Raw genomic sequence first — 101,929 nt, 5'->3', positions numbered from 1 at the left:
GAGGTCGAGAGTTGGATGCTCAACTGACTGAGTCACCCAGGTGCCCCTAGAGATTTTCAGTCATAGGCTTTGTGACAGCATTTCAGGAAGAGAAGGATTCACACGTGTTGCAGTCTAGCAGAAGAGAGAGTAGTATATGTACCCATGTGTTGTCATATAGCATGATTCTCCAGTGGATGGATGCCTGGGATGGATCATTAAGGTGAAAAGAATTTACATTTATACTATAACCTTTTAACAAGCATGGAAAGGGAGAAGTCTGAGAACTGCTCTTTGACAATTTCTGTCTGGAAAGCATTGTTCAATCACACTCTCCTGGATATATTCCAGCTTACTTGCTCGAGTTTAAGGTGAATATTGGCTTCACTCCTGCAGCACTTTGTTTGGTGCTGGCCCCAGAGAGCGAACATTCTCTTTCTTCCCCTGGCAGCTGATTCTTTGGTGCCAGTTTCCATGTTTCTCTTTTTCTACATAGGCCTTGTACAGCAGAAAGGTTTTTACATTGCATCCACGTTCTGGGGATAAGCTGCCAACTGGTAATGGTGATGCTGGCAGAGTCAAGAATTGGGCCACATTTCCCAGAATGGACTGTGCCTCAGTAATCTATTTCTTTGCTAGATGTTGAACCGGGGGTAAACTAAGATGATATTTCAGAAAAGAGTTGCTGCCTTCTCTAGAAACAAGGAAGACTTAACTCTTTTGAAGATCATTTGGGTTTGATTTAAATACCAAGAGTAAGAATTGACGCTTTCTTTGATGGTTTCACTCAAATTGTATTAAGAGGAAAAGAAAATAAATCCTCTGAAGAAAACATCACAAAGAGAAATAATTGTAATGGTGGAAATAGAGGTACAGAGCTATGCAAAGAAAGCAGGAAGTAAAGTATCTCTCTAGTCCTTGGTATCTGTAGTCACCTGTCCTGGCTTCCAGATGTCAGGAGAGGCCAAACCCTCTGGTAGGCTCACTAGAAACTTCTGGCTCTTAAGTTTGACACATTGATTTTATTCAGTAAGCCCCAAGATTTTCAGATGATAGTTCACTAAAAACAATGAGGAATTTCTATCCCTTGGTTTGTTTAGGAGTCTTTAAGATTCAGAGCTCAGAAAGAAAGTCCTCAGATCTAAGCCAACAGCAGTTCAAAAATGCTATTTATTTGTGTCTGTAAGTTTGTACATAGTAACAACCTCATATTGTTGCAGAATTTTTTTTCCATGAGTTTTGAGTTGTTTTTTTTGAAAGAAATGCTTCAGTTGTCATTTTGTCACTGCATTTCAGATAGCTCATGGCCCTTTTATTGTGGCCATTTTAGCACATCATAATAACCCACAAAGTGGGGGGTTGAGGTTTGGATTTTTTTTCTTTGTTACTAGTTCTTTTATTTGTCCTTGTGACTGTAGTGATGACTTCATAGATGCAGAAAGAGTGAATGGATGAGTGAATAATTGGTTTAATGCATAGTTATTTCACTTCTTGAGTGCTCTTTTTGGCAAGATAATTGTAAATGTATATATTTTAATTGCACTGGTACATTGAACATGTCAGTGTCTATACCACTGGACCAACAGAGCTTTTTCTGGCTGTTGGGTGCCTGATAATAATGTCTTGATTTTCCTTTGGGACTCAACAGTATAGGTTTTTCTCCCAGCAGTAGGGGGAGTACAGATGATCGATCATTGATGTCATTGCAATTGTTATTTTTTAAAATAAATTTGTAAAAATACTAAAAAGTGATTTGAATTTTCACATTCCTTGGGGTCTAGGTTGTGTTTATAATGTTGAAATTGTGATCTTTGTAGACATGGGAGCTCTGTAGACAGTGTCAAACTTGTAGTGTCCAGGCCTCTTAGTTGTATGTCTCCCCTTACTCTCCTTTTCTTCCCTTTTTGCCTTCCATCCTGCTGAGGAGGTAATCTCTGCCACCTGTGCAGATTGTATATTTCGTCTTACTACTGGAAGTGTTAACCAAAATTTGATGAAGTATTCCACAAGCAAAATAAGCCTTTTAGTTATTGATGTGGAGAACAAAGGTATAAGAAATACAGGAAAAAAAATTAAATTTCCTTACAACTTAACAGCCCACTGACCAGTACTTGAGACAGGCAGAGTGGCCTTCCTCTAGGAACTCAACTGCCTAGATGTTAATACTTTGCTGTGGCAAAAGGCAACCTGTTTGACATTAGCCCGACCTCCAGGATCCTGTAAGTTTCCTTTAACATATTAAATTCATTTGGAAGCTTCCTTTATCTCTACTACCCAAGATATATGTTGGCAATCATCCTCCAAGCATATGGCCCCACTGATACACATCTAAAGGGTTTCATGACTAAGATTTTAGTAGAGGGTAATAAATGGCCCCTTGGAAACCTTGTTTCCAAATAAATTCCTTAGAGACTTACACAATCCCTAACCACCTCCCAACTTGAAAGGATACAATGAGCCACTGCTCACAACCCAGTGCAGCTCTTTCTGCCCAAGGTCCTGTCCCTGTGCTTTAATAAAACCACCTGCTTTGCACGGAAGATGCCTCAAGAATTCTTTCTTGGCTGTTCTGCTCCCAAACCCCAACATTTTCACATCAGTTATCACTGAAACAGCATTGACTGGGTATTGTAGAACTAAAGATAGTGAAGCTGTAATTTTAAGATTTTGTTTATTTCTGCAAAAAAACAAAACACGATGCTTTCCTGATTGTTAAAAATCCACAACACACTCCTACTATTAATAATGTGAATTCTCCAAAAATCTGAGCCAACTGACAGGCAACCTCAGGCATTTACCACACAGGGAACCAGGAGCTGGAGCTAGAGCAAAGCAACGTCAGGAGCACACTCAGGAGACACCCTATAGACCTGTCCTGGCAGGTAAGAGAAACAGAAGAAATTCTCTAATTAAGGCACTGACCATTAAATAGCGTTAGCCTAAGGTTGATAAAAAACCATACTGAGGTTGCTTTAGTCAGATGCTAATGGAACATTGCCCTTAGAAATTCAGAGGTGAGCCAGCATTCCACTCTGGTGATAGAGGACCCCTCTATTGACACTATCTGAAATAATCTGTCTTATTGAAGAAACATTTTCACGGATAAAGATTTTTAAGCGTCATCTTGACTCTTGAACATGCTTGCCCTCCCCAGACCTGCTGCCTCTCACCTCCCAGAGGCCAGAGCAAGGGCGCAGGGGGCGGGAGGCAGGTGGCCCGCGGCCACCCTGGATTGGCACCTCCCCGAGGAGGCCCACACTGATTGGTTGGTGGGAGGGGCCCGCCAAGGCTGTCGTTGCGGATTGGCTGCCACCCGGAGGACCCTCGTTTCCGGTAGCTTGGCTGGCAACCCCGCCGCCGCCATGGCGATCGGCGAGCGGTTGGCGGCGCCACTTCTGTGGCCCGTAGAGGCCCGGTTGGCGGCGCTGCTTCCCGACCTGCTGGTGTTCAGGAAGCCCCGGCGATCGGAACCCGAGCTCGCCACGGCGCAGGGCGTCCTCCTTGGCGTCCACGTGACGGGTGAGCCGAGGCGCGTCGCTCTCCCGCCCTGCCCGAGGGGCGGCCGTTGGGCCTGGCTCCGAGAGGCGGCGGCGGTTACAGGCCTGGCCCCCGGGCAAGCAAAGGCGCGGCTTAACTGCTCGCCGCCGCCGCCTCGGGAAACCTGGTTCAGAGCTGGAGGACTCCTTCCGGAATGGTCTGGCGTAGCCCTAGAGTTCACTTCAGAAATGAAAGGAGACTCAGAAACGGAAAAGGACTTTTGCGGGACCACTCAGCAGGCTTTGAACCCAAGTTTTCTCCCAATACGCATACCGCTTCAGCCCGTTTTTTTCGCTCAATTAATTCCTTCTTTGGGTCCCTAAGTGTGTGCCCGCCACTGCGCTAGGAATTAGAGATCCAGCAGCTACTTTGAGAGTCGCTTACTTAACAAATATTTGTGGAGTTTGTGTCATGGATCTGAAGATGAGTGTCTGAAGGTGCCTGACCTCGAGGAGCTCACCATCTGAGTTCTCCATAAAGCTTTAATCCATCCCCCTCGTCATTGGTGTCTCTGTCCCTCACATGGGGCGAAATCCCATTTCTCCCTTGGCCAGGGAGCTTAAGAGGGTATGGCAGAAACGGGTTAGCTGGCTAGAGAGGAAAGAGGGTGCTTGTGGGTGAATCTTCATCTGCAGCTCCTGGAAATGAAGGGGGTGTGGCTCTCTGGGTTCCCAGGGGCGGCAGGCAGCCAGCCTGGCCCCGAGTAGGCTTGTTAAAGGATAATGAAATTACTCATCTGGAGGAGATCTGCTTCTTTACACTGGCTTGATGCGTGCAGGGAATAGAGCCTAAAAGTTCAGGATTTGCAGCTAACGTAATTTTTGTTTTGTCGGCTAGGGTTTACAGCATTAATGGATAGGTTCAGCCTGACCTGCAAGTCGGAACATGACATGGACAAACTGGCCCACATCTTCAGTTATTACATCAGTGACATCGTGGAGCGTGAGTGACTATTGTAGGGAAGCCAGGAGGTGTGGTGCTGGGCTCCTGAGGGTTTGTAACAGAAGGGGGCCTGGGCTACTTGAAAAGATACCAAAGGGTTATTCCTTTAGTGTTACTCATCTTTTATTTCTTCTTTCTTGCTACTAACAGGCTAGATTTTTGCCTGTATCTGCCATTCTACTTAGTCTCACATTCTGTTGACTCAATGTTCAGAAAGGGGGGGGGAACAAATTAATTTTAATTTTTACTTTGCATGTTTATATTTTATTTCAAAATAAACTATTCCTCAGTTTGCCTCTTCTAACAATAATGTAATGTGCCACATGTGTTTATATCCAATATAATTTACAAAACACCTTCCCATTCTATTATTGCATTTTGATCCTGTGAGATAGGAATGAGTGTTTTCTTCATTTTCTGCCATATATTAAGCTTGTGGAAATTTGCCTAATCTGGGGAAGAAAAAAAAATCAGCTCCTTACATGTGCAGTAAACATTTTGAGTACATATTCTTTTTTTTTTTAAGATTTTATTTATTCATTTGAGAGAGAGAGAGAGAGAGAGAGAGAGAGAGAGAGAGAGGACAAGGAGGGGGAGGGGCGGGCGGCGGCAGAGGGAGAAACCGACTTCTGGCTGAACAGGGAGCCTGACGCGGGACTCGATTCCCGGACCCTGGAATCATGACCTGAGCTGAAGGCAGATACTTAACCAACTGAGCCACCCGGGCGCCCTTAAGTGCATATTCTGCGATATACACTGTAAAAGGTCAGGGTGTGCAAAAACCTACTTTTGAGGAGCTTTCTGTCTAGTTAGACCTACCCAACAAATTAATCTGGTCCTGAAACTTTTAGTAGTTATATAACATTCCCTTCTTTTATTGACAGTGTCCATATAGTCATGTCCATAATTCTGAGATTCATCAGAATTTTTACTTTGTGGAATCTCCTTTAGGAACTTGTTTATTTGATTCACTCCTTACCCCTGAGGAACAGTTGTAAAAGGTCTTTAGATTTTTCTCATCAAGTTTAGATGAAAGGGAGAGAGAGAAATTACGTATGTATTATAACACCAGGAACTGCTGGGTACTAGAAATACAGGGGAAAATAATACCTGCCCTCTTGAAGTTTCCATGTTAGTGGGAGAGACAATAAGTAAACAAGATCATTATACATTATACATTTTACAAAGGAAATAGGGTGTGATGGTAAAGAATTGTAGAGTGGGAGATTTTTTTCAGGTAGGGTGATCATAGGAGGCTCCTCAAGTGTTTAAGCTGAGACATAAAGGATGAGAGAAACACCTTGTGAAGAGTGAGGAGTAAAGTGTTTTCAGGCAGAAGAGTGAGGAGTACAGTGTTTCAGGCAGAAGAATGCCAAGTGCAAAGCTTCTAAGATGAGAGGAAGCTTGACATGTTCTGGGAACTAAGAAGACCAGTGTGGCTAACACATAGCTAGCAGGGAGAAGAGTGGCTTGAGGTGAGATTGGAGATCATTGAACTCTGTAGGCCATAAGGAGTTTGGATTATGTATTTTTGTATAAAGGGAAACTGTTAAAAGGTTCTGGCAAGGGGGTGATGTGGTCCGATTTACATTTTTGAAAGCTCATTTTAACCGCCTTATGGCAATTGGATTATAGGGAGCTGATGGAGGGCAGGTGGTAAGAATAGAAGCTAGAAGAGGCAGTTGTAGCAGCTGTGGAGAGATGAGGCTGATTTGGTCTAGAGTAGTGGTTCTCAACCTTGGCAGTACATTAAATAACCACTTGGGGAGCTTTTAAAGATTTTATTTATTTATTTGAGAGAGAGAGAATGAGAGAGAGCACATGAGAGGGGGGAGGGTCAGAGGGAGAAGCAGACTCCCTGCCAAGCAGGGAGCCTGATGCAGGACTCAATCCAGGGACTCCAGGATCATGACCTGAGCCGAAGGCAGTTGCTTAACCAACTGAGCCACCCAGGCGCCCTCGGGGAGCTTTTAAAAATCCTGGTGTCTAGGCTTTACCTCAGACCAATTAAATCAGAATACCTTGGGGTAAGCCCAGAAATAAAGATTTTTTAAAGTTTCACAGGCTGTTCCAGTGTTGAAGCCAAGGTGGAAACCATTGGTCTAGAGATAAGGCAGTGGAGCCATAAGGAGATGAATTGATTTGAAATGTGTTTTGCAGGTTCAACAGACAAGATTTGCTGGTATATTGATATCAGTGGGAAGTAGTGAGAAAAGCTACTCTCAAGGATTTTTTGGCTTTCATAATTGAATTGATGGTGGTGTCACTTACCGAGATGGGAAAGACTGGGCTTTGAGAAAGAAAATCAAGGGTTCTGTTTTGAATATACTGAGTTGTCAATAAGTCATTCAAATGGAGAATGAAGTCAGTAGCAATGATTGAGCCTGGAGCTCAGAGAATAGATCTCTGTTAGAGACAAAAAGTGAGTTGATGGCATAAAGATGTTACTTAAAGTTAGGAACTGATTGAGTCCACATGAGGAGAGTGTAAATAAAGAGAGCCTAAGACTGAGGCTTGAGGGAGGGACTCCAGGACAGATTATGATTAGAGAGAAAGAACTTACAAAAGAGACTATAAAGCAGCCAGTTAGGTGGGATATTGTGGTGTTCCTGAAGCCAAAGGAGAAGTAGAGTCTCTGGGGGAGGAAGGCTGGGGCTGGCTGAGTTGAAAATGAAAAGTATAAAGTACAGTGCTGTGAGAAAATACTGAATTTAGCAAGGTGAATGCTGTTGATGATCTTGATAAATTTTAGTGAAGTGATGGAGTTGGGAGTCAGATGGGAGAAAGCGGAGAAGAGAATGGTAGAGAAAATGTTTAAGAGTGAACAGGATATGAGGAACAAATTGTATATGGCCAACTCTTGAGAATTTTTTTGATGGGGATGTAGCAGAAAAATGGAGCTAATAGCAAGGGAAGGTAGAGTGTTGTGTTTTGTTTTCATTTTTTAAGATATTAATAGAAATGATCCAGTGGAGAGGAGATAAGGGAGGGAGTGAAGTTCTTGAAAGGGTGGGAGGGGCTAGGATCCAGAGCCCAATGGGGTGACTTTGAAGAGAACAGGAGTATTTCTTTCATTTTCAAGAAGATGGATATAGATACAGACAGATTTGGGGAGAAGCTAAGGGAAAGAAAAGAGTCCCTTGGAGGGAACAAATAGACTAGAGAAGAAATGAGGAAAAACTCAGTAGGCCATTCTTCTGATCATATATAATTCTGCCATGATCTAGTATATCTGATTTTGATGCATTTTCCTCTCTCTCCTTTACTTGATTTCAGATGTGCTGTGTTTTGGAGGAGATATCCTAAATATCACAGGTATTTTTCAGTTTTTCTGAATATTTAAAGGACTGTAAGTGAGGAAGACTTCATTTAGGTGGAATTTGGCATATTTGTTTATTCAGCATTGTTTGTTATTTAATATGTCCTTGGCCCTGGGGAAACAAAGATGAAGAAGACACAGTCACTGACTCAAAGGTTCTCTCAGTCTAATAGAAAAACCTTGCCCATATTAAGTTCACAGGTGCTTTACATTTTGCTTAATTAAATGACAAAAATAAGTGCCTATAAAGCACTTATTTGCATGAGAAAACTAATGAGAAACTTAGGCCTTAAGAGCAGAAGCTATGTGTAAGATAGGAGTCAAAATCTCCAATCTGGAGAACTCTCAGGATCATTAATAGCTATATGCCACAGAGTTGGCCTCTTTTTTAAATTTAAACTTAATTAAGCCACCCTTGAAATTAGATTTGAACATGAACCTACATTTTATGAACCTCTTAGCTAGTGCCCCTCCCATTCTGTTAGTATAGTGGTAGAGGGAAGATTATCAAAAATATTCTTTTTTTTTTTTTTAAAGATTTTATTTATTTGACAGAGAGAGAGACAGCGAGAGAGGGAACACAAGCAGGGGGAGTGGGAGAGGGAGAAGCAGGCCTCCCACTAAGCAGGGAGCCTGAAGTGGGGCTCGATCCCAGGACCTGGGATCATGACCTGAACCGAAGGCAGACGCTTAATGACTGACCCACCCAGGCGCCCTATCAAAAACACTCTTAAACTAAAGGAACATTTCAGCTTCTGCCTTGTCTTGTTTTTCATGATGAGTGGTTTTGAGACTCTAAGGCAGTATTTTAACCAAGCATAATGTACAGGGCCAAGGAACCTTGCCTAACACCTTGCATGATATCTTCTGCATTATTGGGAGCTTTGCCCAGATCAGGTGAATCCAGATATTTGATCCTTGTCAGCCTGTCTTGTGTGTCTGCAGGGAATGTGCTTCTGGCACTCTGGACAGTGAAACAGAATCAACTCAGTGACATCATTACCCTGGTGGCAAAATGCAGTCTGGAGATACAGGAGAAATTTGGGATCTACCATACCAGAGAAGGCCAGGATCTGCAGCTAAAGATAGGTAGTAGCTACTAAAAGAGTGATCAATTAAAAAAAAAAAAACACTATAAAAAATTCAAAATATAAATGACAACCTGAAAAAAAAAATCTGCAACTTATATACATAAGGGGTGAATATTAGAAATAAAACACCTAGAAATCAACAAAAGACTAACATTTTAAGAGAAAGATGGGAAAGGACACGAATAAATAGTACATAGACAAAGAAATACATCTCTTTTAACATGTGAAAAGATGTTTAATTTCATAATAAGAAAAATGCCAATTGAAAGTGCATTGGGATGATTTCTCACCTATAGATACCAAAAATTCATATGCTGACCACACTGTTGATGAGGCAATGAGGAATAAACACTCTCATATACACTGCTGATGGGAGTCAACAGCAGTACAACTTCTATGAAGAATAATTTTGGTAATCTCTGTTGAGATTCCAAATGCATTTATTCTTCAATCTAGCAATCCCACTCCCAAATATTTATCCTATAGGTATACCTGACTGTGTATGAAATGTTATCGGTACAAGATTATTGATTGCAATATGGTTTGTAATAAAACGATCTATAGGAGACTGGTTAAATAAACAATATGTCTACTCAATGAGATTTTATGCAACTTTAAAAAAAGATATTCTGATATAGCAATATCTTCAAAATATAGTTGAGAAAAAGCAAGATGCAAAGCACTGTGGTATGCTACCTTTTATATAAAGACAAAAAATAAGAATTTTTCTTGTTCATATTTGTATAAAGAAACACTGGAAAGATATATAAGAAATGAATAAAAGTTACCTATTGGAGGAAAAACAGTGTTATATTAGTTTCAGGTGTACAATATAGTGATTCAACAATCTCATACATCACCCGGTGCTCACCACAAGTGCCCTCCTTAATCCCCATCACCTATTTAACCCATCCCCCCACCCCCTCCCCGCTGGTAACCATCAGTTTGTTCTCTATAGTTAAGAGTCTGTTTCTTGGTTTGCCTCATTCTTTCTTTCTTTTTTTCCCCTTTGCTCATTTGTTTCTTAAATTGCACATATGAATGAAATCATATGGTATTTGTCTTTCTCTGACTTATTTCCCTTAACATTGTATTCTTAGCTCCATCCATATTGTTGCAAATGTCAAGATTTCATTTTTTATGGCTGAATACTATTCCATTGTGACACACACACACACACACACACACACACACACACATCTTTATCTGTCTTTTCATAAGATGCTCAACATCACTCATCTTCAAGGAAATGCAAATCAAAACTACAATGAGATATCACCTCACACCTGTCAGAATGGCTAAAATCAAAAACACAAGAAAACAAGTGTTGGGGAGGATGTAGAGAAAGAGGAACCCTCTTGCACTGTTGGTGGGAATGAATGCAAACTGGTGCAGCCATTGTGGAAAACAGTGTGGAGTTTCCCCAAAAAGTTTAAAAGAGAACTACCTTACAATCCAGTAATCACCCTACTGGGTATTTACACAAAAAAATACAAAAACACTAATTCAGAGGGATCATGCACCCCTATGTTTATAGCATTATTTACAGTAGCCAAATTATGGAAGCAGCCCAAGGGGCCATCGATAAATGAATGGGTAGTATAGACTTTTTAACAATATTTGTTCCTCCAGTCCATGAGCATGGAATGCCTTTCCATTTCTTTATGTCATCTTTAATTTCTTTCATGAGTGTTTTATAGTTTTCAGAGTACAGGTCTTTCACCTCTTTCATTAAGTTTATTCCTAGGTGTCTTATTATTTTTGTACAGTTGTAAATGGGATTGTTTTCCTAATTTCTCTTTCTACTACTTCATTATTGGTGTATAGAAATACAACAGATTTCTGCACATTGATTTTGTGTCCTGCAAATTTACTGAATTCATTTATCAGTTCTTGCAGTTTTTTGGTGGAGTGTTTGGGTTTTCTACATATAGCATGTCATCTGCAAATAGAGTTTTACTTCTTCTGTTTAATTCTTCCTTACCAGTTTGGATGCCTTTTATTCCTTTTTGTTGTCTGATTGCTATGGCTCGACTCCCAGTACTACATTGAATGCAAGTGTTTAGAGTGAACATCCCTGTTTTATTCCTGACCTTAAGGAAAAACTCAGTTTTTCCCCATTAAGGATTATGTTAGCTGTGGGTTTTTTATATATGGCCTTCATTATGTTGAGGTATGTTCCCTCTAAACCTACTTTGTTGAAAGTTTTTATCATGAAGGGATATTGTACTGTCAGATGCTTTTTCTTCATCTGTTGAAATGATCATATGGTTTTTATCCTTTCTCTTATTGATGTGATGTATCATGTTGATTTGTGAATATTGGACCACGCTTGCATCTTGGGAATAAATCCCACTTGATCGTGGTGAATGATTTTTTTAATGTATTGTTGGATTCAGTTTACCAGTATTTTGTTGAGGATTTTTGCATCTGTGTTCATCAGAGATATTGGCCTGTAGTTCTCTTTTTTTGTGGTTTCTTTATCTGGTTTTGGTATCAGGGTAGTGCTGACCTCATAGAATGAATTTGGAAGTTTTTCTTCTATTTTTTGGAATAAAAATATGAGGAGAATAGGTATTAACTTCTTCTTTAAATGTTTGGTAGAATTTGCCTGTGAAGCCATCTGGTCCTGGACTTGTTTTTTGGTTGGGAGTTTTTGATTACTGATTCAATCTCCTTACTGGTAATTGGTCTATTCAAATCTTCTATTTCTTCCTGCTTCAGCTTTGGTAGGTTGTATGTTTCTAGGAATTTATCCATTTATTCTAGGCTTTCCAATTTGTTGGCATTTAGTTTTCATTATATTCTCTTATAATTGTTTTATTTCTGTGGTGTTGGTTGTTATTTCTCCTCTTTCATTTGTGATTTCATTTATTTGAGTCCTCTTTCTTTTTTTAATGAGTCTAGCTAGAGATTTATCAATTTTGTTGATCTTTTCAAAGAACCATCTCCTGGTTTCATTGATCTGTTCTACTTGCTTTTTAGTTTCTGTATCATTTATTTCTGCTCTAATCTTCATTATTTCCTTCCTTCTGCTGGTTTTGGTTTTTGTTTGTTGTTCTTTTTCTAGCTCCCTTAGGTGTAAGGTTAGGTTGTTTATTTGAGATTTTTCTTGCTTCTTGAGGTAAGTCTGTATTGCCATAAACTTCCCTCTTAGAACTGCTTTTGCTGCATCGCAAAGATTTTGGACTGTTGTGTTTTCATTTGCATTTGTTTCCGTGTACTTTTTGATTTCTTCTCTGATTTCTTGGTTGACCTATTCATTATTTAGTAGCATATTGTTTAACCTCCAAGTATTTGTGGTCTTTCCAGATTTTTCCTTGTGGTTAATTTGTAGTTACATAGTCTTGTTGTTAAAAAAGGTACATGGTATGATTTCAGTGTTCTTGAATTTGTTGAGGCCTGTTTTGTGGCCTAATATATGATCCATTATGAAGAATATTCCCTGTGCACTTGAAGAGAATGTGTATTTTGCTGTTTTAGGATGGAATGTTCTGAATATATCTGTTAAGTCCATCTAGTCCTGTGTGTCATTCAAAACCATTGTTTCCTTGTTGATTTTCTGTTTAGATGACCTGTCCGTTGATGTAAGTGGGGTGTGAAGTCCCCTACTATTGTATTATTATCAATTAGTTCCTTTCTGTTTCTTACTAATTGTTTTATGATTTGGGTGCTCCCATGCATAAATATTTAAATTGTTATATCTTGTTGGATTGACCCTTTCTTATTATATAGTATCCTTCTTTGTCTCTTGTTACAGTCTTTTTTTTAAAGTCTATTTTGTCTGATATAAATATTGCTACTCCAGCTTTCTTTTGTCATCCATTTACATGGTAAATATTTCTCCGTCCTCTCACTTTCAATCTGCAGATATCTTTGGTCTGAAATGAGTCTTTTGTAGGCAGCATATAGATTGGTCTTGTTTTTTTATCCACTCTGTTACCCTATGCCTTTTAATTGGAGCATTTATTTCATTTACATTCTAAGTAATTATTGATAGATGTGTATTTATTGTCATTTTGTTACTTGTTTTGTTGTTGTTTTTGTAGTTTTTCTCTGACCCTTTCTTGTCTTTCTCTCTTTCATGGTTTGCTGGTTTTCCTTGGTGATATACTTGGATTCCTTTCTCTTTATTCTTTGCATATCTATTAGTGGTTTTTGATTTATGGTTACCATTAGGTTTGTATATAACATCTTCTGCATATAGCAGTCTATATTAAGTTGATGGTCACTTAAGTTTGAACCCATTCTTTACTCCTTTTCCTTCCATGTTTTAGGTATATGGTGTCATATTTTCATCCTTTTTTTTTTTTTTGTGACTCCTTTGACTGATTTTTTTTACAGAAATACTTACTTTTACTGCTTTTGTGTTTCCTCCTTATCATACACTCACTTATGGTCTTTCCTTTCCACGCAAAGAGTCCACTTTAGTATTTCTTGTAAGGGTGACTTAGTTGGTCATGAACTCCTTTAGTTTTTGTTTGTCTGAGAAACTTCTTATCTCTCCTATTCTGAATGATAGCCTTGCTGGATAGGGTATTCTTGGCTGTAGATTTTTCCCTTTCAGCACTTTGAATATATTATACCATTCTCTTCTGGCTTGCAAAGTTTCTGCTGAAAACCGCTGATAATCGCCTTATGGGGTTTCTCTTATATGTAATTGTCTTTTCTCTTGCTGCTTTAAACATTTTTTTCTTGGGGGTGCCTGGGTGGCGCAGTTGGTTGGGCGTCCAACTCTTGGTTTTGGCTCAGTTCATGATCTCAGGGTCATGAGATTGAGCCCCACGTAGGGCTCTGTGCTGCATGCAGAGTCTGCTTAAGTTTCTCTCTCCCTCTGCCCCTCCCCCCCACATCTCTCTCAAATAAATAAATCTTTAAAAAATTTTTTCTTTATTACTCCTTTTTGCCATTTTGATTACTATGTGTCTTAGTGTAGACCTCCTTTGGTTAATTTTGTTGGAGGATCTCTTTGCCTGGATCTGGGTATGTGTTTCCTTCCCAGATTAGGGAAGTTTTCAGCTATTGTTTCTTCAAATAAATTTTCCTCCCTTTTCTCTCTCTCCTTCTGGAACCCCTATAATGTGAATGTTATTACACCTGAAGGCATCACTGAATTCCCTTAAGTCTACTCTCAGTGTGCATAATTCTTTCTTCTCTTATTTGTTTAGCTTGATTACTTTCCATTACTCTGTCTTCTAGTTCATTAATTTGTTCCACTCCTTCTTCCCCCTGCTGTTGATTCTATCAAGTTTATTTTTAATTTCATTTATTGTGTTTTTCATCTGGTTCTTTTTTATGTTTTCTATCTCTTTTTAAAAGTCTCACTGATGTCCTCCACTCTTTTCTTGAGTGAATATCTTTATGATCATTACTTTAAATTTGCTATCAGCCATGTTACTTATCTCCATTTTACTTAGGTCTCTTGCTGTAGTTTTGTCCTGTTTTTTTATTTGTGATATATTCTTCTGTCCCCTCATTCTGCCTAACTCTCTCTGTCTGTTCCTGTGGGTTTAGGAAAGTCAGCTACATCTCTTGCTCTTGAAAGTAGTGGGTGGGATGTGTACTTTTAACTAGTGGCACTGGTCCTCCTCCACAGGGCATGTGTAGCTGCTGCAGAGGCCGAAGGACCTGGGTACTCTGGACAGCATGCAAGGGCAGGGTGTGTAGTTTTAACAAAGTGTGTGCATCCTCCATGGGAGGTCGGGAGATACAGTGTTGGCAAGGATTGCCTGGGTCTTCTTGGGGAGGGGATCCACAGCACCAGGACTGAGGCAGTTCTGGCTGGAGGGGGCAGGGCACAGTATAAGCAAGTTAGGGAGCAAGTGCCGGTCCTGCACCCATTCCCACAGGTAGCAGCTGTATGTTTATGATGAGGGGCAGGGAAGGGAAATGGCACCTGCCAGCTCCTTTGTTCCTGGAGAAGTCCCTCAGTGAACTCTGAGATTAGTAACTGACTCTCCTTCCCATAAGCCACAGGCGCCTTTCAAACTTCGGCTTCCAAGCTGTATCTCTGCACGCTATTTTCTGTGCTGTCTCTTTAAGGGCAGGGGCTCAGCTTCCTGTCACTAGCTAAGCTCTCTCAGAGCCAAGCCCACTGCTTTTTAAAGTTCCAGGCTTTAAGTCCCACTGATAATAAGCACTCATGAAATTCAGCCCCTGTGATTTTTAAAGCCAAATGCTATAGGGATTTCTCTTCTCCTTGTAGGCTCCCCAGTGTGCTTCTTGCCCCTCTTCTTGTCCATGGCTCCCACCCTCCAGCAGTCACACCCACGGGGTTTAGATTCCCACTGAGTCCTCACCATTCCTACCCTCTTCGATGTGGCCTCTTCTCTACATTTAGGCATGGAGTTTGTTTGGCCAATCTTCGGGTCCTTTTCTGGGTTGTTTGCTCTGATCCAAGTGTTACCTAGTTGTGTCTGGGGTAAGGTCAGTTTAGGATCCTCTTACTGTACCATCTTCCCCAAAAATCAGAATCAAGAATTTTTATGTATATTCTTTATATAGTTTGATTTTTGAACTATGTTATTATATTACATAATCAAAAATGTAATACAATACAATAAAGATTTAAAAGCTGCACACAGAGGCAAAAATTGCATCAGTGACAGAGTCAGGATTAGAGGGGAAGCTCTATATACAAAGCTCCTTCACAGAAGTCCAGAAACATCAAGAGGTTTCTGAATGAAGGGCAAAAGTTGACTCTACCTATTCATTTATATTTTGAGGAGCAGCCTGAAGAATTATATTCTGAATTATATGTCATCTCTTCTGTCCTAGCATTTTTTGTTGTTTTGCTTTGTGTTTTATTGATGGATAATTCATAATTGATACTGTACATAACATATTTGTATACTTTTGAAACCATCACCACAATTAAGATAATGTACATACCCATCACTCACTAAAGTTTCCTTGTACCCTTTTATAACCCCCCTCCTACCACTCCCCTCCCTATCCTCAAGAAATCTCTGATCTCCTTTCTGTCATTAGAGATTATTTTGATATTTTTAAAGAATGTTGTAGCATGTATCAGTAGTTCACTCCTTTTTATTGCTAAGTAGTATTCTTTTATACGGATGTACCACAATTTGTTTATCCATTCACTTTTTGATGGACGGTTGGGTTGTAAATTTTTGGCTATTACAAATAAAGCTACTATGAACATCTGTGTATAAGTCTTCAAAGAGACATGTGTTTATTTCTCTTGGGTAAATACCTAGAAGTGAAAAGTCTAGATCATATGGTAGATATATGTCTAACTTTTTAAGGAATCGCTAATCTTTTTCCCAAAGTGGTTGTACCATTTTACATTCCCACCAGCAATGTGTGAGTGTTCCAATTTGTCCATGTCCTTATTAACACTTATTGTTGTCTGTTTGAAGAACTTCTTTTAACATTTCTCATAGTGTGTGTTTGCTAGATATGTGTTAGTTCAGTTCTTGTATGTCTGAAAAATTTTTATTTCACCTCTGTTTTCTGAAAGGTATTTTCACTGGGTATGGAGTTCTAGGTTGATGGGGGATTTTCTCTCTTACATTAAAGTTGTTTTTCTAAACAACAACTAACGTCACAGGACATTAGGTACAGTAGATGGATTAACAGGTGGTGAATTTACCATAATTCCCAGAACAATGAAGAAACTAGAAAAAACACACAAAGTAACAATTTTCAAGATATTGGACATCAGGTAATAAAGGACAATGATACCTGAGAGATAGGAAACAAACAAGGTGAACCCTCTGATACCCTAGCTTACCGCATGGAAGAGTTTCCAGGACTTCTAGCTTGCAGCATTTCCAACAAGAAATCTGCTTTCATCTTTATCTTTGTTTGTATATAATGTCTTCCTTCCACCACCACCCCCCCACCCCGGCTTCACTTACGGTTTTTTTCTTTATCACTGGTTTTGGGTAATCTGATTATGATGTCCCTCGATATAGTTTTCTTTCACTTTTGTGCTTGCAACTCGTTGAGATTCTGGATCTATAGGGTTTGGGGTTTTATCAAATTTAGAAAATGTTCTGCTATTATTTTTCCAAATAATTTTTTCTCTCTTCCTCCTCCTCTGTCCAATTATACACATATTAGGCTGCTTGAAATTGTCCTACAAGTCATTGATATTGTGTTCATTGTTTCTTTTTTTCTCCCTGTTTTCATTTTGGATAGTTTCTATTGCTGTGTTTTCAACTGTACAGACCTTTTCTTTTGCAGTGTCTCTACTTACTCATTTTTCTAGGTTCTTGAATATAGTTATAACTTTTAATGTTTTCTTATTTGCTAATTCTATCGTCTGTGTTATTCTGGGTTAGGCTTGATTGATTGATTTTTCTCCTCATTGGGATCATATTTTCCTTTTTCTTTGCATGCCTGGTTATTTTGGGTGGGTTCCAGACATTGTGAATTTAACCTTGTTGGATATGCTGGATTTTTTTTTATACTTCTATAAATATCCTTGAGCATACTTCTGGGATGTGGTTAGCTTGATTTTTTTTTCAGGTTTTGCTTTTAAACTTTGTTGGGTGGGACCAGAGCAGTGTTTAGTCCAGGGCTGGTTTTGCCCCATTCCTGAGGCAAATCCCTTCTGAATACTGTACCTAATGCCCTGTGACTTATTAAGTTTGACACTCTGGCTGGTGGGAACAGGAACTATTGCCAGCCCTGCGTGATACTGGGGGTTGTTCCTTCTAATCTCTTCAGGTGGCTCTTTCCCTGGTTTCAGGTGGTTTCCTCACATTGATGTACTTGTTAGTACTCAGTACTCAGCTAAAGACTTGTAGGGGACCTGGTACAAATCTCTGGAATTCTCTCTCTGTACACTTCTCTCCAGTACTCACAGTGCCCTGTGAACTCTAACCACCTTGGCCTCCTCAGATCTTAGCTCTGCTTCCTCAACTTGAGGAGTCCTCTGGGCTATACCTGGGCTTCCCCTCCCTGAGAAGTCCTGGAAACTCTTCCATGCAGTAAGCTAGGGTATCAGAGGGTTCACCTTGTTTGTTTCCTATCTCTCAGGTATCATTGTCCTTTATTACCTGATGTCCAATATCTTGAAAACTGTTACTTTGTGTGTTTTTTCTAGTTTCTTCATTGTTCTGGGAATTATGGTAAATTCACCACCTGTTAATCCATCTTGGCCAAAAGCATATATCTCTACGATTCTTTTAAAACTATTTTCCCTTTCTTTTTAGCTTAGATTGGGTAACTTAGCTAAGGGCAGGCTTAACTTGGATATAGTCCTTTTTCCTCTGGCAAGCAAACCGTTTTTTTAGCCATATTAGCAGTGAGAAATGCCTCAGGGTAAAAAAAAACAGGAGATAGAATAAAAGTGTATGGCAAAGCCCAAGTCTGGTAAAATACTGATTGGTATTTTATCTGGTAAAATCACTTAGCCTTGATTATATGTTGAGGAGGTGGTATAGTCACTGTGGCAGCAGTTTCTGAGCATAACCATTTGGTCTCTGCCATCACGACCTAGTTGTTTATTAGAAGAACAATTTAAAGAGAGGAATCTTAGAGGCCTAGGATCTCTTGCCTCTTCCTCCATACAACCCAGGCTTGTTTGAATGTGTCTGGATATGCTTAAGACAGAAGGAAATCTGAGGCAAAGTAATATTTTTGAAGGTAAGCTCACCTAATATTTTTGCAATAACAAGACTGGCTTGATGCATAGAGCAATGTGCATAGTTTTCTAATTGAGTTTGGCTATTCACCACTGGTCTCCTTTTTTCTGGATAGGTCTATCTGCAGGTCGGATTTCCCAGGTTATTGTTGGAGATGAGCAGCGACAGTACCTCTTGGTGATTGGGCGGGATGTGGATGATGTCCAGGTAGCTCAGCGTTTGGCTCAGGCAAATGAGATTGTCTTGTCCTGGAACTGCTGGAAGCTTTGTGAGCAGTACATGTTTGAAGTGGAAATCATGAGGGAGGATGAAGCTGTGAAGGTAGGAGGCTGGTCCCATCCATTGCACGTCCTGAAAAGGCCTTTCTACTACACAGGGCAGTGCTCTGGTGCTGGTCACATACGGCTTGACCAAACCAACAACGATTAGAACTCTATTTTGGAGGGAGGTGGGGGATATCCTCCCAGGAAGTTAGATGAGGCAGAAAAATAAGGCTGGAAAGATACATTGATCAACAAGGGACATGGCATCCTCAGCCCCTTTGTTAAGGGACCAACAGTAATCCAGTCGGTGGGTGGGCGCCCAATTGAGCAGTTTCCTTTCTGTAGTTAAGAGATATGCGGATCATTGACCCATTTGATTTTGATGAGCATTTTGACAAGTGCCTTGATTACCTGCCACATTACCGGACAAGTGCTGGTAAGTTACTTGGTCCTTTCTCCCCAAGCCCAAAATTTCAAAGATAAATTTTCCACATGGCTGGAGACATTTTGTTTTTTTTCCTTTTCTCAGATACTCTAAGAACTGCCCTGGAGTTGGATCCAGACTCTGCGCTTGAACAAACCCTGCGGAAGCACATAATGAAAAACCTCTTGAAGAAGGTTATTTCCTAGTTCTTGAGTCATCGTGTAGACCGTGTGTGTGTGTTTATGTTGACAGGTGTACATTTATATGTGATGACCTTTTCATATTGATCCAGTTCATCTCCTGCTCTCCATTGTAATGCTGGCAGGTTTCCCCATCTGTACCAGTTCCTGTGATGACATGTCTTAACTTCAGATTTCTCAGTTCTAGCAAGTGGAAGCCATATTTGTTTTTCAGTTTGTCCCTCAAGAAGCTAGTACATTGTAAACAGGGTAGAGAGTATATGCTTGGTAAATATGTGTTGATTGTGTATATATGAATCTATATGAATCCCTTAGTAAGTGATATAATGACTAGTAGAATGGACATATCAAATTAACTCTAAGAGAAAACATAAAAGTGTGGCAAATTTCATCAGTGAATTAGGTTTAAAGTCAAACAGTTTTAATTCCAAGTGTACTGGTTTGTACATCTTCTATACTTCTCAAACCTGAATTTTAAGTTTTTTGTCTGACATCTGTAAGTTATTTTCTCATACTCACCATGGAATATAGAATTCAAATGCTTAAACATGATACTGAGAGTTGAAGATACAGGCAAGATAACTCACTGTGTCTTTGTAGATTGATGAAGGGCAGCCTATGGAGTATATATCCGAATTCCGTACCGTGACTATGGTTTTGGTCAGCCTAGAGTTCCACAAGACAGCATGGATGTCGCATTTGTGTCATCTTATCCAGGAGGCTGCCCTGTACATCTCCACAGTCATAGAGAAAGGGGGTGGCCAGCTAAGCCGGATCTTTATGTTTGAGAAAGTAAGTACAAGGAAACTTGACCCATCAGCATTAAAGGTGAGTGAGGAATAATAGTCTTGTTCCCCACATAACACATGTGTAAGTCAAATTCCCTGCTGTTTATTTTGTGACAAGCTATAGGACATCAAAAGTTCAACTAATAATTGTTAAGGAATGGGATGTTCTAGTTAATTTAATTTTCAGGGTAACTGAAGATTATCTCCATGTCCTTTTTCATTCAATTCTTGTTGAAAAATCTTTGTCAGAGCAAAAGCATATTTTTCTGGTTCTATTAGTAAAGTGAGTGTAATCAGATAATTCTGATAATTGAGGAGCTTGAAAAAGAGCAGTATCATAATACATGACATTGTAGGTGAATAAAAATGTGAGTAGATAGACAGCTCAAGGCATATACTAGAAATGGAATTTTTGAAAAGTTCTTGACATCAGTTTTTCTTATGTTTTAAATTTCAGTTCTTTGAAGAGTTAGTTAAATCAAGATTTTATTTATTCTTCTTTTTTTTTTTAATCTCCATGTTGATGTGGCCCAGAGTGTCCATTTCATGAATCCTGTAGAATTCAACATTCCTAACAGAAAACCAGTGGGGAAAAGCTCTGGCTTCATTCAGGGGAGTTGGTCCAGTTGAGGCAAGCATATTCTTTCCCCAGGTAAACTTCTCTTTTCCTTCTTTGTCATCTGTCCCAGGGCTGCATGTTCCTCTGTGTTTTTGGCCTTCCCGGGGATAAGAAGCCAGATGAGTGTGCACATGCCCTGGAGAGCGCCTTCAGCATCTTCAGCTTCTGCTGGGAGAATCTTGCTGAGACCAAGTGAGGAGGAAGGTGGGGCAGAGAGGAGCTTCTCAGGCCCCAGGGGGCTCTTCAGGCAGGGTAGGAGGCAGTAACAAGTAGCTGGGGTTGAGAGTGTCCAGAATCTGCCTAAAGAGGAGAGAACATGCTAAGGGAAGTCAGAAAATAAGCTCTATTAAGGAATCATTAGGCACAGAATTATGTAATAGATACCCAGGGAAAATGAAGATAAGTTTCCATCTAATGGGGTGAAAGAGGGAGGCACCGAATACTCATAACAAGATTTAAGAACACCACAAAGGAACAAGCAAATGTGTAAATTAATATAATACAAATAATATGTCTGTATGTCGTGAGAATGTAGAACAAAGGCTGCCTGTCTGCAGGGAGGGGAGGTATGGGAAGAGAAGTTGTAGGGCAATTATCAAGATAGGAAGGGACCACCGCTGGAGTTCAACAATTGGGGAAAGCGAGAGAGGGCATTTTAGACAAAGGAAGCATGGTGAAACATCCGAAGATGTTTAGTCTTATTCTTGGTGTGGCAGCAGAACCAACTGTGTGGTTTAGGTCTTGGGTGTCTCTTACTCACCCTGAGCAATGGGCCCAAGTAAAAGTCCTCAATCCTGGCCTTAGAAGAAGGCAGGAGAATTTTGATGGCAAAGATACAATAGTGTTAGCATTGTTGCCACTTTTTGTGCTCTCTGTAAACAACTGAAAATGGTTTATTTGTAGATTTAACTTGAAACTAATTTATGCCTCGTTGTACCCTCTTTCTCCATCCACATATCTTATCTGTCACATGAAATTTTCACATCAAGTAAATTTTCACATCAAGTAAGTCTGATTATTCCTTGTTATGTATGAACTTGCTACCTTTGAACCTTTTCTTCACCTGGAACAGTGTATGCCCCCTTTTTAAATAATTCATATTTCTAGTGTTTTCCCATTCCTGGCCTAGGTAGGACCACACCTCCCTTCACTTGTCCCTACTGGACACACCGTCTGTGCTGTAGCCATCTTGAACTGCTTAGTTTTGCACAAACACAGCAGGCTTTTCAGAGTCTCTGCCTTTTCCCACTGAAAGGAATGCTGTTGCCCCGCTTTCACAGTACTTCAACTTACAAAGTCCAATCATACACCCTCTCCTTTCTGAGTGCTTTTTCTAACTCTCTAGTATGAGTTAGTATATTCATTCTGTTTGCTCTGTTAATTTGCTATACCGATCTCTAATATGTAGTATTTGTCTTGCTAACTTATAAATATGTCTCTTCACCTCCCTCAATTTCTACCACCTTCCTGCTGCCCGAAACTGAACTTCTCCAGAGCAAGATATTTTAAACACCTAGCCCAGTATTTGGTACTGCACATACTTCTCAGTGCTTGTTAAATGAATGAACTTATACACAAATGAATGAATGAAAAATATTACTTATTTTTAAAATGTATTCCAAAGGCTAATTCATTTCAGGAAGGCTTCCATCAACAGCCTGACCCTGTGATTATTCCTTTACTCTGACATTCTAGCATTAATTGATCCATGAACCCTGTATTGATAACTGTTGATCTACTTTTCATTTTGGGGTTTTATCTGAGGCAGCATGGTATAGTGGAAATAACACTGGGCTAGGAGTCGGGAGGCCTGGATTCTCATTCTGACTCTTCTGTTGATTTCTGCCGTGTAACTCTGGGAAAGTTAATTAGCTCCTTCAGTTGTGGGTTTTTGTTTTTTATTTTGTCAAATGGGGTTAAAATATTTGCCCTACATACCTCACATATTTGTTGTTAATTATTCCTCAAAGGATCAGATGGAGTAATCAATTTGAAAGTACTTCAAAAAACATATATAAACTATCTAACAGATATAAGGTGTTTTTATTTAGTCTTTCTGCTGATAATAGCTCCCCAACTAAAACTCCATGAGTACGGGGACTATTTTGTTCCTTTGTAACTTTATACACATCGTGTGATGTAGACAGACAGCAGTCTCTGGCCTTTTCTATTCTGAGCTCTAAAACTAGACATCTGGATCTGAGGAGTCACAGCTCTAGTGCCTGACTTGGAGGCTTCTGACTGTATTTACCCACTGTTGCTTTTCGGACCCCCAGGCTTGTTTCCATCAGTATTACCAACGGACCAGTATTCTGTGGCGTGATTGGGGCAGTAGCGAGACACGAATATACAGGTAGAAGAGGACATTGGACTATTAGCTCTGTGACTTAGGGGGTAAAAGTGGAGGAGATGGTTCAAAAATTCTCCATCCTTTTCTTTACTGTCTCTCTGACACAGTTATTGGCCCAAAGGTGAGCCTTGTGGCCAGAATGATAACTGCTTATCCAGGTTTGGTGTCCTGTGATGAGGTAACATATCTAAGATCCATGCTACCTGCTTACAACTTCAAGAAACTCCCAGAGAAGATGATGAAAAATATCTCCAACCCAGGGAAGATGTATGAATACCTTGGCCATAGGAGATGTATGTGAGTGTCATTAATAGTTTATTCCCATCTCTTTTACAGAATCAGGGTATAGGAATCATCAGTGTTTGAGTGTATGAAACTAGAAAGAAAGATGCTTCGAGTCCTGGCGTGCTGGAATAAGAGACATAAGAGGAGGGTTTAGTGTCTGAGATCTTTAGCTTTTCTGTTTAGCTCTTAGCTAGTTCCTCAGTGAACTTCTTGCTATCCAACAGGAAGAGAATGCAATAGGTCACGAATCTGGGTGTTCTTTTTTTCTTTGTGTACCTCACAATTTATTTACTTCTCTGAGCCTGGAACAATCAATATTTCTCCCCTTCCTCCTCCCAAAGATTTTTAATTTTTTACAACTCTTATATAGAACTCTGGACCTTTTCAATTATCTGAAAATACTTGCTGATGAGACAGTTTATCTTCTAGCTATTTAGAGATGTACATTCTGTCTATCCCAATCTGTTAATAGACACATTTCCCTTTGTCCTTTTTCCCAGAATGTTTGGGAGGAGACATTTGGCCAGAGAGAGAAATAAAAATCACCCTTTGTTAGGTGAGTTTTCTTTTCTACCTTAAATCATATTTTTTCCAGCTGTAGATGGTTAAATGTGATTTTTAAAAAATGCAAGACTAAGTGCTTCTAAGCATTATATTAAAAGAATAGAGAGCAACCTTCTTACTGAATTTATGTTAATTTTGAAGAGGCCTTGCCATTTCTTTTCCATGTTGAATGTTTACACTTCAGGTAGAGGCTTCTAACTTTGCCTGAGAAGTACCAACATTTAGTAAGAATCTTTGTAAGTCAGAGTTCAGCTATTGAGGTCTGCTCAGCTTGTTGTGGATCATCTCTAGAGGAAAATTCCTCATCATGAGACCATAAAGAGGGCACCAAGACTGTTACCACACACACTATATATTCCCTATCTTTATATTTATCTTCATTTATATCTATTAGTCTATTATCTTTACATAGCCCGTGACCAACTTTGAAGACTAGATTGTTATAATGTATATATATATACAGTATAACTAAAATGTTATAATGTTACAAAAAGCTAAGAAAATATAGTAGCTCCCATGTCTATGTGGTCCCTAATTATTCTTAATGTTATTATTTAGGCTCCAGAGCAAACCCCCAAGCCCAGCACACATTTCTGTATAGTCCAGAACTGATTTTATGCAAAGAGATGTGAAGCCTCATCAAAGAATGGGATTCTGCCCAGGATTCTAGGGGAAAAAACCATTCTGAGAGTTACCTTTGCAAAATAAATAGAGTGTCTACTAAAAACACAGGAGTATTAGGTGCTCCCTGTCTCTCTACAGACCGGGAGAAAGAATTAGAAGCCTTCCAAATGGCACAGCGGGAATGTTTGCACCAGAAGAAGGGACAAGCAGTTTTGTATGAAGGTGGAAAAGGCTATGGAAAAAGTCAGCTGTTGGCTGAAATAAACTTCCTAGCCCAAAAGGAAGGACACAGGTAAAGATTCCTGCTTTCTGGCTGAGTGTCTACTTCTCTGGAGGCTCCTTTCCCTTGTTGGTAAGACTCTTGTATCATTAGATTCAGCATCCTTGGGCTAGTGGAGTGAGTAACCTCTCTGTGGGTCAAGGGACTCCCAGTGACCATATTAACATTCACAGGGTGTTACCATTGAAGCTGAAGGAAGCAGATTTCAAGCAGTGCTTCTATGCCATCCAGACCCTCATGGCCATCTTCTTTGAGATTGATGCATGTCCAGCCTATTACCGGCAAGAGTGCCTACACAAACAGCTCCGTGGGATGGTGGAGGAACCTCTTCACTGCCTTTTTAATGACCTCTTCTTTGTGAAGGTAATGAAGGCCATGGCTTTCTGAATTGGATACTAATGTTATTTTTGGTGGATAGTTGGACCCAGGATTGTTTTCTAATCTAATGCCCTTAGGCCATATATGTATAGCCTAAGAACATATAGTTAGCAATGGCAGGGTTGAGATTTGAAATCCCTTTGACACCAAAACCCAGGCTTTCTCTTTGTTGAGGAAAGTAGATTCTAGGACTGACTCCAATACTTGCTAATTGAATGTCGTGGCACAAATCACTTTGCCTGAGACTACATTTTTTCACCTGTGAAATGATGATTATAGTACTTTATGTGATTAGTGCATACATTTTAAAGGAGGTGGTATATAAGAGATCATAGTGTAAATGTGAGTGTTAAATCTGTCAGGGTGATACTGACCAGTTGAGCGTCCCCAGCAATTTTATCCATGTGTTCTCAAGTCAGTTGTAATGTTTTGTTCTTTAACACTAGCCATGCCATGGAGTTTGTCACTTGAACCAGCATCTGAATCTCAAAAGCTTCCAGTGGTCTAGGGTTTACGTGGTACCCAAGAGTGAGCAGACTAAGAATTCCCTGGTCCACAATTCCATTTATTCTTCCTCCATCACTTCGCCTAGTCTACCAAGCCTGCAGGGCATTGTATATAATGGAAAATAGAGAAAAGTAAAATCTCTGCAGTCCTCGGCATAGCCGTTTTAAGACAGGCCTTGCCTGGGGCTCTGGCCCTTGCCAAAGTGCTGGAGGAATGGCCTCGCTTTGACTCTCGGGTCCATGGTAACTCACGTGCCATGGCCTAGCACAATGTTAGGAGATGCCCGTTGCAATTCTTTCTAACAAGTCTCATGCACTCATTCATTCGGGCATACTTGGAAAAACTGGGGTGCTGGAGCTGTCTAAAGTGACATTGCTAAGTCCAACCTGTCACTTTACTTCTTAGTCATGACCCTTTAAGGGTTTGCCAGAGTCTGGGTATGGAAAGGAGGTCTCTCTCTTTCTCTCTCTCTAACCTCCCGTTGACTTTCCATCTTACTCTCTGAACTCTATATTGATGTTGGATCAGCATTTGTGACCCTATGCCCCGTCCTATGGAAGAAACCCATTCTCACTCAAAATAGAATCATTGTCTGCTCCCTTTGGAGAACCTGTATATTTTTATTAGATCATCATTGTGAATGCTAATATATGAATAATTTTCCTGGTTAGTTTCCCTTGTCCTTCAAAGTTTCGCACATGGATGACCTGACCAGACAAAAGAAGGTTAAGGCATGTTTTTTTCAAGTGCTTCAGGAGGTGGGTATTTTTGCTACATACCATTAACTCTTAATATGTGGAGATGGTTTGTGCTTATTTTAATCTATCCATAGCACACCTTGACTTAGGCCTGCCTATTTGTGATATCTTCATTGTTTGTATCTATCTTTAACCTTGAATCAATCCTATTGCACAGAATACAAGAAAAGTTCTTTGCTCTTCCCTGATCCTTGGTTCTTAATTTAAAACGGTGGTTTCTAAATGCAAGCAGATAGCTGTTTTACCTCCTATTTATTACAAATACACTCAAGCCTTAACCCAGATTACAGAGTCAAAAATATCTATGAGCAGAAACTGATGTATTCATTCTGGAAAGCAATCTAGAAGTAACTAGTCAAATTTTAATAACATGCGTCTTCTTGACCTAGCAATTCCACTCTTGGATCTATGTCTCAGGGAGTCTGTTCACGGCAGCGTTTGTGGACGAGAGGGACGCAATGGCATGAACTCATGGATGAGAGCTATGCAGCATAATGCAGAAGTCTAGAAATAAGGGAATAGATGAAAACATTGCAACACAGAGTGGTCTTAAAAATAATCCTGAATAAAAAGAGAAACAAGGAGATCTATATAGTAGCATTTACATAAAAAGTTTACTTAACAAAACAATGATGCACCTTTCATAAGAACACAATACAAACAAAAGGATTACAGTAAACACCTTAGAATGGTTACTGGCTGCAGCAGGGGAGTGGGGAATGTGGCTAAAAATGAGTATATTTTTTAAAAGTTTACCTGAATAGGGCCTGGTAATTGGTAGTTTTAACAAGTACTCAGGTAATTCTGATGTGCAGCCTGGTTTGGAAGTTACTGATATAAAGTATTATGAATTCCCACACAGTTTGAAGCCTTTGCCAAAATGAAATGTTTGAAAGCTTCAAGTTTGATTTGGAGAATATTTTGATGTTCATTTAGTTTTTCAGTTAGAGTATTTTCTTGTCCAAAGAACCTCAGGACATTTCTTTAGAAATTAGATATACTGGCTATATTTTATACTTATAAAATAAAATATTACCTGGACTTAGGACACATTTTACTCAGAAAATCCCAGCCTGTGTTGACATTTTATTTAAATTGCTGTTGGGAAATTCATGGTACATTTGAAAATCAGGTTACTTCATTTCTAATCAAAGGTTGTCACTGTTTGCTGTTATTTTCAGGCAGTGAGGGAAACACCACTGATTTTCCTCATTGACGAAGCCCAATATATGGATGCAGCTTCCTGGGAATTTTTGGAAACATTACTCTCCACTGTGCCCATCATCATGGTGATGACATTGACCTCTACCTTCACCCTGTGTGGCTGTGCCCAGCACTTCCTGCAGAGCTCTCAGGCTGTCCTTGTGCCCATTTTGAAGTTGGCAACAACCTCACTGTTGCGAATGGCATGTTGGGAACTGGGGGTGGTGAGCATCCCCCAAGAGCTGCAGATGTGAGTGGCTAGGACTAGCTGAGCACTTCATTAAGGGCAGAGCCAGTGCCATAATATAAGTGAGAAGGCTCAGGTCTCACTTACCCATGTTGGGGGAGAGAATGGCTTTAGTAACCATGATGAGGCCCAAGACCAGATTCAAGGATAGACAGTCTCCTAGTAAACCAGTAAAGGGCTACCTCCCTAGGCTATCATCCAGGTTTTCACAAGACAGGACTTGGATGGCTTGCTTCTGGTGTCAGTTTATATGTGATCAGGCCACTTTCTAGGGCTCTTTGTAAGGGGACGTTTGTTCTTTTTAACAGCAATAAAAACAAAATAGTTAAAAAAGAGAAGTTACTACTAAAATAAATTTCAAACCAATCAGAATTTTTTTTTTTTTTATATTTCTGTGTTGCTGCTTACCTCTGTTAGTATATATCATCAAAAGCTGACTTTAACAAAAGAAGCAATATTCCTCAGTATGAAATATCCCTGTACTTGGCTCTCTTCAAGTGGGCATCTTAGTCTGCAATCCCCTACTTACCTCTCTACAGCTACCTTCTCCACAGGTGCTTTGGAAACCCCCTCTACTGTGAGGTCTTATGCCAGGACCTTCTCTCCAAAGATGTATTGCTCTTTCACGACCTCCAAAAGGAGGAGAAGAACAGCAAGTGGGAGACACTCTCAGGTAAGCTTAGCTTCCAGCGTTTTACCGTCATCTGGCTGCTGGGGTTCATCCTTTGATATGGCATCACCTGACCCTTATGAAGCATGTGCCCATTCCATACTAACATTATAAGCAAGAGGAAGCCTTCCTGGCCTGCCTCAGAGAACTTAATTGAGCCAGTCAATCTCTTATAGTTCCTTTTTGAGCAGCCCAGGAGGTAGGGATAGGGAAAAGAAGATTTATAAACATAAGAGTTCAATAAAGAATTGCATATTAATTACTGATGAGGATGACTTGATGATTTGGGTAGGGGGTGGGAGAAGGGAGGAGGGTGGGAGAAGAGGAAGGGGTAGAAGTTTGTGTAAATCTGGAAAGGCATGCGAGGGCTGTGATGTAATAGAAGAGAGGGCTACTGGAAAGTAAACAGGAAGAGTGTAAATGTTGGATACCATATGGTAGAGAAAATGTCGTTAGTTTCTAAGAGAAAATTAGCAGGCAGGATGGGTGGGGTAAGCCACTTTAAAACATATGCTCTGTTTATCTTCATCCTGTTAATTCCTTGACTAAATTCTTGTAATTTTGTGCCTTTAAAACTACAGTCACTGAGCATGGTGTTTTCTCAGTCATAGTCTTCTTTCCCTACAGCCAATGCGATGAAATCTACAATGTATGGTATTCTTCCTGCTGGCTCTGAAGAAGACCAGGAACTTTATATCTGCACAGTCAGGGATGATGTGAACTTGGATACTGTGCTTCTCCCACCATTATTAAAAGGCAAGTCCCTTGAAAACCTCAAGCAAACCAATTACAGATGTCATTGCACTTAGTAATTTGGTGATTGATTGAATATAGGTCTTTCATTATCACGCTAGCTCCGTTTTCTTCTAAAAAACAAACCTGCCTTCTAGAAATAAGTTCTGGCACTGCCCAAAGAGCCTTTAAGAGATTTGTAATGCTACTTGAGTAATGTTTTACTTAAGTGAGCCCCTTGTACTCTGGGTCTGACTAATGCCTAAGAAGTTTTCTAGTTATTTGATAAAAATTAGGTCCTGAGTTTCTCTTTGTGCATATTCCTATGCTAGAGGAGGCAGTAAGCAAGGGAGATAATGTGGCTGAGATTTAAGAAAATCTATGGTGCTAGTGAAGAGACAGTGTTATACACATAGCAGGAGTTGAATAAGAAGAGGGCAAAGTAAGTTTATGATGACTGATGAGATAAAGAATGGAGAAGCCATCAGAATTGAGTAGGCATAATCAGATAGGGGATGTTCTTTTTAGAAATGAAGAAGGTTTTGGTGACCATGGGGAGAACAGTTTCAGGGGTGTGGTGAAAACCTGGTTGGTGGTGGTGGTGGTTGAACAATGAATGGGGAATAAGGACAAATGAGGACTTAGAGATAAGGCTCTCTCAAGAGGTTAGGGTGAGTGGAGAAGGGGAGGACCAAAAGCAAGCCTTTTTTTTTTTTTTTAAGTTGTATTTATTTATTTGAGAGAGAGAAAGGGGGTGGGAGGGGCAGAGGGAGGGAGAGAGAGACTCTCAAGCAGATTCCCTGATGAGCAGGGAGGCTGACACAGGGCTCAATGCCACAACCTGAGAGCATGACGTGAGCTGAAATCAAGAGTCAGAAGCTCAACCGGCTGAGCCACTCTGGCGCCCGGCAAAACCTTTTTTTTTTTAAGTGAACAGATTATCAACACAATGTATTCTATGTTTGTAGAAAGCTTGTTCACTTCTCTTGTTTTGTTTTGTTTTGTTTTCCAGAAATAGCAGTAAACCAGTTGGATCAATTGAGCCTAGAGGAGCAGTTGCTGGTTAAGTGTGCTGCAGTCATTGGTCACTCCTTCCACATAGATCTCCTGCAGCACCTCCTGCCTGGCTGGAATAAAAACAAGCTACTTCAGGTGCTGAGGGCTCTTGTGGATATACATGTGCTCTGCTGGTTCAGCAAGAGTCAAGAGCTTCCTGCCGAGTCAATATTAGTGCCTTCCTCTATCAAGATTATTGAACAAACCAAAGAGCAGAAGAAGAAAAAGTCAGGTGAGGAAGAGCTGCTTCCTTGTTCTTACCTGAACAGAGAGCCTTGGGTAGGGATATTTGTGTTCAAAAAGAACATCAATATCCTTTATCATGGGCCTCAGTTCCCTAAAACTATGGCTAAGAAATGGGGGGAAGTGATTATTTTAATCACAAAGGAGCCATGATTATAGTGAACGAATAACCTGTATTTTTCAGAATTGTTTTAATTCCAAGAATTTTAGCTCCTTGTTAACCCCATGTGTTAAATATCTATATCTTGATTTTTGGTTCAGAAAATATTACCATAATCCTTTACTGGTTTCTAGATATAAATAATAAGAAAAAAAAGGATAAACTGTTCCTAATTTTAGAAATTTTCAAGGAAGATAAACACATCTGGAATTGAAACAGACATGAGCAAAGCAAGATACACATTAAATAGCTTGCAATCTCAAATTCTCCAAATAATAAAATTATGGCATAGACTACCCAAAGCACATATATTCCACAAATAATTTCCCTTTGACTTTGAAATATGTTTGGGCCTTATGTTTGAACAGAGCATTTCTTTTTTTTTTTTAATGATTTTATCATTAGAGAGAGAACACGAGCAGGGGGAGGGGCAGGCAGAGGGAGAAGCAGACTCCCTGCTGAGTAGAGAACCTGATGCCTGCCCATGTGGGGCTCCATCCCAGGACCCTGAGATCATGACCTGAGCCGAAGGCAGACGCTTAACCGACTGAGCCACCCTGGCGTCCTTGAACAGAGCATTTCTGATGATTTGATGTTTATAGTAATTTGTAGTAAAAAAGCTCAATTTAGGAGGAGCATCTAAGAAATCTACTCAGCGTGCTTCTTTACCACTGACCATTTCTTCTCTGTGGTACTTTGTACAAGATATGGTCAATGTCACTCTCAGATTGGTGTAATATACTTTATACAGAGGAATTGTAAATAAAATTTTCTTATAAACTAGCAGCATGTGATTGGGAGTTTGCTACTGACAGCATAAAAGGCCTTTAAGGGAGACTCTCACTTAAATTTCCTATATTTCAGATGCTGACTCTCCTCTCAGTCTGCAAGAGGAATTATCTCTACCTCAAACAGAGATGCTAGAATTTGGAGTGCCACTATTACGGGAAGCTGCTTGGGAGCTGTGGCCCAAGGCACAGCAGATAGCCCTGCACCTTGAATGTGCCTGCTTTCTCCAAGATTTGGCCTGCCGCTGTCAGAGCTGTCATGGGGGGGACTTTGTCCCCTTCCACCGTTTTGCCATCTGTTCTGCTAAGAGCTGCAGTGGGATCTCCCGGTTCTGTAGTTACAAAGATACTGGCTCAGTACTAACACAAGTGATCACAGACAAATTGCAGCTGCCTTCTCCCCAAGGTAAAACCCAGGAAGCAGAAAGAAGACATGTGGGCAGCACTTCTCTGTATTCATGTACTTGGAGTTCTTCATCCAAAAGGTGGAATCTGATTAAGGGAGAAAAATAGGCAGAAAGAGCCATTTATCCCTGAAGCACCAGAAATAAGAAAAATGTAATTTCAGAGCTAAAAGGAACTTTAGAAATCATGCTTGTTTTGGTTGGCAGTCTTGGGCAAGTTACCCAGCCTCAATTGAGGAAAATAACAGTACCAATTTCATAGAGTTGCTGTGAGAATTGAATGAGTTAAAATATATAATATGCTTTGAATAGTGCCAGGCACACGGTTAGTGCTCAATACATTTTAGCTACTGTTGTTATTGTTGTTATTATTATTATTATTAAACTCTGTACACATATATGGGGCCCCTGTGTGTATCAGATGCTGCAGCTAGGTATTAAGAATACAAAATGAATAAGCATGGGCCCCTGAAATTATCAGTTTTGAGGCTTGATGCAGACATGCAAATGGAGAATTCTGATATGGCATGGTAAAGGCAATGCAAAAGCATACCCAGGCATTGGGGTACCTAGAGGAGGAGCCGTTGGCTCGGCCTGAGAAGTGAGTAGGGGAACACTCTCCCTTGAAGGAGATAACGCTAAAAGTGAGAACTCAGGGATAAATAGGAGTTGGTTGCTTGAAGTTTGAGTTAGTGGATGGCTGTTCCCCAAAGCTGGTTGCCCTTCTACCACATCCTAAATGAGAGTTCACCCTCTTTGTATGAACATTTTCAGTTATTGGCGAGCCCATTTCATTGTCAACAGCTGTTAGAAAGCTTCTTTCATCAAGATGAAATCTACCTTCTTGCAACTTCACCAATTTTTCAGAGTTGTGCCTTTTTTTTTCAAGTTTTTATTTAAATTCCAGTTAGTTAACATACAGTGTAATATTAGTTTCAGGTGTACAATATGGTGATTCAGCACTTCCATACATCACCCAGTGCTCATCATAAGTGCCCTTCTTATTGTCCATCACCTATTTAACCCATCCCCCAACCCCTCTCCTCTAGTAACTATCAGTTTGTTCTCTATAGTTAAGAGTCTCGTTCTTGGTTTGCCTCTCTGTTTTTTCCCTTTGCTCATTTGTTTTGTTTCTTAAATTCCACATATGAGTGAAATCATATGGTTTGTATCTTTCTCTAACTGACTTATTTTATTTAGCATTATACTCTCTGACTCTACCTGTGTCGTGGCAGATGGCAAGATTTCATTCTTTTTTATGGCTAAGTAATATTCCATAGATAGATAGACAGACACATACATACCACATCTTCTTTATTCATCAATGGATGAACATTTGGGTTGCTTCCGTACTTTGGCTAATGCAGATAATGCTGCTATAAACATTGGGGTGCATGTATCCCTTTGAATTAGTATTTTTGTACTCTTTGGATAAATACTTAGTAGTGTGATTGCTGGATCATAGGGAAGTTCTATTTTTTACTTTCTGAGGAACCTGCATACTGTTTTCCACAGTGGCTGCACCAGTTTGCATTCCCACCAACAGAAGTTTCCCTTTTCTCTACATCCTCACCAACACCTGTTGTTTCTTATGTTGTTTATTTTAGCAATTCTGACAGGTGTGAGGTGATCTCTCATTGTAGTTTTGATTTGCATTTCCCTGATGATAAGTGAAAACAACACAAAGAAATGGAAAGACATTCCATGCTCATGGATTGGAAAACAAATATTGTTAAAATGTCTATACTACCCAAAGTAATCTACACCTTTAGTGCAATCCCTATCCAAATACCAACAGCATTTTTCACAGAGCTAGAACAAATAATCCTAAAATTTGTATTGAATGACCAAAGACCCTGAATAGCCAAAGCAACCTTGAAAAAGAAAAACAAAGCTGGAGGCATCACAATTCCGGACTTCAAGTTATATTATAAAGCTTAATGATCAAGACAGTATAGTACTGGCACAAAAATAGACACATAGATCAATGGAACAGAATAGAAAATCCAGAAATGAACCCATACTTACATGGTCAATTAATCTTGGACAAAGCAGGAAAGAATATCCATTGGGAAAAAGACTATCTCTCCAACAAACGCTATTGGGAAAACTGGACAGTAGAATGCAAAAGTATGAAACTGGACCACTTTCTTACACCATACACAAACATAAATTCAAAATGAATTAAAGATCTAAATGTGAGCCCTGAAACCATAAACATCCTAGAGGAGACACAAGCAGTGACCTTTTTGATATCAGCCATAGCAACTTCTTTCTAGATATGTCAACTGAGGCAAGGGAAAATAAACCACTGGGACTACATCAAAATAAAAAGCTTTAGCACGGCAAAGGAAACAATCAACAAAACTAAAAGGCAACCTACAGAATGGGAGAAGATATTTGCAAATGACATATCTGATAAAGGGTTAGTATCCAAAATATATAAAGAACTTACAAAACTCAGTATCCAAAAAACAAAAAATCCAATTAAAAAATGGGCACAGACATGAATAGACATTTTTCCAAAGAATACATACAGATGGCCAACAGACACATGAAAAGATGCTCAACATCACTGAACATCAGGGAAATGCAAATCAGAATTGCCCCTTCTTACATATTTGAAGACAGCTGTCAAGACCCAACCAAATCTTCTCTTTTTCTACTTTGATAGAAGTTGTTGGTGTTGGCAGAGGAGAGGGATAAGGGAGAGATGGGGAATTGGTGGTGGTAATGGACTAAAATCAAGAAGTTAATCTATTCTCTTAATGTCTGCTCTAGCTGTAACATTCTCATGACTCTGTGAAGGTAGACCAGTGACTTGGAAAAATTAGTCATTGGCTGATGAACTCTGGGCATTTGCACTTTTGTACTTTCCAAGGAGAAAGAGGAAAGTAACAGTGAATGTCCTAGTCTAGGATTGTGAAGAAATTACCCTATCATTCATAGTTAGTGTCAGCTTGAGAATACACAGCCTGATCAGTCTAGAGAGAGGCTCAAGACCTTCCCAGCACGACCAAGCCCTGAGGACACTTCCCAGATTCAGGGCCTCTGTGCGTGGCCATGCGGAACAGGTACTGCACACATCTAGAGGGCGCTAGTCACACATGCTATGATGTGATGGTGCCCCTGGAAATTGTGTGTTGCGGTAGTGCTGCCAAACTCCAGGTTCTTTAGTTACCGGAGTCTTAACTTTACCCTACCTTATTTGACACGGTTCCGCAATCAGAGAGCTGGTCCTTCTACTTAACACAAGTCCTCCCTGTAACAGTTCTTGGGGACCCCCTTTCAATCCTGCCATCCGTGCTTCTGAGCCATAATGGTAACATCTCCTCATCATTCCCAGTTTTTGCTTTTTGATCTGTGAGAAGGCAGCTGCAGAGGAAGAGTCAAATCTGAGGGATAAGGGCTGTTTAAGGCCAGCGAGGTAAAGCTGAAACCCCCTGCTGGCCACTGTGACTCTAGTGGACTGTGGCATCTGGTGCCCTCATGATTTTCCTCACTAGGTCTAGCTCTGTGGTCCACTCTCATCTGGTCAGAAATTCAATCCAGATATATTCAGGGATTTCTTCTATTAGAAGTAGCCGTCAAACCGGGTAGACATATTCTTTATTCATTTTTCTAGCAAATTGAATCGGGCTGGTTTGGGAGGTTTGAGAGGAGTTACTATTTGAATCATAAATAGTTGCCAGTAAGGAATTTGTGATCCACCATTCTATTTTGTGTGTAGGTTAATATTAAACCTAAACTTACCATTTTAACAATGGGGGAGGCAATTAGGTCATGAACTAAGCTTCGGAGAAGTAGTCAGGAATTGGAAATGTTCTCAGTTAATACAAAGATGGATAATGGAAGATGATATTTTTCTCCCTACAGATAGTTTTCAGTTCCAGACAAGACCATTCAGAAGTCAGGAGGCCTTCACAAGTGAACACTGCAGGTAAATGGAGACGCTGAGAGTGGGTGTGGGGGGCCAGGAAATGAGACACAGGTGACCACTGAACTGGGCCACTCACCTCACCTGCAGACCAGGAACTCCTCTGACCACCCAGGAGTAGTGACCTTTGTACTCAGTCCAGAGTTCAAGTTAACAGAGAATTGGAAAGGCAATTTTTGATTCTTCGAAGGGAAATTATTTCTTAGTGTTTAGGAAAAGCTTCATTTAATAACTCTCAGATGAATTGTACGCAGAGCAGATTTTTCTCTGCTATAAATTTGTCTTCCCAATTATGTTTGATCCCAGATGATATTAAAAGGAATTTACATTTCCTAATCATGTGCCTCCTGGCTTTGTAATGCCTAGCCTATCGATTTTAAATGTCCCTACCTTGAGTTTACCAGCCACTCTAGAGTTTCCTGTCCTGCTTATCCAACCTAATTTCTTATGGTTTTCAAAGAAAAATCTGTACTCTACATGAATCATCCCCACACTCACCTGTATATCCCTGCTCACACAATTCCCCCTTTTTGAAATACTAAGTGGCCTCCACATCCTTCTATTTATCAGAGTGTTTACCATTCTTCAAAGCCCTCCTCAGTTTCCATCTTTTTCAATCATTCTGTCTCAGAGAGATCTAACCTCTTTTGAACTCATGGTGTTTGTGGGGAGTGCACTGGACTAGTAGAGAAGTGAGCTCTAGTTTTAGTTCTATTCAGTAGCTGTGAGGTCATTTAGAAGTCACTTAAGCTTTCCAAGCCTCAGTTTCCTCAATGGTAGAAGGAAGGTAGTTTTTGCCTGCCTGAAAGACAGGGTTGTTGTAGGATAAGATGGTGTTGTATAAAATCACGTTCAAATGTGTTGTGACAAAGTTCAAATATGCTAATAGAGAAATGTATTATTACTTATTGCCTTGTATCATGTTCATGTTTTTATTTCACGTTGTTAGTTTACTCTTCAGGTGAAGTTGTTTCCCCATTTAGTCTATGAGGTACTTAGATTGGCTTTAGGTTTTTAAAAAATTCCTTAGGGCTTTGACAGTATAGATCAGGTCCCTGACTTTCAAAAACTTATGGAATGATGGAGGAGAAGGCTAAACAAAGAATTGATGAGTCATAAAGGAAAGCTTCCTGGAAACAGTGGCTTGGAGATCTGGGAATGCCCCGAGAAGAGTGGCTGCTTTGTGACGACTCTCCATTCATCTTCTCTCCACAAAGAACAGAGGAAGAGTTCCTGGATCAGGTGAACAAGAAGCTGGCTCAGACCAGCCCCGAGAAAGACATGTTGACCACAAAGCCCTGTCACTGTGAGGAAATCCTGCAGTTAGTGCTCTCACCCCTCACCCAGCACTGCCTGGTCATCGGAGAAACCACATGTGCATTTTATTACCTGCTGGAGGCTGCTGCAGCCTCCTTGGACCTGTCAGATAATTACATGGTGAGCAAGCTCTGCTCCCAGCCCCTGAGCTGAGCCCTTTCACTTGGGGAATTTGGTGGGGATTTCTTACTGTCAAGTCAGCTTGGGTGAAAAATGGAGCAAAGTGGAGAGAGAAAGGTGCTGGAAGGGGTTTAGGAGAAAACACGAAGTGGGAACGTGGTAGTCCAAGAGCACCAACCACTGCCAGCCCTGCCCCTGACTTGCGCGGGCCATCCAGCTCCCTGTTTCTCACTGTGAACCCATTCTGATTCCGATCCAAATCTTGACCTCATCATAACCTTCCTCCATCCTTCGTCCTCATCACACCAGTAGGGTCATCCAAATCCTAATCCTGTTTCTCCATCCCTTGTCTTGTTCGGAGGCCTTCTTTTATTTGAGGAAGGCAAGCAGTCTTCTGGGCCAGCCCTCAGCATTCTCATTTTTGAAAAAGCACAAAGTGAAGATCTGTCAGTTTGAGGAAGCCATTTTCTGCTGTCTTCGGTCAGAGGTAAAGTAAGGGCAGGGCCCTGAAGTTTGAGTTATTTCTCCTTGAGGGTTACCCTATTATTTCTTTTAAAAATCTCTTTGTTTTTTTTTTGTATGCAATTGTAAATGTGATAATGTGCGAAAAGATTTTACAAATTCAAAACATATTAATACATGATATGGAGAAAGTGAAAAGAGCTCCATGCTGCCCCCAGCATAGTTAATAATGTGCTAATTCCACCAGATATACACACATAGGCATACCATTATTATTTTCTGTTGTTTTTTAAATAGAATCATATTCTATATTCTCTTCTGTAGCTGACTTTTATTCTTAACAGTACAGACTGAACATTTTTGCATATTAGTGTACATCCAATCAGTTACAGCTGCCAAGTACTCCATTGTATGCTCATATCAAAGTTTAATCAGTCCCTTCTTCACATGCATTTAGGTTGTCTCTAATTTGAGATTTTTATAAGCGTTGCTACAGTGAATATTCTTGTAAATATCTCTTGTTTCCCTTGTAAAAATGTTTCTGTAATAGAAATTTCCAGAGGCAGAAATGCTAAGGTGGGAGATAGGAATGATTTTACATTTAATAAATGTATTGCCAAATTGTCCATCAAAATTACACATCTTCCTTGACTTATGATGGGGTTACATCTCAATAAACCCATGATAAGTTGAAAATATCATTTAGTCAAAACTAGTATACCTATCACAAGTTGAAAATGCATTTAATATACCTAACCTACCAAACATTGTAGTGTAGCCTCTTACCTTAAACATACTCAGTGAGAATACTTACATTAGCCTACAGTTGGGCAAAATTATCTAATGCAAAGCCTATTTTAGAATAAAGCGTTGAGTATCTCATGTAACTTACTGGGTACTCTACTGAAAGTGAAAAACAGAATGGTTATACGGGGACAGAATGATTGTAAGTCTATTGGTCGTTTACCCTTATGATCGCATTGCTGACAGGGAGTGCATCCACTGCTGCCACCCAGCATCAGGAGAGAGTATCATACCATACATACATTGCTACCCCCAGGAAAAGATCAAAATTCAGAGGATAGTTTCTACCGAATGCATATCACTTTCACACCATTGGGTGAAAGTCAAAACATTGTTAATTCAAACCATTGTAAGTCAGGAACCGTCTGTATATCAATTCGAATTTTTCCCAGTTCTTCACATCCTTACATCAGATGTTATCAGTCTGTTTTAAACTTGCTAATCTGTAGATGAAAGTTATATTGTGCTTTAATGTGTATTTCTTAATAAGGTACATTATTTTTGTATGTTTACCAGTCATTTATTTTTCTGTCAATTGCTTATTCATGTCCTTTGTTCAGTGGAGTACATGTAAACTAATTTCAGGACAGCTGGGGGCTGGACATAAGGGTGAAGGTGATCAAAAGGTACAGACTTCCAGTTATAAGATAAATAAGTCCTAGGGGTATAATGTACAGCATAGTGACTATAGTGAACAATGCTGTATTATGTATTTGAAAGTTGCTGAGGGAATAGATCTTAAAAGTTCTCATCAAGAAAAAAATTTATGTTGGACGCCTAAAACTAACATGTTATATGTCAGTTATATCTCAATAAAAAATCGTGTCATACATCTTAAACTTACACAATGCTTTGTGTCAAATACATCTCAATAAAGCTAGGGGGAAAAAAAAGAACATACATCTGGAAGTCTCCCCACCCCCCAACCCCATCACTCAGCTACTATGTCCCTTCCCTGACGTTATGAATCTTTATGTATTCTACCAGAGGGGTTTGGCATACAGAAATGTATATGGTCTCCCCTTTCCTTTGTTATACACAAATAGGAGCTCTCTATATTCCATTCTACATCTTGCTTTTAAAAAAAATAATATACCTCATAGGTTATTCTATATCATAACAATTTCCTCAGGGAATGAGATTTATATAACAAGTAGAAGCTCTAGGGAAAGCATGCCACAAGACACTCTATTTACAAAGGACATATTGGAGTAAATTTATTTATAAAATAACTCAGGACAGCTCAGCAACTTTTCCCAGCCTCACTACTATTAAATCAACAGAACAAATGTGTTGGGATAATTATCAATTTATACATAATGACTCCCTAAAACCATGGGGGATGTTTTGTTAGAGAGCTGAGCTTTAAAATTTAAAAATAATTAAAATAAAAACTAATTTCAATGTAAACCTTAAGATAATCTGGCTAGGAGAGTAAACCTGATGTGTATAATGCCTTTGAATGCCAAAGAGAATATTAGAGTTTTCCATAGTATTGTATTATCTGCGTTTCAATCCAGAGGTCTTTGAGTAAGTTTAAATAATTATTTCTTTCCCTTTATAAGAAGTTATTGTGCAGTCTTCCCAAGATTGTTCTTGAATCACCAGACTTTATCACTTTCTTGGAGGATTTAGTCTTAAAACATGAAGGATATGATAACCTCAGGGTTGTTCTTCAACTCCTACCCCCACATGCACAGTGGCAGCACAACCTATTTAAGGAAGACAGATAAGGGATTTGGTGACATTTCAGATCCTTTCAGTGGCATCTGAAACATCTGGGTCTCTGCTGCATGACAGTCTCATCTCAGTCCAGCAGCATCACTTTCCAAATCACAGCCTTCTTACTGACAAACGTGGGAGATGGGAAAAGAGGGTGTTTTCTCCACAATCCTATTTTCTCATTCCTTTACCTGCACATGGCCCTGCTGGTGCTTGTTAGTATGGCCAGGCCCTGCTGCAGCTCTCTCACTCTAGCGCCTCAGCAGCCCAAGTACTAGCCCCAAATGACCAGAGCCTCATCCATAGTACTCTTCCCACATTTACATTACTGTTTCTCATTTTCCCATCTCCAGGTCTGTTTCAACATGGGACAGATCACGTTGGCCAAAAAACTGGCCAGGCAAGCCCTTCGACTGCTGAAAAGGAATTTCCCTTGGACCTGGTTTGGTGTCTTTTTCCAAACATTCCTGGAAAAATATTGGCATTCCTGTTCCCTAAGCCAACCTCCAAACAACCCTAGTGAGAAGTGAGGAGCCTAGCCGAGTCATCCCGGTCCCTTTAGGGCCACAGAGAACTAAACTAGGACTGGGCCTGGAGTGTTGCCTCTATTGACCTAAGACTCCTCTTTCAAGCCTGTAGCACTTCCAGTTCTTCTACCTTACTCTCTGAGCCAATGAAATGTAGCAGAGTGAGGACTTCTTTTGTTTTTGAAGCATGGTGTTACTCTGTATTTTTCAAATAAAGATACATATTGCCCTGTCTCTTTCAAATAAAGATACACATATGTATGTGTGTATACATGTGTACACATATATACATATATGTATCAATATTATTTCTGATATACATACAAAGTATTAAATTGCTACCCAATTATTGAGCTATAATAATTTATAGGAAATATATTCAAAATAGCAATTCAAAGAATGAACCTTTTTAAAAATACTTCTTTGAAATTTTTCAATCAAGAGGGATGATTTGGGACGCCTGGCTGGCTCAGTCAGTAAGAGCACGGGACTCTTAATCTCAGGGACGTGAGTTCAAGTCCCACGCTGGGCCTATTTAAAAAAAAAAAAAAAAAAAGAGGTATGATTTAAAAAGACTTATGGGGATCCCAGGAACATGTCTGAGTTTGAAAGTCTGTAGATGGCCCTCTGATGAATAGATTTGGATTTTTGTGGTGAGGGACAGTGGGGCAGTGGTGCAGACTAAGGGCATGCTAAGCGCTCTGTGCTTCACAGCAGTAAGAAGAAGCTGGCAGTCCTGCAGCAGCGGGTCCACTGCCTCTCCCTGCTCTGGCAGCTCTATAACCTGGACACCACAGCCAGCAGCCGCAGGTTTGCCTGCCTCGCCACTCTCATGCAGAAGAATTCTGCTGAGGAGTTTGCAAATGAAGCCCAGGTAAGCAAGTCCTTCCTTTCCCTCTGGACCTCACTCGGAAACCTAAAATGCTAAGGAGAGAGATTCCTGGGTTTAGCATGACTCCACAATAACCCAGACTCTATGAGACACACTGATCATATGTTTGAGCAGCATTTCTCATATTGCAGTTTTTAGATGGGTTTTCAGGTGTGGCTGTCTGTGAGTTCCCTAAACTGAATGTCAGCTTTGGTGTGTATATTCAAAAGAACACTTGACGAGTGGAGGGAGGTGGGGAACAGGTCATAGCTTTCATCGGATTCTCAAAGGAGTCCGTGAGCTAAAAAAGGACTTGAATTGCTGACTTAGGAAAAAAGAAGGAAGGGAAATATCTTCCTAATTTTAGTGTCCATCTGTCTGTCTATCTTTTTTATCCATCTGTTCAATAAATATTTGTTGAATACCCATTATGTGCCAGGCACTGATCTTGGTTCCAGGGAAACAGACAATAGATCAGTGAAATATATGGAATGTTAGTTGATAATAAGTGCAGTGGAGAAAAATTAAGTGGAGGCAAGGGGCCATGGGGTTCTGGGAGCTGGGGGATGGGGTGCAGTTTTAAACAAGATGGCAGGGAAAGCCTCAACAAGCAGGTGACATCTGGGAAATATCTGAAGGAGGTGAGAAAGTAAGCCATATGGCTATCAGGGAGAAGAGTGGACAGGCAGAAGGCACAGTGGTGCACAAGCATGCTGTCCGTGTTTGAGGAACAGTGAGGAGGCCAGCGTGACTAGAGGGGAGGAGACAGAACCAGGAGGTGAGTCAGAGAGCCAGGAGAGGGTGGATGGCAGATGGCGTAGCCTTGTGGGCCACTCTACGGGTTTGGACTTTTACTCTACAGAAGATGAGAAGCAAGTGGTAGGTTCTGAGAAGAGGAGTGACAGAGTCTACTTATATTTTAATAGGATCATTCTGTCTGCTGTATTGAGAATCAACTGAAGGAGGCAAGAGAGGAAGCAGGGAGGCAAGTTAGGAGACTATCCCAGCAATACAGGCAAGAGATAGTTGGCTTGAATTGTTGTGGTGGCAGAGGAAGCAGGAGGAGTGGTCCTCTGTCAAGCGAAAACTGACAGGATTCACCAAATGGATCATTTCTGGGATGGGAGAGAAAAAAGAGTCAAGGATAATCCCAAGATTTGCAACCTGGACTTCTAGACGGATAGAGATGCTCTTAATTGGGATAGGGCAGTATGCACAAGAAACAGATTTGGGGGAAGACTGAAGCCAGGTTTTAGACATGTTTAATTTGAGATGCCTATTAGACATCTAGATGGAGGTGTTAGGTAGGCAGCTGAATATATGAATGTGGGGTGCATGGGAGAAGTCTGGGCTGGAAGTAGAAATACAGGGGTCATCAGTGTGTAAATGGTATCTAAAGCCATGAAACTAGATGAGCTCCACAAGGGAATGAGAAAAGGTCCAAGGACTGAGTTAACAGCTCCAATGTTAAGAGGTCAGGGTCATAAGGAGAAATCAGCAAAAGAAACTGAGCAGTTGCCAAGAGAGTATGATGTCCTCAAAACCTAGTGAAGACAGTGTCTCAAGAAGAGAGTCATCAGTGATGTCAAATGAGCACATACTTATAACAGACATCTAGGCAGCAGTTCTGAAGAGTTCTAATGAACAAGTATCAGAGGCCTTCATTAGGGAAAACATAGAAGTACAGTTTGGCCAGTGTCTTGAAGGGGAAGTCTGGGATCGGAGAACAAGAAGAAGGGCAGGTAGAGAAAATAGTTTGTTTAAAGATCAGGTGGTGGGAATGATCAAATTAGAAGTATGGGGACAACAAGGAGTGTGTTTTCGTAGCAGGAGTTGGGGAGAGTGATAGGGATACCAGCAATCCCTGGTCAGGTGGGCAACAAGGCACCATAGTGGGCTCTTATGCAGGAAAGGGACAAGATGGAAGTGTAGCGTGAATGTACAGTCAGAATATTTTGCCCCATGTTTGTTGCCCCACAGATTGTCTCTACCTATGTGGCCCTATCCCAGTTCTCCCAGAATATGGGTGACAGAGACAATTGGCTGCAGTGTGAGCAGATGGCCATTCAGAAAAGCAGCCTGTGTTGGTTCTCCAGGGAGGGATTATTGGCCACAGCGCAGCTCATGCAGGCCTTGGCCTACACCAAACTCTGCCTTGGCCATCTGGACTTCTCCATCAAGCTGGGTAATGGGGCTTGGAGCTGGTGGGCCTAGGGCTTTTAGAGAAGCCAAGTTCACCACTAGGCCTCTCACAATGCTCTTTGACCTCCTTAGGTTTTCAAGCTCATGAGATATGCAGACACCTCAAGAAACCAGCTCTGGAGAATCTGGTTCTCTCAGTTCTCTTCAGATCTGCTTTTCTGAAGAAGAAGTATTAAGATCATTTTCTGCCATTTGTATTTGTTGTCTAAGAGGGGAGGGTATGGTCTCCCAAAGAAGTTTGAAATGGAGAGGGAGATGCTATTCCATTTCTTACAGCCAAGGCTGTCTCTTCTCTAGTCATTCCAGGAAGCATTGTCTTTAAGTGTGGGCTTTGGGAGTGGAAATGCATACTCCTCCTCCTCCCCTTCTCCACTTTCTCCCCCTTCTCTTCCTTCTCCTCCTTCTGCTTCATTTCTCCGCAGGGGGTAGGTAATTGCAGTAGCTCAAGAAAGAACCTGGAAACTGGCTCAGGCATTTTCCCACTTCCCTTGCTTAGAGGCAGGTCTGATTGCAGGCACAGATACTTTCTATATAAATAGAGATAAGGCAAGAAGATCTAGGGGATGTTAGGCTACTTTGGAGATGTAAGATCCCCTCCTCTCCTCTACCATCCTCCCCATGCCCTAGCTGGTCCCAGTGGCTCTGTCTCTTGGCAGATTTGATCTATGTGTCCATGTGCTGGAGAGTCAGTGGGCGCTCATTTCCCAGGGTCATGATGTCCTTGGCCTGGCCTGCTTCTATTCTGCTTGCTTAGATCTGCTGCTTTACGGAAAAGGTAAATTTTGTGCAGGGCTCTGCTATACTCCTGAAGGGTTCAGATAGGGCCCTGTGTTTGGAACACAGGTAGTCATGAGCCTATCCCTTGGGCATGGTCCCTGATCCTAGCCCCTGATTTCTTAAAGTCTAAGAACCACATATGTGACTCAGGGTGTCTGCATTTCAGATGTTGTCTGCTCCCCTGTACCACACACCTTCTATACCAGTTCCTACACTGACAACTGATCCTAGCCTGGTTACCTTCTCTATCCACAGGATTGCTATGTCGGCCCTTTGGCGAGTGTCTGCATTTCATTCAACACTGTGAGCACAGCTGCATTCTAAACTCTCAGAGTAATGTCATGCTGGGGGTCCACTCATCTCTGGCCATGTGGTAATGTGGGGTACCAGAGTCTTATCAGTGGGAAAGGGTAGAAACTTAAGGACACCATCGGGTCATTTAAGCTACTGCCTTTTACCCCTCCAGGCAGGGCTATTCTGCATCTCTGACTTTCTAAAGACTTTTACCTCCCATCCCTCCCATCTTATTAGAAGGATTCTTTTTATCCCTGAGCAGGTTTGGGCCTATAGGTTGAAGGTTAAGTTTAAGGTTACATTTAAGTGCTGGATAACCCACGGTCTCCATTTCAGTCTCCTTCACGTGAGTTAGTAGCCTTGGCCACTGGCCAGCATCACAGTTCTGACTGTCCAGGAGGTCTTAGAGCCTTAAAGAAGTGATGGCTGTGTGAAAGAGCTGTGGTCGTGAAGCAGGGGATGGAGCTGAGATTCTTCCCTCCAGGTTTGCCCAGGACTCCCAGTGGAATCTGTTTGAGCACCACTTCTCCAAGGCTCGCCAGTTGGTGAAAAGAACCAATGCCTCACTATTTGGTTCACATGGCTTTGTCCGATTCCTGGAGTGCCATGTGCTAATGTTACAAAAAATGCCAGAGGGTGTCTTCATGCATACTCCCCCAGAAACCCGCAGCCAAACCCTCAAGGTACCCACTTCTCTCCTGTCCTTCACCTGACACCTAAGTTCTAGTTTGATCTGCAGTACTCTTCCTGCTGCCTGCATCTCTCCCTTACTCTTTTCCTTACTGCCTCTGTCTCTCTTTCCCCCTGACCAAACTTTTTTTTTTCTCCACCTAGAAAGTCTTTCCATTTACCTCATGTACCCTCCTAGGTATTCTTGCATGTAGACCAGGACTGGATTCCCTGACTTTCTTTTGCACAGCTACTACCCAATACTGTTAAAATGTTAACATTTAGCCCTTCTCAGTGGACCCACAGTTTGACACCTGTCCCTGCAGCCCTGCCTTCTGCGTCTAAGGCATTCCAGTTCCCCTGTAGCTCAAAACCAACTCTCTGGGCCGCTTTGCTATGAGTCACTCCTCCCTGCCCCCTGAGCCCTGAGCGAGAGTATGCTGAGTGGGCACTGTCGTAGACCTGGTGGAGTGGAGTATTCATCCTTGAGCTCACGGACTTCCCTCTCCTTTCAGTACTGTGAGGAGTTCTTCTCTCGATGTGTAACCTGCCCCGTCTATCACCAGTGGGTCTCTGAACTTAAAGCCTCTATAATGAGATACGGAAAGACAGAATCCATGTCCTCGACTAACATTGTCAGACCTTTTGACACCTGCTTGACCAGGATTTGGATAGAGGGAGAATTCTTGGAGGAAAACAATTCCTTTGGAAGAAATTTAGGAATACAGAGTAAGCATTCGTTCCTGGAACCCGTCTGAGTGACGTCACAAACAGGCTCGGATTCTTACAGACAGTCAGAGGCTGCTCCAAAGAAGGGAACGCATAGCTAAAAGGAGTTAGTCCTTGCTCCACAGATAATTATCATCCTCTCACTAGCACCAGACCCAGCCCAGACAGACAGGGCCCTTTTATTATTAAACAATATGACCCCGTCTCTCAGCCCTTTGTTCCAGCATCTGTGACCCGTAGGCATAGAAAGTTCCTCCTTAGTCCCAGCTTAAACAACCAGATTGTTTCTGTGGAGTAGCTAGATGGTCACTAAGGGAGAAAGAAGGCCTTAGAATCCACAATGTAATGTCTATGAAGGTAAATGACAAGAAAAAGAGGAAAGAATATAGTTCCTTGCCCCAGGGCCCACCAAATCTCCTTTTCTAGGGCCATGAGTTAGATTTATAATTGCTGAGGACATTCTTTGAGGTTTGTGATCTTCTTTATGTTCCTGCTTTCAGGATTTGACAGAGTGGCTGATGTCAAGGAGAATAAGGATGAAGAAGAAATTAAAGAATGTATATGTTAAAGAAAATCATCTGAAGGGACCATGGTTCTCTTGTATATAACACAAAGAAATGACCCAAGTTCTCCTTTCTAAGATACTGTATAGTGTACATACTTAATATACTAGCCTTTTACAGTCACCACTATCTATAGCTTTGTCAAAATAAAAGCCTATGTTTCTGAAGCATGAAACTTAGATCTTTCTTAACTCTTAACAGTCATTGGCACAACTGAGGCAGAAATTAGAACCAGCGGTAGACTGGAGGCCTGGGAGGCTTTGAAATGAACTGATTGCTTCTCATGTAAGGCAACATCCATTAGCAGATAGAAAACACAGCCCTAATACAGAGGTTGTGGCTACTTACAGAAAGCCGGCAATATGAGTACTTTGATGATCTCTTGGCACAGATCTCTTGGTAATCTCTTTGATGATCTCTTGATAATGGGCTCCTAAGAAGTCAAGGAATCTTTTGAGAGGGACACAGTGCTGTGGGAATCCATTTCTCTTTTGCACTGTATGACTTGGGGATTCCCACGTGAAGCCGAAATTGCCAAGGTGTGTATGACTCTAGCTGTCTTTTTATTCTCCCTTTCTAGAGCCGCCACCTTTGACTTTTATCTGTTTGATGGCCTTTCTTACCCAGAGCCTGATCTTCCCACTGATTTTTTACACTTTATAACTCAATCATCTAGTGTTCATAGAGTCTGTTAATTAATGTTACAAGAGCTACCATTTATTGTTCACTTACTCTGTGCCAGGCACTAAGTCCTTGAAATACATTCTTTAAATCCTTTTATCAACTCTGTGAAGCAAGTACTTTTATTATCCCCATATTACAGATGAAGAAACTGAAGCTTAGAAAGGTCTTACTCCAGGAAACACAGTCACAAAATGGTGGAGCTGGAATTCTAACTCAGATTTGATTCCAGAGTTTTGCACTAGGCTATAAAGGCTTTCATGGGACCTAGGCTATGGTAAGCTATCCTGTACCCAATCTTCAATGTACTGTTCAGATGACCGTGATCAGAACTGTAAGGATAGGGAGGTGTTTGGGAAAATGAGCCCGGTACTTGCCTTTTTAATCATGCTGTGTGGTCCGTACATTCCCTGTTCCCACTCTCCCTCCCCCTGCCCCATCCTCTTGTTACCCTCCCTCCTCTCCCTTTACTCCCACCCTACTCCCCCTTCCATTCCTCTGTCTCCTACCCCCTTCTTCCTTTGTCCTTCTCACCCACTTCCCTCCTCTCTTCCTCCTCCACGCCTCTAAATTTCTGAGATGCAATACAGACTAGTGGTAAAGAGCAAGGACTCTGGAGCCAGATGGCCTGGGGGTTCAAATTCTAACTCTGCTACTTATTAGCTGTGTTACTTTTAGCATATAATTCATCTTTATGCTTCAGTTTCCCTTTCTGTAAATGAGGATAAAAACAGAATAAAAGAACATCATTGTGCAGATAAAATAAATATAAAACACTTAGAACAGTACCTGTATTGTGTGCTTACCTAATAAGTACTCAATAAGTATTAGCTATTATTATCAATTTAATTTTTATATTTAAATATAGATTATACATTTATGTGGCACAGAATTCAGAAGGAACAAAAGTGTCTAACAGTGAAAGTCTTTCCCATTCCTGTCCTCTAGCCAACAGTTCCCCTCCACAGAGCTGATCTGTGTTACCACTTCTTTGTGTATCCTTGCAAAATCATATGTGCACATGCAAGCAATAGCATATATTTACCCTTACCATTAGCACCCTTCTTTCCCACATATGGCACTAACTAGTCATACTGTGTTGCTCCTTCCTTTTTCCTTTCTTTCTTTTTTTTTTTTCAATTTGTTTCCCTTTTGGCAATTTTTAAAATTAAGATAGAATTCAGCCTTTAAAAAGACATAAAATTCATTAGCTTTTAGTATATCACAAAGTTGTGAAACCATCCTCACTGTCTAATTCCACATTTTTATCACCCCAAAAAGGAACTCTAGGCCCATTAGCAGTCCCTACCCCGTCCCTCTTCCCCCAACCCCTAGTAACCATCTTTCTGTCTCTATGGACCTGCCTTTTCTGGACATTTCATATAAATGGAATCATAATATATGCGTTTTGTGTCTGACTTCTTCCACTTAGCATAATCTTTTCAAGGTTCATCCACATTGTAGCATTCCTTTTTATGGTTGGATAGCATTCCATTGTATGGATATACCACACTTCATTTATCCATTCACACCAGCTTATGGATACAAGGGTTGTTTCCTCTGTTTGACTATTATGAATAATACTGCTATAAACATTTGTGTGCAAGTTTTTGTATGAATATATATTTTCAATTCTCTTGAGTATATGCCTAGGAATGGAATTTAGGTTATACAGAAACTCTATGTTTAACTTTTTAAGGAACCGTCAAACTGTTTTCCGAAGTTGCTGTACCATTTTACATTCCCACCAGCAGTGTGTGAGGATTCCAGTTTTCCCCATCCTCACCTCACCAACACTTGTTATTGATTCTCTTTTTTTAAGATTATATTTATATATTTTGAGAGAGAGAGAGAGAGAGTGAGCGTAAGCAGTGGGAGGGGCAGAGGCAGGAGGAGAGAGAAAATCTCAAGCAGACTCAATACTGATCATGGAGCCCAATGCGGGGCTCGATCTCATGACCCTGAGATCATGACCTGAGCTGAAACCAGGAGAACGCTCAACCGACTGAGCCATCCAGGCGTCCCTGCTTCTTTTTTTGATATAGTCATTCTAATGGGTATGAAGTGGTATCTCATTGTGGTGTTGATTTGCATTTCCCTTATGACTAATGATGTTGAACATTTTTATGAGCTTATTGGCCACTTGTCGATCTTCTTGGAGAAATGTCTATTGGAATCTTATGCCCATTTTTTATTGGGTTACATGTCTTTTTGTTGAGTGTAAAGAGTTTTTTAAAATATATTCTCATACTAGGACCTTATCAGATTTGATTTACACATATTTTCTCTCATTCTGTGAATTGTCTTTTCACTTTCATGATGGTATCATTTTGCAGCACAAAAAGTATTATGTTTTCATGAAGTACAATTTGTCTGGTTTTTGTTTTTTGGTTGCTTGTGCTTTAAGTGTTATATCTTAGAAATTGCAACGGTTTATGCCTCTGTTTTTTTCTAAGAGTTTTACATGGTTTTAGCTCTTTTAGATCTTTGATTCATTTTGAGTTAATTTTTGCATATACTCTAAGTTTCCAGATTCATTCTTTGCATGTGGATATCCACTTGTCTCAACACTATTTGTTAAAAAGACTACTCTTTTCCCCCATTTAAATGATACTCTTGTTGATGTATGGTTTTGTTAGATGTTTGGGTCTACTTCTGAACTCTCAGTTCTGTCCCATTGTTCTCTGTGTCTGTCCTTATGCCAGTACACACCATCTTGATTGTTGTAGCTTTGTAGTAAGTTTTAAAATCAGGAATATGAGTCCTCCAATTTTTTATTCTTTTTCAAGATTGTTTTAGCTGTTTAGGGTCCTTTGCATTTCCATATGACTTTTAGGATTAGCTTGTCAATTTCTACAAAAAAGGGCAGCTATAATTTTGACAGAGATTGAGTTGAATCTGTAAGTAAATTGGGGGAGAATTGCTATCTTAACAATATTAAGTTTTCTGATCCATGAAAATGTCTTGTCTTTTCCACATATTTAGGTCTTTTTTAATTTCTTTCAATGTTTTACAGTTTTCAATGTACAGGTCTTGAACTTTTTTGTTAAGTTTGCCCCTAAATATTTTATTATTCTTGATTCTGTTGTAATGGAGTTGTTTTCCTAATTTAATTTTTGAGTTGTTCACTGCTAGTGCATAGAAATAAAAATGATTTTTGTATGTTGATTTTGTATCCTGGAACTGCTAAACTCATTTATTAGTTCTAAGTTTTTTTGTGGATTCTTTAGGATTTTGTATATACAAGATCATGTCATCTGCAAATAGAAATAGATTTGCTTCTTCCTTTCCAAGCTGGATGATCTTTATTTCTTTTTCTTGCCTAATTACACTCGTAAGAACCTATAGTACAGTATTGAATGAAAGTGGCAAGAGTGGACATCTTTGTCTTGTTCTCAATCCTAGGGACAAAGCTTTTAGTTATACATCTTTAGGTATGATGTTAGCTATGAGTTTTTTGTAGATGCCCTTTGTCAGATTGAGGAAACTCCCAGCTTTTCCTAGTTTGCTGAGCATTTGTATCATGGTAGGGTACTGAATTTTGCCAAATGCTTTTTCTGTCCTCTATTGAAAGGATCATGTGATTTTGGTCCTTTTTTCTATTAATATGGTATATCTTAGTGATTTTCATGTGTAGAACCAATCTTGCATTCCTGGGATAAATCCCACTTTGTAATGGTGTATAATCCTTTCTATTTATTGCTAGGGCCTATTCACTAGTATTTTGTTGAGGATTTTTGCATCTACATTCATAAGAGATATTGATCAGTAGTTCTCTTGTCATCTCTTTGTCTGGTTTTTACATCAAGGTAAAACTGGCCTCATAGAATGAGTTCCTTCCTCTTCTGTTTTTTGGAAGGGTCTGTGAAAGATTGGTTTTGAAACTCTTTTAATGTCTGGTAGAATTCACCAGTGAAACCATCTGGGCCTGGGCTTCTCTTTCTGGTAAGTTTTTTAAATTATTATTATTAATTAGACCTCTTTAGTTGTTATAGATCTATTGAGATTTTCTCTTTAATCTTGTGTCAGTTTCAGTAGTTTGTGTCTTTCTAGGAATTTGTCCATTTCATCTAGGTTATCTATTTTGATGATACACAATTGTCCACAATTTTCCTTATAATCCTTCTAATCTCATAAAGTCAGGAGTGCTCCCTCTACTTTCATTCCTCATTTAGTAATATGAGTCTTCTCTTTGTTTTTTTGGCTAAGAAAGTAACCTTAGCTAAGATTTGTCAATTTTCTTGATCTTTTCAAAGAACCAGCACTTGGTTTTGCTAATTTTTTTTTCACTCTTTTTCTGTTCTCTATTTCATTCATTTCTTCTCTAATCTATTATTTCCTTCCTTCTGCTTGCTTTGGGTTTAGTCTACTCTTCTGTTTCTAGTTTCTTCAGGTGGAAAGTTAGGTTGTTGATTTGAGATTTTTATTCTCTTTTAATATAAGGTGTTTACAGCTATAAATTAAATTTCCCTCTAAGCACAGGCTTTGCTGAATCCCCTAAGTTTTGCTGTGTTATGTTTTTGTTTTCATTCCTCTCAAAGTATTTATAATTTCTCTCGTGATTTCTTCTTTGACCCGTTTGTTATTTAGAAGTGTGTTGTTTAATTTCCACATATTTGTTAGTTTCCAAAATTTATTTCTGTTATTTCTAATTTAATTCCATTATAGTCAGAAAGCATACTTTGTATGATTTCAATCCTTTTAAATTTATTAAGAACTTGTTTATGGTCAGATATATAGTCTATCCTGGAGAATGTTACATGTATACTTGAGAAGAATGTGTATTGTATTTTGCTGTTGTTGGGTGGAGTGTTCTACAGATGTCTGTTCAGTCTAGTTAGTTTTTATAGTGTTGTTCATGTCTACTATTTCCTTGCTGATCTTCCACCTACCTACCTTGTTCTGCCTATTATTGAAAGTGGGATATTGAAGTCTACAGCTACTACTGTTTGTCTATTTCTCCCTTCAGTTCGGTCAGTTTTGCTTTATGTATTTTGAAATGCTGTTGTTAGGTACATGTGTATTTATAATTATTATATCTTCTTGATGGATTTACTCTTTTACCATTATAAAATGTCCTTTTGTCTTAATTAATGTAGCCACTCCACCTCTCTTTAGATAGTTTGCGTGATACATGTTTTTCCATCCTATTACTTTGAACCTACTTGTGTTTTTGAATCTCAAGTTTGTCTCTTATAGGAAACGTAGTTGGATCATGAGTTTTTTAATACATCCTGCCAATCTCTGCCTTTTAATTGGAATATTTATTTACATTCAGTGTAATTACTGATAAGATAGGATTTATGTCTGTCATCTTATTATTTGTTTTCTGTCTTATGTCTTGTTTCCCCTCTCTTTCTCCACTGTCTTTCATTATATTAAATACACAATTTATATTTAGTTTTAATTCCCTTGCCATTTCTTTTACTATGTTTTTGAGGTTTTTTTTCTTGCTGTAGGAATTACAATTAGCATTTTAATTTAAAACAATCCAGTCCACATTTATACCAATTTAATTTAAACAATGTAGGAAAACTTTGATCCTATATAGCTCCATTCCCTCCCCACTCTCTCATATTATAAATGTCATAAAAGTTACATCTTAATAAATGGTGTGCCTGTCAACACAGATATGTAAAAACTGCTTTATAAAGTTGTGTTTTAAATGAGATACAAGGGAGGGAAAGCCAATTTTCTTAAGTGAAGGCTCTTGGGGTTGATGCAAGCCATTGGTTTCCAGAGTTCTAAAAAAGTTGATTCTGGCTATTTTTGCCAGTTTTCTTGTTGCTTTTATGGAACAGGGGATTTTTTTATAGAGAAAGAGAGTGAGCAGAGGGAGGGTAGAGGCAGAGAGAGAGGGAGAAAGAGAATCTTAAGCAGGTTCCATGCTCAGTGCAGAGCCCAACACAGGGCTCAATCTCAGGACCCTGAAATCATGACCTGAGCTGAAATCAAGAATGGGATGCTTAACCAACTGAGCTACCCAGGCACCCTTGGAAGAGAGAATTTAAGGAGGGCACTTGTTATGATGAGCACCAGGTGTTATTATGTAAGTGATGAATCACTAAATTCTGCTCCTGAAACCAATATTACACTATACATTAACTAACTAGAATTTAAATAAAAATTGGGTGGGGGGGGAGAATTTTCTGAGTTCTTTAACCATTTCCTTTTAAGTCATTCTCAATGTACTTTTAATTTGCATTTCCCTTAGGTGAAGTTAAACATCTTTACTATGTTTATATTTCCTATTTTGTGAGCTATATCTATATATCCTATTAAGTATTTGTTTTCTAATTTATTTGTAGTAACCCCTACTGAGCTCTCTGCCTTTGTATGAGTTGTGCTTTTGTCATGGAGAAAAAGATATCAGTCTTTTCTTATTTTAATGTATCAGTTTAAATGTATCAGTGAATTCTTTTATGGCTTCTGAGTTTTGTATAATTTAAAGAGCATTTTCCTCTCTAAGATTATTTTAACTATTCCCCCATGGTCTTTCAAGTATTTTTTAAAAATCAAATTATCAAAACATAATTTACGTACAAGAAAGTGCACCTATCTTTTTTTTAAAGATTTTATTTATTTATTTGACAGAGAGAGAGAGACACAGTGAGAGAGGAAACACAAGCAGAGGGAGCGGGAGAGGGAGAAGCAGGCTTCCTGCCAAGCAGGGAGCCCAATGCGGGGCTCAATCCCAGGACCCTGGGATCATGACCTGAGCTGAAGGCAGACGCTTAACTGACTGAGCCACCCAGGTGCCCCGAAAGAGCACCTATTTTAATGATGGGCTTTGACAAATATATACACCCAGGTAACCACTACCACAGTCATGATAGAAAACATTTCAGTCACCCCAAAAACTTATTTCAGCCTTCTCTACATTCATTACCCCCACCCCAACCACCACCATGAGCACAAAATACTCTCATTTTTTTCATTGTCTTTATATCTGTGATTATTTTCCCCATGTCATTTCTTATTTCATTCTTCTTTTTAAGTTAATAGCTAACACTTTGTCTCCTTTATTTCATTTCATTTCAAAGAACAAGCTCTTTTATTTATGTATTAGTTATATAATTTTCCTTCTTTCAAATGAACTAGCAATTTGAGTAAGATGCTTAATTCTTGTTGTTGAGGGTGTGACTTTTCCTCTGAGAACTGCTTTAGCTGCATTCCAAAGGTTCTGATATGAAGCAATGGCCTTGTCATGTCACCTGCATTTTCTTTGCTTTGTTTTCATATGTTTCTTATGATAAAATTTAGAAGATCTGTATTTTCATCTCAGAAGTTACTGTTATAAGTGAGATTCTGGTTGGTATTCATAGACTTCTACCATGAGCAATGATGGAATTAATGTATTTCCCTTTCCTCCTTCCCTCTTCTCTACCAGCCAATTGATCTTAGTATTTTCCTTTGTGTTGTTAAATATACTTTTACTTCTGTCAGGCTATAAAAAGTTCAAACTACATTCAGACCAGAGTAACTTTTTCCCAGAGGTGTTCTTTTTAGACTTTATTCTGCCCTTCCCCCACATTCTCTCCCTACCCTCATTGCCTCTCCTCCCCAGCAGGCAAGTCACTAGTTATCTTAGCCAGGGAAAATGAGGGCTTAGTTGATTTGTGGGCAGCTGCTGCCTTCACAAGGGACAGAAGTAAATTTATATTCTGTCACAGGCTGAGACTCTATCAGGGGAGGCTCAGAACATCCTGCCAGAGTTCCCTGAAAATAGCATCACTAGGCCTACCCAGCTGGAGCCCAGGGTGCACGCCCTGCCTGTCCTTTCTCAGGTACCTAAACCAAACTCAGGGCCTCTCCAGATGGTGAAAAACACTTTATGCCTAGCTCTCCATGATTGTAAGAAGAATAGGTTCCTGAGCACCTCATCCTTTCCATCTGTCTGTCATCTCAATATGGGCAAAGAGTTTCAAATTGAACAGTTTCAGAAAAAATCCTGCCAGAGACCTTAAAGGCTCTTCCACCCACAGCCTGGACTAGCTTTCATTTACATTTGACAATGGCCACACCTTTACCATTCATTTACCTTCTTCCCATGCCATGCCTTTTCTCCACTGGGCTCTTTCCAGGCTCCAGATTTCAGGCCAAAGAGTACAGTGCTACCAGATGTCCACCCAGTTGAGAGCCAGCTCTGATAAAACATGTCTGCAGAGGTCTTTAATCTCCTGGAGCTTGAAAATCCTTGGTCCTGCCAAGGAATAGGCTTGGGATTTATTTTAGTTTCTGATCTTACTCCTATTTTTTTTTTATTTTTTATTTAAATTCAATATAGTTAACATATAGTGTATTATTAGTTTCAAGGATAGACTTTAGTGATTCATCGATTGCATATAACACCCATTGCTCATTAGTTCAAGTGCCCTCCTTAATGCCCATCATCCAGTTACCCCATCCCACCCACCTCCCCTTCAGCAATCCTCAGTTTGTTCCCTTAACATCCCTCCTATTTCTTTTCAGCTCCATCTCTCTCACCCCATCTGTCCTGAGTCTCCTTTCACTCACATTATCCCCTTCCTCCCGTCATATGTTGTCACATCAGAGGATGCCGTTTGTTTACAAGGTGCAGAGCAGAAGGCAGAAGAGATCTCTAGACTTAAGCTAATGAATCTATAATTTAGGTACCATGAGAAAGGCAGGAAATACTTTTGAAGAAGTGTTCTTAGTGCCCCTTGAATCAAACTGCATCACAGTATTCTGACCAGAGAATGAAACCATGTCCCTACAGGCAGAACAGGCAGCAGATCATGCAGCACAAGAATCTGGACCAGAATCTTCAGTTCCCAGGCCATGGGAATAGTCAAACTCAGGCCCTTTCCTTCCCCCTCAAACATCAAGGGCTCATATATTACCATTCAGAGTTTATTTAGCTCAGGAGTAAAATGGCAGAGGAACAAGCATGGGGGACTCCCAAGACACCTCAGTCACATTTAAGTCTCACTTTCCAGGTCAGAAAAGTCAAGATGTTAGATTAGAACCTAAGGTCCCTGGCTGCTCTGATATTGTAAGGGTCTAGGGCATGGGCTGGCTGGATGGATGCACAGAGTTCTGGGGATGGTCTCCGTGAGTGTACGGTATGATGGACAGCTTAGCTGGGTGGCATTTGGCCATTCGGTGGATCCTGGGCTGGCTCACAGGAGGCCCCTCCAACATTGTCCCTTCCAGGGAAGATGACTGTGGCATATGTCACAGGCTTGGAGCACATTAGGACCTTAGGAGGCAGAGGGGACGACGAGGATTGGGCTGGGGGTGGGGATTTCTCTGATGAGGGATCAAGAGGTACGCTATAGGTGGTATTGTCAAAGGAAGGTGGCGAGTCGAGCCTAGCATAGGGAATGTCCGATGGCAAATCAAGTCCCAGTCCAGAGTCACTGATATGGTGGGCCACTGAGGAGGCAGCCTGTAACAAAAGCAGATGAGAGAGGCAGAGAGAAAATGCCCCTCTGCCCCAGTTCCCTTTGGGGGGGAAGCCCAGGACCACACTGGATCTGTCTCTCAAATCCTGAGTATGTTAGTGGGCAAGAGGGCTTCCCTTTGAAGATTTTCAAGCCCTAACTTTCTCCCCAAATCGGGGAGGGTGAAATACCAAGGTGGGAAGGTGGAAGATAACTGGTGCCAAGTTTACAGCATTTAGGAAGAGGGTATGGACCCTGACTGGGTCCCAGTCTTTCTCTACCCCCTCATCCTGGGACCTCTCAGTGAGCTGGACCAGTGGAAGGTCTGGGGAGTTTGGCTGGGGGCCTGCAGAGGCCTCTTACCATGCCTGGAACACCACTGCTCTGAGGTTGGCCGCGGACACCAAGCCTGTTTCCTGGGAAGACAGAGGATGACACCACAGTCTGCTTCCCGTTCTGGCTCAGAGCCCATCCCCTCACTACCTTCAGAAGTCCCTGAAGCCTCATTCCTGGTCCAGACCCTTCATCCCACTCCTACCAGCAAAACTTACCCACTGCCTCCCCAGTTTTGCCCCACCCTGCCAGGAGCCTCCCACCCACTTACTGCCTCCAACTCCCTTCATCCTGCCTCAACACTCAGCCTGTCTACTGAATCCTTTCCTTCACCTCCTCCAGTCACCTGTCTATCCCACTGCCCACCCTGTCCGATTCCTGTCTGTCCCCAGGACAGCTCCCACTGAATCTCCTTCTTCCCATCCACCCCTCGTCTGGGAACTTCTAGGACCCAAGGGCCTTACTAAAGCCCAGACAAGCCCATCTATAGGGGACACAGACCGAGTCCGGCATTGTCTACAACACTAGCTGGTACATGACCAGCGGGGCTGTGCTGGGGTCGGCAGGTAGATGGCTACCTACCTTTCCTCTTGGCCATCACAGCAAACAGCACCACTGCCACCACCAGCAGGCTCAGCAGGAGCACAGCGCCCCAGATCAAGGGGATGCTGAAGGACATAAAGGGGTAGGTGAGCTCAGGCCTGAACCTGGCAGGAAGCTGCTCACCAGGAACCCCGGAGTGGTGTAGAAGGGTGTTGTTCTTGGTGAGCCATGGTTGCAAGAAGAGGATTTGAGGGATGGAATGAGGAGGGCATACTCAGGCAGGGCAGAAGAGAAACACATTATCAGGGTATCCTGGCTGGAGACCACCGAGATAAAGGGTCATTGCTGAACTGGGATAGACAGGCGGGTCTGCCTGACTTCCTGCCTGATCAGAAGTTCCCCAGGGGTGGAAGGAACCATAAGGTTTCCCCTTGAGTTAGCCTGGGGCTCTGAACAATCTTTCACCCCCTTTCCCACCACCACCCTTTTCCCAGCCACCGAATACAGCTCTTGTCAGTACCTCTTATCCTGGCTGGGTTCCAAAGGGCTGGCACTATCCACAGTGTCTGAGGAGGGGCTGTCAGCCAGACTCCCAGCCTTATAGGTCTCCTCCTCCTCTTTCAGGCTAGGAGCTGAGTCAGAAGGAAATATTAATGAGCACATAGCCGTCCATGGTGGGCAGGGTCACAGGCCTGTTAAGATCTGAGGGACTGGGGGGAGTGGGTCTGAGGAAGGAGAGATCCCAAGTAAGAAACACTAATGTGGGCTTGGCATATTCCTCAGGGGCCCTAATTCTGTAGATCAGGGATGGGCTCTTTCCATATTTACCCCGTTGTGACCAGGCCCACTTTCCCCGCCACCACCAGCTCCCAACCCTTGCCCCGTCTTCCTTCTTCACCTGCTCCCCCACCCTGCCCCCGAATAGGTTCTCCACTCTTGTCCTCAGTGCCAACCTTGCTCCTGGTGCTCATCGATTGGTTTCTAAAGGGGCCTCAGCACAGCCTGCTAGACCTCTCCATATACCTGCAACCATGTGACCCCCCTGCAGGCTGGTTGAGCCCATCTGAAGCTCTGCCCTCAGGATCTAAGGAATTCTAGGGTCACCCCTAATGTGAAATAATCCAAGTGATCCTTGCTGAGAGCCTTGCTCAGACCCCAAGTCTTGGTTTTGTGACAAGGCTTCTATCATCCCTACAACATGCCCAACTTCTGGCTGTGGGACTCAGGGTTGGTTTCTCTGGACCTGAGGATCTGTCTTGGGAACCTGGCCAGTCCTTCTAGACCCTCAGGATAGGGGTCTTCCTTGCTCTCAGAGGCTCATCGTTCCTACCTCCCACCTTAAGCCAAACCAGGATCTGGAGATGCTGTTTCTCCCCTCTTGCCTGCCTATATCCTGCCCTCCTGGTACCTTCTAAGCCACTCATATCCTCCCTGGAAGCCACGCTCCACCAGCTGGCCTGAGCATCCTCTACAACCATCCTCTACAACTATTGGGCCCCCAGCACCTGCCCCTCTCCCCAGTGCATCCTGTCCTACAAGCTGGAGTTACTAGACCTTAGAGTGTCAGGGAAGGAGGAAGACAGAGGCTGACATAAAATAATGATCATGGACCAGAGATGAGAGGGATTCTAATGACAACTTAGTCCACCTCGTAATTAACAAATGGGGGAAAAAACCAAGAAGAGGAAAAAGGCCTTTCTTCATTTCGTGATTTGGGGATTGGGCACAAATTACTTGAGAAAGGAAGACCTGAAAATGAAAGACTGTCATCACCCATAAAAGAAAGGTAGTAGCAGTCTCCACTTCTGCAGGCAACCTGGCCATTTTCCCTCCAGAACATTTTTTTTTTTACAACATCCAATTTTTCTGGAAAATTTCTTCTTCTACTTTAAAATTGTCTTTTAATAAATGCTTAGACATTAGAAAATTGTAGCCTGTGAGAGAAAACCACAGCCTATCAAAATAAAGTACTTTCTATACTCAAAATAGGGTTGACAATACTGATATCTATTAGTGACATTTTCTTCTTTTTTTTAAAATAGAATGAGTTGAAGTAATTCAGGCACCAAATGCACCCTGCTTGAAGGTGAGGCACATACTAGATGCTCAGTGAAGACATAAAATTAAATAAAACACGGATTCGATCATTTTAAGCTATCAAACCCATTATAACAGGAATAATAAACTGGAAGATTAAAAAAAAAAAAAAGGAATTCCAGGTTGCTATGCCCAAATTAAAACTCTGTTTAAAACGTTTCTAAGCGGAAAAAAAATAGCATCAAGTATGTTGAAAATGCTGCAGGAGGAGGCCAGGGCCATGGGTGAGGAAGGAGAATGTGCCTTCCAATGGAGAAACCTGCTGGTATGGGTGGGGGGAGGGACCCAATGTCTGGCTGTTTTATCTCAGACTGCTCACCCAGTTTGGTTTCCGGTCCCTGGGGAGCTGTCAAAAATATCTCCTCCCAATTCCTCCCCCCGCTAAGGATCCCCATCCCTCAAGGACCCAAGAGCAGCCGGTGGGGGTGGGGAGGGGCAATGGCCAGCCGAGGAGAACTCACCTGGAGGGAGCACATCCAAAGCGACTCTGTGCACCGTCTGGGGCCCCGTGGCCCCCTCCACCACGCAGCCATACTCGCCAGCATCCTCCTCCCGCAGGGTAATCATCTCCACCTGGAGCAGGCCACCCCCCAGGTCGGTGAGAAACATGCGCTCGCCCCCGGGGGCTCTGCGATCCACAGCCGAGGACACCAAGGGCTGGCACCCCTCTGGCAAGAGCCGGCACCACACCTTCCGAGCCTTGATGTCCTGGGGCCCGTAGCGGCACTGCACCAGAATGGAGCCCCCCACGGGGGCCTGCAGCACCTCCGGGAAGGTGCCCGCCGAGCCCTGGCCTAGGGAAGGAAAGGACATGGGAAGGCTGGGCAGGAGCTGCGGGAACTTTCCAGTCCACCCACTGCCACAGGGGCACAGGCACGGAGAGGTCCACCTTCTGGGCCCTACATATGTTATTGTTGCCACAATAACGCCGGTTATTCCTGGGCCTGGAGCGGAGTGTAGGGGGCCCCGAGTGCACCTCCTTCTAACCTTACCTGCCAGTCCCAGGAGCAACAGCGGTAGCAGGTTGGGGCCCATGGCAGGTCCGGGCAGATGTCAGCTCTGGGGCTTGCCTGGCCACTGACAGAGCATTCCCCAGGGAGCAGGAAACATCTGCCTCAGACAGTCACGTGGGGCTCTCGGAGGCCATGGAGAGGGAGGCAGGCACTGGGGGCCCCTCTGTGGGTGGGGATAAGGCGCCCTTCCGAAGCCTGGTTGGTTCAGTGCTTGGGAACTTGACCATGAGGGTCGGTAGGGGTGGGCGAGGCAGGGTGAGAAGGCCCAAGGACAGGCAGAACCCAGGCTCTTGGGGCCCGGTTAAGGAATGAGGTGGGAGGAGGATCCCAGTAACTGGAAAGCAATAGAGAGAGAGGGAAGAGAATCCTCAGGGTCTTCCAAAGATCAAATCGGAGGATGCAGAGGTGTGAAGGAGGAAGGTGGAGTGTTATTCTGGTTCTATAGTCTGTAATGAGCACACAGGCCTGAGCTCTCAGGAGACTGTCCGGTCCTGCTGCACGACCTCACAGCAGGAGGCCCCACTCCGAGGTGCCCTGGATGGCACCCGCCTTCATTCACTGTGCCCGGTGCTCTCGAGACTTGGCAGCGTGCACCCATGTTCTCCAGTTCTGGCAACCGCATCCATCCTTTGATAATGACGCCCCATTTCCTCTTCCCCCGTTTTCTGGAACTCCTTAACTAGTTGGATACTGAACCTCATGGATTCATCTCATTTTCCTATCTTTCCTCTCTTGTTTTCCATCTTTTTGTCCGTTTTGTTCTGATCTCGAGAAGACACCCTCATCTTTTCCTTCCATCCCTTCTATTATTGTGTTTATTTCCTTAGTATTTTCAATTTACAAGGTTTCTTATTCTCCAGACATTTCTTATAGCATATTATATTTGTTTCAAGAATATCCTAGCCTGTCTGTTGGGAGACAATTCTCCACGGATATTTTTACATTTCTGCATGGTCTGGGCACTGATCGAGCTTTGTTCTAGCGTGATTGAATAGCAAACATGCCTTGAATGCTAGAGAGAGTGTATCAGCTCCAGAGGGACTTGCTTAGACAGATCTACCCCCTCCCTCGAGAAGAGCTGTTTACCTTCCAGAGTAAAGGTGTCTCTCTCCCAAGAGAGGGAGATGGGCTGATGCTGTATATAAATTCCAAGCCTCATCTTTGGAGGTTCCTCTCCTGTGACACAAGCCCACTGCCGGCACAGAAAACATATGGCCCCCATTCACGTTGCCCTGTTGAAAACTGGGGTTTGGGGACCCTGCACCAAATGTGGGCGATAAACCTCCTGACCTGGGACAGTGGTGTTCAGAAAGACAAGGGCAGGCAAGGTGGGGATGGCTGAAAGGGGCAAGCTGCCCCTGACCTAGACATCACACCTAGAAAGGGGCTAAAGAAACCACCCTCCTTCCTTCCTCTCCCCCCCTTTCTCTCCTCCTTCCCTCTCCCTCTGCCTCTCTCCTTCCTTCAGGAGCAAGGGAGCTACCAATGGGGACTGCGAACAGGAGCCCGAGAAAGCTGGACAGTGTGTGAAGCTGGAAGTGGTGAGAGGGTGACCAGCTGTCCCGTCTGCCTGGTGCTGTGAGTTTTCCTGGGGACATGAGACTTTTGGTGCTACACTGGCGAAGTGTTGGGCAAACTGGACAGGTGGGTAAGCCTCATGGGTGACATGAAAGTGCTTATATCTGTCCTGCCAATATGCATCAGGTTTTCTTCGATTTCCTTACGAGAAAGCTATTACACTAATGGGCCGTGAAGAGGAGACCTGTCCTCAATATGTAACCAAGTGTCTAAAACAGGTACAGTCTACACCTTTGCAGGACAGAGGTGACCAGGCCTCAGGGAGGTGTCAGATTGTGGGCATTAGAGAAGAGGAAGGAAGCCAGTGTTCATCTGGGACCTGCTCTGCACCAAACATCTGGCCTGGGACTTTCACTAATGGTATTTCTTTCAACCCCACAAAACCCCAGCAAAAACAGGGTTGATTTGTTTGTTTGTTTCTTTTGTTTTTTAATAGGTGAGGTTCAGAGGGGTTAAGGAACTTGCTTCAGGTTTCTGCGTAGGAGGCAAATTTGGAGCTAAATTACCTGACCCCCTTCAGTCCCGTGTGCACCCCAGAGAGTCCAAGGCAGGGGATCCCAGTGGCGATCCAAACCCTGAGGGGACGTCAAAATGTGGCAGAGGAAGAAAGACAAAAGGCCAAGCTCTCAAGAGCAGGCAAGCAGCAGGCACTCTCCAGTGACGCACACAGGGGACCGTCCCCTGCCATCTTGTCGGCCTTGGTGCTAGCAGGTGGACAGGCTCACTCCTGGCTGCTAGACTGTACCTCAGGTCTGTGGGAAGGAGACGGGGCCCAGAACCTGATGAGGAAGCTTGACGTGCCGCTGAGTCCAAGGACCTGGGACACATAGCCTGGACCAGCATCCCGGAGCTGGGGACAGGGCCAGCGCAACAGCCTCTGTGGGGAGTGGGCAGGGCTTGGCTGGGCTGGCTCCGGGGAGTGATGTGTAGTTGTGAGGCTGGACACGAGGACTCCAAACCCCAGGAGCCCACGCCCATGGTAGGGGGCAAAGCCCTGGCCACAGGGGCTCCTGGGCTTCCACCTTGCCAAGGCCAAGGATGGGAATGACTCATTTCCTCCTCTTCCTGCAGGCCTCCCTGGGCAAATCTCCATCCCCTCCCTCTCACTCGTGGCTGCGGTGGTGTGTTGTGCTCGGGGGAGAGATGAAGTTCCTGAGCCGCCCTGGCTGTCCCTCTGCCCCAGTCCTCGGGTCCCGATATCCTCGTGGTTCACTTCCTCACCTCCTCCCAGGGCTTCTCCAGCGGTTCCTTCTGATGCCCTCTAGCATGACATCATCCTGTCCCTTCTGCACTCCCAGTCTGCCTAGTCATTTGCTCCTCAGCACTTTATCTTTTTTTTTAGATTTTATTTATTTTGTCAGAGAGAGAGAGAGAGAGCACAAGCAGGGGGAGGGGCAGGCAGAGGGAGTAGCAGGCTTCCTGCAGAGCAGGGAGCCCGATGCGGGGCTCGATCCCAGGACCCTGAGATCATGGCCTGAGCCGAAGGCAGACGCCTAACCGACTGAACCACCCAGGCTCCCCCTCAGCTCTTTATCTTTTAACACACCATCTGGCTGACTTATTTATTGTGTCTGTCTCCCTCCCCTCCCACTAGTCTGTGGCTCTGTGTGGGCAGGAATCTTGGCCCATTTTGTTCACTGTTGTGTCTTGGGCGCCTAGAATGGTATCCGGCACAGAAAATATCTGTTGAATAAATAAACGAATAAATGAGCAGGCTTGAGCTAGAGGGAAGGGCAACTTGAACACCAAGCGAAATTTGCACTTCCAGGCTCTGCTGGGGACTTGGGGTGACGTCATTCCCTTTTGAGCCTCAGTTTCCCTTCTGTGTAGTGAGAGGCTCAGAGCAGTTGTTCCCGGCTCTGGTATGCTGCACTATATAAGAAACTGTGGCTGTTTGCCTGTAGAGGAAGTAACAGGAGGAAAGCAAAGCTCTGGGGAAGGGAGTGGATGAGTCAGCTGGGAGATGGACTGGGGCAAGGGTGGGCAGCAATAATCCTAGAATAATCCTCCTGAGGGGCAGGAGGCAAGTGGAGGAGAGGGGAGCCAGACTGGGTGCTAGAGAAATCCCAGAGGAGGAGGCAGGATTCAGTAATTAGATCTAGGGAAGGGAGCGAGAAGAAGACAAAGATGGGTGGTGTGGAGCCTTTGAGAATGGCGGGATGCAGTAGCCTAAGGCCTGAGGCCCCGAGGGGTCAGAACTTTTATCTCATCCTCGGCCAAATTCATTCTCCTAGCCCTGGAGCAAGAGAGAGGCCTTCGCAAAGCCCCAAACCATCCGATTAAACATGAAGTCTTGGATTTATTTGGGAGAGTATTTAATGCCCAGTGTATAGAAGTTGACAAATGTTCTCCCCCTCCCCCCCCCCCACACACACCCTTCTGTTTCCAGGACCAGGGGAAGCAGAGAATGGGCAGGCTGGCCTTTTGCCAAAGCAGAACCAGGAGTCTTGGTGGCCGAGGGGCCAGTGTGCAGGCTGGGGTGGTTCCAGCAGGCCTCTCCTGGGCCTCGTCCCATCAGGGGTCCTCTTCTCTCATGTGTCTCTCCGCTCTGCAACCGACCGATGCTCACATGGCCCCTCTGAGCTCCACCTTGCCACCCCTGCCCCGTCCACCCCCAGCCACTGCTGTGCTCCTCATGCTCACCTGTTAGGGTCTGGAGCTGGTAACCTGGGTCGTGGCCACAGTCCAGCTCACTGGCCGGGGGTGTCCCCAGTTTCTGCCCACGCCAGGCCATAGCCCAGAGGGCACTGGCTGCTAGAAACTTGCTGAGAAAGATGCAGGCCAGGAGGAGAAGGATGGAAGTGGGTGGGAAGGGCATGTCCTCTTTGGAGAGACTCCTTGGAGACACAAGGAGGACATGAGGGAGGCCTTGGGGTGGCCCGCACACTGAAGTCTGCCCTCGGAGAAGGAACAGGGAGACACTGGGAGCTCTCAGGGGCCTAGAATAGCTCCCCACCCAGCACCATCCCTGGGATGAGGCTTTGTGGGCTTGGGGGAGCCTGTAATCAGGATCTACCTGCTGAGCACATTTAAACACTTCCCTTGCTGAGCAATTACCTGCTGTGCATGATGGTATAGTGGGGGGGGGGGTGCACATGTGTACACTGTGGTTACATTAACAATATTTCAACACCAGTATACAGGCATGAACCAATCAGAGCTGATTCTGGTCCTACCAAAGGAGCAGGTATCTGCTGGGGGTCCCAGTCTTGTACTTAAACTTGTATTGTTGTTAAACTGTGGGCTGTCAAAGGGCTGCCAGGGGAGGAAGGGGAGGCTGGGCATTCAGCAGGCTTGGAGCAGCAGTTATGTATAAAAAAAGAGAATTTCAATATTTTAACAACTGGCATGGCCATACCAACACACAGTGGTGGTTGGAGGTTGTGTTCAGACAAATCATCTCCAGGCCCTTTCATGCTTTAATTGTCTTCAAATTTGTAGTTAGTTCTAGGACCCCAGCCTCCATCCCATGCCCAGGCTCTGCACGGCGGAAGTCTGCCCAGAGACCTTAGCAGAGACCCGTCTCTATACCTGGCGATGCTGGGCTCCACATGGATGTCCTTGAAGCCTTTGGACTCTTCGGGGATCCAGAGCTCTCCAGGGTCCAAGTGATCAAGGGGGTCTGTGGAAAACAGAGCCTGTGAGCCTCTAGCCCCTCCTCCTTGAGGCAGCCGGCTGCAGTGGGGAGAACCCATCTGGGTGTGGTGAGGCCCCCTGGGCTCTGGCCCAGAGCAGATCGGGTCATTAGCCTCTCTGAGCCTCAGTCTCCTCACCTGGAAAGTGGGTCGAATAGAAACACCTCCTTTATAGTAGTGTTGCAGGATTCAGGGAGAGCATCTTGTATAGTGCTTAGCACCTCATCAGAGCTCGGTAACTCCCACCCTCCCATTACACAGGGTCTTTGGGAAGGTCAGGTGCATGAATGGATGTATTTGAAAGTTCTGCGTGAACTGTCAGGCTGTCTACACCAGCTATGGATTATTATTATTATTATTACTTTATATTATTTTCCTGCCACCCCCTTGGGAGTTGGCTGAGGCCTAGACCCTGATAGGGCTGAAAATTTGTGTCTCTTCACCCAATTCTCCCCCTTCCTACCATGTAACAGAGTGATGGACGTGGGGTTTGGGTCTAGGGCAACCCGTTTCCCCTCCGCTCCCCACCTTAGACCTTAGACAAATGGCTCATTTCCACCATAAGGGGCCATGTTGTGGGGGAGGAGGTGGGCAAGGGGGAAGTCAGAAAGGGGACTGTACCGCCAGATTTCTTCTCCTTGGGGACACACGGTGTTCTGGAGACACAGGCAGAAGGCTTCCCTGGAGGGCTTCCCTGTGCCAAGCTCAGGGGTGGGGAGGACCCCGCTGCCTGGCAAGCCTGGACTGAGGACCCCAGGTCAGCTCAGCAGCGGGAGGCTGGGGCGTGGGCTGTCACTTACCCCCAAGCACTTTTAACCCTGTCACCTCATGGGCGCCTCACAGGAGCCCTGTGGGGGCAGCAGGACAAACATCATCATCTCCATTTAAAGATGAGGACATGGAGGCCCAGAGAGGCAAGCACATCACCCGGGGTCACAAGCAGTGCCCCTTCCTCGGGCTGTTTTCTGCACCAGGTTGGCGCTTACTTTATATTGGCAGGTCCTTTGGGTAATTGGGTGAGGGAGCAAATGAACCTCTTCCTACTCCTTAAGGGCCGCTTTAGGTGTTCACATCCTAACTGGATGCCAAATGGATAAAGCTGTTTGGGGAGGCAGGACCATAGCCAGCTCATTCGGTGCCTTGTGCAAATTAGAGGCCAGGACCCTTCCTGCCAGGGATGCGGTCCTGCCCCAGGGAGCGCAGCCTGGAGAGGGGCGCCAGGGCTGGAGTGTGGCCCCCATGTGCAGTGAGCAACCCACACAGCCATCCACTGTGGCCCTGAGTGGGAGGGCAAGAGCCGCATGGTGGGTGTTCCCAGACATCGGGGACCTGGTCCCAGCCCAGGGATGGGCCAGCGGTGCAGTCCGCCACGCACTCACCAGCCAGCACCTCCACCAGGACCCTCCTGAGGGTGTCGGCCTCATCCCTGTACAGACTCTGGCACTGGTAGAGGCCAGCGTCATGGGCCTGAAGGTTCCGCAGCGTGATGGTGAGAGTGCCACCCAGGGCGTCGTCCACGATGGCTGTGCTCCCATTCCGCCTTGTTAGGAAGGACAGCATCCATGAGCGGTGGGTGCTAACGACCCGCTGGCACGGGCCCCCTTCATCCAGCTGGCGGCACCAGGCTTTGCGTCTTCCCCAGTGCTTCAAGGAGTTGTAGGGGCAGGAGACCTGCAGGGACCGGCCTGCCATGCCCTGGAACACCGTCATGTTGTGGGCTCCGGACAGCTCTGGGGAGGAGATGTTCCTTCACTCTTTGTTCATTTACCAAATGTTTCTCGAGCGCCCACTGTATGCAATGACCAAAGAGATCGAAATCTTGCCCTTAAGGAGCTCAGGTTCTTATTTAAGTTGGGAGAAGGTGCACAGCCCACCGTGACACCCAGGTCCTAGGTCTGGCTTTAACACCGTTGGACTTGCTGGGCATTTTTAAAGAAGTAACTGACCATCTCTGGGCCTATTTCCAGAGACATTGGTCTTGAAGTTCCCTCCAGTTCTATTCCACACATTTTCTCCCTATCATATGGGACCCTCTCCATCTCAAGAGAGCAGGGCCAGTGGCCCCTCAGCCTGGGCTGGATACCATCTCCCGGCCCTGGCCATTCATGCTTACTCTGCAGCTGCCCACGCCCGCACCGGCTCTGCATCTTCTCCTTCTGACCTTTGGCTCCCGGCTTCCCTATTTCTGTGGCTTTGTTCCCCTTTCAGGAGAGACTCATCTCAGAGCTATTTTGGGGGAGACATGAGGCTGCTATTTTGGGGACCTTTCTTGGGGCAGGGGAGACAGGCTTAGAGCACAGTCTATTGCCAGGGCAGAAGCTGCAGAAGAATCACCTGGAGCCCCCTGCCTCAACTTCCCCTCTCTTGGTCCTCCCTTACCCTGTCTTCAACCATATGGTGACAGAAACTTGGAAGACAAGATCAGGGAGTGGGTGGCCTGCCTTTAGGAAGCAGTGCTCCTTCCACTTGTCACCCTGTCCATCCCTCTGCTTCCAGGCAGCCCCCGGTCTTCCCCCCACTCCACTCCTAGCTAAGAAGCCTCAGGAGCAGGGCTCCGCTGGAACAGCCTCTCCTCTCACCAGGCTTGCCTATTGCTCTAGGGGAACAAGAGGCACCTTCCCCCAATAAAAGGAGGTAGTTGTGTGCAAGAGTCTGGGGTGTCAGCCCTCCAACTCAGTGACAGAAATCTTCAGCCCCCTTAACTCCCTTCCAGGGCAGAGGACAAGAGGACCTTCACATCAGCAGAAGAGGCACCCCGAAGATGCACATGCTTGGTTGTGGGTTTCTTCCCTCTTTCTTCCCTCCCACATTGCCATCCCTCTGGGCCTAGCGGTTCATAATTTTAGGGGCTCTTACCCATGCCCCCCAAAACTTCCCCCAACTGCTAGCTAGTGCCTGAGATGTCACTATCAGAATTCCTTCCTTTTCCATGTGGCCAGAATCCACCAGCCCCTTATACTTCCACCTGTATGAAAAGTCTGACAGTGGGCTCTCACACGGGGGAGGGAGGGAGAGCACATAAAGCACATAAAGCACATAAAGAATGTGGGGCGGGTGGGGAAAAGAGGGGTGCAGAACATGCTGCGGATTTTAACCGCCTTTATAGTTCAGCCCAGTGCTCCCCACCCACCTGCCCGCCATATACTCAAGGAGGGGACAGAGAGACGGCAGGGGCAGCAGAGGGACGGGGTCCTACCTGTGATGGCGAGCAGGATGAGCAGCCAGAGAGGCTCCATGCCTGCCTTCCCTGGTGGAGGGCAGACACAGGGTACCTTGTGCAAGATCTCGTCTTTCCCTTGAATTGCAGAAAAGAGAGGCTTCAGGCACGTCAAGTGCTGCCCACAGGAACTAGGCTCCTGGGGATTGAGAAATAGTCAGGACTGGGGTCTGGCTTTATGATTTAGGGAGGGGTTGTGGGGGGGGGTGGGGAGGAAGGGAGAGGAGGAGCCAGCCACTGCCTCCCAGCAGCCAGAGGCTGGGGATCCCAGACCTCTGAGAGGCCAGCCCGCCCTACTGCCCCTGCCGGCCAGAGTGACCCCGAATGGCTGGGGCTGGTCAGTGTCCAAGGCACAGTCCTCACTGCTGTGTTCAGACCCTCCTGCTGCCACTCACCCACTCACAGCACCTGCCACACTCTGGTTCCGGCCTTACAAGGGATAGGGAACTGCTGGACCCTCAACCAGCCCCTCTTAGTCCTTCCCTCCAGGCCAGCATCCCTATAGTGTGGCAGCGTCAGACTTCAAGTCCCTCCTTCCTCAATTCCTGTGTGTGCAACCACCCATCCATAACCTCTCTGTGTCTCAGTTCTTACATCTATAAAATGGGAAGAATAATAGTGTGTAGAGTTATTGGGAGGGTAACATGGACTTCCACAGGCAAAGTGCTTTAGAATAGAGCCTAACTAGTACTATTATCCTAGTTAGCAGGGGAGGGGAAGATGGGCTCTCCACGAGAGGGAGAATTTTCTCTTCCACCTGCAATCTCCTGCCCAAGTTTATCCTCCCTTGCACAGCTGGATGCCTCCTGTGTGCACATGCTCACACGGACATTATTTTGTGCACGCACACACCTATGGGACAACACAGGACGTGACCTTTGCTGGAGTTCCGGGGGGGGGGTGCTTTCCCCACAGGTGCGGGCCCTTGAAGGGTGATCCAGGCACAGGGACTTGCATGGGCAAAGGCAAAGTATGAAATGGCTCGGTGGTGAATCAGGGATGGGGTGGGGGAGGTGGGTCATTCCCAGGGGCAGAAGTCGGGTCATGCTGGGGGAAGTAACTGGAGAAGCTGAAAGAGCCCACAGGGACCCACAGATTATCAGAGTCTACTTTGGTTCCTTGCAAGAGCTCACTGATTTGTTTTTATTCACTTTACCCTTATGTACTGTGCATCTACCATATGTGCAGGGAATGTGCTTGGACATGGGAGTGAATGATAAACATAAGACAGTCCTTCACTTAGAAATCAAATGCCCAGTCTTGACCTAATGGCTCAGGAAAAGAAGGGTCTGAGGCCACCTGAAAATCACTCTATAGGTACCCTTCTATGGTCTTTTTATAAACCCAGGATTATTGGCATATCATTTACATACACAAAAATTCACCCCATTGGGTGTCTACTTCTATGAATTTTGACAAACTCATATATCTCTGTAACAACTGCCACAAGCAAAATACAGAACACTTCTATCAGCCCCCCAAAAAAGCTCCCTCATGCCCCTGTTAGCCAATCTCTTCCTCTCCAACTCAGGTCCTGGCAACCACTGATCTTCCTTCTGTTCCTACAGCTTCCTGCCCTTTCTAGAATGTCCTATTCCCGGAACCATATGGTATGTAGCCCTGAGTTTGGTTTCTTTCACTTATCAACATATATTCAGCACGCATGAAGTTACACTTCTCAGTAATTCATTTCTTGTTATTGCTGAATATATGTCATTGCATAGCTGAACCACACATACTTTATCCATTCACCAGCTGATGAACATTTGAGTGGTTTCCAGGTGGGGGCAATTATGGAAAAGGCCACCATAAACATTCATGTACGTATATTTTGTGTGATCATACGGTTCATTTCCCTTGGCTAAAATCTTAAGAGTGGTAGTGCTGGATAGCTTTTTTTTTTTTTTTTTTTTTTTTTTAAAGATTTTATTTATTTATTTGAGAGAGAGAATGAGATAGAGACAGAGAGAGCATGAGAGGGGGGAGCGTCAGAGGGAGAAGCAGACTTCCTGCTGAGCAGGGAGCCCGATGTGGGACTCAATCCCGGGACTCCAGGATCATGACCTGAGCTGAAGGCAGTCGCTTAACCAACTGAGCCACCCAGGCGCCCTGGATAGCTTGATAAAAGCTGCCACACTGTGTTGAAAAATAGCTGTATCATTTTTGCATCCTAGTCAAAACTTGATATTGGCAGGGTTTGGCAAAGCCATTCTAATAAGTTTGTGACAGTATCTCATTATTCTTTTAATTCTATTTTCATAATAACTTACCATGTTGAACATTTTTCATTGTTTACTTGCCACCTATATACCTCTTTTTGGCAAAGTATGAGTCCACATCTTTGTCTATTTTTTATCATTGATTATTATTACCATCATTATTGAGTTGTAAGAATTCTTTATATATTCTGGATACAAGTCCTTTCTCAGAGATATGATCTGAAAATGTTGTCTTCCAGTCTGTAAGTTGTTCTATCTTTCCCTTAATAGTGTTTTTTAAAGAGTAGAAGACTTTAATCCTGATGAAGTCAAATGTACTGATTTTTCATTTATGATTTGTGCTTTTTGTGTCCTAAGAGTATTTTTCCTACCTCAAAGGCACAAAGATTTTCTCCAATATTTTCTGTTAGAAGTTTTATAGAGTTAGATTCTACATTTTGGTCTACGATACATTTTCAGTTAATTTTTGCTTGTGCTGTGAGATATGATTTGTAGTTTGTTTGTTTGCCTCTGGATATCCAATTGTACCAGCATAGTTTACTGAGAAAACTATCCTTTCTGCATTGAAGTGGCCTGGTCTTTTTGTCAAAAATCGATTGACAGCTAGGTCTATTACTTGACTGTCCATTCTCTTCCATTGACCTAAATGTCTCTTTACACCAGCACCACACCACTGGACCACTCATTGTAGCTTTATAACAAGTTCTGAAATCAGACAGTGTGAGTAATCCAACTACGTTGCTCTTTTTCAAAAAGAACTGGCATTGGCTGTTCTAGTTACTTTCCCACATAAATTTCAGAATCAGCTTGTCAATTCATTACACACACACACACACACCACCACCACCACCACCACCACCACCCCAAAAAAATTGCCTGCCAGGCCTTTGATTGGGATTCCATTGAATCTATAGCTCAATTTTGAGGGAACTAGGCATCTTAGCACTACTGAGTCTTCCAATGCATGGACACAATCTTACCCTTCATTTATTTATTTATTCTATGGTTTCTCTCACCAATGTGCTTTGTGGTTTTCAGCATACAAGTCTTGCACACATTTTGTTAAATGTCTATGTAGGTATGCCTACACCTAAGTATGATTTGGGTGCTATTTTAAATGTGTCTAGCTTTCTATATCTTAGACAAAAGCAGAACTCCGAAGTCTCACGAATCTTACTTTCTGGCCCATTTATGTGCCATTCTGACCTTTTCTTCCCACTTCCTTCCTACCTGAGGAAAGGCTCTTTTTATTCCTGTAAACCTCATAGCAAAGGGCAGATATCAAGAAGTCTTTACTGATTCCTCGCAGCACATGCATATCAAATGCTCTCATCTTTCAGCTCGTGCTAATTTGTGGTTCAATTTCCTGATCCTCACATCTGAGCGCAGGAACATTTTGCAATCACCCCACTCCCACACACGGGGCTAAATCTGTGTTTAAAGATACCTGCCCCCTCAAATTTGGGCACAGAGATCTTTTTCCCTTTATCTTTACCTCTGAACCCCATCATTCACTGATGCGTGCATTCATTCAACCACCATGTCTGTGCCAGTCACTATGCTAGAGAACTCAGGTCTCTCAGAGCCTCAGTGTCCCTGGATATAATGGAGACTGTTGTTGGGGAAGTCCTAGACCAGAAGCATGGCTGGACATATGAAACATTCTTGATGTCTCTCATCAGCTGAGACTTCACAGCTGCTGGACTATCCCTTTTAAAATGCCTGGAGGTTCCCTAGTGAACTCCCTCTAGCAGCTCTTCTAATGATCACTCTCCTCAAACACACCCTCCTACTCCCCCCCCCCCCCGCCTTCCCTAGGGATAAATCAAGACTGTCATATGTGAGCATCCTCACCATCTTTCAGACCTGCCATTAGCCTCTCAGCTTTACTCAAGCCACCTGAGTGGCAGGGGAAGCACCGGGTTCCGGTTAGGACCATGGCCAGAAGCAACACTTGGGCTGGGCTAGGGGATAGGTGGGGTAGGGACAGCTGACATGGGAACGGGCCTCTGAAAGCTGGAACAACTCAAACTCTTTCAGGGAACACCATTGGCCCAAACTGGGAAAGCCCCTGCCCAGCCCTGCCTGAGAAGTGGGCTGGAGAGAGTAACTGGTGGTGTTCACCACACTCTTGGCGAGAGCCACCAACCACAAACATCAGAGCTCACAGATACCACTTGCTGATAAGCAGCCACTTTGACTTCCCTTTCCCAGTTCCCTCCTCAGTCCTGTCCTGCTTTTACTTGTTCTCACCTTCCTGGAGTCAAGTCCCAACCTCTCTCTCACTTCTGACCTCTCTCACACTTGATCTTCTTTCTCCGCCTTTCTTTGTATTTGGACCATCCATCACTCTCTGATACTTCCAGCTGAGGCCGGTCTCCCATTCTTAATGTCTGATATTTTCTTAGTTGAGGACCTCAACTGTCCAGGGTCAGTACCTCCCCTCTTCAGGGCAGGACACCTCCCAGGGACTGCGGGGTGCATGTGCATGTGCTGGGATTGTTTTAGGTCACTGGCAGGCAGCAGCTGATGGGCTGCAGGATGGCAGGCCCAAACGGAAGATCTAGACAAGAACACAGGAGCTGGGAGGCAGGGACCCAGGCACGACACCTGACACAAGTCATTACCTGAGGCAGAAGCATAGGGAACCTCTTCGGCTGCTTTCCTCTGTAGCCACAGCTCTGATTGGTGGTCCCTCCTCCACAGCTCCAGCTCTTGCTTGGCTCCAGTAACATAATTCTCTCTTCTGCTCTTTCAAGTGGGGACGTTCACAGCTCCCTGTCTTTGGATGCATCACCATCCCTTGGTGGTCCTCTCATCCTTGCCCACTCCTCTGTGGGAACCCTGTTAATATGATCAGCAATTGAACCCTTCTGTGTGTGCCCACCTGTTCCCGGAAGGGAACTTGGTCTGTAACTACCTACCGCCTACTGGGCGTTCCTTTCACTTTTATAGAGGGAATGGGAGAGCCTGGGACCCTCTTCCCAGGGGCACATTCGCTTATCCCAACTATTTTCCAAGCTCCTACCATACGCCAGGCACCGTGTAGGTGCTAGGAAGGTGCTATAAATAAAGGAAGCACCACCTTTCTTCCCAGATGTGGAAGTGATGCTGATATTGTAAATCTGTATTGGTGGGATTTTAAGCCAATATTCTGGGTTCAAGGGAGTGAAGGGAGACCCTCAAATGAGTCATCAGAGAAGGTTTGGGACATTTCTGGTCATTTCAGCCAGAAAGGCACATTTGAGCTTCTGTTCTGAGTGTGAGTTGAGAAGTCAGGATGCCCACCAGGGTGCAAATGGGGGCCCAGGCTTGGACCACAGAGATCTGCCAACTGAAGATTGGTCTTGCCATGGCCAGAAGCATATGCCCTAAAAACAAAAGAGGATTATTGGAAAATGTAGTCTAATGAAAAGAAAGAAAAGGGTCCCCCCCCCCAAAAAAAAAAGAAGAAAAAAAGAAAAGAAAGAAACAGTTCTTCCAGAGAGGGGCTGATTCCCACCCCCAACATTGAGGGGACCTCACATGGTGGCACTGTCTCCCTGTCATGCCCTGGCCTGAGCCAGGTCACAAGTCCTTCCCTCTACACCCAGAGAATGTTGGGCAATCGGGGATCAACAAGGAAATAAACCCTGAGACCAGTGTGCAGCTAGATCAGCCCTTCCTGACATTATCTTACCATGAAACCCTTTTAAAAGTACTCTAAATTTTGAGACATCCACAGGAGCTCTGGAGTTATCATTTGTGCCAGGGTTAGAGTAGAAACCAAAAACAGTCCTAAACACAAATTAGTTGCTGCAAACTTTCACAATTTTCCGAAACATTCCAAACAGAATTTTTATAATCACAATATAGAAAAATCAGATAATTTTTAAAGACCTAGTGTCAAAATTACAGCAAGATAAGACAACACTTACTAACTAGATGACATACATCAATGATGTCAACAGTTACTTGGTAAATACTTCTTATGCAGTTGAAGCATCACACTTGCAAAGCATAGGCAATGTCTCCCCAGGATCACCTGCCACACTTATGTAGGGCACAGATTCAAAGGGAGATTATTTCTATTATAATAACAATGTGTTCAGCATTTTAGAAATCTTTTTTAAAAAGTATTCAATTAACTTTTATGTGAAAAATATATAAAAATGCACTCTAAAAAGGGGTAAAAGTTGTTCACAATTCTACCACTCAAAACACACAAGCATTTATTGAGTGCTTACTATGTGCTAGGCATTGTTCTAAACACCTCTCATGTGTTTTGTCATTATGTGTGAGGTAGACAATATTATTGTTCCAAGTACCTGAGATCCAGAGAAGTTAAATAACTTGCCCGAGGCCACACAGCTAGCACAGGTGGAAGATCCTGTTTAGATCCAAGTAATGTGGCTCCAGAGCCAGGCCTCCTAATCTTACTGAATGGAATTTTCCTCCATTCCTCTAACCCATTCCCCAGAGATCATTGCTACTGATATTTTTGTGTTTGTTCATCTAGCCTTTTTGCTATGGTCACACACAGAAACACAAACATAAAGGAGCTCATGCTAGACATATCATTTTGTGGCTTGCATTTTTCATTTAATATATCTAGAACATCTTTCCATTTCAACCGATATCTACATAATATTCCTTGGTGTGAATATAGCATAAGTTCTTTAATCAGCCTTCCATTATTGGATATTAAAAGAGTTTCTACGAGTTAACTCTTGCAACTTGTGATAAGCATAACTTACTTTTCCTTACATTAAAATGTTTGGAGAAAATATATTACTAGCATGGATTATTTTCATGTGACACTTATTAATGTCTCTTAAAACACAAGTTTTGTGTAGCATTGGGAAGTGAATCTAGATACTTCACTAGCTTCAGTAAGCTTCAGCTTGCTATCCCCTTCTTCTGCCCTCCAATCATGTAGCAGAACCTGCTGTCACTCACCCTCCCACCCCACATCGCCAAACCATCCCCACAAACTCAAATATCTCAGCCTAGAAGATAAGACCTAAAATAGCAGGGACCAGAGAGATATGGAGGATCCATTCTTCTCCCCAGCTCAGGCCCAGCTTGTTGACTTTTGACTGTTTGGTTGAAGAGACATGATTCCTTCAGTGAAGACATTAATGACCACCAGTGGGTGGGCAAACTATTAAAGAATCGGGAAGAACTGGGTCGAGGAGAGATTGACTGGGGAGGAGCGGTGAGCCAGATGGTAGCTGCCAGCTATTGACAGCAAGATAAATGTGGACTCATGTGTTTCCTTGAAGGACAGAGTAAAGTTTCAGATTGTTTTGATGACTTTTTGTTGGTGTCAGCCTGGGTTTCCTTGAATGAAGCTCCTTGAAAGACAGGACCCTCACCAAGTCCGGCTTGTGTATTTGTTAGGCACATGACTGCCTCAGTAGGAAGGAAAAGGGACTTGTTTTGAGCAATCCAGTAAGGATTCCTGGGAGAAAGAAGCTCAGGCAGGAGAAGAGGCAGTAGCAGTTAGGAAAGACAAGGCAAGCCAAATTTTTGACTGTTGGGAAGCTGTGGTAGGATTTAGAGTTTACATTAAGAACTTTTATTTCACCATGGCATCTGGCTGACAAATGAGAGGAGGGAGAGATCACTGATGACTGCATAAGAGGTTTTATGGGCCAGGCCTGGAGGGGGCAAACTATAACTTCCAGAACCCAGTCACTCGGCCACCTCTACCTGCAAGAAAGGCTGGACTGTAATCATCTAGCTATGTTCTCAGGAGGAAATAATTTGGGGAACAACTACTTAACCTCTTTCAAGAGTTAAGACTTTGGGAAATTACTTAACGTGGGTGTGCCTCAATTTTCTCCATCTTTAAAATGATGGGAGAGTACTTACTTTATGGGGATGTTTGAGCCATTAATGTATGTAGAGGAATGTGACCCATAAGAAGCACTCCGTAATTGTTGGCTTACTAGCCTTAATCACTCAGGGTATCCCCAGCCCTAAGCAGTGGCTGGCAGTCAGCAGACCCCTATAAGTACTGTGTAATGACTATAACTCCAGGTGCTCTAGTCTGAGTAAATCCTTTGGGTTTGGACAGTTCATGAGGAACCTGACCCCTGGGATGGCTCATGGTGCTGTAGCCAGGAAACCTGAGTTGAGAAGACCATGGTGAAGATGGGCTCCCTCAGTGGGTATATAGACTAAAATATAGACCAAGAGGCACTGTCAGGAGCCTAGAACCATGGAGGACCGGAGGTCAAATGAGTCCATAGGTCAGTTCCAATGACTTTCTCAGAGCAAGGCCGGGTAGGGTGGGAGGTCAGGGTAGAGCAGTTGCCCAGCCTCTAACAGTCAGATCTGGGGAGCTGGAAGGGCAGGGCAGGGACCCGAGGAGCTAAGGTGATGCTCAGAGCACCCTGCTCTCCACCTCCTTCAATTCGGGGTTGTTCCTGAGTGTCCCCATGCAGCCACAGACTGGGGATAGAACCACATCCTCGGCACAGGGAGCCTGGGATGTCACAAGTGACAAACACTTACCTCGCCTTCCTCCCTGAGGAAGACCTTGTCCTCGTACCCCAGCCTGCCAGACCTCAGACCACCCACCCTTCTCCTCTCCAACCCCTCTCCCTTTCTGGCCATGAAGCAACCTGACCCTCAGGTCCCACCCTGGAGTCAATCTGATGTTTCACTGTGAATGACAAAAAACATTCACAAACAAGCTGCTTGAGCAAGAGGCGGTGAATTCCCTGTCCTCGGAGAGACTGAGGCAAACACTGCATGACTCACTGGGATTTTGCAGTTGGACTCACTGGCAATTGGATCCGATGATCTTTAAATGTTACCTTTGAGAAGTGATGAATCGGCAATTCAAGCATTCTTTCCCATGACGTGGCAGGACGCCACCCTCCACCCCCATGGCCTGGAGTTTCCACAGTTCAGAGTCACTCCTTGGGGGCACCTAAGAAAAGGGGGCTCTGTCTCCATAAGGGCCCTGTGCAAGTGTACTAGGGCAAAACAGGAGGTAGCCCTCAGCCCACTCTGCTTGAGATGCAGCTAGCTGAGTAGATGATAGTTTCCATGGAAGGCAGAGGAACCCAGATCAGTTCTGGTGGAGCTGCAGGGGCCACCATGGGGAAGGAAGCTCCCATGCCCCACCTTGACCGGCAAGGCCAAGGGTTAGGTGGGACCCCTGAGAGGCAGGCACTGCCCACGTCCTGTCAAGGTCATTTGTGAGAATCAAATCAGGAGGTCAGGAAGGAGAGGAGGAGCTAGGGTGGAGAGATAGAACTTTCTAGCCAGGCTTAGCGGCCCTGAGAGAGCAGCCCTGGCTGTCATGAGTAGTGTCACCAAAAAGGAACTTGCACCGTGTGTCAGGATTTCACAGCCCCTGGTCAAGAAGGAAGTGAGGGTCACAGAGTGGGGAGAAGATTGGGTCACTCGAAGGCACTGGGGTCCAGACCCTATCTAATTGCTCCCTGGGAAGGGGAGCAGGCAGGTGTCTAGAAACCCCTTCTATAGGCCCCAGAGCCTGCCCATCACTCAAAGCTTCTCCCTTCTGGAGTGATAAGGACTTCCCTTTCCTCCTTCCTCCTCATCTTCCTTGTAGGAAGGGATGACCTTTTGCTGCTTTGGGACCATCTTTGCCACACTGAAGTGCCCCCCATCTCTGGTAAAGCAGCCCTGTGCCTCACAGGTATTTGCTAAGTGCTCACTGCCCAATGAAGTTTGTCTTTAGCTCTTGAGCTCCCTGTCCAGGACAGTCAACTTGGAGGGCTGGGGTCTGGTTCCAGCAATGCTGGCATATTCTACAGTCAGAAGGGGGTCAGGCATGGGCTTCAGGTTGGGCTGGGTGTTGACATAGATGGTGTCCTCAGAGCCAAATTGGTTCAGGTGGGTAAGTGAGGCATAGCAGATGGCCCCAGTGTCCTCATCAGAGCCCATCTGTCGATTGGAGCCCTGGGAATCAAAGAAGACAGACGTTCATTGTACAGATCATAGCTGGGAGTGGTCAGTGGCCCCCGGGCCTGCCCAGAGCTGGGTGGAGGACAGAGACAGGGATAAGGTGTGGAACAGAGTATGGACTCTGCAGAGCCTCCGGGAATGGCTAAAGGCAGCAGAGTCGCCATCACTGAAGATGTTTAAGAATAGGCTAAGGAAGAGGACACAGGGTGTGATCCATGGCCCAATAGCACCAGCATCCCCTGGCAGTTTGATTAAAATCTCGGGCTCCACCTAAGATCTATGAAGGCAGTCTCTGGGGGTGGGGCCCAGGAAATTCTGTTTGAACAAGTTCTCCAGGTGATTTGTATGCACACTCAAGTTTGAAGACCATTGATCTAGAAGAGCACTTGGTAGGGATGCCATTTGTAGAGTTGATTCCAGCATTACAGAAGGTTGAACCAGATGACTTTAGATCCTCCCAATCCTGCGATTCTGTGATTTCAAGAGCCTTAGGTCTTTAGACAAGACAGACCTACCCAACGGCAACGTCCCGGTCCCCAGCTCCTGATGAGAGAGCACCTCGGGAGCCATGTTTTTACCATGGGACCCCCGTCCCCCTAGCTGACTGGACTGGTGGCAGCCACACCATGAGATGGACTCCCCATTAACAGTTGACTCCTGTGGGGGTGAAGATCAAAAGCTGGGGCAGTCAACTTCTTTTTCTTTCTAAGGGGTTTGAATTGGGAAGGATGGGGCCAAGGGTGCATGCTGATGAGGCAACAGGAGCGTAAGGAGTCACGAGTGAGCCCAGGTCCAGAGTGAACAGAAACTACAAGTAAATACAAGCTGGGAAGCTGAAAACAACAACAACAACACTGACAAACAAGATACCCAGGAAAGCTGAGATCGCCTCTGCCCTGGTGAGGGATCCTTCCTATGCACAGTGCTCTGCTCTTTCTGGGCTGAGATGTTGTTATAGATGTGGTGTGATTTGTCCTCACCTACGAAGAAAAGAGTCCAGTTTGGGGCAGGGTCCTCTCCCTAGGTCCCGTTCCCCTGGGAAGGCAGGGGTGCTGGAGGTCCCCACTGGGCTGAGGGACCAGGGCTGGGTCTGGAAATCCTACCCGGCCCCGGGGAGTTCACTGGTGGCCAGCACAGAGCGGTGTCCAGGGATCAGACGTTGGTGCCAAGGAGCAAATCAGACTGGCGGCATGCAGCTAATTTGCATAAAACTGGGAAAGCTGAATCAATTCCAGTCACTGAAAGTTCCAAATTTAAACATCCATTTAAGTATAATCTATTTGCTGGTGAAGTTGTCTATAATGCCTTTCAAAATTTTGGACCAGGAACCACAATGAGAAACATTTTATCTTACTCCCACATATACAAACACACACACTCATACACACACACTCTCTCTCTCTCTCTCCTAAAATAAAAGTCAAATGAAAAAATATTTATCCTTCCAATGTGCAAGCCACTGTGACATTTTGCTTTTCTATTTTATTTTATGAAAATAGTATTGTGACCCACTAAATTGACTATACATAGCACAGTTTGAAAAATATGTGTATACAATTTTACAACCCATTACTATTTAGGATTTTTATAGCACGAAAAATTAAAATCACTGAAGTCCAACATAGTGCTGACCTGCCTCCACATCTCAATCTTGTCAACAGACACATCACACTGGATTATATGGTTAATAAATACGCAGCACATATGTCCTAAACAAACCAAACAACAAAAAACAAGGCAGGCATCATCAAAAGGAACTAATCTGATAAGTCTTGCACAAAATGCTGGTGATTTTACATGTGATTAATGCTAAAACCTTGCAACGTGGGAGATTAAAAAGTCCTTTAATGCTTTTAGGAAGACAAATTTTTAAAACAATAGTGACAATTAAAAAACAATACTGTTGACCAGAAAGGTTTTTAGATAAATTTGTTTAAAAATCCTTAGCTATAAGAAGATGGCAAAATATATGCTCCCAAATGGACACTAGAATTCCCGGGTTTAGGCAAATGAGGCTTGGAGGGTACTGACCTTGATTCTGAAGAGAATGATCCCGCCTGCTTCTCTGACAAAGCAAGAGAACCCAGGGATCCTGACCACTTCACCTCAGAGGCCTCAGTTTCCTTGTTGGTAAACTGGGCATGAGAAGCCTTCGCTTCAGGCTCGCGGGCATGGTGACATCATGGCTAAGCCCTGGGTGGTCTGCCCAGAGCCAGCACTGGGGTTTACCTTTCCTGGCGCTTCTGCGGGCTTTCCTGAAGTACAGGGTCATGAGGAGGGTGAGCACCAGCGGCAGCAGGACAGCCACCATCGAGCTGGGAACGATGAGCTGCCAGTTGCCCTGGGGGCTTTGGAACAAGCAACGACCAGCCAGGTGAGGAAAGTGGGAGCCAACCTTCTGCCCAGAAGCCATCCCTCTCCCCATGCGGGTGGCCATGACAGACTCCTGCTGAGCTGGCCAGGAGGCAGCCCCATGGTCAAGGGCTCTGCCCTGGAAGCCGTGCACGTCCAGCCACGCCTGGGCTTGTTTCGTCCTCTGTGAAACGGGGATGTGTTTGCTCCTTTTCCCTTTCTGGCTGCTGTCCCCTGACTTGCCCCTGGGTCCTTGTTGCAGGGTCTGTACTCACCCCTCCCACATCCTGCTCTTAACTATTCTTGGTCCCGGTTCCTCACCCCTGCCCATGAGATGCGTTCAGCTCTCAGAATACTGGTGTCCTGTGACCAACAGCGCTGCCAAATAATAAAAGCCTTTGAAGAGTACCCGTCTTAAGTCAGAGGCAGAGCACTAAGGTAGGCTTCCTTACACCACAGCAGGCTCCCAGGGAAGGTGTCTGGCGTGTCAAGGGTCGAAGCCCTAAGCCCGGGAGGCGGCAACTCTACACCTCTCTGCTCCATGGCCAGCACCACCTAGTTTCTGGGTATAACGCCTTGAAGCAAGGAACCAGGGTTTGTGAGAGCCCTGGGGTCCCATCGCAGTGATGGTGGATGGGGAGAAGGCAGGGGAGGATGGAGGCCGGAAGAAAAACAGCTGTTGGGTCAGTCCCAGGGGCTGGGTCGCTGGAACCATCAGGCAAGGGGAGAGAAGAAATCAGGCCATGGGTTTGTAGGAACTACAGAGTGCGCCCTTCCCCAGGACCCCTGCGGCTTTGGGACAGAGAAGGGCTGGAAGAGGGGAGAGGCAAATGAGGCGGCACTGGTCACGTGCCTGGCATTGGGCCAGACCCAATCCCACCTCATCCTCACAGCCACTCGGTGGTTGCCAACTGGGGGTGCTTGTGTCCCCCAATGCAAACTTGGCAATGTCTGGAGACACTTGGGTTTGGTTGTCACAACTGGATGGTCTGGGGGAGGTTTGCGCTGTTGCTGTCTAATGGGTAGGGGCCAGGGATGCTGCCAAATATCCTACAGTGCACAGGACACCCCTCAGACCAAATGTCAATAGTGCCAAAGGCAAGCTACCCTTCTGTAAGGTGAGGATGTCATTGGCCCCATTCTGCAGATGAGAAAACTGAGGTTTAAAGAGGCGAAGTGACCTAATGCAAACGGTTTGACTCCCATTTCATCCCTTGAGAGCCAGGTAGCAGTGGAGACATGGTAGCTGGAGGCATTTGGCACAGTTGGCCGTGGGTGGGAGAAAGTGGAGGGCGGAGAAGACGGGGAGGGAGGTGACAGTACCTGTCAGTGACAGGGCTGGTGGCAGGGGTCCAGGCTCTGGTCCCACTGGGGGTGCTCCTGGTGGTAGGCAGGGCTGAAGCTGTAAGAGATGACAATGAGGGGAGCACTCCCATGTGTTTGCCCCACACTCCAGCCTCCCCACTTCTAACCCTTGGCCCTGGGAAGGAGGAGCCCACATACGGCCCTGGGCCAAGTGGGGACTCTGAGAAGCACCATATGCCCTGCAAACGAATGGAGGTGTTACTCTGTGTGGTGTGGGATTTCCCTCACAATCAAGTGCTCCAGTGCAAGTGTCTTTAGGTTAGGATCCCATGGTCACTGGTATATCGGATCTATTGCACAGTCTTTTCTGCTTTCATTGTTCTTGACCATGTCATGCACTCTCAACCTATAATGCGTCCCTCACACCTCCCCCCACTTTTGTCTCTTCTGGATCAATTCCTGCTCACTCATAAGGCCCAAGTGGTATCACCTCCTCTGGGGAGTCCTCCAGGAGAATCCATACCACTGCTTTCTCCAGGAGCCTTGTCCCTCCCTTCACTGGGCCGCCATCCAACAGGCTTCCATTAGGCCACCTACCACCCACCATCTTAACTGTTCACTTATGTGTCCGCCTTGGGTGCAGGGGTCAGAGGGGGCGCTGTGGAGGATCCAGCACAGGATAGTCTTAGGGTGTTTGATTCCCCTTCCGGAGTGCAGCCCCTGCCCTCCATGGAGTGGACAGTGAGCCATGGCTTGGGTGGTGACTGACCAAGCAGCTGACCAAGGTCCTCTGGGTGCCCAGCTCACCGAATGGCTGAGCAGGCTTGGCAGCTGGGCTGGGGTCTGGGAAGACGCCATTCAAGCCCTGGCCATCATAGGGAACCACAGGGGCCTTTGCAAGTCTGAGGTTTTTCAGGAAAAACACCCAGGGCCTCAGTCAGGAGTACCGCCCGGCTTCCCACCTGAGGCTTAAGGTCTCTCGACTCTAAGGAGCAGGTCCAAGGTGAAGACCCAGGCTCTCTGAGCCCTTGGCCACTCCCTGTCTCGCCCCCAAAGTCCCGTGTCTGCCTCACTAGCTGGCTGTCTCCTGTCTGTCCACATTTCTTAACCCACCCAGTCACCTGCAACTCAAGCACAACCCTTCTAGAGAAGGTTAAGGGTTAGGGATTAGGGCCAGGCATCGGGATGCCCAGGAATAGCCCAATCAGCCAGTCTTGCTCAAACCTGAGGAGGCCTTAGAGTCATTACAAATCAATGGATGAGTCTTGTTAGTAACAACAAAAATGTTCAGAGAAACGCATGTGGTGGGAAAGGAAGAACCAAGTGAGCCAAGAGGTCTGAGTTCTGGTGCGTGATCTGCCCTTAACCAGCAGTGACCTTGGGCAAGGGGCACCGGTTTTTGGCTATAAGAGCACTGAAGACAATTATTTCAGAGTCCTTCCTAGCTCTAACATCTTGTGATTTAGGACGACTGAGATACCACCAGACGGATGTTTCTATGAACAAAGATCCTGGGGGATTTGTAGATTCCACATGAATAAGATCCAGAGTCTTCTACCCTGAGCTCGGTCATGGTGATGATGAAGTAGCCCCATCTGATGTTATCCTGAATGGAGTTTCGAGGCTTCCAGGGCACCCCCGGGAGCCTGAGGGAGGTGGTTAACAGGGTACAGGTCCGTGCTGATACCTGCCTGCACCAGACTTTCACCGGTTTTGAGGCTTGCTGGGACTGGTACGGGCATTTCACGGAGACTGACTTCCCTTCCAGCTGAGGCAGCGACTCTGGCTTCTGTTCCCACGAGCCTGAAAATACGCTCTCATGGCAGAGAACCATTCCTCAGATACTGCGGGGCTGGCAGGTGGGCGCCTCGCTCCTCAAAATGTGCCCCAGACCCAGAGGCCTCTGGCCACAGCCCAGCCTGCCCCGGCCCTCCCTCTGCATTGCCCCCTTCACGCCCGCCTCACCTGGCCATCTCCCCCTCCTCTTGCCCCGTTCCCTCCCTCTGCCCTCCTCATCACCTGAGGCCAGGAGCACCAGCAGGACAGGGGGCAGCAGGCGTGTGGCTTCCCGGGGCATGAGCCCTCTTCTTGAGCTGGGGGGGGAGCAGGGAAGCCCTGAGGAGAGGGAGCCAGTGCTGGGGCGCAGGGGTGGGGATTCGGCCCAGCCACTCTCCCTTGTCTGGGAAGAAGAGCTGAGGAAGGCAAAGTCCTCCAGGGGGGCAGCGGGAGGCCTGGGAGGAGGGGAGGTCTTGGCCTGTAGGCGGGACCCTCCTGCTGCAGGTGCTTCATGTGGGCTGGCTCCGGTCTCAGGGCTGAGGCTCCAGGGGGACTCTGAAGCTTCTGCCGGCCCTCTCATGCCCAGCCTCTTCCTCCTTGTTGCACTAGGGTTGGGGTGTAGAAGGCTGTGAAAGTCCAGGAAGAAACTGGTGAAACCAGAACCTATTTCTCCTTTCTCCATCTCTCCTCTATCCTACCACTTCCTCCCGGCCCCAACTACTGCCTCCCCACCCAAGTAAAAAGTCCCGGCTGAAGGTGAGTGACAGAGTTAGGGGACCTCTTTGGAGGTGCCCAGTGGTCTGAGACTTCCTGCCCAGGCCTGTCTGGGAGCCCGGGAGCTCTGTAGGGATTGGAGGGGCAGAGGAGAAAGGAGAGGGAGAGTCATTTCCAGGAACAGAGGTGCAGGAAATGCCCCTGGCAAGGGTGGGAGAGAGTGAAGCTGGGGACATAACCGGCAGGGTCGGGGGGGGGGGGGGGAAGCGGGTAGAAGATAGATGCAGAAGGATGGGACCTGGTGGGGGGGTCTCCTCCTCCAGGCCACCCCATGTCCCCAGCTCTCAGCCTGCCATAATCACCCCATCAGCATTTGTCAAAAGACCACCGTAATCAAGCACATTTTAAGGAATAATTGTCATTAGAAGAGCTACAGAAAAGCTATCACCACAGGCTCTTTACAACCGAGAAAGGAGAAAACCCCGTGAAAATGCAGCGTGGCAGGTCAGGTTTGCGGGGCACAGACTGTGTGGTGGAGATTAGCACAGGACGCCGGAAGTGCCCGGCGACAAAGCCAGGATGAGAAGGACAGGCAGCAGGCCTGGGTGTGCAGCGTTCTGAGGACAGGATGCTCTCCCGGATGGCAAGGGGGTGCAGGGGCTTCAGACCCTGCAGCGGCCGGTCGGGGGTGGGGGCGTGGCGGGCTGCCCTGGGAGGGGCCTGGCTCTCTGCAGCTGGGGCAGCCCCCAAAGGGGGCCGGCAGAGGAGGCCTTCCTCTCTCACTGCTCCCAGCAGTGGGGCAAGTCCATCAGCCTGAAGGAGGAGCATCCACCGACTCAGTATGATGCAGCCATGTGGGAGAACTGTGACCCCAGGCTTGCTTGCTGGCCTCCCCGCGGGGGCTTGTGTGTCCCACAGTGACGGATCTGCCTGCCACGCTCTGCAGAGCAAATCCCCCTCGGTGCTGGGTTTTCTTTCCGTGTCCTTGCCCTTCCCAGGTGTGTCCTGTCGTCACAGCCCACTGCTCAGGAGGCTTTGTTGCCTTACCCACTAAAGGCAGCAGCTGCCCCGGCCTGTCTTGATAGCCCCACCTGCCCTGCACCTGCCTGCCCTCCGACTGCCGCAGCTCGGGGTCCACCTGCAGCTCCAGGGAGAGGAGGAAGAACAGTAAGGAGAAAATGAGAGGCTGGGGCTTTGAGGAAAATGTCCCAGAGCACTGGAGGTCCAAAGAGGCCACCCAGGCCCATCGGAGGTGGAGAGCTGGGGCAGGGGGTCTGGACCCCTTTCTCAGAGCCCTGTGTCCTTACTGTGGAGTTCATGTGGGAGCAGACTGCGTGGGTGGACACCTCGTGCAGGCTCACCCCATTCCAGGAGCCCCTCATCCTGGGCAAAGAGGGATGGTAGGTCTCCTAACAGCTTCCCTGCCTAGCATCAGGGCACAGCCAAAGGCCTCCACCTGGGTCCAGCCCCCACCACCTGGGGCCTGACCATGTGCCCCTCTACCCTCCCTGGCCCCTTCCAACTGAGGGCAAAACAGAGAAATAGGGTCCAAAGGTCTTCAATGCAGACAAAGCCCACTAGAGCTATAGAGGAGACCTTGAGGACCAGCAATCACGAGGCATTAACTCAGTTGTGTGAGGTTCAGGTCGCTCCATTTTATCCTGAAAGCAGTCTTGAGAGGTAGGAGTTAGTGTCCCCTTTCACAAGAGAGGAAAATGAGACCCGATAGGGTTAGTGACTCGCACACGGTTACACAGTGACATGTGGCCTCACTGAGTCCCAGTCCTGAGCCCTCTGCGGCTCTCCCACAGGACATCCTGTTCTCAGACGAGGCAGGGCTGTCAGCGTGCTGTTGTAGGATCTCGAGTGGAGGGGGGCTCTTTGGGAGCTATTTTCCCCCAGGGAAGTTAAGCACCCCCCCGCCCCCCCGCCCCCCCAGTTAGACACCAAGGTCGTGGCCACACCCTCCTGCTAAGAAGGATGGATTTCATTTTGTGTGTGTGTGTGTGTGTGTGTGTGTGTGTGTGTGTGTGTCCTGGCACCAAGCTTGTCCATTCCTCAATCTGAGTCTCTCCTCTAGTGCCCTCTCCTGGACGTAGGACAGAGGTGCCTCCTCCCTGCTGTCCCCCAGAATTACCTCCTGCCCCTTCCTCTCTCCCCGCATCCATTCTGGAGTGGCCCCCCAGCTACCCATCAAGGCCCGGGCTGTGTCACTCTCTTGACTGTGACATTTGCTCTCACACCGGGGAGGTCCCTGCCCCGGGGCGCAGAGTGGAGATGTCACATCCATCCTTAGGTGCTTATTTCAGTTGCTCCAGGCTGGTGGAGGCCCTACTCCAGGGGACAAATCCAGCCCATATTCTCCAGTCTTCACTGTGGAAGAGGCCAAGTCTGAGCCAAGAGCCAGTGAAGCAGAGGCCAGACTCCTAGGGCCATTGGACCCCTGGTGAGGCTCCTTGGCTCCATCCTCCCCACCTCTTCCCCACCCAGGCGTTCCTCCAGGCTGTGCTCTGCTCCAAGCTGTGCTTGCTGGGTCACAAGTAGCTCCTCTCTTCCCAGGGGACGATGAGTCCCGGGGGAAGGTGGGTGATCTACTCTTTCTCGGAGCCGTGACCTCCCCTGCCACGGACTCCCGAGGGCCCTCAGTCTCCTATGGGAGCTCAGACCTGGAGCTTGGAACTGGGGGAGAGAGCCCCGAGTGCAGCCTCTGCACGCCAGTCTCTGGGCGACCTGGTCACAGCTTTCCAGGGAGGGCCGGCCAATGGGTAGCACCAGTGGGAGGGTGGGCTCTGCTGGCTTCCAGGACTTGAGGGACAAGCAGCTGCCGTCAGGACAGGGCACATCCAGACGCCCATCAGAGGACGCAGGGCCCTGAGGGTGGGGGACTTGGACCATTCTGGGGTCCCCTGTTGCCAACACCCCTGTGGACCTCCAGCTCTTAGTCGCTGTTCCTTCCCCTCCAAGACGGGGCCCTTGACACACTGGTTGCCTCTGGGACTCTTTCTTCCCCAAGCCCAGGGGAAGCTTGAGGGGAGCAGAGGGAAGCTGAGGACACAGGGTTCCAGATGGGGAGAGGACCTCTGTCCCCCTGTCTTCTCCCCCCCTCTGCTCCATAGCAAGGGGTTCCGAGGCCCATGGGACCTGGAGCTCTCTGTGTACAGCACCATCAGGACTTCCCCGCCACCCAGCTGGGACCCAGGGCTCTGTGGCTCTGAGCAGAATCCCCTCGGTGGCTTCCCCTGGGGTTTCCTGCCTGGTACTCCCCATTCTGGGGGCTGTCCCAGGTTCCCGGCAGCTCAAGGCGACTGAGCAGGTGAAGAGCAGCCTCTGGTTCTGGGGAGGCCTGAGTCCAGCCTTGAACAAATCCTCAGCCTGGCTCCAGTTCAGACAGGTCCCCATCTTCACCCTCCTCTGGCCTCCAAAGGCCCCTCCAGGAGGAGCTCACGCACTCCATAGTTAAGTGGCCTCAGACCAAGCAGGCTTCCACGGAGGCTCCAGTCTTCCAAGTGGGTCCCTCCAGGGTCTAGCAGGATCATTGCACACCCTGTAGCCTGTGAGGACAAGGAGAGAGATGAAGAGGGGCAGGGCTCCTGCTCTCTCCTCCTCCCATGATCCTGGGCCAGTCCATCCCCTCTTCTGGCTCTGCCCTCTGCTTCCTGCCAAGTCAGCCCCAGAGGGTCATGGTGTGCTGTTCCTGCCTGCCCACCCTCCTCCCTCGCCTGGGTGCCAAGTAGTCTTTGTGGCTGGACCCAGGGAAGGACATACCGCCTGGGGACAGAGTGCAGTCAGGCGCTTTGGCAAGTGTATCAAACCCCAGTGCTCTGCCCTCAGGAGGCTGGGAGGGTGGGCTGTACTCACTTCCCATGTGTCTCTTCTTCCAGAACCCATAGACCAGGATCAACATCACAGACACTGGGAGGAAGATCAGCATCCCCAGGAGCACAATGGGATATGAATCCTGGTGCCTGAGGGGACGGGACAGAGCAGGGAGGAGGTGAGCACCCAGTTGCCCCCACCCTGACCCATGTCTTTCTGCATGCCCCATGAGAGGAGCCCGGACCTGGAGAAATCTTCACAGCCCTGCTGGGAGTGTTTGCCTCCCTTTCTTGGGGACCCAGCTGTAGCAGGAGGAAGTGAGGAGCTCAGAGATCAGGGGAAGAAGTCCCAGGTGGAGGGGGGCATCTTTCCACTTTAGAGCCTCCCCTCCATTGTTCCCCCAATCATGACTGCATCGCTGAGGATGAGAACTCTAAGAGACTCCCATTTGTGACAGATGAGACTGAGAGTCTTGCTCTCCTCATAGAGAGAGGCTCTCCTTGTGGCCCTTCCCTCCTTTGTCCTCTGAAGCAGATGCGGTAGGTGCACGGCCTGAATCCCCTTGCACCAGCCCTCAGCACCTCCATCTAAATTTTTTTCAGCCTGAGGACTTTCTCCTGTTCCTAGAGCCCTCATTGCTACCCATGGCAGGCAGCCCCCCACTGATGACCAACACGAGTAGTGTTGGTGCAAGAGTAGCTGTATCAATACCCCAGCTCCCTCACCCTTCAGCTGGGAGTCCGATCCTGGGCCCCAGAGCCTCCCCTAGGCTTGAGCTCCACTGCCCACAATGGTGGCCGGCTTGATTAGGTTCTCTACCAACTGTTCCTCGTCTCCCTTCCCCACACTCTTTCCAGTACTCCTGGTCCCAGAGGCTGCTTCTGGGGGAGCCCAAATTAAAGCACCCACCATTTCCCACTTCCTACCCCAGAGCCACATCCTTGTCCTGCCCCAACCTTCTCCTCTCCATCCGCAGACTCTTACACTGACCCGTCCCCAACCCTCACTTCTTACTGCCATCCTTTATGTCACATCTCCATCCTGGCATCTGGCCTCCTACCCACCTCCCATTCAGCAGCAGGCCAGACTGACTTCCTGCAAAGGGAAGCTCTGCTATAACATCCGCACCTTGAGGTCTGTTCAGGCACCAATTATTGTTGCCTTATCTGGTCAAAAGTCACCCAAGCCCAGGACCCACGGGTACCTGATAGGGGATAATTTGTTGAGGAGAGCCCCGCTAGTATGACACATTCCCGTGGTGGGCGATCGGGTGCGCAGGTGCCCAGCCCTGGTGGACATGGATGCTGGGCCAGCAGAGGAGGCTCTGGCATCACTGGGAGACACAGTCACTGTCTGGGATTCCACGGTCCTCCTGGGCCCCGTGGCAGAAGGGCCAGTGCTGGTGAAGCTGAAGCCCGTCATGGAGGTCAGTCTGATGGACTCTGAGGCAGTGGGGGGCACGAGTCTGGTCAAGGTGAGGAGGCCAGGTGTGAGCACTGTCATGCTGGTGGTGAAAGGGGCATCAGGGCCTGAGGTGGGGGCTGGGCCCGATGTGACAATTCCACTCTTGAGGATATTGGCCAGCTGTCTAAGAGGAGTGCTTCTCTTGGTCGTGGAGGCTAAGGGGCCAGAGAGAGAGGAACATTAGACTGAGTAGGGGGCCTCACTGATGGGAGCAGATCCTCATCTCCCCTCCTTGACCTTAGACCCAGGATTCTGCTTTGCTGTGTGACCATATGTGGGTTTGCCAGGGAGAAGAAGTGGGCACAGTAAAGAAGGAAGAGACTCTCACAGTTTCTTTAACCTACCCTGTCAGGCCAACTTCCCTCCCAGCCCCCATCTCTCTAGTGGCTTCCAGACCCTTCTCATTCCTGTGCGCCAAAGAGATCTCTTCACTATGATGTTGAACAGGGACTTTTCCAGATGCTCCATAATTGGTGACCAGGGTCCAGAAATGAGGACAAAGAAGCATCGAAGGCCCACATTCCGAAGAATGCCTCCAGTAGCAGGGTCAGATGCCCTCCTTAGGAGCTTACGAAGAGACACCTGCTCCTATCATCCAAACCCTCAGCCTTTTACCTCTCCTAGGAGGCTGGCATTTGGATGGTGGAAGAGGAAGGGGTTGTAGGAAGCGTGAGGTCCCATTTGGGGCAGTGTGGTGGAGTCTATCTCCGCAGAGAACGAGAGAATTGGAGAGAGATGGTGGGGGAGAGAGAGGGCTGGCACAGGCTGCCACATCCCATGACTGTGCATGGCAAGGACACACTCCTGAGGGCCAAATGGCCACCATGGAAGGTACCCATCTTTCTGGGCAAGGGAACCCAGAACAAGCGGCATTGGTAAGAGTGGGGATGGGGAAGAGGCTGACCTGGAGCCAGACCTCCCTCATCACCCTACTCAGCAGTAGGGAGACCTCAAAGACCCTTCAGAGAACTCACATGTAGGTGACTTGGGGGAGCCAACATTTAGACACCCACCTTACAGAGGATCGCAAAGGGCTGGGTAGAAAAGAGTAACACCCAACAGAAAGAGAACTACAGCGGGCAGTGAAGTCACACAACCACTTCCCTTTCTTCATTCCTGCCTCAATGCACCAGGGGATTGGAAGGAGAAAGCAGGACGAGGTACTGAGAAGAACCCCACCTTCCCCACCTGCCGAGATGAAGGAGAGGGAATTAGGCAGCAGGCTAACCTCTTCCCTACTCTGGGTGGCTTGGGCCGTAACGTGTGGTCTTTAAGAAGGAGTAGAAGAGCATATATTGCTAGAAGATTAGAATTTTTACATGGGCTGAGGATTTTTTATTTCCTAATAACTGAAAAGGTCTGCAAAGTTGGAATCTCCCCAAATGGTCTTTAAAAGGTAGACCATGGGATTTGACAATGGAGGGGGTGGGGGATATGCAAAAAAAAAAACAAAACCATTTCATGTTTGTATCCCTGCAAATTAAGACTTCGATATACTTGGTTTCAACTATTCCTTGGGTCTAAAGCAGAACCGGAGAGGGGGAATGAGATTTGGCCCCACATCTTAGAGATAGCAGTTGCCCTAGTTCAGACACAACAGAAGAGGGGGGGTGCAGGTGGGTCAGGGAAATGGGGAAGGGTGAATAACTCATGTCATCATCACTGGCTGCTTTTTTCAGATTCTCTTGCTGGTTCCTCACCCTTTCCTATCATATAAATGTGGGAGGACCTCAGGCTTGGCCCGTCTCTCTTTTTCTACACTGAAGGGAGAACTTTTACATCCCCTTGATTTTTTAACAGCTTTTTAAAGATATTATTCACATTCCATATACCACACCCATTTGTAGCACCAAATTCAATGACCTTTAGTATATTCACAGAGTCGTGCAGCCACCACCAGAGTCATGCAGCCAGTCAATTTTAGAACATATGCATCATCTCCAAAAGAAATCCCCACCCTTTAGCTATTACCCTCTACCTCCCTTTCTTTTCCCCCAGCCCTAAGCAACAACTAATCCTCTTTCTGTCTGTATAGATTTCTCAAATCCCCTAGACTTTAAACTATCTTCACAGAGGTGTGCCTGTGTGGCTCAGTCAGTTAAGCATCTGACTTTGGCTCAGGTCCTGATCTCAGGGTTGTGAGATGGAGCCCCTTCTCCCTCTGGCTCCCTGTTCAGTGGGCAGTCTGCTTCTCCCTCTCACTCTGCCCCTGCCCTCCCCTACTCGTGCTTGCTGTCTTTCTCTCAAATAAATGGATAAAAAAAATCTTTAAAAAAAGAACCAATAAAAATAAACTATCTTCACAGAGATACTTCCAAGTATATTCCCAGCTCTGACTTCTCACCTGAGCTCCAGGCTGATATATTCACTGCTGATCCATTTGCCCACCTGGAGTTCTAGGAGGTGTCTTAAACTTAACATGACCAAAGACAGCTCTTGATTTTTCTCCTCCAAACTGGCTCCTCTCCAGAGTCACCCTACCCAATAAATGGTACTGTCATGCACCTTGCTGATGGAATAGAAAACCTTAGAGTCACTCTTGATTCCTCCCTTTCGTTCACCTCCTGTCTTACCTCCAAAGTGTACAGGGTGGGCACGAAGTCTGAACATCACAGATTTGAAACCTTCCACTTCTCTCCACCTCCAGGGCCCACGTCCTACTTTAAGACACTGCCATTCTCGACCAGAATACCCACAGTGGTCTCTCTGCTCATCTCTTACCCTTCCACAATCCATCCTCCACACAGCAGCTGTTATAATCTTAAAGACAAGCCACAACACACCCCTGTAAACTCTCCAGTACTTCCTATTGTACTTAGAATAAAACTCAAACTCCACATCATAGACTTTAGGGCTGCTGTTTGACTCTCCCAACCTCATCTCCTGCCACTGTGCCCCACACTCAATATGGGGCAGCCACACAGCCCTGCCTTATACAAGCCCAGCTCTTTCTCACCTCAGGGCCTTTGCACATGCAGTTCGCCCCGCCTAGACTATGAAGCACCCACATTTCAAGAGGGCTAAAAAGCTCTCCTCATGCAAGGCTCTGCTTGATGTCATCTGCCAGGGAGGTCCTCTCTGGTCTCTGGTGCTTCAATAGCTCCCCCACCACTGAGTTACTTTCTAGTTTGTCACACTGTTTGATTTTCTTAAGAACATTTATTGTTATCTACAATTATTCGTCTGATGATGTGCGATCACCTGTCATCTCTCATAGGGCAGGACTGCGTCTAGTCCCTGGCATAGAGTTGGGACTCAATGAATATATATTGAACAGATGATGGAATAAAAACAAAGCACAGAGAGCCCTAAGTTTGAATCTTATCTCTGCCACTTGCTAGCTCTGTGACCCTGGGCAAGGTCAGATCCACAGAAGGCTTTTTAGATCTCATTTTCTTCATTGGGGAAGTGGGGGACAATAATGCCCATGAAGATGTCAGTAAAGGAACCATGAGAACCCTGTGGCACAACACGCCCACTGATGGATGATTCTTCTGACTACCTCTGCTGCGAGTGGAGTACGGGGCAGGGAGGACACCCTTACCCTCCCAGTGCCCTGCAGGCCTGCTCACCTGGAGACACTTCCAGCAGGAAGCCCATCAGAGGGTACAGGGTCCCAGAGCTATTGCGCATGCACCAGTACCGGCCGGAGTCCTGGCGCCTGAGGGCCGCCATGGTGATCTTGACCGCCTTGGCCTTGGCATCATCCTGCAGCAAGTAGCGCGGCCCCTGCACCCAGCCCCGGGCGAATCCAGGCTCACATCTCTTCCTCCTGATTTTGCACCATACCTTGCCCTCCACGTGGTTTTTGCGGCTCTTGTAGGAGCACTGCACAGATAGAGTCTCCCCTTCAAAGTGCTGCACTTTAGTGTACACGTTCTCGGCAGGGACACCTGGGGAGACACTGCTGGTGAGCAAGGTCTGGTGACAGATGCATCTCGAAGGTCGGGGTGAGGGGAGAGGAGGTGGATACTGTCCTGCTGTTATGGGACTCAACAGTTTCAGGGAGAAACACAGCCCTACTCTGAAAGAATTTACACCCCCCCCCCATCCGATTAGAGGAGATGCACAGGCCCTGCTAAAAACTAGCTCCCAGTCCGAGGGGGGAGACACAGGCCACTCCCTCAGGGAGCTTCCAGTCTGTTGGAGTAGACACTAGTCCTGCCCTCTGGGAGTTCCCAATCTGATGAGAAAGACAATAGTCCCATGCCCTTGGGGGAGTTCTAGGATGAAGATACAAGGCTAGCCCTCAGGGAACTCCCAGTTTGATGGTGGAGACACAGGCACAGCCCTCAGGGAGCCCCCAGGCTAATGGAGGAAACTCAGCCCTTACACTCAGGGAGCTCCAACTGACACAGCCCCATTTTTCATGGTATTTTCTAGCCCAATGGGAAGATACTAGCCCCATCTTCAGGGTTTTGTGGGAAAGACCCGGGTCTTGTCCTCAGTGAGAGAGATACACAGACACAAACAGAAGTCACAAAGTTATAAAATTCCAGAGCACAAACAACTTAGATAGATAAGAAAATCCAATATTTGAAAAAATGAAGAGTAGTTATTTATTTCACAAATAAGTCCATCATAGTTATCTTTTAAATAGCAAGTTGTCGTAGTTCATTTTAGGTACTATTTCATTTTAAAGCATTCTAGTTGCATAAAACCCAGAGATTAAAAATGACCAAACATGCATCTAAGTTCCCAATGGAGTGCAAACCGAAGAACTCTACAATTATTCACTGTTCGTCCACAGCCTGTTACAGTCTCCGCCTAGAAATAAGATGTGGTCCGTGCATTTCACAATCCACAGCTGGCAGGGAGAGAGTAGAACTAGGGGTAGGGGTGGGGAGTCAGGGGACAGGGAGAGGGACAAAGCTATGATGGGCTCCCTCCACTCCACTGCCCACCATACCTCAGCACTTACTCCTCTCACACCCCCCACAGCCTGCCGTCAACACACACACACACACACACACACACACACACACACACGTTTCTCCCCAGCAGGACAGAGTGCAGAGCACACATTTTGGAGTCTAAATAAATATGGGTTCAAACCCTGGTTCCACCATTGACTGTGTAAGTAGACCCCATAAGTCTCTGTTTCTTCATCTGTCTCGGTTTGGCTGTGGGAACTGGGCCTCAGGACGGTGCCTGGAAGGTAGCTGGGACTCCACGTGCTTCCTTTTCTCAAACGCAGGTTGCTCCAGACTTCTCCAGTCGAGCCCAGAGCTGCGATAGCCAAGGACCCCGCACATGACAGGAGACATCTACCTGCTTCCAACTCAGCTGCACCACAGCTGAGGCTTGGGGTAAGGTAGCACCCTCTCTGAGCATCCCTTTGTCCCGAACAAACTAAACAGAATGACCCAACTCAGTGATTTGGTGGGTGGGAGGTTTGGGGAACCCCAGGATTGCTCCGCACAGGAGACATACTTCTGCCCTGGCAGAGGGAGAAGGATCTCTAGGAGAGGTGCGGGGTGGGGTGCCCTTGGGAAGGGTCTGTGTTCGTTTGTGCCCACCTTTCACCCCCTCACAGGCGGTGGCCAGAACTGAACAGGAAAGGGTAACTTGGTGGCCATGGCAGTAAGGGAAGCAGGATTAGGGGAGGCCCCCTCAAGGGGCATTTAGTAACTATGGGGTGAGCGAGGTCTTCAAGGATGGCTTCCCCTCAGGACAGGGGGTAGTGGCCCAAGCCACTTAGCCAGTTAAAACACACACACACGTGATGCAATGATTCATGTACGCACCAAACAGGGCTTTCTCGACAAGGGAAGGAGACTTTTTGGGTGAGGAAATCAAGTGTCCATGGTCGGAGGTCCTGACCAAGCCTGGCAGATGAAGGGGCCCACCCAGAGAGGGTCCAAAGCTTTATCTTAGTTTGTGAGTCCTGTGTTAGCTTTGCCTGGGGCCAGATAGTGGGACGTGACCTTCTTACTGGTTAGGAGCCACTAGGTCAGCCCCATCTCCTCTGCCTTCTCCTCCAACCCCACAAGGCATGAAACGAGATTACTGGGCAAGGAAAAGCCGGGAGGGAGAGTCCCGCAAAAGGCCATCCTCTCCTCCCCGGCCAGCTCCTCTGCCCTCTCACCTGAGACAGGGCCCTGGAACCACAGCAGCGGGGGCAGAAGCAGCAAGAAGGTGGGAGCCATGGCTCCATCCAGCTGGGGACAGTCGCAGGCCAGCCGGGGGCCGGGACACCTCGAATCCAGGTTTAGGGGCCCAGGCCAATGCAGGATGTGCCACTTAGGTCTGCCAGGGAAGGACCTGGCGTTCTGAAAGTGCAGTTGCCCATTTAGGGAAGTGAGGAAGTTGTGGGACCCACTGTGATCAGCAGACCGCGGGGCCCCGCAGAGCCTACGGAGGGCGGTGCTGGATGCTGTTTACGCCCTCTTCCCCGAAACTTCAGGCAGGTGTGGCTGCTCCACCCAGTCAGCCCCCCACACCCCGCCCCCCAGCCCAGGAAGGGTTCTTGGGGTCAGAAGACTTCCCATCCTCTCCAGTCCCCCCCTGGAAACAGGCCCGGTGGGGGTGTCTCCTAGCCTGAAGCAGGGGATTGGTGTAGGGGGCTGGGGTGAGTTTTCTGGACCCTCAGCTGCGGACTCCCTGGGATTCCCTGGGCTCAGAGACCCAGGGTAGGGGCTGGGGGCTGGGACAGGGCACCTTGGATCCTAGGTTTTCACCAACACACATTCGCAAGGAGGTTCTTGTCAACTCCATTCATTCATCCACTCAGCCCTCACTGATGTGCTCCTTATGGTGCCCCGTCTCTCTTGCCAAGTTCCTGGCTGGTCAGAGCAGCCCCTCTCGCTCACACTGGCAGAGAACCCCTTCCGTGCTCCCAGGCGATCTTATTTCTGTCACGGTTAGAGTGTCAGGGACAAATGATGCAAATTGTTAAGGCTCAGAGCATAGTTTGGGCTCAGGGAGGGGCTTCTGTGCTGTCACACGTGAGGGCGCGCGCGCACGCGCACCCCCCACACACACACACAGAAGCTGTCTCTCCTTTTGACTACTCACTTGTCTCCTTATCTTTATCCCTCTCTCCCGTTCTCCTACCATCCCGTCTAATCACCCACCAGCTCCCCCCCCGCCCCCCGCGCCCCGCGCCCCGCCTCCCCCTCGCTGGCTCCCCCTCCCCCGCTTCTCCAGAAGCCACGCCCCCAGCCCCTCGGCCCCCGGCCTGGCCCCCTGCCGCACGCGCATGCCCACTCAACTTCCTCTCACTCAACCCTATCTCGCCCAGACAGCCGCCTGGCTGCAGCCGAAATGACCCAGCATTTGGCCCAAGACCCCACCCTTCACTCAGTCCGGAGCTCTAAGAATCAGAAGGACAGACTTCTGACGTCCAGGAGCTGTGTCATCTGCTAATTGGGGGCGAGGGGGGCCTACACGATTAGGTGTGCTCCCCCTACTCACCTATGCCAACTTTCTTCTCCTTAGACAGGGCTCACAGTAAAAGTCTTCAACTGAGCTTGAACTCGCAAATCCCAAAACAAGGAAGCTTGATCTTTGCTGATTCCAAACTTTCAGTCTCTTAACTTATTCTCCGTTCATTCATTCATTCGTTCGTCTTTACAGTCTTATGCACCACTCGAGGCGCCAGGTATATGGGGTAGAGGAATGAGCTACAGTTGTCACTTCAGACCTCTCAGCTCCCAGAAGACCTGTTACACTTTCTTTATTCACCCTTCCTGTTTAATATGCCTTCCCAGTGCTCAGATCCCTGCGTTCAAAGGCTCTCTGCCCTCCCAACGCATCTTCCTTCCTTCCTTTCCTCCATTCCAGTGGTTAAGTGGCTTCAAGACTGGGGAGTTCTATTTACCTCTTGTGGGGACTTATTGCCTGGAATCACAGTGATAACTGTGACGATAAGGCCATAAAAACCCAACACTCTCATTCCACTGAGAGAGGAAATATAAACTGGATTCAATGTTTCTTGAGGGAAATTTGGAAGGATTTATCAAAAACTCTAAAAATGTGTATACATCAGGCTTTTATGTACAAGACAATTTAACACGGCACTATATTTTTTTTCTTTACATTTATTTTCCCATTAAAAAACTAAGGTCTAATTTACATAGAGTAAAATAACCCTTTCCACAAAGAAAACTCCAGACTCAATTTTCTTCAACTTCTTTAGTGAGCTGCACCAAATACTTAAGATGGAATAACACTGATGTTACAGAAACAGTTGAAGGTAGAAAAGGAGACATATCCCAACTTGATTTGTAAAGTCAGAATATCCTTGACATTAAAACCTGACAAGGACATTATAGGAAAAGAAAAGCACAGATGTGCGTGCCTTATGCACATAGATAGAAACATCTCTAACAAATCACAAGTAAATCAAAACCATCAATGTATATAATAACATAAAACAATATGACCAAGTAGGGTTTATCTCAGGAATGTGACCTATGTTCAACACTTGAAAATTAGTCAACCTAATTCACCACATCACCAAAATAAAGGATAATTATGGGATTATTTCAATTGATGCAGAAAAAAGCATTCGCACTACTCCCCCCACCCCTACCACCACCAATTCTTAATTTAAAACTCTCAGCCAAGCAGCAATAGAAGAGAATGTCCTGGCTTTAATAAGGGACATTTACCAAAAACCTACCTCTAACATTATATTTATGGCAAATTTGTTGGCTGCACTTCCCTTAAGATCGTTTGTGGTGGACATAGATTCTGAGAGCTCAATGCCCTGGCCTTGCTAGATGTTCAGTGTTCTGAATATGACTCTGGGCTTTTCTTGTTTTATGGATGTGATATCTTCTTCTGTTCCCTGAAACATTTATCTTTCACTCACAGGCAATTATCCTGTTTGTTCAATGTTATTTTTTCTTAGACTATGAATTTCATCATGTATAGAGCAAACAGAATAATGGATCCTTTGTCACATTTTATTTGTGGACAAAGCATTTTGGAATAATTGTCTTCTGCTCACATTTTGGGCTGCCAAGGCATCTGCTTTTGCCATGTTGATTGCATCTGATTTTTTTTTTATATATAACTTCTAGGAATTCCTCAGTTTCTGGTCTGCTGATTACAACCTTTCTTATTTTCAATTTAACAATTTATTTTGGAGTCATTTTTTAGCTTTTAACATATTTGAGGTGGGAGGAGAAGAAAGCTGGTGAGATTCGTGTGCCATCTTGCTCATTTTCCCCCTACACGTTTCAGTTCAAGGGGTTGCATTTGAGCATAAGAGAAAATACATAGGAATTTCAGGTAGTGCAGAGGCAAGAAACAGAGGAGAGGTGAGGAAGTGAGGTAGATGCCCAGCTGAGGGGGTGGTGAGAGAGGGCAGGAATCCAGGGAGAGAAGGAGCAGGGCTGAGGTGGGACAAGGTGCTACCAGGGGGTCAGCCCAGGGAGCAGAGGTGTTGATCAGATGCAGAGAAACCGTCCATGGGTGATCAGCCTGGAGGAGTTAGGGGTTGGGGAGGTAGGTCTCAGAGTACTCAGTACTGGGATGAAGGGTCAACAGAGATGAATGGGAGCTGGAGGTTGTCTCAAGAAGGCTTTCTTCACAGGACTATGGCATGAGTGGTAAGGGGGGAACTCCCAATAGCTGGGCAGGGGGAGGAGAATAGGTACTCATCTTGGATCCATGGAGGACACACCCAAGAGTCCTGGGGCCCAGGCTGGTCTGACACAATCAGAAACCTCCATCACTGCTGTCCCTACAGTATCCTTATCACCCTGAGGAGGGAGGATGAGGAGGAAATTCTAAATTGAGGTGAATCCTTTCCCCACCTTCTTTCCCTGTCCCTTCCTCCTACCCTATCCCTGTTACTGATCTCCCCCTTTCTCACCCTCCCTTCCTTTTACCTACTTCCAGCCACCCCCTCCTTTCCCCTAAAAGCCTGGCTCCAGATAGAGATAGGGATCAGAGCTCAGTGGGTTGGGAGGGATAGATCCAGGGGAATAGGAACAATTCCACCAGGTCAGAAAGGACAGGGCCATCAGGCCGAACCATCAGCAGAGGCTACTGAGGCCAGAGAAGAAGAGCAGATTTGCTGAGGCAATGAGGGGGTAGGGGAAGTGGTAGGGAGAAAGCCCCAGAATCAGAGCTAGGCCGACCAGGTGTGGGGGCCACACAGAGGGGCCCAGGGATGGCTCTCAGGAGCCATTAGTAGAGAGCCTGGGTTTTTGCCCTGTCTGTGCTCCTAAGTTCTGGGTGGCAGTTTCTGACTGGCCCCATGGGATCTCTGGGCCTCATTTTCCTCAACTATGACATCTTGGATAGCCCCTGAGATGCTTTAGGCTCTGAATTCCAGAAGGTTCTTCCTCACATCTGTGGGGCTATCAGGGAAGGAGGAATAATATATCTGTCTATTTTCTCACAGGATTCCTATCCCCAGTGAGCACTTTACTGTGTCCTCATTTTGCTGGTTGAAAAGGTATAAAGTGCCATTTCATGGTTGTTTTAATTGACATTTCTTAGATTACTAACAAGTGTGAACATCACTTGCTTGCCTTCTGGATTCTCTCTCCTGGAAATTGCCTTTCACATGTTCTACCCGTTTCCACTGGGATTCTTGTCTTCTTCTTGTTGATTGGCATGCTCCTTGTATATTATAGACTGTATTGCTATATTACTTTTAGATATTTTCAGCTAATTTTTTCCAGTCTGTCATCTGCTTGATAAGTTTTCCTATAGTGTTATTCAATGAACAGAATTCCTCAATTTTGATGTAATCAAATTAAATATTTTTTTCCCTTACGATTTGTGCCTTTGAAACTTTGTAGAAGTCCTTCTTCATCCCTAGGTATTCATCTGTAGGGGTTTTTTTTTTCTATTAACTTAATAATTTTAT

At 45.3% G+C, this 101,929-nt stretch overlaps 5 protein-coding genes across 13 annotated transcripts; 1 reads left to right on the top strand and 4 right to left on the bottom strand.

Moving 5' to 3' along the window:
- Positions 1-3,212: 3,212 nt before the first annotated feature.
- Positions 3,213-47,197, top strand: LOC118532360 (adenylate cyclase type 10-like). Of its 5 annotated transcripts, XM_078055355.1 has the most exons (32): positions 3,213-3,498; positions 4,354-4,458; positions 7,735-7,773; positions 8,723-8,866; positions 18,601-18,806; positions 19,094-19,184; positions 19,278-19,366; positions 19,973-20,164; positions 20,850-20,971; positions 23,056-23,132; positions 23,237-23,426; positions 23,915-23,970; positions 24,741-24,894; positions 25,056-25,245; positions 26,439-26,525; positions 27,707-27,978; positions 28,530-28,648; positions 29,273-29,401; positions 30,390-30,665; positions 31,701-32,030; positions 35,905-35,968; positions 37,183-37,402; positions 37,764-37,889; positions 40,744-40,916; positions 41,632-41,791; positions 43,769-43,973; positions 44,063-44,159; positions 44,647-44,765; positions 45,023-45,140; positions 45,546-45,744; positions 46,246-46,459; positions 46,960-47,197. In XM_078055355.1, the coding sequence occupies exons 1-32, from the start codon at positions 3,342-3,344 to the stop codon at positions 47,025-47,027; spliced, it is 4,788 nt and encodes a 1,595-aa protein (XP_077911481.1). In that variant the 5' UTR covers positions 3,213-3,341; the 3' UTR covers positions 47,028-47,197. The 5 variants fall into 5 exon arrangements, with proteins under 5 accessions (XP_077911481.1, XP_077911482.1, XP_077911483.1 ...); XM_078055356.1 differs by lacking the exons at positions 44,647-44,765; positions 45,023-45,140 and having other exon boundaries at positions 28,515-28,648; XM_078055357.1 differs by lacking the exons at positions 43,769-43,973; positions 44,063-44,159; positions 44,647-44,765; positions 45,023-45,140; positions 45,546-45,744 and having other exon boundaries at positions 28,515-28,648.
- A 9,366-nt stretch (positions 47,198-56,563) lies between these two features.
- On the bottom strand, positions 56,564-61,182 carry TREML1 (triggering receptor expressed on myeloid cells like 1). Of its 2 annotated transcripts, none has more exons than XM_036086914.2 (6): positions 61,076-61,182; positions 60,545-60,877; positions 58,507-58,618; positions 58,026-58,111; positions 57,474-57,526; positions 56,564-57,115 (listed from the first exon to the last, which is right to left on the bottom strand). In XM_036086914.2, exons 1-6 carry the CDS (start codon positions 61,116-61,118, stop codon positions 56,804-56,806), a joined length of 939 nt encoding a protein of 312 aa, XP_035942807.1. In that variant the 5' UTR covers positions 61,119-61,182; the 3' UTR covers positions 56,564-56,803. The 2 variants fall into 2 exon arrangements, with proteins under 2 accessions (XP_035942807.1, XP_035942808.1); XM_036086915.2 differs by having other exon boundaries at positions 56,948-57,158.
- A 23-nt stretch (positions 61,183-61,205) lies between these two features.
- TREM2 (triggering receptor expressed on myeloid cells 2) lies at positions 61,206-85,221 on the bottom strand. Of its 3 annotated transcripts, XM_078055354.1 has the most exons (15): positions 85,016-85,221; positions 83,347-83,425; positions 81,901-82,019; positions 80,775-80,909; positions 80,542-80,651; positions 79,422-79,665; positions 78,552-78,667; positions 75,663-75,777; positions 75,034-75,116; positions 74,373-74,589; positions 69,506-69,665; positions 67,689-68,039; positions 66,206-66,296; positions 65,318-65,511; positions 61,206-61,430 (listed from the first exon to the last, which is right to left on the bottom strand). In XM_078055354.1, exons 10-15 carry the CDS (start codon positions 74,478-74,480, stop codon positions 61,207-61,209), a joined length of 1,128 nt encoding a protein of 375 aa, XP_077911480.1. In that variant the 5' UTR covers positions 74,481-74,589; positions 75,034-75,116; positions 75,663-75,777; positions 78,552-78,667; positions 79,422-79,665; positions 80,542-80,651; positions 80,775-80,909; positions 81,901-82,019; positions 83,347-83,425; positions 85,016-85,221; the 3' UTR covers position 61,206. The 3 variants fall into 3 exon arrangements, with proteins under 3 accessions (XP_077911480.1, XP_077911479.1, XP_035942802.1); XM_078055353.1 differs by lacking the exons at positions 75,663-75,777; positions 78,552-78,667; positions 79,422-79,665 and having other exon boundaries at positions 85,020-85,221; XM_036086909.2 differs by lacking the exons at positions 61,206-61,430; positions 79,422-79,665; positions 80,542-80,651; ... (2 more) ...; positions 83,347-83,425; positions 85,016-85,221 and adding an exon at positions 64,973-65,222.
- LOC144378928 (natural cytotoxicity triggering receptor 2-like) lies at positions 79,441-85,162 on the bottom strand. Its single transcript, XM_078054358.1, has 2 exons — positions 84,887-85,162; positions 79,441-79,665 (listed from the first exon to the last, which is right to left on the bottom strand). Exons 1-2 carry the CDS (start codon positions 85,160-85,162, stop codon positions 79,441-79,443), a joined length of 501 nt encoding a protein of 166 aa, XP_077910484.1.
- A 2,227-nt stretch (positions 85,222-87,448) lies between the features above and the next one.
- On the bottom strand, positions 87,449-97,438 carry TREML2 (triggering receptor expressed on myeloid cells like 2). 2 transcript variants are annotated; one of them, XM_036086911.2, is made up of 5 exons: positions 97,187-97,299; positions 94,671-94,991; positions 90,839-91,253; positions 89,677-89,783; positions 87,449-89,369 (listed from the first exon to the last, which is right to left on the bottom strand). In XM_036086911.2, the coding sequence occupies exons 1-5, from the start codon at positions 97,245-97,247 to the stop codon at positions 89,275-89,277; spliced, it is 999 nt and encodes a 332-aa protein (XP_035942804.1). In that variant the 5' UTR covers positions 97,248-97,299; the 3' UTR covers positions 87,449-89,274. The 2 variants fall into 2 exon arrangements, with proteins under 2 accessions (XP_035942804.1, XP_035942806.1); XM_036086913.2 differs by lacking the exon at positions 89,677-89,783 and having other exon boundaries at positions 89,307-89,369; positions 97,187-97,438.
- Between the last annotated feature and the right edge of the window lie 4,491 nt (positions 97,439-101,929).

This window comes from Halichoerus grypus, chromosome 9, assembly GCF_964656455.1.
Source record: "Halichoerus grypus chromosome 9, mHalGry1.hap1.1, whole genome shotgun sequence".
Classification (NCBI taxonomy): Eukaryota; Metazoa; Chordata; class Mammalia; order Carnivora; family Phocidae; genus Halichoerus; species Halichoerus grypus.
The sequence above is the reverse complement of the archived record's forward strand: the minus strand, read 5'-3'. Positions and strand labels throughout refer to the sequence as shown.

Excerpts from the sequence above, each read along its gene's own strand:
- LOC118532360 (XM_078055355.1), top strand. The coding sequence starts at position 3,342 with ATGGCGATCGGCGAGCGGTTGGCGGCGCCACTTCTGTGGCCCGTAGAG. Across the intron at positions 19,185-19,277 it reads ACATTACCGGACAAGTGCTG|ATACTCTAAGAACTGCCCTG; the intron begins GTAAGTTACTTG and ends TCCTTTTCTCAG. Across the intron at positions 44,160-44,646 it reads TCTGCTTTTCTGAAGAAGAA|ATTTGATCTATGTGTCCATG; the intron begins GTATTAAGATCA and ends GTCTCTTGGCAG.
- TREML1 (XM_036086914.2), bottom strand. The coding sequence starts at position 61,118 with ATGGGCCCCAACCTGCTACCGCTGTTGCTCCTGGGACTGGCAG. Across the intron at positions 58,619-60,544 it reads TTTGGATGTGCTCCCTCCAG|CTCCTAGCCTGAAAGAGGAG; the intron begins GTGAGTTCTCCT and ends CTTCTGACTCAG. Across the intron at positions 58,112-58,506 it reads GAACCCAGCCAGGATAAGAG|CATCCCCTTGATCTGGGGCG; the intron begins GTACTGACAAGA and ends TATGTCCTTCAG.
- TREM2 (XM_078055354.1), bottom strand. The coding sequence starts at position 74,480 with ATGTTACTGGAGCCAAGCAAGAGCTGGAGCTGTGGAGGAGGGACCACC. Across the intron at positions 68,040-69,505 it reads CATCCTGCTCGCCATCACAG|AGCTGTCCGGAGCCCACAAC; the intron begins GTAGGACCCCGT and ends TCTCCTCCCCAG. Across the intron at positions 65,512-66,205 it reads GTGGAGCCCAGCATCGCCAG|GAGTCTCTCCAAAGAGGACA; the intron begins GTATAGAGACGG and ends TGTGTCTCCAAG.
- LOC144378928 (XM_078054358.1), bottom strand. The coding sequence starts at position 85,162 with ATGGTTCTCTGCCATGAGAGCGTATTTTCAGGCTCGTGGGAACAGAAG. Across the intron at positions 79,666-84,886 it reads TCACCATGACCGAGCTCAGG|GGCTCCAATCGACAGATGGG; the intron begins GTAGAAGACTCT and ends TTTGATTCCCAG.
- TREML2 (XM_036086911.2), bottom strand. The coding sequence starts at position 97,247 with ATGGCTCCCACCTTCTTGCTGCTTCTGCCCCCGCTGCTGTGGTTCCAG. Across the intron at positions 89,784-90,838 it reads AACAAATTATCCCCTATCAG|GCACCAGGATTCATATCCCA; the intron begins GTACCCGTGGGT and ends CCGTCCCCTCAG. Across the intron at positions 89,370-89,676 it reads GAAGAAGAGACACATGGGAA|GCTACAGGGTGTGCAATGAT; the intron begins GTGAGTACAGCC and ends TTGTCCTCACAG.